The sequence below is a fragment of the Martes martes genome (assembly GCF_963455335.1).
Source record: "Martes martes genome assembly, chromosome: 10".
Classification (NCBI taxonomy): Eukaryota; Metazoa; Chordata; class Mammalia; order Carnivora; family Mustelidae; genus Martes; species Martes martes.
The window spans coordinates 18634279-18756174 of NC_137898.1; the positions used below are offsets into that span (position 1 = coordinate 18634279).

Below are 121896 nucleotides of genomic sequence, written 5' to 3' on the forward strand. Positions count from 1 at the left end.
GTGTTATCTGAGGTTTATTTTTTTATTATTATTTTTAAAGATTTTATTTATTTGCCGGGGTGGGGGACGGACACAAGCAGGGGGAGTGGGAGAGGGAGACGCAGGCTCCCCACTGAGCAAGGAGCCTAGTGTGGGGCTCGATCCCAGGACCCTGGGATCATGACCTGAACCGAAGGCAACCTCATAACGACCGAGCCACCCAGGCATCCTTGATATCTTAAGTTTAATAATCACCTTAGAAAATAAAAACAGGGGCACCTGGGTGGCTCAGTGGGTTAAAGCCTCTGCCTTTAGCTCAGGTCATGATCCCAGGGTACTGGGATTGAGCCCTGCATTGGGCTCTCTGCTCAGCGGGGAGCTTGCTTCCCCCCTCTCTCTCTGCCTGCCTCTCTGCCTGCTTGTGATCTCTGTCTGTCAAATAAATAAAAGAAAATCTTTTAAAAAAATAAAAACAAAGTAATATTTGAAACCCCCACCCCCCAAAAAAAAGCATTTTACAGACTGATTTATTTTACTAAATAGAGTGCTGTGACTGCAGAAAGTACAAGCCTCACTGGCTGGTGGTGAGACTTGGGTCACTTAATCCGTTTTCTTTACTTTTGTTCCCTTGTTTGAAAAATGGGAGTGAAAATTCTGAAGAATATCCTGAGTGCTCAGAAAAATCATTATAAAGTCATTTCCAGAAGGTTATGCATTATAGAACTGAGTCTTCAGAGACATCAAGATTATAAGGTAATTTTAAAAGTAACTCTGACAGTGTTTTAGAAAAAAATTAGTCACATTCTGCCTACATGGTACCAACATATGGTGCAGCCCTGATGAGCTGCACAAGTGGGCTGAAATCAAAATGCATTTGGAGAGAGGAGCAGTAGTGACTCACTAGATGAGACAGATTTGGCCTTATGGCAGGGCCGGGAAACTAAGGCGGAACTGGTGGTCTTAGAACATGCCAAATTTGAGCAGTAATGCATGAATATTATGGGAAAGTAGAATGAACCCTTGTGTTTGGATTAGGTGCTTTGTCCAGGGTCTCAGTTGTTGTAGCTAGGCCCCATCTGCGTCTGTAGAGCCCTTTCTCCACACCGTGGGGAATTTTTGCTGCCTCTGGACTTCTGTGTACATGGTTCCCTGTGTCTTTTAAGGTAGAAGCCACTAGGCAAATATTTAACATTGATAGGCCTGGAACATTGGGTTCAAACTAGAAAGATACATAAAAGAGTTAGCAGTTCTGCCCAAAGAAAGCTGCACCCTAGCTTGCCTACCATATGTAAATTGCTGCTGCTACATCCAGCAGTTTGTTGCCCGGTACTGACAGCGCTGCCAGGGAAACAGGAGGGGCTAAAGGCAGAGTGAGAGTCCTGCACCCCACTCCACCCCTCAATAGAGAGCCGTGTGGAGAAGAGAAGGGGAATACTTAATGGGGGTTTGAGAATTGCTCTGCGGGTATAGGCATTTGGGGATGATGGAGGAACAGAGTTTTGTTTGTTTGTTTGGTAGTGGGCTCCACACCCAGTGCAGAACCCAGTGCAGGGCTTGAACTCAGAACTCTGAAACCAAGACCTGAGCTGACACCAAGAGTTGGACACTTAAACTGAGCCACCCAGGTGCCCCAGGAACAGAGATTTTTATTTTATTTATTTTTTTTAAAGATTTTATTTATTTGTTTGACAGACGGAGATCACAAGCAGGCAGACAAGCAGGCAGAGAGAGAGGAAGCAGGCTTCCTGCTGAGCAGAGAGCCCTACTCGGGCCTCGATCCCAGAACCCTGGGATCATGACCTGAGCCAAAGGCAGAGGCTTAACCCACTGAGCCACCCAGGCGCCGCAGAACAGAGATTTTTAAAAATGTATTTTTGCATTCCCTATATGCCTCTCCTGACCACCTCCAAAATGGGATGCCTCTTACTTAGATACGTATATAAGCATATGGAAAGATAACTAAACAGGAGATGAGATGGCAGATCAGGATTTTTTTTTTTAAAGATTTCTCTATTTTATTTTCTTTTATTTTTTTAAAGATTTATTTTAGAGAGCTAGAGAGAGCTGGTGAGCACATGAGTGGGGGGAGGGGCAGAGAAAGAGAAGCAGACTCCCTACTGAGAGCATGGAGCCCAGCATGGGGCTTGATCCTAGGAGATCACAACCTGAGCCTCAAGACCTAAGCCAAACTCTGTTTATTTGGGTGGGGCAGAGGGAGGGAGAGTCCCAAGCAGACTCTGTACCCAGTGCGAAGCCAGATACGGGGCTCAATCCCATGACTCTGAGACCATGACCTGAGCCAAAACCAAGAGTAGGACACTTAACCAGTTGCACCACCCAGGCACCCAAAGATGGTAGATCAGGGAAAATAAGAACCAATAGCCGAACTCAACCCATCCCCATTCCCCTTTAGTGTACTACTTTTTTCTTTTTTTTTTTTTTAAGATTTTATTTATTTATTTGACAGACAGAGATCACAAGTAGGCAGAGAGGCAGGCAGAGAGAGAGGAGGAAGCAGGCTCCCTGCCGAGCAGAGAGCCGGATGCAGGCCTTGATCCCAGGACCCTGAAATCATGACCTGAGCCGAAGGCAGAGGCTTTAACCCACTGAGCCACCCAGGCGCCCCCCCCCTTTTTTTTTAACAGTTTCAGGGGATTTAATGATTATGTTGGCTTTATTTATATTTTTTAAGATTTTATTTTTTATTTATTTGACAGACAGAGATCACAAGTAGGCAGACGGGCAGGCAGAGAGAGAGAGAGAGAGGAGGAAGCAGGCTCCCTGTAGAGCAGAGAGCCCAATGCGGGGCTCGATCCCAGGACCCTGAGATCATGACCCGAGCCGACGGCAGAGGCTTAACCCACTGAGCCACCCAGGCACCCTGTGTTGGCTTTATGAAATAGGCTTTATTTTTATTGGTTGTGACATAAAGGTAAGGATGCTATTGGCAAAGTTAGTCTTTAGGCCGGTTGGGACTCTTGATTCTTAAATATGGGCTGTTCACAAGAAAATGTTTGTAATTGTTAAGTGAGAAAAGTATGTTATGCAGTAGTATATATAGTACAGTCTGTAATTTGATAATAATTGTGTGTATTCGAGTATGTATGCATAGAAAAAGGCCTGGTAGGGAATGAATCAAAATGTGGTTTTGTGTAAAAATGAATAAATAGATAAAAAATTTTAATCGAGGAAGTAGAAAAGTTAAGGGGGAATACTTAATACATATTATTTCTGTAAAAAAGGACTGCTCACTATGTCATTTTTACCCAAATGCCACAATTTAAAGGGGGGAAAAAGACTTTTTACTAAAAAGTGCAAATATTTCTGTGTAGATATCTCAGTTTAATAATGTTAGTGTAAAATTTACAAATTAGAGCAGCTAAGCTAGGGAACTCATTTCAACAGTTGAAGGTCTGATATGTGTCATCATTTTTTTTTTTTTTAAGATTTTATTTATTTTTCTGTGAGAGAGGAACATAAGCAGGGGCAAGCAGGCAGAGGGAAGGGGAGAAGCAGGCTCCCCACTGAGCAAGTAGCCCAATGCAGGACTCGATCCCAGGACCCTGGGATCATGACCTGAGCTGAAGGCAGACACTTAACCGAGCCACCCAGGGGCCCCTAATATGTGTCATCTTTATTCCAGGTGTCTTGTGGATTTATAAATAGAAAAGATAAGGAAGGACTCATTACTTGTTCTCAAAATGGTAGCATTTGAAATCTGTTTCATTAACAAAAATTTAGAAATGAAGTTTACATGTAGTTTCTCCCAGGTGTATCTCACATGTGGTAGGACTGAACTAGAACTGTTTGAAATCAGTTTGGAGAAAATAGAATTAAGCTTTTAGGTGATATAGTGATAGTCTGGATTAATCTAGTACCATCTTACAGTTTCATATTAGGAAACCTTGGCCCAGAAAAAAGTGACTCATTCAAGGCCATGCAAATGGCATCAGACCTGTTCTTTCTCTAACATACTGTTTTGTTACCTTGTAGCAAGGAGAGTCAGAAGGGAACATTCTAACAGTAATTATAAGCCCCTTAAAGAATCTGATGAATGCTGGATTCTCTCTTCAGGAAACCTCATGTATCCATCTTCTTGCCGTTTAGCAAAAAAATATCATAGGGTTCATAGACCTATTCCCTCTTGCCCAAAGCCCATGTTTGGACTTTGAAGAGATGTCAGGGTCCCAGATTAAGAATTTTTTTTTTTTAAGTAATCTCTACACCCAACGTGGGGCTTCAGTTTTCAACCCTGAGATCGAGTTGTATGCTCTGTCAACTGAGCCAGCTGGGTGTCCCCAGCTTAAGAATCTTGATGAAAAAGGAACATTTTAAAAATTGTTGCCATGTTGCACAGTAATACTAATACTGAACTGTACACCTAAAAATGAGTTGAGATAGTAACTTTTATGTATGTGTTTTTGACCACATTTTTTTTAAAGATTTAATTTATTTATTTGCCAGAGAGAGAGGGTGCACGTGTGCACACGCGGGGAGTCGCAGGCAGAGGGAGAAGCAGACTCCCTGCTGATTACGGATCCCTGTTTGGTACTCTATCCCAGAACCCTGGGATCATGACCTGAGCCAAAGGCACACGCTTAACTGACTGAGCCACCCAGGTGCCCCTGACCACAATTTTTTAAAGCTGGAAAAGAATTATTACCACTAAAGAGTGCATACTGACTGTTGGAGAAGGAATTGAGATTGAGATCTGTTTTATAAATTTCTCTGCTGGGGTTAGGAAAAGGAACACACATTGATAATTCTGTCAAAAAGGGTTAGAAGCCCCACACCTGAGCCTGAATCATGGAAATGGTAGCCACAAAACAAGTGTCACAAGGGGAATAAAAAGACTTTTGTAGACCCCATAGAGAAAGTGTTAAGTTTTATCCCTGCTAACTTAGGTCAGAACTAAGCCTGATGTAGTTCTGGACCTGGACTCTTCACATTGAGCAAATTACAGTGGAAGGAGATGCTCTGGGAATGAGTGACTACCAGGGAATTTACTGTGTGCTTCAGTGTATCTCTTTAATCCACCTAACCCCCTCAGGATTACAGAGAAGGGAAACAATTAACAGTTCAGCATTTCTCTACAGTCCTTCAGTCTTGGGTCCACCTGTTGTTACTGAGTGCTCTCAGGCAATTTATTTCATGTAATGTTAGACTCTCCCTACAATTAGTTGTGATGTATGTTCGCAGGATCCTGGATGAGAATCTGGTGGCAGTTGTAGGGAGATTTGAGTACTAGGCAAACTGTTGAGTTTTAGCACCAGGCCCTGGTGGAGTTTTGCATCATGATGAGCTGGGCTAGCCAGGAAAGCTTCCCATTTGATCTTTTTATCTGGTTACTTGGCTTTCTGGGATATGTGGGTAAGAGGACATGCAGTTTCCCAGTGCACTAAGCCCAAACTTTTTTTTAATTTTTTTAATTTTTTTTTATTTATTTGACAGAAATCACAAGTAGGCAGAGAGGAAGGGGGGGGGGAAGCAGGCTCCCTGCCGAGCAGAGAGCCCGATGCAGGGCTTGATCCCAGGACCCTGGGATCATGACCTGAGCTGAAAGAGGCTTTAACCCACTGAGCCACCCAGGCGCCCCAATCCAAACTTTTTATTGAATCCACCACATAATGGAAAAAAGAAAGAAGCAAAGCAGTTTGAAAGGTAACAGACATTTTTTAAAAGAGCACAGTTTTCCTAAGTAATTTCTATTGTTTCTTTCCTCTTCCATTTAGAAATTTGTACCGTGGCTTGGTGTTGTATTCAGGGCATCCATTTGGTTCCTTTGGAGGTAATTTTACAGGTGAGGAAGCTGACACTGGGAGATACTGATGAACTTATCCAGAGTCACACATCTACTGATTAATGGCAGGTGGTTTTCACTAGCCTTAACTATATTTCTCTTGTGACGATTGAAACTTTGGATATTTACCTACTTAGATTTGCCTTAGAAAAATAATCAGACTCAACTATATGGTCCTCCATATTTAACAGTCTTTTCTGTGGTTTGTGTGCATGATCTTCCCTGTGGACAATTTTAACCCGAGTCAGCTTTTCACCCAAGGGTTGAACTGCTTGACTATATATTCCAGCTTCTTCATTGCCTGGATTCATGTGATCTTGAGAGTTACTTCATTTGTGTCTTTCCTTATCTGTAAATGGAGTTAGGCCATGTATGAGGATTAAATACACAGCACCCAAAACACCACGTGGCATAGAGTAAGTGTTCAGAAAATATCAGCGCTTAAAATTATTGCTACTTCATAAATGTCTGGACATTTCTCCCGACTTCCAGGTGATAAGGTTTATAATTTTTTTTTTAAAGTAAGCTCTATGCCAGATGTGGGGCTTCAGCTCATGATCTAGAGGTTTAGAAATTTTAAATACTGTATTCTGTCAACTCTGGGATGTACATATTTATTACCATTGATGGCATTGGAAATTCCTTGATTTCTGGTAACCTATTAGATTCTGAAGATAGAAAAATCTGTTCAAAAAACAATTCAGTTCAAAGTTGGATATAAAATTGGTGAATTATCTATTGCTTTGAATTTTCCAGGCCTATTTTCATATCTCCCAGGAGACTGGGGTTACTCTGAGTGCAGGAAGAGTGAAAGGTGGGGCCTGCCTTGCCCTCCCCTGTCTTCAGCCTAAACAGCTTCACTTTTAGGTTTAGGGGAGAAACATTTCTGCCTTTAAAAACATTTGAAAGTCTCTAATCTGGTTAGTAGTTGAGTTCTTCATTAGCTCCCTGCCTTGCACGAAAAATGTTTTTCAAAGAATTGAGGGCATTTACTAACAATTGTTGGTAAGAGTTGGTGAGTTGGACTAATGAGGCCAAGGTGATGAGTTCAGGCCTTAATGTAGGTCATTGAGCATTATTGTGCCTACCACCAGCGCCTGTATGTTTGTGATTCAGTGCATACTTTTAAGAGTTGCTGATGGTGAGTCAGTGGTCATCTTTCTGGGAAGGATAGTGTTTTGTCATTTATTCAATATACAGGCTTTTTTGGTCAACAGAAAACTCTGAGAAATAAAAAACTGTTTATTACCTTGCCTTACTAAGGAAAGTGTGTAGGAGATGTGCTTTTGTATCAGAGAGGTAATGCTGTTCATTAGCTCTTGCATCTTTTTTTTTTTTTTTTTTTTTTTAAGTTTCTGCACCCACTCTGTGGGCTTTAACTCACAACTGTGAGATAAGAGTCGCATGCTCTACTGACTGAGCCCGCCAGGTGCCTCAGCTGTTGTATCTTTGAAACATGTCAAGACCATATAAATTCCAAGATATGTTCCAAAACCAAATATAAATTCTTTACAGGTTATTTATCTTTCCTTGGGGAAATTGTGGGGAAAGTAGTTTGCCTTTTAGCGAGTACCACTGACTTGCTAAGTATGTTTTTTAAACTCGATAGGAGGTCCTATTTTGAACATGTTAATGTTTCACAAGTAGATTCCCTCAGAGGTAGCTTGCCTCTCATTCTCTGTGGTGGATTGCCTATGCAGCCCCCAGCCCCACTTCTGGTGCACCTTTCCCCCCTTAACCTTTTTTTTTTTTTTTTAAGATTTTATTTATTTGCCAGAGAGAGAGAGAGAGAGCGGGAGTGCACAAGCAGGGGGAGTGACAGGCAGAGGGAGAAGCAGGCTCCCTGCTAAGCAAGGAGCCTTGGCATGGGACTCAGTACCAGGATCCTGGACTTAGTACCTGAGCCCAAGTCGGACGATTAACTGACTGAGCCATCCAGGCGTCCCATCCCCCTTAACTCTTTTCAACTCTGTTTGGAACCACCTTTATACCTCCCCTAATGACCACTGAGAAAGGTAGAGATAATGTTAACAGAAAGAGACTTTTGTGGAGTTTCAAGGAAAGACAGGACAAAAGTGGTTCAAGCTTCCTCAGAGAGCACATGCATTTTGTTTGGTTCCCCACAGAAGTGAAAGATGTGAAAAGCAAACCTAAAACTTTTAGTTTCCACTCAGTTTTCCTCTCCCCCCAAAAGCATGTTTTCTTACAGACCAGGCAACAAAATGTAAGAAAAGCAAAAGTGGGAAGGCAAAGCTTTTAGAGAAAACACCTTCGTGTGTATTAAGCTTCCCATTGTCCTTCGAGTAACAAGGGTCTGTGTGGAAGAAGGTAGTACTGATCCGTGTGTGTGTGTGTGTGTGTGTGTGTGAATTTTCCTTTAAAAAGTCTTTGGTTACTTGGGAGTAGGGTGATTAATATCCTACGTCTGTGTTTGTTTTTTTGTCCCTCTGGCAGGGGGTGTAGAAGAAAGTTCGTAGGAATTTGGGCAGCTTTATAAAATCAATCTTGCAAGATTGTTCGATAATGTTTAAAAATAAAACAAATTGGTTTTGTGGTTCTTCTGTTTGCTTTTAGCTTCAATTAACCTCCCCATCTTCTGGTTTGTTTGTTTATTTGTTTGTTTCAGTGGTTTACCACTGCCCTAGGGCCACTGAGATGCATTTACACAGGCAGGAACTTGGTTGCCTTTGAAGAGTTTTATGCCTGGCACCTACCTATTCAGGAAGGTTGCTTTGGGGAAATAGCATGGTCTTTCCACATTAATAACATGGTCCTTGATTGCTAAAAGAATTTTAAGGCCTGGGGCACCTGGGTGGCTCAGTGGGTTAAAGCCTCTGCCTTCAGCTCAGGTCATGATCCCAGGGTCCTGGAATCGAGCCCCGCATTGGGCTCTCTGCTCAGCAGGGAGCCTGCTTCCTTCTCTCTCTCTGCCTGCTTCTCTGCCTACTTGTGATCTCCGTCAAATAATTAAATAAATAAATCTTAAAAAAAAAAAAGAATTATAAGGCCTTTAGCTTTGTTGTAGTTTCTCATGCAAAAGCAGATGGAAAAATGACTTTTTTGGTGACCTAAATGTACTGAATTTCAGCCTCTTAAGTTGTAATCATTATGTTGCTATTTATTGTGACATTTGGGGACAAGCCTGTAGTAAGTCTTCTAGTGTTTTTATTTCCCCATTTTTTACATTGATGATATTTTTAAGTTAACTTTGAGATATTAAATGCAATTTATATTTTAAGGTATTGTGTACTTTAAAAATGGGAGGGGGGAGGTTTTGGGTTTTTTTGTTTTTGTTTTAATTCTCAGCCATGGTGACAAAAGGGGGCTTTTCTTAGGAAAGAAGCTACATGTCTGGAATTCTGAGAAGTATAGGCATGGCCCACTTATTTTTCTTTCCTTGGTTTTTTAGAGTGAAGACATAGTCCAGAAAGGGAGGTGTAAAGCCACAGGTATGGGCTAACTGCTGGATGAGTGTGCTCTGTGGTCATCTCTTTAACCTTCTTGCATGAGGCCTGTTGTGCACATTTGAAAACATTGCATTCAGAAAGGTGATGGCTTTTTTCTACATTGTGGGATGTAATTTCCTGTTCCTAGGAAGCTAGAAATATTTTCTTGCTCTTTCTCAACTTTTTCTCCTTAGCTGTTTCCCAAGGCAGCTTATCTCCCACTTGAATTAGCTGCTGCCTTGTTCTAATATTGCGTGTGTATGTGTGTGTGTGTGTGTGTGTGTGTGTGTGTTTGTAGCAAGTACTCTACACACAGCAACTACTTGGCTAACTTTCCTTCCCCATTCTGTGTCATGCCTGAAAGACCCTAAGTAAACTAGAATGAGAATGAGGACAGAACTTAGTGGATTTCATACAAACACTACCCTCCTGAAACCAGAATTTGTTGAACGTAACTGATTTTATAATTGGTGCTGGAGCTGAAATAAAGTTTAAACTTACGTAGTATATTGTTACCAACTAAGAGTTACCCTAAAGTTCCAAAACATTTTGGGATCTAAAAATATGACCTGATTTGAAAGGTGGTCACCATATGATAGGACGGTTTATTAGGTCAGAGTTAGTTTGAGAAAGTCCAAGGGAGGCTCTGAGTTTATACTTTTGCTGACAGCACTAAGCATCGAAGAGTATCTTTCTGCCAGTCCTTATCTTTGACAGGGATTGGGGGAGGAGGTAACGGTGAGTAAGGTTATATAGGGGGAGGAAGTGGGAAACTTTAAATTTCAAAAAAGTGATAGGTAGGTTTCCTACCTTTAGCCTTGTCATATCCTCTCAGGGTACCATAAATGATAATTTTATAGTCAAATCAATTTGAATACAACAGTGACTGAACTTGGTGCTTTTTGTCTCACATCAGTTGTAGGTTAGAAATAGAAAATTTTTTATAAAGAAAGATTTTTAAAGATTTATTTATTTTAGAGAGAGCATCAGTGGTGGGTGGGGGGTGGGTGAAGAACAAGGGGAGAGGGAGAGAGAACCTCAAGCAGACTCCATGCTGAATGCAGAGCCCTATGTGGCTGATCCCAGGACTTGGAGATAACGACCTGAGCAGAAACCAAGAGTCAGATGCTTAATCTTCACTGAGCCACACAGGTGCCCCAGAAATACTCAATTTTTTAGTAAATTCAGGCTGGTAAAGGTCATTTTAAGCTTAGATTTTAAGTTAGTCTGCTTGGTTTTTTTTTTTTTTTTAGGATTTTATTTATTTATTTGACAGATCAGAAGTAGGCGGAGAGGCAGTCAGAGAGCGGAGGAATGCGCTTGATCCCAGAGATCAAGGATGCGGGGCTTGATCCTAGGACCCTGAGATCATGACCTGAGCCGAAGGCAGAGGGTTTAACCCACTGAGCCACCCAGGCGCCCCAGCTTGGTTATTTTCAAGTAGCATCATTTGCTTACTTCTTTTCTACATCCCTTCTGTCACCTAACAGCTAGAAGCTTTGGGGGCAAAATATCTAGTCCATTTAACTGTTGAGGTGTCATGACTTTTCCCTAGATTATTACATTTTTTCTTACATAGACTGATGGTGGTTTTTAATGATAATAGGTTCTCTTTTATAATTTGACAGTAGGCTCTAATTTCCTCTATGCTCATATAACCAGGCTTCACATTTTTGCCCTTTAAAACACGTTTAGGTTATTGGGGTGGAAGTATAAAGTCCCATCACTTGCCATTGAACTCCCTGGTTCTATTAGTCAAGACAGCCTGACGATTGCATGTGCCACCTGGGCCTTTTTGCTCAACTATGCTTTTCTTTGCTCTTTCTTCTGACAGAACAGCTGATGGGACTTCTAGCATTTCTCTCTTCTAATCCAGTTTTTAAACTGTTTATTCCATTCTGATGTTCTAAATGCAGTGTGTGCTATTCTTCAGAGACTTTCCCTTATCTACCAATCAGTTTTAATGATTTTGGTTCTTAATGTTATAGCAGGCTGATTGCCCCTGCCCTCACATCATTGGGCTTTTGAACTGTTGCCCTTAGAAAAGGAGTAGAGAATATTCAAGGCAAAGAAAACTAACACAGACCATCAGGGAAAGAAGAGGAAACCATGAATGTAAATTTATAGTGAGAGGACAGACGGTAAAAAGGAAGTGAGGGAAAATGAAAACCTCTTGCAGTGGGCCCTTGGTTATAACCTTTCCTGCCATCTCTTTACTTCTAATGCATCCTTTGTGGAAAAAGCCTGGAATGTGTTTCTGATTAAGAAATTTAAAAAACAACTTATGGACAGTTTTCTGTGAGTAATTGCTAATTCTACTTTTTAATTTTCCCTTAACGTCTGCATTTTTGTATTTGAATAATTGTTTGTATCATTTGACTTTTTAATCTTTCTCTAAAATTGTGACTTGTGATTAATATCCGTGCTTTCTTTTCCCACAAGCATGTTGAATTTAATTATACTGAGATGACCTTGTGACCTGCCTAAAGAGAAGCACCCTCCTTCATGTAATAGCATTTCCATCTTTTAAGTTTTTCAAGCAGTCTTGTCTTATAAATCATAAAATGGATTTTAAAACATTATTCTAAAACCAATACTTTTCAGCCTTTGGCTTGGTAAAAATTACTGTAAGGAGTGCATATCCTTTCATACGCTGAGCAGTGCCTGGCTGCTCAGTAAAGTCTTCCACATTAAATACTCTTGCTGTGCATGTGATTCTGATTTAAATGGAGATGGAGCTAGATACATTTTTAGTGAATAGTAAAAGCATAACAATCACTAGTGAGATTCTTTAAAATTTGTCGATTCCTTCCTTTTTAAAGGAACCCTTGAACTAAAAAAACAAACAAAAAACCCTAATTTGGTTGTTGACCAACTCACAGAGTTATTTCTTTGTTCTGCTAGCTTTCTGTAGGAAGAAGCATGTGATCAGTTCCAGGGTGCATAGGAAAAACTAGGACAAACCTAACCAGTAACTTAACCAGTCCCAGCTAGGGTTACTGTCTTCTGCCTGCCTGGCAGTCAGCACTTGGTGAACTGTGTGCTGTGCACCCGTTGCAGTCTCCTCTCACTGCAGCCTGGTGTAGTATCCCCCTTTAGGAGGTGGAAGAGCTCCTGCAACTTCTGACTCTAAAGTAGTGGGTCAAAGGAGCCAGGGTCTTTGACAAAATAGAAGAGTGGTTAGCTGCTGTTTTAGTTCTTACTTTAGGATGGTTACGCCTGTTTATTAGAAGACACGGTTTCTCCTTCGGTGGTCAGATGCGGACAGGGGTTCAGCACTATTAAGCCAGGCTACAGCACTTAGGCCTATGCGATGACATGTTGCCTTTCATTATTTTTGTTTTTAAGTAACGCTATACGTTTAGGAGTTCATTTGTTTACCTCTTTACAGGCTGAACATAACTTCCTTTTTTCAAAATTCCCTGTGTTGTGAACTGAGCTTGAGTGAAGTGAAATCTTTGAGGTAAGGCAATCCTAATGATAAAAATGGAAAGAAGGCCTGCGCAATGTGGGAGCCTTCAGAGATAGAGTTTTAGAGTCACTGCCTAAATACTGAAATGCCACCATTTGTTGTTTGGAGGATGGGAAGCTAAATTGAGAACGGGAGCACCACATCTGCCTTGACTGCTAAGTATATCCATTTCTACTGCTCACCCATAATAGAATTTTTATGTGTGTGTTCATTAATCTTGGTTTTAGCATTAGTTTAAAGGAGGACGGAGAATGAGAGTCCTCATTACATTACTCGGTCCTTCCTTTACATGGTTGACTTTTTGCTTCTAGTGGGCCCTGCTTTTCTCATTATTATCACTCTGGTGGTTTTTGTTTCTCTAGAAAGGTCAAACAACAGAAAAGACATTGTTTCCTAGTACTCTGTCAAAAGGCAGAATATTACTTTTCATTTATATTTTTGCTTGTTAAATATTCTGGTAAAAATAAGATTCAGGATAAAGTTTTGCCTATCCCATCTAATGAAGGTCATTGAAGCAGGAATTTTTTAAAAGTCCTTCACTCTGATGAGGACCCATTAGGGAGCACACTTTGTTCTCAACACACCATTGAGAAGTCGGGGTTGGTCCAGTGCAGTAGTAGTTAGTATGTGAGCCCTTGAGTTTTTGGTGACCAGTTCTTTAGCACCTTGCCTCTGGCCTGTTTCTGACTGTCTGAACCATTCCTTATGTGACTATGCTGAGGTTAGTTTGGACCCAGCACTCTGCTCATTGCTGTCTTTGGCACGTGGAAGCCAAGTTTAAACCAAGGCCAACAACCCAGTTTTCCTTTCCAAAAACATTTTCAGACCACATGAGGTGAGCTTTTTTTCTTTTCTTTCTTTTTTTTTCCTCTAGCTATTTTCTTTTGTTTTTGTTTTTGGGTTGTGTTTTTTGTTTGTTTTGTTTTGTTTTGTTTTGTTTGCTTTAGGTAGTTTTAGGGTTTGGGGCCCCTCAAAACCTGATTCGTGGAAAGGAGTTTGGAGGATGTGAAACAAGTTTGTGTTTCTTCTGCTCTGTTAGCCGCTGCTATCTTCATGGATCTGACACTCTATTTATCTGACAGTGCACTTAGTACTGCTTCGCCAGGGAAAATCACACAAACCCAGCCTGGCGCATCAGCACTTTCATTGTGTGCCGGGCTGAGCCTCCCTTCACATGCTCACATCCCCCCTTTAATCCAGTACTCCCTTTCCCCTCCCCAGTCCTGCCTGTTTCTGTGGCACTTATTGCTGGTTTCCCTGAGCTCCTGTTTCCACTTTGTGTTTTTTGTGGGGCCCAGGAAGCTAAAGCTGTGTGTATTTGTGGATCAGACAAGTGCAGCAAGTTAATATCATTGGCTTCTGAAGGGGAGAGTGAGGTGATGGCTGCGTTTAAGTTGGATTTCCTTCCAGAAATGATGGTGGATCATTGCTCTTTGAATTCCAGTCCTGTGTAAGTATTTTTGTTGTCTAATTTTTAATCATAAGCAGAGGAACTGGGCAATTTTCTTTGTTATTTGATGAAACTAGTAGTCCCTTTCCCTGAAAGAGGGAAGAAAAAATTGGGTGAGGAAGCCAAAGTACACACCATTATTATTTTCTATTGTAGTCTGATTCTGTTTCATTACTGCTGATTTCCTTGGGGCTGTAACTAAGTTCTCTACAGAAGGGTACGTTTGATATATGAGCAGCAACATTAACTCAAGTGTGTTGGCTCCTTCAAGCTGTAGTGTTTTCCCATATGATAGATTCCAAAGTATTTTTTTTTTTAACCTTAGCTTTACTGCTTTGCGTTGGATATGCAATTTCAAATAATCTTTTGGGAAGTTATTTATATCAAATTCTTAGATTACAGAAGAGACTGGCTACCAGAGTGTATGCAGAATGCTGTATTGGCATCTAAACTATAACCCCAGGCTCTGATTATTTTCCTAGTCTAACTGAAAATGCAACACAGTACATGATTTCAGGGATGTCAGATGGACACCCCCCACCCCCCCAAAAAAGCAAAGCTGGATCAGTCTTGATTGGCAGTTTGCCCAGATCATCAACATGGGAGCGAGAAACTAATCTGTGTGCAGTATTGTTCAGGAAGTGACACTGCCGTTGTATGCACCTAAGTTGCTAACCTGGCCTGAGCTGTGGCTTCAGGAAACCTGAGTGCAGCACTTGGTATAGAAGAACCCATTTCTAACTGCTGATTTCAGTTACTTTAACCAGGCTTCAGAGTACCTTGAAACCTCAAGCAGATGAGCCTTAGGTTATTCAAAGCCAAGAATATTAAGTGGTAGATTGGTCCTAGATAACAGTAGTATAATGTAAGGCCTTGAGAGCAGGCCTCCATTGGAAATTAGTTTACCTTGGGATTACGTGTAACAGGCGTGGATAATAGATTCTGAACAGTTCTCTGTGGAATAGTTTGGGGGACCTCAAAGGTAGCTGGTTTGCTCCTTTGAAATGGATGCTATGCCTTCTCTGTAGTATCCAAAATAATGGTAATTTAGATGTCTTTTTATGAAAGTTCTTTACTGCTAAAATTTTATTTTAGCTGCACATAACAGGTGAAATCACAATGAATGTCATCATAAAGACTTAATACATAATAGAAGTACTCCCATGTACCAGATATGTCTTTTTAGAAATAGGATTTGTGGCTCAAATTGTCTATCATTGTAACAGTTTCTCTTTGGCACTGCCTTTGGTCCTTAGATACAGCATTTTTCCTCAGTCTGATTTCTCATCTTTCACGAGGTTAGACTAATTCAGTATCCCATGAAATCTGGGTCACAGATCACTGCATGAAAGTTACCTGGAATGTAAAAATGCTGATCCCTGCACCCATGCCTACATATTCTTGTGCTTAGAATAGGACCCCAGAATCTGTATTTTAGCAATGTCCCATGTGGTTTTCATGGACACTAAGGTTTGAGAGCCATTGGACTGAATGCAGCACATCCTGTTAGTGGTGATGGGGGAGGACACCATCACATCGTTTTTTCCCAAGTGCGTTTGCATTTATTTAATCCTCCATCCTACAGAAGCTGCAGGAAGTTAATTGGGCACAAGCTATTGCCCCTTTTATAGTAAAGATGAGAAACCCAGTTGAGAGAGGCTATAACTGACATGCCTGAGGACAGCTGGTGTCAGCCTTGGACTTAAAATCAAGTTTAATGATACCCTCTTCTTATTTTTGCCCCCTAGACCAGGCTGCCTCAGGTGTCACTGAACCAGGTACCCATCAGCCCAGCTCCTCTCATTACTGCAAGGCCTCGGGCCCACTCTCATGGGTACTATATGCCAAAACACCACAGAGTTGAGAAGAAGGAAGTTCTTGAATGGTGTGTTTGCCACTTTTTTGTTGGATTCTCAGCCCTTCTTTTAATTCATACTCTTTAGCAGGAGACTTGACATCAGTGGTTTTCTCTTTCAAGTATTTTTGCCTGGGAATGTAGTCTAACAATGTATTTCAGAATTTCTTTACAACAAAAGGGAAAAATGGCTGCTGGAGGTGTGCAGGGGTTGGGGGACCTGAACTATGGTTCCTGTTCTTATTTTTAACCATGTCCTTGATCTGCTGTGACCACTCTTCAGCTTCCCTGGTTCCTCTTACTTTGCTTGTACCCTAGGAGATGGGTGTTGTTTAGGAGTTGTAGCTCGGGCCCTTTTCTCTTGGTTTTCCCTTGGCTTAAGGGGTATCAGTGTACTCTTTGATTCTCAGATCTCTGTGTTTATCCTCCAAATGTCCCCTGAGCTTCGCATGCAAAAACACTTTCCCAGATTGTCTGTACTAGAACTCAAGAGTGATCAGTAACTACTTCCTTTTTCTTCATCTTTTTCATCAAGGGATCTTCAAGTTATAGGGAATCCTGCCTCCAGTTTTTCAACTTTGCTGAGACTGGGCCCTAATCTTAGGAGCTAGTTTGTGTGGAAATCTCTATATTTTCCCATTTTATTTCATCCTCTGTATTATTGCCAGTTTGTTTGTTTGTTTAAAGATTTTAGTTACCTGACAGCACAAGCAGTGGGAGCAGCAGGCAGAGGTAGAGGGAGAAGCAGGCTCTCCGCTGAGCAGAGCCCAACATGGGGTTCTGTACCAGGACCCTGGGATCATGACCTGAGTCTAAGTCAGATGCTTAAACAACTGAGCCACCCAGGCGCCCCTGCCAGTTGTCTTTTAAAAGACAAATCTGATCACTTCCTTGTTTAAAAATCTTGGAATAAAGTCTAAGTCTGTCGGTATTACATGAAAAGCTCTTTACTGGGTCTCTCCAATCTATTTATTCTCATTGATTTTCTAGTGTTGTCTCTTTTTTCTAATCTTTTAAAATGTTTGTGTCCTCTCCCCTAACTTTCTCAGGTCCTTTTCTACCTTTCTAATGCTGTCTCGCTCTCCTCTCTTCTCTTTTTTCTTAGTCCTTACCACGTCCTCCTCATGCCATACTATAACGCAGTGTTTCCAGCCCTTCTGTCCATTCAGCTTAAACCCCTGCCCTCCTCCCCCAGACAAAACAAAACCATCCAGCCACTTTCTTTCACAGAACTTTTATATATCCGTGAAAATGTTTGTAGGGTGTTATAGTTGAGTCCTTCCAATCGTTCAGTGCCGTTGCCTTCAGGGCAGTATTGCTCAGTCTCCTTTTATAGCACCCTGTCGTGTGTAATGTCTCTTACATAGTAGGAACTTGGGAAATACAGTTGAATGAATGATAAGCCCTATGAGGTTTTTTTTTTTTTAATAATTAAAGGTAGTTCATGAAATAGAGTCTCCAGATGTTATCTCTGATACCGTGAAGGCTGAAAACCTTCACAAGCAGATTATTAGCCTGTGCAGTTGTTGAAAGGTGATTTAAAAACCTTTATTACTAGCTTTTTCTAGTACCTAACACCCTAACTAACAGGAAGATTTCCCTTTATCCAAATGGAAATTCTTCCTTCCAGCATACATGCTTTTTGTCTTGTTTGCATTAGAGAACAGCTGGTAAGTAATTGAGGCCAGTGTTTCTGGGTCCTTTCTATTCTCATGTTCTTCTGGGCCAGTTTCCACAGCACAGAGAGGGACCTGTTATGGGTAGGTGGGTGGCTGGAGATCGGGAAGCAGCAAATATTTATGCCCCTTGGGGAGATGGAAGGGTTAGTAAGTATCAAATTTTTCTCTTTCTGTAATGAACAAATGGAGGTCAACAGGTAGTGAGAAGGGGTGAGAGAAAAAAAATGAGTAGTGAAAGGTTTTGGAAATGATTTTTTTTTTTTTTTTTTTTTAAAGATTTTATTTATTTGACAGAGAGATCACAAGTAGGCAGAGAGACAGAGAGAGAGGGGGAAAGCAGGATCCCTGCCAAGCAGAGAGCCCGATGCGGGGCTTGATCCCAGGACCCTGAGATCATGACCTGAGCCGAAGGCAGAGGCTTTAACCCACTGAGCCACCCAGGCGCCCCTGGAAATGATTTTTTAAAATTTATTGAAGTATAACTGACATACAATATTATTTAGTTTCAGGTGTACAATGCTCAGTGATTTGACATTTGTATTGTGAAATGGTTATGACTGTTTAATTACTATCTGTCACTTTACAGAGTTAATAGTTTTTGTTTTTTCTTTTTTAAGATTTTATTTATTCATTTGACAGAGAGAACACAAGCAGGGGGAGTGGGAGAGGGAAAAGCAGGCTCCCTAATGAGAAGGGAGCCCGACATGGGGCTTGGTCCCGGGACCCTGGGATCATGACCTGAGCCGAAGGCAGACGCTCAACCCACTGAGCCACCCAGGCGCCCCAGTGGAGTTAATAGTTTTATTTACTGTATTCCCATGCTGGACATCACATCCCCATGATTTATTTTATAACTGGTAATTTGTACTTATTAATCCCCTCTACCCATTTCTTTCTCCCTAAGGACATTGTTTTTAAACAGATAGAAAGTTAGTATTTGTTAGCCTGTTTGGCTGCAAGGAACAGATACTCACTAGAGCTAGCATATATTCATATGTTAAAGGGTTTTTATGGTAAGGACACACATGGACCGGATTGTAATGTAATCAGGAACTCCACAGCTGGAAGACCTGGAAACTCCCATATTTCTGACCCTGGACACATGTTCTGCTCTCTGCATGTGCTGCTACTTCTGATTTTCACCCACCTCATAGCTGTGGGTGCAGCATGGCTTTGCTTTGCCACTGCCCTTCCAGCCTGTTTTCTTACTACTCTTGCTCTGCCTGTATGTGTCTCTCTCTCAAATTAAGATATAATTCACACAGCATAAAATTTACCCTTTTAAAAGTGCACAATTCAATGACTTTTTTTTTTTTAAGATTTTATTTATTTATTTGACAGAGATCACAAGTAGGCAGAGAGGCAGGCAGAGAAGCGGGGTAGGGGGGAAGCAGGCTCCCTGCTGAACAGAGAGCCCGATGCAGGGCTCGATTCCAGGACCCTGGGATCTGAGCCGAAGGCAGAGTCTTTAACCCGCTGAGCCACCCAGGTGCCCCAATTCAGTGACTTTTAATATATCTACAAAATTGTGCAGCTTGTCACCACTAATTGGAGAAGACTTTTATCACCCTAAGAAGAAATCCTGTAACCATTAGCAGTCATCCTCCCCACCCCCAGTTCCCATTCCTAGGCACCTGCTAACCTGCTTTCTGTTTTTACAGGTTGGTCTCTTCTGACAGTTTCACATAAAAAAGAGATCGCACAATGTGTATGTAGCCATTGGTGATTGGCTTCTTTTACTTGGCATCATGTTTTCAACCTTCATCGATGTGTAGCATGACCTGTGTTATCTCTTGCCACTGCCCTTTTATCTTGTCAACTTACACTTTGTCTAGTTGTAGCTTTCCCGCTTCTGACTTCACCACTGCCTATTTCTGTTAACCAGTTCCAGATTCTTTAGAGCAGTGTTCTGTGCCATAGAATTTTCTGTGATGATAAAAATGTTCTCTGCCTCTGCTATCCTATGCAGTAGCCAGTGGCCAGCCCTATTGACTTGCTCTGTGTAGCTGTAAGGAACTTGATTGGCCTGTCCTGTCCTTCTGTTCTAGGAATAGGTCTTAGATTCCTGGCTAGCCAGTAGATTAGTTTGCTGGGTTAAGATCCACCCCCTGGTCTAGTTAGCTGGGGCCAAGGGATAGGAGAGGGAGACAGAACATCAGCTCTGCCCTCGTCAGCTGGGCCTGGGGCCAGAAAGTTTTGAGAGAGCGATAGGAGAAAGAGAAGAGAGGGTTCAAGAATTCCGAACATATGTGTACTTTAGAAATAAAGCTCTTTGTTTTCTCTCTCCTGTCTCTCTTCCAAATTGTTTTGCTCTTTTCCTATGGCGTGTTCCATCAAGAATCAGGGTAGACAGGGTAGCCTCTGGTCCTGATTTTTCATAATTTCTCATTCTTAATGATTTGCCAGTTGCTGCCAGGAGCAGAAACGTAAAAAGAGGTGGGTTGATGCTGTGCCTGTCCTCTAAAACACTTGCTGCCTCCTCCTCTCCCTACTTACCTCACTGCTGCGGGCCCCGCTTTTCCTCTCTTCCATTCTGCTCTCAGGTCAGTACTTTCACAAAGGATAAGAGTTTCCATAGACTTGCCTCTTAGGAGTGATGGGGACAGGATAGATATTTCTCCAGAGGGCTGAATTCGTGGTTCTTGAATACGCATAATAAATACCAGTAATTGATGACCACTGACTCTGAAGAGCTCTCCATCAATGGGGAGGTAAGGCACACATTTGAAAGTGTTTTTAGTGACATATAGACTAAATGCCATACATGGGTGTTGTGGGCTCCTTGCCATATCACACTGAGAGTCTTGTCCCCAGGTGACTTTTTTGTGCAATGGTGACTTTTAACTAAGGACAACATGCATACTGGAGCTATGTGTGGAAGGTTGAGGATAGGACATTGTTCTCTGACATAGTAACAGTCGATTACCCACATTTTCCTTACTCACCAGTATATACCACATTTCACACAATGTCTGGCTTATATAACTAAGTGCCCAGTATTTGTTAGAGGAAGGAATAAGTCAGTGCAAAAACTCTAGTTACCTGATGGCCATGGCATCTTCAACCTGGCCTGATTTGCTATGCACTAGAAGTGTTTCTCAGATTGGTGAAGGACAGTGTTCTATGCCTGCTACCACCCAACTTATAAACCACAATCAAAACAGTTCCGTAGAAAAACAAACTAATAAGGTGTAAGCTTACATTTTGTATCTCTTTATTTATTTATTTATTTATTTTTAAGATTTTATTTATTTGACAGATAGAGATCACAAGTAGACAGAGAGGGAGGCAGAGAGAGAGGAGGAAGCAGGCTCCCTGCTGAGCAGAGAGCCCGATGCAGGGCTCGATCCCAGGACCCTGGGATCATGACCTGTGCCCAAGGGAGAGGCTTTAACCCACTGAGCCACCCAGGCGGCCCAGCATTTTCTATCTTTTTATTATCACTAGATTGAATATATAAAATTATTTAGCTCAGTTGCTGTAATAGTTTCTAAAGGGTTAAGTGTGAAGATTTCCCCTGGTTCTTAGGCACTTTGAATAGCCCTGGTCTAGGGGATTCTTCTGGCTAATGAAACGGTATACACCGGGGGAAAGAGTGGTACATGGAGTGGATGGACATGAAGAGATGGAGAAGGATTTGGAGAGTAAAGAGAGAAAGGGAGGGCATTTATCTAGAATGCCAAGTCTCTACTATACTTTTGGAGAAACCATAATTCATATATATTGACTCTGCTTGTGCTTTGGCACTAAACTGTGATGTAGAAAATTTAGAAATGGCACACAAATGCAGAAGAAAGAGACAGACAGAGCTGTTGACTCCAGTGTAATTATGAATTGATAAACCTCCACCTCTTTTCAAAAATAGTGTCAACATCGTTATCATCAAAAAACATATTCTGAGACCATTTGGGTTCTCAGTTAACCCTCCCTTAAAACAGAAATATGATTAAAGACCAGCAGCATTTTAATAAAATCATATTAAAGCTGGTAATTGAATTTGTTGGAGGCAAATTGTAGGGAGCAACCACCATTGTTTCATTAGTCATGGGACTTTTTTTTTTTTTAAATCATAGTAGCATGAGTTCTGTTAGAATATTGTGATTAAGCTTCTAAAAGCAACTACAAGTATATTTTTACAAAAACTTGCGTCACACAGTTTTGAATTAGTAAAGGAAAGCCAGTAGAACAGTGCATTTCAAAACACTTGGGCAAAAAAGAATATTGATCCTGCGAGAATCAAATAATCACAGGCGATACTAGCTGCTTTTTAATTTGTGAGCCCTCTTTGTGCACAACATTCATTTTTATCGGGATTAGTTGCTTAAATTCAGTGGGGAGTTATTGAGAACACGAAATTGCTCCCATGGCACATCTGAGTACTTCTTTGAACCAGGTGCTATGCCAGGGGTGGCTGCAAGAATGAATCGCAAATAAAACACTTTCTGCCTTCAAGGAACTGTCAGTCTAGTTGGGAGAGGCAGATACTGCCAGATGATGCTAAAAGGTGGGAATATTATAATGAAGGTGGAAATTTAGTACCGTCTGAGTCCTGACGAAACTGACTAACCTGAAAGTATGGGAAACCTTCACAGATACCATGATAAGAGTTGGTCTGTATATGCCATTTGTCTTAGACTTTTGATATTTAGTGCTAGATTCAGTCAAGGTGGTATGTAAATAGCCCCTGTGGGTTTTCAGTTATAAGAAATTTAGGATTAACAGGGCTCCTGGGTGGCTCAGTCGTTAAACATCTGACTCTTGATTTCCAGTCAGGTCATGATCTCAGGGTAATGGGATGGAGTCCTGGGGCTCCACACTCAGTGGAGAGTATGCTCAAATTTCTCCCCTGCTCCCTCTGCCCCTCCCCCAGCACTTGTGGTCATGCTTGCATGTGTGCTCACTCCCTCTATCAGTTAAATCTTTTTAAAAAAGAAATACAGGAATTAAAATACAGAGGTTGAACTACCTGTGGAGATTCAGCCTTTTCAGGGATTTCAGATAGTGTTCAGAAGATAGCAGTGGTGGGAGGGCGCCTGGGTGGCTCAGTTGGTTAAGCAACTGTCTTCAGCTTGGGTCATGGGATCCAGTCCCTCATTGGGCTCCCTGCTCAGTGGGGAGTCTGCTTCTTCCTCTAACCTTGTCATGTCTCATGCTCTTTCTCTCTCTCTCTCTCAAATAAATTTAAAAAAAGAAGAAGATAGCAGTGGTGGAAAAGGTATTGTTGTGCTAGAAAACTAGTGTTTTATTTAGTGTTGATATTAGGACATGGCAAATTTGAATATGATGAAGTGATTTCTGGATTAAGCACACACTAACAGTATAGTTAACCATGCTGGTTGTCTGGAATTTAAGTTGTTAGTGGTTGAGATGAATGCTAAGAGTAAGATCTTGGGCAGTGGTAGGAGAAGGACTTTGATTCATTCTGGAAATATTTATAGTCCAGGAAGGACTCTCCCTAGGTTCTTGGCAGTGGAGGGATAAAAATGAAGGTATTTAGTAGGAGCTTTATAAGTTTGATGTGATAGGATTGTGACAGTCTAAGAGGCAAAGCTTTTCTTGCCTTCCTCCCTCTTCCTACTCCCCCTCCCCCATTGGGTGGGGCCCAAACTCACAGCCCTGAGATCAAGAGTCACATGGTCTACTGACTGAGCCAGCCAGAGGCCCACATTGTTTCACTCTTTTCTTAGCTCAGGCCTTGGAAATCAAGTGCTTCTCTTCCAAAATCTACTGAAAGAAAACTTTTACCTGTTATTGTATACATTGGGAGTCTTGAATCTTATCCATAATCAGTAGTCCTTTCTGATTTTTATGTACATTTTAAAATTTCTTAACTGTGCTTCACAATAATGAAAACTTGCAGTAGAAACTTTACCTCTTAAGTTCTGAGAATTCTCATGCTAGACAAGGAATGAGTGCAGCTTAGTTCCTTAGTTAAAACCCAGATGTCCTGATCAGAATGTGACTTCAGTTTGGGATCTAATGGAAGGCATGGCCATGGGTGAAGGTGAGGATGGGGGAACTCTGGTATATTGAATGGCAGTAGTAAAAAGGAGTAGAATTCTTTCCCCCTACTTTTTCAGAAAGTAGTTGAGATGTTTAAAGAAAAGTAACATCCCCCTGGAGAGCACCGTGAATACGTAAAAGAAGCTATATTTTGTTTTATGCAGCTCAAAGAAAATGAACGGCACCCTGGACCACCCAGACCAACCGGATCTTGATGCTATCAAGATGTTTGTGGGCCAGGTTCCGAGGACCTGGTCTGAGAAGGATTTGAGGGAACTCTTTGAACAGTATGGTGCTGTCTATGAAATCAATGTCCTAAGGGATAGGAGCCAAAACCCTCCTCAGAGCAAAGGTAAGGGCATTGGGTTTTATAGGTAGTTTCTGTCTTGTGCGTGCTATCACTTGTTGCCAGAATGCTCCTCTGTTCACATTCTAAAGGGAGGAAATATGTCCTTTTATAGTAGTTACATTTTCCAGACCAAACACATTTAATGGCATAAAAATAAAAAGTTAAGGTGATGTCATGAAGATAATTTGTAAATTGGATTGTAGGTGGTCCTTTGTGAGAGCTCTAAATTCAAGAGACAGACTCGTGTATGTCTCCTTTTTTTTTTTTTTTAAATGTGAGTGTCTCTTAATCTTGGGAATGGAATGACAAAGTTGAAATAAACAACTGCGTAAGGTTTTCTTTGGTGTTTTGGCTAGACTAAGCTGAAAGAAAAAGACTGTCTACACCATACTTGTGGATTTCTGTTAGTATTACAGAGGCCTTGCAGGATGGCTTAGCAACCAGGACGGACCTATTTGTAGGTAACCTGTTTGTTGTAGCCTACACGATGAATGGAAAAAAGACAGAGCTACTTCCAGAAATACCTACCAGAGTGGAAGCTTTATGAAAGCAATGGTAGAAAAGCCATTAGCTTTGCCCTGTACCTGCACCTACAGTATTCTTTCCAAATAACCGATTTCAGAATAATATTCTGGGGAAGCTGTTCTGCAGTGCAGATGTGAGCAAGCAGAATTGCTATGTTTGAAGCCAGCTTAGTAACAGGATCTAGGAGCAGAGAAATTATTTTCTTTTTGTGGCATAGTTAACCAAAAATATAAAGAATTATAGTTTCTGAAAATGACTGGTGATATAACATGCAGTGATTTACAATCTTAATTGCAGTGATTTTGAAAGGAATCAGTATTGTGTATCGTGGGACTAGGAACCCATATTTATAAGATGCACTTCTCTCCTCCTGTCCCTAATAAAGATACAAAGCACAAAATCTGCAGATCTCCTCAGTCAGGGCCATGTGCTGTTAGAAGCTTAATTATATTTGATTAAAACCAAGGGTCCAAAAAAGGATATTAAGAGTTTCTTGCTCTTTAGTCATTTTATAACTTAATAAATGATAATTATGTTTGAGGCATATGGTAGAAATTGGCTACAGTGTAAGGAGGGATTTATTCTGAGAAAGAATGAGTTCCTGGTAGACTACAAGTCACAGGAATGCAGGGCCCCGTCTCTTTTGTTTGTTCCTGCATGTCTTGCCCAGCACACTACCTGGTGCTCCAAGTAGGGTGGGTTGGATGACATGGTACTATGACATTGGTAAGGGAAGTTGTCTTTACCAGAGAAGTTAGAGGAGCAGCTAAAGAATTTTAGTAGAACTCACCGACTGTAACAATAAAGAAAACGCACAGAGAGTAATGTAGGGGTTTTTCTGCTTCTCTCCCTTTCCCCCTTCTCTCTCTTGGAAGCGGTTGTGGGGGGTGTTGCTAATTTTAATAAACCTAGCTTTCTCTTTGAAGTTCCAGTATATCCATGGAGGAGGGAGTATTCCAGGAATTGTCTGCTTTCAAAGGTGATTTGTTGAAATTTCATTTATTTCAGGGTGCTGTTTTGTTACATTTTACACCCGCAAAGCTGCATTAGAAGCGCAGAATGCTCTTCACAACATGAAGGTCCTCCCAGGGGTAAGAATTCTCCTACTAGTAAGTGGAACTGTGGGGGTTTTGACATATGGAACATACTTACACATGTCAGACACATACTGAAAAACCATTTTGAGGAAAAGGTGACTGCCAGAGTCATTGATACAGAGGAGGACATAAAGGAAACATTTCAAAGAAGATAGGCTGAAAGTGGTTTAGTTCTCTCTTAGCCAAGAGAATTTTGACTTCTTGATTCTCATTCTGTCTATTTTGATATTTTGGGAAGAAATGATCATGAGGCAGATGTAAGGCCAGAGAAGATTCTTAAGACTCTAGTTTCAGTATTGCCTTTAGAGTCCTCATTTATGTTTCTGTGCCTTCAGTATGTACAGTGATGATATGTATGTGTTTTCCTTTTTAGATGCACCACCCTATACAGATGAAGCCTGCCGACAGTGAGAAGAATAATGGTAAGCAGTTGTGTAAAGCCCTCCCCTGATTAGGTTTTTTCTAGTTTACTATTCGTTCTGATGGCATCTGGATTGTATTTGCTTTAAGCAATCATTTGTTTTTTTTTTTGTTTTGTTTTTTAATTTTTTTATTTTAATAAACATATAATGTATTTTTATCCCCAGGGGTACAGGTCTGTGAATCGTCTGGTTTACACATTTCACAGCACTCGTCATAGCCCATACCCTCCCCAATGTCCATTTCCCCACCACCCTCTCCCGTCCCCCTTCCCCCCCTGCAACCCTCAGTCTGTTTCTTGAGATTGAGTCTTTTATGGTTTGTCTCCCTCCCAATCCCATCTTTTCATTTTTTCTTTTCCTACCTCCCCCCAAACCCCCCCACCTAGCAATCATTTGTTTTTGTTTTTGTTTTTTTTTTAACTGACTTCTAAGTGACAAAATGTGTGCAGCATAATGATTCAGTCCTTGTTTATATTAGAAATGATCTCCCATGGTAAGTCTGGTCAGTGTCTGTTACCATACAAAGTTCTAAAAATGTTTTTCTTTTGATAAGAATTTTTAAGATCTACTTTCTAAGCAACTTTTAAATATACAATACAGTACTGGTAACTAGTGACCATGCTAAATTATTTTATAATGGGAAGTTTGTACCTTTTGATCCATTTTGCCCTTTTTCTCCAGTCCCTTATGCCCGACCTTTGGCAACCACTAGTCCTGTTCTGTGTATCTGTGAACTTCCGGGTATGTGTGTGTGTGTGTGTGTGTGTTTTGTTTTTTAAGGTTTTACTTATAAGTGAGAGCATACAGTATCTTTCTCTGACTTATTTCACTTAGCGTAATGCCCTCAGGGTCCATCCATGTTGTCACAAATGACAAGATTCCATACTTTTTTATGGCTGAATAATATCTGCGGTGTATGTATGTGTGTACACACATTTTCTTTATCCATTCATCTGTTGATAGACACGTTTCCATTTCTTGGCTCTTGAAAATAATGCTGCAGTGAACATGGGTGTACAGCTTTTTTTTTTTTTAAGATTTTATTTTTACATAATCTCTACAACCAGTGGGGGACTCGAACTCTCATCCCCATGATGGAGAGTCACACGCTCCACTGACTCAGCCAGCCAGGCGCCCTGGATGTGCAGCTTTTTGAGTTAGTGTTCTCATTTTCTTCTTTCTCCCTCTCTCAAATATTTATCTTTTTTTTTTTTAAGATTTTATTTATTTATTTGACAGATCACAAGTAGGCAGAGAGAGAGGAGGAAGCAGGCTCCCTGCTGAGCAGACAGCCCGATGCGGGGCTCGATCCCAGAACCCTGGGATCATGACTTGAGCCGAAGGCAGAGGCTTTAACCCACTGAGCCACCCAGGCGCCCCTCAAATATTTATCTTTTTAAAATATTTTATTTATTTAAGAGAGTGAGAGAAACAGAATAAGCAGGGGGAGAGACAGAGGGAGAGGGAGAAGCATACTCCTTGCTGACCAGGGAACCAACCTGGGGCTTGATCTCAGGACTCCAGGATCATGACCTGAGTTGAAGGCAAATGCTTAACCTGAGCCACCCAGGTGCACCTAAATAAAACCTTTAAAAATAATAATAAATTTTTCCCCTTAAATATGGTAAATAATGAGATAAATAGAGTTGATAGGTAAACAGTGTAAGAACATTTTAGAGTAAAATGGGATGTCTTTGATCAATATAATTTCTTATGGACAGAAATGGGGGTGGGAGGATGGACAGACTAAGGAGGAGAACTTAGTCCTTAAGAGAATAATCAAAAAAAGAAAAATGACAATTACACTCACTGAAAGGTGTGTTGTGTTTCTCTTGTCATATCAGGTCAGTGTGAAAACTTGTCCTTTGGTACAGTAGTACTGCTAGTAAGAACAAACATCACTAAGTGCTACACAAGATGCTGAGTGCTTTGCATTTAAAACCTACAGCTGCCTTTGATTTTTTTTTTTCTGAAGATTTTACTATTTATTTGACAGAGATCACAAGTAGGCAGAGAGGCAGGCAGAGAGAAGGGGAAGCAGGCCCCTTGCTGAGCAGAGAGCCCAATGCGGGGCTGGATCCCAGGACCCTGGGATCATGACCTGAGCTCAAGGCAGAGGCTTTGAGTACTGAGCCACCCAGGTGCCCCTACAGCTACCTTTGAGATGAACGTCATTATCCCTATTAATCAGGTGACAGTCATAGAATGGCTAAGTAACTTTGACAAGATCACAAAACTACTGTATGTCATCTAAATGCTTCCAGTTTAAATTTTAAGGTACAGTTGATTATAAGAGGAGGTTCTAAATGATGAAAAAATGCTTATCTTAGAATCCAAGTAATATGATATATAGGCATAGAGCCAGGATTCAAATATAGACAGTCTGACCCCAGAGTCTGTGCTACACTATGTCTTGTAGTTATAATGTTCAAGTCTTTCGTGTTTTACTCTCTTAGCAGTGGAAGACAGGAAGCTGTTTATTGGTATGATTTCCAAGAAGTGCACTGAAAATGACATCCGAGTCATGTTCTCTTCATTTGGACAGATTGAAGAATGCCGGATATTACGGGGACCTGATGGACTGAGCCGAGGTAGGTATATTTCTAGCTTTTAAAGATACTTAAATTTGGAGTCTCTTTTAGTTGGACCAGTGGAAACCAATGATCCCTACCCAACATGGCCTTGTCTTGATGGAGAGGTTGGGCTTGGTGTTGTAAGTCTAGGTCCCATCATGGCTCCTCTTACCAGTTGATTCCTTTAGAATTGTCCCAGCCCCCTAAGGAGTCTACATTCTGCACTATCGTTTCATGTGTTAAAATTTTCTCTTTTTGTGCTTGGAGAGGTCCTTAATGCCAAAATGGAACACTTTCTTCTCAAGAGGAACTAGAGGATTGTGATTCCTCCTTTATCCCTTTATCAAGTTCTTTCTTTCCTGTTGTGCTTCCCAGGTTATTCATGAAAGCACGTAGCACTGTTACGATGTGTCTGTCTCCTCCACTAGATCTTAAACCCCCTAAAGGCAGGAACCATATCTGTATTGCTAGCATAGTACTTGGCACATAATAGGTGCTCAGTAAATGTCTATCAGATAATTAATAAGCAAATGAATGAATGAGTTATTGACACTTCTCTTACCAGGTTGTGCATTTGTGACTTTTACAACAAGAGCCATGGCACAGACGGCTATCAAGGCAATGCACCAAGCACAGACCATGGAGGTAGGGAGCAGATGACTGAAAAGGGAAAGTTCCTTAGCCTGAGAGTACTAGGACAGTTGGCCATCAAAGCTCTGCAGCATGTACAGCATCCCATTGCCCTAAAAGTTAAGCAGGCTAAATATCTTAAATTTAAAAAAAATAATGCTCTCTTTGAAATTAACATACTAGAAGTAGCCCTTTTAAATTTGTCTTTTGCCACTTGTGTCTATGAGGAAGAGAGTCATTTGGCAGTGAATGAAATTAGAATGCATCCTGTGTGTCACTACAAAGGAGGATTTTTTTTTCCTTCATGCAGAAGGAGGAATTTGACCCTTTGGCTTTGGTGTTTTCATAGGGTTGCTCATCTCCTATGGTGGTAAAATTTGCTGATACGCAGAAGGACAAGGAACAGAAGAGAATGGCCCAGCAGCTCCAGCAGCAGATGCAGCAAATCAGCGCAGCATCTGTGTGGGGAAACCTTGCTGGTCTAAATACTCTTGGACCCCAGTATTTAGCAGTGAGTCTTTGTGGTTTGCTTTCTGCAGACTGTGCAAGCTCCCAGCTGTTTCTTCTTGTGCTGTCCCTAGCTAATAGACACAATGGCATTTGCAACTTGAACATGTCAGATTTTTTCATAAAACTTCAGGCAGTGCAATATTCTTTGTGTTAGTATATCTGTTTCACCATCTCTCTCTTCTCTCTCATCACACATCTTGGGTTATATCTTGAGACTTTTGCTACTATTTAAGTGAATCCTGATTTCCTGATATAAAGATTTAGAAATACCTTGTATGTCCCTGTTCCTTTAGTTGTTTTTTTTTTAAAGAAAATCTTGAGGAAATTTTAACTACCAAATATCTTTCTCCATAGTTCTTTCTCCCAGATGTAGAGGCATCTTTAAAATCCTTATCGAGTCCTCCCTGAAGAGTATGATAAATGTTTCTTTCCACTAAGAGGTCAAGATATTGACATGGACATTATTAAATGAGTATTACAGGTGTCTATTTGAGTTGTAGACAGCATTGTAAATAGGTAGATCCTTTAATTTGATCTTGCTTTTGTTGAGTTTGAGTCGTGTAGTCCAAAGGCTCCAGTTTGTTATTTAGATTCGCTAGATCTACGATATGTATTACAGGGGATCACCACTGCTTTAACCCTTAAAAGAATAGTAGACAGCGCAAGACACTTAAAACTGTCTCATCTGTGAAGCTATCACTGAAGGAAAATCGGTGGTGAAACCATTAGATGTGTATGGATAGTCCCAAAAATACACACATAAGAATAATTAGTCTTTGATTTCTCATCCTTTAAAATGTTGTTCTGTTCTAGGAACAGAAGAAAGGCAATGATTTCTGTTGCTCAGTACTGAGTTTTGGCTAATTTGATACCAAATAATGGCCTTCATATTTCTAAAATGTTAGAAGAAATTCCAGTTTTTCAGCTAGTATTTCTCTGAAGTCAAAAAGTGTAGATGGGGAGGCGCCTGGATGGCTCAGTTGGTTAAGCGTCTGCCTTCAGCTCAGGTCATGATCCTGGAATCCCAGGATCAAATCCCGCATCGGGCTTCCTGCCCAGCGGGGAATCTGCTTCTCCCTCTGATCCTCCCCGCCCCACCATGCTCTCACTCACTCTCTCTCAAGTAAATAAAATCTTCTTTGAAAAAAATCACACCTTTTTTTTAAAAATGAAGATGGTTCTATCTCAACAGATTAAATTATTTCTTAGTGCAAGAACATAGCTTATAAGTTCAGAAAATTCAGAGAGTTTTTTTTTTTTTTAGTCTTTTGCCAAAATGATAATATGTTTAAAATTATCTCCATGATATGCATTTGCTTTTCTTAGAGAGTTTTAAAGCTCTTTTTAGGGAAGACCCCCTTTTTATTGCCATTGCCACACCCAACAGTGCATGGTGGTGTTTGTTGAGAGCTGTGGCCTCTTTATTTTAGTTAGACATGATCCCTGCCCTCAGAGCTGTTCTCATTTAGGGAGGAAATGAAGGTGCCAAATACAGTATGCACAGTCCACCAGCTGGAATTGAGCACATTGCCCGAGGTATTTCAGACAAAAATAAAGACATATGGGTGTATAAATGGTATATTATCATTAATTATGAAGTTCTTTCTGGAATAGGTGGACTTGAACCTGATCTCTTTTGGACTAGAGCAATAGTTCTTAATCTTTGTGGGGTGTGGACCCCTCTGAAAGGCTGATAAAAATTATGTGCATGTACATTTTTTCATTCTATATTGGAGGTTTGTGGACCTCCTGAAACCTTTCTGGACTAACGGGGTTCATGATGACAGAGGAACCAGGTCAGATGTTTATGGGAATGAGCAACAGGTTGAATACAGGATCCAGAAACAGGAATATCTGTTGTCCATAAGGAAAAGTGATGGGCTTTGAATGGAGCAAAGGTTTTCAGCAGGTTTGTTAGACAAAGGTTGCTATATCCTAAGATAGTGAGGAAGGTCACAAAGATCCATAAGCTCATGGACAGGCCCTCTTGTTGTATTTGTTAGGTGACAACCATTGTTAAGAATATACACTGAACTGACCTGTCATTTGGTTATCTGCAACAGTGGAGACCAATTTGGGGTGGAGGAGATAAGTGGGGCTGGATGGATGTGTGGAGAGCATGGAAAGGCAGATCAGTCATGGGTCTGTTGTGATCGGCCAAGAATGACTCCAAGAAAGAAATACCCTAAAATGGTTAGACTTGATATTTAAAATATTTGAAGTAGGAATTGGGTATTTAGATGGAAATAGTCTGCAAGATAAGATGTGTGGCCCAGACTAAGGAGAACTTGGGAGAGAGGTACTAGAAGTGGCAGTCATCCATGTGCAGACGTTCATTGCAGTGGATTGCATAGCTGCTGGAGTTGAGCTTAGTTCTCTGTCCTCCTCCTGTCCTCTGCTGTGCTGCCTTCTGTTTCCCAGCGACTGGAGCCTGGCTCAGTACTCAGTGAATGTAACTGTCTTCTGGGCCAGGGCTTTAGCTCTTATCGTATTGTCCCGTGCTGTCATAAGCCTCATGTTTCTGTTGTGTTGGCTTGGGTTCTTGTCTTCAACTCTCTTCTCTCTGGGGGCCTCTGCACTCTCGCTTTGCTGTGCTGTAGAGTTATCCCAGATGCAGAACCAGCCCTCACTCTCACTCTTGTTCTGTTTTTTGGTGTAATGTCTAGCTTTATTTGCAGCTCCTTCAGCAGACTGCCTCCTCTGGGAACCTCAACACCCTGAGCAGCCTCCACCCGATGGGAGGTAAGTATTTCACGGCTCTGGAGGAGCAGCAGCAACCAGGCCACCAGACCCAGCTAACAACAGTCTGAGAGTTTTGCACCGTTTGTACCGAAAACAAATTTTTCCCACCTGTTTCATAAACCTGACGTAAGATGAACATCCCACATCTCAACTGCTTTGTCTCTGGAAGGTGGTTCTTCTAGTTGCTATGCAGGATAGCTCTGGGGTTGTCTGATGCTCCCCACCCCTTTAAATCTCTGTTGAGGAGGAAGATGGAGAAGAGCTGTTAGCACGAGTAGGCTATCTGAGGCCACTTTGATAAGGAGGAAATTGCAGGAACTCTCTTTATTTCCCCAGTAAGTGACTTTTCCAGTGACTCTTTGAAGCCTAAGAAGGCATCCATGCAAAATGGCCAGAAACTGCTAGAAACTAGGCAGTTAGTTTTTCTCTGTGTCTTATGCATGTTATTTCTTAGGTGAATTACCTTTTATTGCTGTTAATGCTGTTAACATACATGGAAAACTTAATTGACAGATACTTGAGTGATGACAAAATGGGGCTCCACAGACAAACTTGAAGGTGGGGCCATCAGACAAGTTAGTGGAGGTGGGGAGTGAAGGGTTTCCAGAGTCCCTTGCTGCTACCTCTTCTGCAGTGGATTAAGGCTCAGCAAGTACATTTGAGAAAGGGGTAGTTAGTGTCAGGTGAACTGCATTTTGGTATTTGAAAATTTTTGATAGTGGTTCAGTTTGTATCAGGTACTTGGAGTTTGCTGTGTTTTTGGAAATTTGCTAGATTGTAAATCTGTGTTGAAGTTTAGTTTTTATTCTCGCTAACTCTCCCCCGAACCACCACCACCCATCTGCTTTTCCATCATCCGGCAAATGGTTTGCAACACAGTCAGTGCAGTTCAGATTCTTGCTCCTTTTAACTGTTGCTTGGAGGTTTTTCCCCTCAGTGTTTTTCTCTCCTCCTTCTGATGAGTAATCTGTTCAAGGAGTGGTTTTTCTTTAGTCTTTCTCCTTACTGCTTTTCTCACATGCATCCTCCTCTGTTACAACCCGCCTCGGTCACCGGGATCCTGCTGTGTTTTCTGCCTGTAAACCTCCACTGGAAAGAGCAAATCCGCTATGCAGTAGGGGAGTGAGGGGCTCAGATGCAGTTCCGTTCTGTGCCACAAGTTTTGTCGTTTGTTGTTCTCTTGGTCACTTGGCTTCGTGGTAGACCACAGATCTTACCCTCTCTTGGTTTCCTAATTGCCAGTCCCTGTTAGGAATATTCATTTGGGATGGCATGCTGTTGGATTATATATCTCTTCTCTTGAGGAAATGATGTCAAGTTTCTTGAGGAGTTGAGTGATATCTGAATCTTTTTAGAGCCTTGTAGTGTTGCTTGTAAGGCTTATCGAGAATAGTTCCTCTTTGGGACCAGCCTTTACCAGTGTGTGCTGTCGTTGCTGGAACAGGTACAAGGAACCCGTATGTGCTGGCTGATCTCTTGCTTTGGATGTTGCAGGGTTAAATGCAATGCAGTTACAGAATTTGGCTGCTCTAGCCGCTGCAGCTAGTGCAGCTCAGAACACACCAAGTGGTACCAATGCTCTTACTACATCCAGCAGTCCCCTCAGCGTACTCACCAGTTCAGGTAAGTGTATCATTAGAACCAGTATGCCTTTGTGTGCCTTGGGCAGAATCCCCAGAGAGGGTTCTGTCGTTCTGGAGAGTAGTTAACATCTATTTCCAAAGGGGTCAGACTGTGAACAATTAATTTTCAAATGTCATCTTCTGACTTGAGAAATCTCATAATTTTTAGTTTGTTACAACTGTCTTTGACTTTATGTCCTACAGTGACAATTATTGGAGTCAGTAACTGAAAACCACTTTACGAAGAGAAGGCTTGAGTAGTATCAGTCTCGTGTTTTGGTTCCTGTTGACATGCGAAGCATGTGTTGGCTCGAGTTTTAACACCTGGCTTTCTGATCACAGGGTCCTCACCGAGCTCCAGCAGCAGCAGCTCTGTCAACCCCATCGCCTCCCTTGGAGCCCTGCAGACGTTAGCTGGAGCCACGGCAGGCCTCAATGTCAGCTCTTTGGCAGGTGAGGGACAGCCTCTGATGTGATCAGGCCGTTCATTGTGCAGGTAGCACCTTTAAACAACCGTGGGAAGTCAAAATTAGACTGAATGGGGTGGCCTGGTAAAGTCAGAAATAATCATGAGATTTCAAGTTAGACTTGAGTTAAATCCCACCTCTCCCCCTTAGCTAGCTGTAACATAATACCACCTTTCTAAGGTCATTTTTTCATCTGCGAAGTGGGAAGAGGACACTTTAAGGGTTGTTAAGTAAATGAGAACATAGGTAAAGTCCTGAGCACGTGACTTAGTACAGTGTCAGGCATGTAGAATGTGTTTAAATAAATATTAGCTGTTATTTTGACGATAGGGTTTACCCACATCTTATCTGAGACCACACACACCCCTTTTCAGCACCCAAACCTGGGATGCTTATCTTACCACATTCCAGCTCTAAGTGAGAAAGTGACAGAAAAGTCAGAGAAAATGGAGCAAGTCAGGTGTAAGTGGTATCACTTCTTGCACCGGTTGGAAAAAGGTAATAGGAAGAGCCACACGTGGGTGTGGCATTTTTTAATGTTCCTGTGAGCAATAAGGCCTGATGAGTGTCCTCAGATCTGACCATTCAAATGGGTGGTCCTCCTCAGGGAGAAGCTGAGAGAGAGAGAAAAGGGAGAACTTTGGAGTTTGTTTTGGTGCCACTCAAGTCTTTCCCATATGTTAATCCTGCTCTTCCCGCCATGAAGGGATGGCTGCTTTAAATGGTGGCCTGGGGAGCAGTGGCCTTTCCAACGGCACCGGGAGCACCATGGAGGCCCTCACGCAGGCCTACTCGGGAATCCAGCAATACGCTGCTGCAGCACTCCCCACTCTGTACAACCAGAACCTGTTGACACAGCAGAGTATTGGCGCTGCTGGAAGCCAGAAGGAAGGTGAGTAGAGCTGGGAGTTAGGGATGGGGAGGAGGGTGTAGGGGGGAGATGACTCCACCTGCAGCAGAGGAGAAGGCGGGGCAAAGGCCAGGAGGACCAGTCAGGCAGTCAGGCAGTCAGGCAGTCAGGCCGATGCTTTTCTTTGGCACTGTCAGACATAGACTCTGTAAGCTGTAAAGCTCTGTAAACTGTAGTCTGCTTTTGGAATGTTTTCTGGTTGTAGCTCAGATCAGAACCTCTGCTCTCCTATGATCAGGCTGCAGGTTTTAGGTGAAGAAACGTACTGACCTTACTGTGTGATAGCATTTCACAGTCCTTTTTTATTTGTTAGGAAGTCGTCTTTGTGGATTACAGATCTGTCAGAGGGTATTTTCTGTCTAGGTGTCCCTTTTAAGCTCTTTTATTTGACATTTTCCTCATTTTTTGATCTCCATTTTTCCTAATTGAGGACAGGCTGAAGTTGATAGGGCAGAAAGAGTTATGGCCCACTTTGGTGAATTAGGAAATGTGTGCTTTGACATAAATGATACTAAGTGCAGGAGAGACTTTATAGGCAGAAAGAGGCCTGACAGTAGTTCGCATGAATACACGGTCCTGCCGACACCTCTATGCTCCTAGTTGACTGGATTTCTGTAGCCAGAAGCTGGCAAGGTTTAAGCACTAATGTGGGGGAAAGACACGTATCCTCTCTTGCCACGCCAGCGAGGATTCCTGGGATAGTGCATCCTTACCTGTTCTGAGTCAAGATGCTTCTGTGCCCTAGGATGTCATAGTGGGGGGACTGAGAAACTGTGGAGACAGTAAAGCAGGAAGAGCATGGGGTGTACCACATGGTGCTCTGAAGACTGATGAATGGGAAAGAGGAATGGAGAGTGCCAGAGGCACAGCATTTTGTGTAGAATGGTCAGAGGCCTCTCACTTCACATCTAAGCAGAGTCCAGAGGAAGTAAGAAAGCAAGCCATGCATGTATCTAGAGGAAGAAGAGTAATGGGGGCAGAGGAACACCAAGTGCAAAGGCCCTGAGGCAGCACTGTTCTGTAATGTGTTTGGCAACAGCAGGGAGGCCTGGTGGCTGGAAAATGGCAGGACTGCAGTTTAGTAAGGCTTCTTTGGTTAGAAAGTCATTGAGCTTAAGTGGTTGGAAAAGGAAAGCATATTTTATTTTTGAGCTCAGTGTTAAACATGGGCACTTTTTAAAAATGTGATTTCTTTTTAATGAGGTGCACTTTACATATGGTAAAATTCACCCTTTTGGGAATATATAGCTCTGTGAGCTTTAATGAACATGTACAGTCATGTAACCCCATTTCGTAGATGGAGAATGTTTCCATCACGTCCCTTTGTAGTCATTCCCTGCCCCCACCCCTGCCTTGCAGCTGCCAGTCTTTGCTCTCCTGGTAGTTTCTGGCACAGTTTTGAACCTGTTTGTTTGTAATCTCTTTCTGCCCTTTTTCTCTGTGTCTGTATAAGCCTTTAGTCTCCAGTTTTATTGCACCACACACAAGTCTGCCTACTTTATTGTTCTTGCACTCACTCCTCCCACAAGGTCAAATTCTGATACCCCTGAGTGAGAAGGAGTCTGTTTCAGTGATTGCTCTTCAGTTTCCTGTTTTGTATTTGGAGAATCTTTAGTTCTCCAAAGGATTCTGTTTGTTGGGATACAGACAGGTTTTGGTTTTTTGTTTTTTTAAGATTTATGTATTTGAGAGTGAGGGGGAGAGAGAAAGAGGAAGAACGGGGGGGAAGGGCAAAGGGAGGGAATCCTTTAGCAGACTCCCCATAGAGCCCGATGCCGGGCTCGATCCCAGGACCCAGGACCCAGGACCTGAGCCGAAATCAAGAGTTGGCTGCTTAACTGACCAAGCCACCCAGGGGTGCCAGGGTATAGACAGTTTAACTCAGGTAGAAATGAGAAACAGTGGTACCAGAGTGGGGGCGGGTGGAGTAGGGGGTGAGCTTGACACTCATGCCTTTTCAATCGATGGGTATTTTGAAGGTCCAGAGGGAGCCAACCTGTTCATCTACCACCTGCCCCAGGAGTTTGGAGATCAGGACTTGCTGCAGATGTTTATGCCCTTTGGGAATGTCGTGTCTGCCAAGGTTTTCATAGACAAGCAGACAAACCTGAGCAAGTGTTTTGGTATGTTGCCTTCTTTACTGGTGGGGGGAGGGTTAAGTGTCATTACCGCTGAGAATGAGAAGGGGCTGATAGCAGGAAGAACTGGGTTTACGTTTGGGTTACTGTTTAACTCAGCCTTGGGCAAGACATCATGACCTCTTGTTGAGCCTTAGTTTTTTTTTTCATTTCTGTAGCAGGACGGTGGGTTTCTATCCACACTGTTGTTCCAGAGATTAAAAAAAAGGGGGGGGTATGGAAATAGCTTGGTCCAAAAACTTAAAAGTGCCTTGTAGATGTCAAGTGGTATAGTCAGGAACCTAATCTATCTCGTGTGATACAATTTCCGGACTTCTCATCTCTGCTGAGAAATTTGGACTATCAGACTATCCTCATAAGCTGTCTTCTGTGTAGGGAGGACTCAGAATCTCCTTGCTTCATCATGCCCCTCACCCAGGGTTCTGCTTGGACACACAGGTTTTGTAAGTTACGACAATCCTGTTTCGGCTCAAGCTGCCATCCAGTCCATGAACGGCTTTCAGATTGGCATGAAGCGGCTTAAAGTGCAGCTCAAACGTTCGAAGAATGACAGCAAGCCCTACTGAGCGTGCTCCCCTCTGAGACTGGAGTGAGAGGGTCTTCTGGTAAGTGGGGGAGGAGCACCCTTAATGATTCGAAGCCCTAAGGCTGTGTGTTGACAGCCCTTGGACCCTGATCCCTGCCACTCTCGCAGGCACAGCTTGCCCTGAAGACTCGGCTACTGCCTTCTGTGGGAGTTTCGCTTCGTACAGAGGACGAGTTTGTGCTTTGGTTTCCAGTGTTTTACTTTGGAGTTTAGGTGCCATATCCTGAGTTTTTTTCTTTATTTAAAGTTTGCTGTGTTTGTAACCAGTGTGTGTTGAGAAGGACCAACATCAAACCGCCCTGGGGGAGGAGGGGGAATGGAGAAACAGTAAAAAAGAAGATCAGAGCTTTCCCCAGACTGCCCCGAGAGAGAGGACTGAGTGAAACCAAAAACTGACCCCAGAATCTACCTTAGTGCAAGAGTGGGTGAAATGAGAACTGGCACCCAAGAGCCTTCGGGGGTGGAGGCAGGGCTGCCTTTGGAGGTGAGGAGAGTTGACCCACACCCAGTGGCCCCGGGAGCTGGAGGCTGAAGCACTTTCCTCGCTGCCTGCTGAGTTCTTGCCGCCTATTTTTCAGATTCTTGTGCAAGATTCCTGCTCCTCTTTCCCAAGAAGGGGATGACAGTTCTTTGGGAATAAAGGACCTGTTAAATTAGCTTGACATGCAAAAAGCAGGGAGACATCACCCATTACCAGCTTTTCCAGCCACCCATTGGTGTTGGATTGGCTCTGCCTGGCTGGTGGCTGGCTGTTAGGAAGAGGAGAGGTCTAGTCTCGTCTAGTCAGAGAGGTCGTTTTTAGTTTATTTCAACACCGCATGGCCCGTTTCTAACAGGCCCTTTAAACAAGACCTCTAGAGAAGACACTCTCTGGTTTCCTTCCTTGTAGTTGACCACAGCACAGTGTGTCACTTCCATCCCAAGGCAGTTTTCTCTTGAGGGTAAATCCAAGAAGGGCTTATGGTATGTAGCTGAAGGGGGCACCTCTCCTGAGCAGAGTGATCAGAAGCCATCGCTTTAGGGGAGGAGGAGGAGGAGCCTGCTTCTTGGTGGACCTGAATCGGAAGGGCTCTTTAAGCCAGAGTGCTGCATTCCTCTGTGGCCAGCACTTAACTACTTAGAAGGATGAGAAATCTGCACTTGCTTCCTTGGTTGAGGGGTCGCAGCTGTAATACTCCCCCCAAGGCAGGCCTCTCTACTAACCACTGCAGCCCCTTCTGCTCTTGGGAACAGAGGAGACCGCAGGACATTTGCAGCCTCCGGATGGATTTCGTGTTCATTTACCTCAGTATTACCATGTTCATTTTTGTCCTCGTGCTTACAGTTAGCTCCCTGCTGCCTCCCACAGGTCTTACTCCAGCTCTTACCTGTGACCCACACAGCCTCTGGGCCCTGCCTCTGCTCCAAGAAATGCTGTGGGGGTGGAGAGCCAGAAAGGACGTGCTGTTGGGAATGTGCACCTGGGCAGAGGTAGCCCTTTTGGGATCTGACTCTTAGCCAAGGCCAGGGACTGGGTCCCTGCAATCTTCAGCCTCACAAACATCAGTCCTGACCCCTAGCAGTAGAGATGAGATTAAGGGGGTTGGTTTGGTATTAAGTCAGATGGGGGGCTCTCTCCTTGTCATGCTGTCCATTTGGGTCACAGACAGGGATTGACCATCTTGCTGTTGTACAGGTAGTTTGGTGGTGTTGGATTATCCCATTGAAGCAGGGACAGCTGTTCCCTTCTCATAGTGATATCTTGGGTCTGTTGTCCTCTAAGAGACGTGAAACATACTTCTTAAGCTGAACCACGTAAACTTGAATTCCGCGCACTGGGAGAAATGTGTCCTGTGTTTCAAGGATAAAACTGTTCCAAAGGCTTCCAGGGTCATGATGGGATTTTTTAAATAAATGCAAAAAATAAAAATAAAAAAGAAAAAAGAAAAAAAGAAAAAAATGCTAGGTTGGGGAGGCGCTGTTCTGAATCCCAACCGGCTGGAACCAAGAATGTCGTTTCTATTTTTATAGAAGTTTTATACAGCTCCGGGGTGGAGAATATTTATTACCTAAATTATATCTCTGGAAAAGGCCAGGATTTTGTAGAATCCAGAATGTGATTGTTGTACACACAGGGTGCTGTGTATGATTGAAACTACTGACTCTCTGTGGCCCGTTTGCAGCCCAGCTAATAATCTGCCAGAGGGGAAGGAGTTAATGCTGTGAATTGGCAGAGGAGAGAGCTGTGCTCCCCAGGGTGCTGCCGGTGCTGCGATAGCTGACCTTCTGTTCTGTCTTCCTCCTTGGCCATCCTGGGGTTTTCCAAAGCCCAGAATTCCACTCCCATCCCCCTCCTCCCCCATTCCACTATTATTTGTCCTGGGCTCTGGGATCTTATGAAACGGCTTTTCAAATAACATGAAAGGCAAAGGTGCAATCAGCCTGCCTTTGAGAGCAAACCCAGAGGTTTCATACCTGTTTGTGGGGTTCTCTTTTCTAAAAGGAGTGTGTGCCGCAGCAGGGCCCTGGGCTGCCATAGCGGCCAGCTGGTGAGACCAGGCACTTCTCTCTGTTCTCCTTTCCCCTGCCCAGTGAGTGAGCATAGTAGCACTGCCCTTGAGCACAGTTCTCTCCCCAGGCCAAAGATGGTTTGTGAAGAAGCTGCTCCCCTGCAAGTCTCATGGTGTGGAAGGGTTCAGCTCGGAGAGTGGAGACTAGCAGTCAAGTCTTAAGCAATCCTTTTCTGTTGTGTGGGGGTTTCACTTACATAAATGTGTTTTCTGCCTATAGTTTTGTTTCTTACTTGGATTTCATCATGAAATTGATTTGCCTTGAATGCAGACAGACACTGTCTCCTGGGTCCCACATGAGTGGCCAGGGCCTGCATGGAAGCTAAGAGCTTGGATTTCTGGAAACAAAAGGCCATCCCCATAGAACTGAGGAGAAATCCTGGCCCTCTCCCCTAGAGAGTTTCCCCCACCCCAGCCATTGTCTTCTACTTTCTCCTGGGTTTGAGGAGGGGAGAGGCTACAGCTCTGCTCCACCAGAGACCTATCTTCTCCCCCTACGGACTTGTTTGGGCGCCTCAGGGGAAATCCAAGCCTTAGGTTCCCTTCTGTCTCTGGCAGTTGGATGTTTTCTTGGTGTCCTCCATGTCCTTTTTGACTTTTCCCTGTGTCCATTGTTAGCATGTGCAAAAGTTCCCTGTCATTACCCAGCCCCCGCCCCACCCGCCTCCTCATTTCAGGGCTGTACACAGTGAGTGTTCCTCCTCTCTCTCTCTCTCTCTCTGTTTGGATGTATTGCTCTGTGTAACTCAGTGGGTCTCCCTCTTTCTGGTTTGTTTTTTTTTCTAGATTCCTGCCGTTTGTTCATCGTTGTGCCTAAAGCATGTCGATGTGGCGTCAAGTACATCGTCCAAATCCCTGTCTCTTCAGCTTCTCTGATGCTTGAACTCTCACCTTTGACCTTGTGTTGACCTTTGATGCTGACGTGTATTTTTATTATGTTTGTTTCTTTCTTTGTTATTTCTTTTTTCTTTTCCTTTTTTTTTTCTTTTGTGCTGCCAAATTGGTTTTGCTAGAACGACTGCTGAAGGGGAAATATTTAAACTTGCATTTGAATATAAAAAAAAATCTATTTTTCTAGAACTTCATAAGATAACCACTTGATTTTGTGATTCCAATTCTTTGTAACTGTCTTCAGAGCAGCCCTACTAGCACATACCGCGTGGTGTTTGTATTTCTGTGAACACACAGCCAGTCCGTTTCTAGGCTTTGTTTCTCTGTGTGCTTAGTTTTAAAGACAACTTTGAAGTAAACAATGAAATAAAAGATGTCACTAAAACCTTTGAGGCTCCTGAGCACATTTTGCTGATACAGTTTATGGGGCTTGAGGAGACCGCATGTGTTCTTTTGTTTTTCTGAGTTCTCAACTGCAGAAAACACCTGAACCCCCTTTCCTTTTTGACCGCAGGCTGCAGTTTGGGCCCCAGCCAGCCCTTTTTCTTTTTCTTTTGTGGTTCTTCCCTGTAGTGACCCTGCAGGGAGCCTTCAAATCCCTCTGGCCCCTACCCGTCAGCCCTGCTGTGCCCACCTCTGTGCTTGTTCCTACAGTCTCCACAGCAAAATGTGATGCTTTGATATTTTTTTTGTTTTTGTTTTTGTATGGTTTTTGTGTTTTTGTTTTTAATTTTTCCTTTCCTACTAAGATTATGCCCAGAAAAAACAAGTTTTGCATGTTTCCTGCTGTTTCTTCACACCTTCGTATATATCACCTTCACCTCTCTGTTTTCTATAGTTTGTGCAAAAACTGACCGATTTAAAAGGGTTTCAAAGAAGCTGTTTTAAATTGTTGTGGGGTTATTTTTTTCAAGATTGTATTGTTTTATTTTGAAGTGGCAACTTTCTCCTCTATTGCCCTTAGAGTGTTTGCCTGTGCACTTAGACTGTCACCTCATGTGGCCTCCAGGCCTCAGCCGGGGGGGGGGGGGGCGCCCAGGAGGCTGGTTGCTCTGCTCAGAGGTGGGTGGGAAGGGGGCCTGGAGAAGCTCGAAGAGCAGAGATAGAACCCAGAAGGTGGCTGCAGGGGTGGGGGTAGGGGGCGGGCAAGAGGTTTAGCGCATAGGGGTAGTGAGCGCCCCTCAGCCCTGAAGAAGGAGGGTGCTCTTAACCACTCGGAGGAGGCCATCCATGCACTAAGCGGCAACATACCTGCCAGCGCTTTTCCTAGGTGACAAGCACAATACTACAGTCTTCACACTGTTTACAGCCCTGGGCACCACCTACCCCACACTGGCTCTTCACCACAGCTCTGCTCTTGCTTAGCTAGTGGGGTGGGGGGTGAGAGCAGGGATTTCTTCTTCTTCTTCTTCTTTTTTTTTTTTTTTTGAGTGAAGAGCCAAATAGCTACTGTCCCTGGGTGCCAGGCAAGCCAGTCCCTTGGTTCCCTGAAGGGAACTTGCCCTCCTCTCTTGTGGCACCATCCAGCCTCAGGGTCTTAGGGACTTTTGAGTAAGAATGTGAATGATGGAGGGAGAGGCCAGAGGAGACTAGAGGTCACAGGATGGATCTGTGGAGGTAAGAGGTTTCAGAGGGAGGAGTTTGTGATGGATTCCACCCAGACCTAAGCTGCTGGTGGGTGGGACAGCTGGGAAGTAGGATTATCCAGGGAAGGGTGAAGAGGGGGTAGCCGAGGGACTGGGGGGGTGGGTGGGATGGGGAAGGTAGAAGCACTGTTAGCATCATCCATGCAGGGGTTGATGAAGGAAGGGATCCTGGCAGAATTTCTGCTCTGGGACCCGCAGGTTGCCTAGTATTATGCTTGAGGCCACTCTTACTAGGAAGAAAGGGCGGCCAATGGAGGCCCAGTGTATGGTAGGCTGCTTAATTTCCTGGAAGGGGTGATTGGGTGGAAAGAGGCCAGGAACCCCAGCCTGAGCGAGACTGCCGTGCACCCCACAGTCTGACTGCACAGAGCCGCCTCTGTTGGCAGAAGGCGCTGAGGCTCCCCTTCCTGTGTATTCAGAATCCGTGTTTGCCAATATATTTTGCTTTCAATTCCAAGAGGAGCTCTGGGAAAACCTGTGGATAAAACCAAATGCCAAACGTTGGACGTTGTTTCCTTTTCCTTTTCTCTCTCTGATTGTTTTAATTGTTCTGTGGTGGTTTTAATGGATTTGAGACCCTGGAGCGGCAGCTGCCTTTCTGATTTCCAGCTGCTTTTTGTGAATAATTTAAAAAGAAAAAAAAAAAAAGAAACTTTACATTTTGGAGACAAACCTGTGTGAGTTTTTTATTGGTACAAACGTTGTATTTAACACTAGGGGTTTTGTACAGTTTTTTGCCTTTTCTACTAGAAAACAATGTAAAGTGATTTCACAATGTGAAGAGAAAAAAAATTGCCACTATGACCAAACGCACAGTCTGTTCTGCAGCAACAACGGGATTCAATCAACTCAAAAGTCGTGATTCAGCCGTAGAAATGCTTTTCCTTTACCTTGTTTGAGCTTTTCCTTTCTTTCCTGTTTTGATTTGCAAAAGAAAATGTCTTTTTTGTGTGAACTTGTGTTGTACTATGTAGAAAATTATGGATTTTACTTTAATGGTTTAAAAAAAAAAAAGGCAAGAAGAGCCTTTGTCGCTTTTCTGACCTGATCACAGAGTTTGTGTAGTGGATTAAAAAAGAAAAAAAAATCGTTACAAGTTTGGAGCAAGGGAGTATGTGTTTAAAAGGAATCTCCTTCCTTTTTTGTGTGTTTTTCCTTTTGTCCCAATGGGGAACCTAAATCTGTTTTAATTGCACAGACACACGGACAAAAAGTCATTTTGTATCTGCCAAGTGTGGTACCTTCCTTTGTTTATTTGCTATTAAACTGTTTGAGAAGAACTGATGTTGTCTTCAGAGTTGTTACTGATTTGTCGGGGTGGTCAGTGGGGTCCATGGGCCTAGTGGGGGTTGGTGGCATCCCTGAGGAAAGGGTAGGGGATCCTGGTAAGATTTCATCTTGATGTGCCGGTTTCAGGAAACTAAACTCGCCTAAGGCTCCTGCAAGAACAGAATTTCTCCCAGAAAACTACCTTCTTCATTGTCCTCCATTCTTACAATGTCCCTGCTGACACAGGAGCACCTTCAAACTTTTTTGGCAACCTTAATTTTTGTGGTTCTTCCATTTCTAGCATAGTGGCTACCACACTGCGGAATTGGCCAAACTTGTGAGTGCAAATCCCACTCTGGGCCTTTCATGCTCCACACCAAAGTGGTTCAGCAGGTTTCCCCCCTCATCCTGAACTCAGAACAATGTCACAGAAGGGCATTTCTAAGATATAGTTTACTACTCAAATTCTAGATCAGGCTCCTAAGTGAAGCCCAACATCTGAGCCTCCTCAGGCATCCGAGAACCGCAGGCTCAGTTCCGGACTGACAGCGTAGAGGCTTGCAACCAGCACATGGGCTGTGGGGTGGGCTGGGCCTCAGCCTCTTCAGAGTCCCTCTTTGTGGGGGGTGACTGGAGGAGCATTTCTCAGTGGCAGTTGCACTGAGTACTAGCCCATGAAATGTTCTATGAAGTAAGAGTTCCGAATGCAAATACACTCAGGAGTAGTGCTTTCTCATTTGCTTTCATTAAAAATAAGTGTAAAAGAGGGGTGCCTGGGTGGCTCAGTTGGTTAAGTGTCTTGCCTTCCCATCAGGTCATGATCCCAGAGTCCTGGGATCGAGCCCACCATCGGGCTCCCTGCTCATCAGGGGAGCCTGCTTCTCCCTCTCCCTACCCCTGCTTGCGTTCTTGTCTCACTAGAGCTCTCTCTCAAATAAAATCTTAAAAAAATGTTTAAAAGTAACAACTTTGTATTACTCTGTGGTAATTATCCTAGCTAGTGTTAATTGTTTGCCACAATCCAAGTGCCATGGGGAACACTTGATACATGTTATATGTTTTAATTTTTATAACATCCCTGGGGAGGGGCTACTGTTCCCATTCCCATTTTGTAGATGAGCAAACTGAGGTTAAAAGAAATTGGATTGGGGCACCTGGGTGGTGCAGTCGGTTAAGCGTCCAACTCTTGGTTTCAGCTCAGGTTGTGATCTCAGGGTCATGAGGTTGGGCTCTGTGCTGAGTGTGGAGTCTGCCTGAGATTCTCTTTCCTTTCTCTGCCCCTCCTACTGGTGTGCGCATGTGCGCACGCTCTTTTGCTCGCACGCGCGCGCTCTCTCTCTCTCTCCCTTAAATAGAAAAAAAAAGTTGCCCGCTAGAAAGTGGTGTGCACTGAGAATCAAACCAGGTCTGCCCACCTTTCAAACCCTTTTTCTTAACCACGACTGAGGAGAAATACTCCAGAAAAGCAAATAAATATGCTTTAGTTAACCTAAAGTGTCTGCTCGCCACACAATTGCACAGTCTTTTAGGCTCTAGTGAAGGGAACCTGGGGAGCCTACAGCTCTGTGGCTCCCCCAGGTGGTGGATGAACCATTGCAGCCTGGCCCTCCTTATAGCCGCCGTCTTGGTGTGAAGGGATTTACTGGTAACTCACTGCTCTCAGGGATCCATGAAGGGTCACTTCCCGTGAGGAATGGGGTACTTCCTGCGTTATTCCTGCCACTCAGGTCTTTCCTGGATCTGGTACCACCTAAACTATTCTTTACCTAATTTTTTTTCTGCTGTGGCAAAATACATACAATGCAAAATTTTCTTCTTAAACCGTTCCCCCAAGTAGATCATTCAGTGGTATTCAGCACATTCACAGTCTTTTTTTTTTTTTTTAAGACTTTATTTATTTGACAGCACAAGTAAGCAGAGCGTCAGGCAGAGGGAGAGAGAGAAGCAGGCCCTCTGCCGAGCAGGGAGCCTGATATGGTGCTCGATCCCAGGACCCTGGAATCACGACCTGAGCCAGAGACAGCCGCCCAACCTATTGAGCCACCCAGGCGCCCCTCACAGTTTTGTATAGTCCTCACCACCTGATGTTTTAAATCAGCTTGAAATGCACCTATTTCAACTTCACCTCAATCTGACCATTAATATTTATGAAATCACAAGGTTTTGTTTTTAAATGTCCACTAATTATATGTGTTTAAATACACATTAAACTACATAACCAATATGTATGAAGTGCCCATAAGGCGCCTTCTCAAAGAGGGCATGCCACACGCTGCAAAATGGGACAAGATGGAGAGTCGGGCTTGGAGGGCTCCTTTCCCGACCTGTTTCTTCTGTAAGGACAAGGTGGTGGAACCTGAAGTTCTCTCCATCCAGCACAGGTTCTCCTGTCACTCAAGATCCAGGTGGCAGATCTTGTCTTGAAGTCTTTGCCTTAGGACTCTTGTTCTTCTGAGATAGAACTTGATATAAAAATAGGATGTGACGTACAACATACATCTTTCAATGTGACATCGTACTTAGGCTGTTGTTTCTCTTTAAAATTTACCAAAAAGAGTATGCCCGGAGTACTATTTTTAACCTTTTTTAAAAATGTAGGCTTGTGCACCTTTATAGCTTTGTCTGCAACTGTATTCCTTTTTAAAACCCACACGCAGTCCCCTTTTATATTTGAATAGATTCCTCAGCACCTAATTGTTGCCACAGCCCTGGTTCCTGGCTCTCCACAGAGGCAGCCCCTGCGTCGGCTGCCCTGACCCTCCCAGCTCTTCCACACACTGTGTTCCCCTGAGCCTCTCAGTCCCTGACGAAGAAAGCCATCGGGAAGGAAACGGGATCAGGTTTGTGACTTCACCGCTGGGAATGTCACACTTCTGTCTGACAACGTTGCCCTTCCAGGAGGGATCGTAGATGGCTTTTTCTTGCACCTTCTGCCTTTCTCGAGCATCTTCCTTCTCTCTCAGGAGTCCTTTCCAACCCCCACCATCTGGTGTTTAATTTCTTCTGCATACATTGACTTTTCTCTTTTCCTGGTAAAGGCTTCAGCTCTAGGGATGGCTCTTGCTTTTTTAAATCTAAAGTCAGAGTCTTGGGAGGGGAAATGGAACATTTCAGCTGGGAAGAGCCATCCTGACACTCCCGCTGCCGAGGCTCCAGGGCTCCAGGGCTGCCTGTGTGGCCACCAACGCCTCCTCCGCCCCCAAGGGCATCCCACTGTCCTGACACCTCCTGAGGCTTTAGTGTTTTTAAACCTCTACGATTCACCCACTTACAGGGGACAAGTCCTTGGATCTTAGCATTGTGCAACCATCACCACAACCTAATTTTAGAACATTTTCATCACCCCGAAAAGAAACCCCGTACTCATTAGCAGTCACTCCCCTTCTCACCTCCCCCTCATTCCCAGCCCATGGCAACCGCGAAACTGCTCTATAGATTTGCTTATTCTGGACGTGTCCTATAAAGGCAGTCATAGGATACGTGCCTTTTGTGTCTGGCTTTCACTTAGCCTACCTCTCAAGGCATGTTCTTTCCTCCCCCCCCCTTGAAAGCAACTCAGCCCTAGGCTTGTGCCACCTGCTTCTGCCATTCCTGGTCTTTCTGAGCCTGCCTCCTCGCAAGCCAGCCATGGTCCCTTCTGCAGCCCCGTCCCTTCTGCTTCTCCAGCTCCTCCTGTTTACCTGCCGCGCTGTCTGCCTCACCCTGCATCTGGCTGTCCTCAGGACCTGTCTGCGCTGTGCAGTTCTACTAGCCACCAGTCACCATAGCTATTTAAATTAAGAGCTCTCATTCCTCACTTTCGCTACAAAGCTCCATGTGACCAGGGCACTGTACTGGCCAGTGCAGCGCCTAGAAATTTCCATCATGGCAGTCAGTTACAGCGGTCAGGACTCTTCTAGATGATACTCCTCCGCATTGAAGAAGACAAAAGAGGGGCACCTGGGTGGCTCAGTCAGCTAAGCGTCCAACTCGATCTCAACTCAGGTCTCAATCTCAGGGTCCTGAGTTCAAGCCCCATGTTGGAGCTGTTCTGCCCGTCCTCCCAGCACCTGGCAGCATAGGAAGGTAGAGGCTGAGGCACAGAGAAGCTACAGTCCTTGTCACATAGCTGTAAGTAGGAGAGTTGGGTTTTTAACCCACGTCAACCTCTGAAGTCCTGGTAGAGCATATTCCTTTAGGAGGGTCTGAGGTGGGCCCCGGTTTCAACCCCCCTCTAGAACGGAGCTTTGTGCAGCAGGGACTGTGCATGTCTTGTTCCTCGCTGGAGCCCTAGGGCCCGGCAGGCAAGTATTCAGGAAACATTTAATGACTAAGTGAACAGATACCAAAAAATGATCGTTGCTTCTGTTCAAGAGCTTCCTGATGTGCTTCCCCCCATCCCACTACATTAGAGTTTGATTCAGACATTTCCACCCACTCCGGGGGCGCCTGGGGGGCTCAGTCGTTAAGTGGCTGCCTTCGGCTCAGCTCATGATCCCAGCCCTGCGTCGGGCTCCCCGCTCGGTGGGGAGTCTCCCTCTCCCTCTCTAGCCTCCCCCTGCTTGTGTTCCCTCTCTCGCTGTCTCTCTCAAATAAATAAATAAAACCTTAAAAAATTTTTTTTCACCCTCTCAGAAGAAAGAGAATAATTTCATGCCTTGTTTATGGATTGCCAGCTGCCAACTAATACCCGAGTTCTCCATGGGCCCTCAGTGGCCATGTAACAAATGACAGCCCCGTCCCTTAGAGCCACTTTACCCAAGTTCTAATACGATTGCCGAGACAGCCACCAGGGGCGCCGTCCGAGAGGAAGTTGGTGCCAGCCCCTGCTTGGTCCTCTGCTGCCGGACAGTCCCTCTGGCACATCTGGGAACTCCCCAGAGAGAGGCATCTACCTGCCGTCCTCCCGCCTTGAGGGTGTCACCGACCCAGTCATCCTTAAAGTCAAGTGTGCCCAGAGGCTTACTTGACACCGTGACCTTTTAAAAAATCATTTGAGGGCACCTGGTGGCTCAGTCAGTTAAGCATGCGGCTTTTTTTTTTTTTTAAGATTGTATTTATTTATTTGCCAGACAGAGAGCGCACAAGTAGGAGGAGTGGCAGGCGGAGGAAGAGGGAGAAGCAGTCTCCCCAGTGAGCAAGGAGCCTGACACAGGGCTCCATCTCAAGACCCTGGGATCATGACTTGAGCCGAAGGGAGACATTTAACCTACTAAGCCACCCAGGCGTCCCAGCATCCGACTCTTGATTTCGGCTCAGGTCATAATTTCCACGTGTGGGATTGAGCCCCCCACCCAGCAGGGAGTCTGCTTCTCTCCCTCTCCCGCTCCTCTCCCCACACGCACTCGCAGTCTCTCAAAAAAAAGCTTAAAAATTCATTTTAGGGTTTTTTTTTTTAAGGCAAAACATTAATATAGTTATATAGAAGAGGCTTTAGAGTATGGTGGGAAAAGCTTTGTTCAGGAGTCTCTTAATCTGATTATACCACCCGTCCCTATGACCTTGGGCAGGTGACTTGATTCTGTCTGCCTCGGATTCCTCATTTGCCAAATGGAAGTGAAAACACCCACACAGCAGAGCTGGGAAGATGAGAGATTGGCTCAGGGCCGTGCCTGGCAGACACTTGTTCAACTTGCTAACAGCCCTAAGTATATAAAAGTTAAAAGGGAGCGTTTCCCCATCCCACAGCCCATTGATAACTGTTAAACAGATGGGGTAAGTATGCTTCCAGAATGTTTCTCTCTATATACAAAAAACTATGTACATATATAATTTTTGTTAATAAAAATGAGATCATGCCGTAATGTACAGAATGTTCTGCTACGTGCATTTTTTCAGTTACTATGTCCCGGGCACCCTTCCATCTGGGTATGTATACCAGGATCTACAACTTTCATTTTTAGAGGCTATAGAGCATGTCATGATTTCTTAACAACTTTCCTCCTGGACATAGAGGATTTCTAGTTTTTCCACTATTATAGACAGTAAAAGCCAATTCCAGGAAGGTTCAGGAGGCCCATTATAGGGGCATTGCTTCCACAACTTGTTTTCAAAGCAAGTTCTTGTTTTATCTCTTCATTTGACTTTCATAGAAACCTTACCAGAGAGGCGATAATCCCATTTACAGCCAGGAAAATGAATTCATCGAGAAGGACAAACTGAGGATCCCACAAATTGTGGCAGAGGGGGCCTGGGATGGTCCCCTTGGGTTAATGTTTGTCATGCTTCTGGAGCAGGTGATGCAAGTGAGTGGAGGGAGGCCCGTCTAAGATGACAAGTGACCCTCAGCCTCAGTGTCAAGGCGAGAATAGTGGGAGCAAGATGGGGTCTGTCCCGTGCGGAATCCCAGGGCCTGGTTTGCCTGAGCCCCTGGTCCCCAGGAGAAGCAAGAGATAGAGAGTTTTGTCTGAACTCTCCCAGGTAACAGATGGAGCCCAACCGACACAGACCTCTTCAGCGCTCACATGCCAGATGGAGACCCGAGACCCCTGCTTCAGGCCCAAACTTAGATTTTCTACTTTTGATTAGAAAGCAGGGTTCTAACCCGGGAGGCCTGTAGCTGGTGCCTGACGCGGATGGCGCTTGGTAGAAGGCTCTGCGCCCCTGTGTCCTATCCCCCTGGGAGGCTAAGTGGTCCAGAAAAGCCCGTTTGATTTTGTGGCTCATCCTTCCAATCTCCAGGGGCCATATGTCTGCTTCACTGCTGGACATGGGTGAGTAGGCTTGACTTTTGAGCTTCTCCCTAGCCTTCTCCATATACCTCTCTTTCAGCTGCCCTGACCAGAGCGTTGGCTAAGGTTCCCAGGGAGCTTGTGTGTCAGGTAAAGATCACTGTGATTTCCAAAAATTGGTCTCCCGTTCCCCTTTACTTTCCTCCCTCTCCTTCCTTCTTGTCGGGAATAGTGTCATGGTTAAGAGTGGGACCCCTAAGTCACATCGCTCAGATCCAGTCCCTGCTCTGTCTCTAGCTGTGTGGTCTTGGGCAGGTCGTGTTACTGCTCAGTGCCTCAGTTTCCTTATCTGTAAACTGGAGGAAACGCTTAGCCCAGAAAATGTCAGTTGTCATCTGCCGGTCTCTCACTTTTCCAGGGGCTGTGCGGGGGCTCAGGATACAAAGACAAATCACAGCCCTTGTCCTAACAGAGCATGACCTTGACATAAGTGTATGCAGTAGTCAGCGAAGGGCAGACTCGGGGGCAGAGGAAACCTTCCTCCTGTCAGATTTTCAAGTTTTGAGATCCTTTGAGTTCCCAGGTACCCAAGAAGCTCCCAGACTCCTCTGGGGCACAGATGCAGGCTGCCCACGTCCTTTCCTTCCCGCCAAACTTGGGTCTGGACTAGTGAGTGGGAGAAAATCTGCAAGCCCTTCAGCACTTTCCGTGTGGGCCCAGCTTCCTTCCCCTCCGGGGGTTAACTTTCACCGAGGACCCACCTTCCCAGATGAGAGGAAGAGCCCAGCCAACTCTCACTCCCTCTCGCCTCCTTTCCTAGCTTCCTGGGGTGGGGGTTCCAGAGAACTTCCCCCTGGGGAGTCCTGGTGGTCTTGCCTCGTCCCCTCCACCTCCGCTGGGCTGTGACCCTGGGGCACAGACCCCTAAGCCGGTGATGTGCCCCCTGCTCCAGATTGCCCCTCTCTGGACCTGCTTTGCTCACAGTAAACAGGAAGCCATCTCTGCCGGGGGCTGGGGCAGGAACATGGCAGATCGGCTGTGAAGCCTGCAACAGTTGCTTTACATTTCAAAATGAGACTTTTTTCCTCCCCTTTTCCCCATTCATTCATTCATTCATTCAGCACATTTACTGAGTAACCCGTGTGTGCCTGGCCTTGCTCTAGAGATAGAGCAAGTGGTGGCTGAGACATCATTGCCCACACATCTGAGTCGGAGAAACAGATGATGAGCAAATGACCTTATTGATGACTGTAAAATTATAGAGAGAAGTCTTGTATCAGAATGGAATGTAATTCTCCATGAGAGCGTAACAAGCTGACTCACCCTAACTAGAATGTCACTAGGCAGAACGTTGGGATAGGGAGGAGGAGAAGAATCAAGATGTACAAAGATCCCGGAGTGAACGGTTTGGCAATTCTTCAGAAGCTAAAGAAATCAGCACGATGAACGTAGAAGCTTTGTACACGAATGTTCATAGTGCCGTTGCTCTTTACCAAAGCCAAAAAAGTGAAACAACCCCCCAAACGTCCACCAGCTAATGAATGGCTAAATAAAATGGTAGATCCATACAATGAATACTACTCAGCCATCAAAAGGAATGAAGTACTGATTTCCAGCACCGATGAACCCTGAAAATGTGAAGCTAAGTGAAAGAAGCCGGTCACCAAAGGCCATTGTATGATTGTATGATTGCATTTACATGAAATGGCCAGATTGGACAGTTCCATGGAAGGTAGATAGAGGCTGCGGGGTGCCTGGGTTGGCTCAGGCTCCCATAGTGAACTACCAATGGGGCGCCTGGCTTCTCACGGAGCGTGCGGCTCTTGATCTCGGGGCCGTGAGTTTGAGCCCCACATTGGGTGTAGAGATTGTTTAAGTAAATAAACCTAAACATCAAAGTGCCACAGACTGAGTGGCTTAAACAATAGAAATTTATTTTCTCACAGTTCCAGGGGTCAGAAGTCAGCGATCAGGTGGTTGAGAGGGTGGCTTCCTTCCGAGGCCTCTCTCCTTGGCTTGTAGATGGCCGTTTTCCTGTGTCTTCACTTGGTCTTACGTTGTGTGTCCATGTCCTGATCTGTCACTAGTCAACCTGGATTAGCGCCCACCCTAATGACCTCACTTTACTTCGTTAGAGATGGTGTCTCCAAGTACATCCCATCTGGGGGTTAAGAACTCAACATATGAGCCTGGGTTCTTCAGTCGGTTGTGCACACTCTCTCAAACCCTCTCTCTCTCTCTCAAATAACTAAATAAATCTTTAAAAAATAAAAAAAAGAGGGGTGCCTGGGTGGCTCAGTGGGTTAAAGCCTCTGCCTTCGGCTCGGGTCATGATCCCAGGGTCCAGGGATCGAGCCCCACGTCGGGCTCTCTGCTCAGCGGGGAGCCTGCTTCCTCCTCCCTCTCTGCCTGCCTCTCTGCCTACTTGTGATCTCTCTCTCTGTCAAATGAATGAATAAAATCTTTTAAAAAAAAATAAAAATAAAAATAAAAAAAATAATTGGGGCACCTGGGTGGCTCAGTCAGTTAAGCATCTGCCTTCAGTTCAGGTCATGATCTCGGGGTCCTGGGATCGAGCCCTGTGTCAGGCTTGCTGCTCGATGGGGAGCCTGCTTCTCCCTCTGCCTCTTCCCCTGCGCATTCTTTCTCTTTCTCTTTCTCTCTCTCTCTCTCTCTCAAATAAATAAAGAGGATCTTTAAAAAGAGAATTCAGCATATGAATCAGGGAGGACACAATTCCACTATAACTGGGGGAATGGAGTGACTGGTCATCAGTATGGGCTTCTTTTTGACATGGTGAACACGTTCTGGAATTAGTGGTGATCAATGCACAAATTCGTGAATGTACTAAAAACTGTCCACACTAAAAGGATGAACTTTGCCCTGGAGTAAGAAGGAGCCTGGTGTGCAGAGAGGAAGGAGAAAAATGGGGGGAGGTGAGCTGGTGGAGTTGGCGGGGCCCCATTCCCTAGGGCCTCTCAGTACTAGGAGCCCCATATTTCAAGAGTCTCCTCCTTAAATAAGACGTTGCCCTTCTCCACAGCATCTGGCATTAAAGCGCATTATTAGGGACCTTTCGAACTGAGATGGGGATTGGGATTGGGACACTTCTTAACCCTTCAGGGGTCAACTCCTGTCCCTGGTAGGCGGTGTGCCAGGAGCAGACGGATACAGCTTGGGATGACCTCCTGCTCTTCTACGTCCTCGTCAACTAATAAGTCATCATTTCCAGCAGTCCACTGCAGTGGGTAGTGGTACACTCTAGCCCAAAGTCACACGGCCCACACGGCTAATAAATGGCAGAGTCAGGGGCGCCTGGGTGGCTCAGTGGGTTGAGGCCTCTGCCTTCAGCTCAGGTCATGATCCCAGGGTCTTGGGATCGAGCCCCGCATCAGGCTCTCTGCTCAGTGGGAAGCCTGCTTCCTCCCTTCTTTCTCTCTGCCTGCCTCTGCCTACTTGTGATCTGTCTGTCAAATAAATAAATAAAATCTTAAACAACAACAACCCAAAAATGGCAGTCAGCCTGGCTCCAGGGACCCTGCTGTTCCCCACCACCCTGTGCTGCTCACATAGCCCCTGAGTTGGGGTTTATGAGGTCATGATTACCCTCATTTGACAGATGAGGAAACTGAGGCACGGAGGGATGAATGACTTGGCCTGGGCCATACTGTGAGCTAGGACGAGGTGTTGGGAATGGTGTGGGCATGCCTATGGATTAGAGCCGTCGGTGCCCAGTGAATCCCAGAAACAAAGCTGGAGGGAGGATAGTTCTAGGGAGAGGGCTGTGATGGGGAGAGGCAGGGCTCAGGGCTGGCCACCTGCCTCACTGCATCCCTGCTTCTCCAGGCCCTCAGCCTGTCCCTGGAGGCAACTCCTTGGTCAGACTGCCTGGAGGGCCCACTCTGCCAGGGAAGCCGGGGTCAGTGTCGGAGGAGCTGAAGAGACACCAGAGAGGGTGCCTGGGAAGCAGGGTGCCTGGATCCCTGGGCGGCCGCCTCCCAGCTTGGGGGTGGTTGCAGCCGAGGCCCGCGTGACATTGTGGCTGACATTCCTCAGCGGCCACGTGGCCCCAACTGGCAGGGACAGCTGCGGGACAGGGGCCGGACCAGCTTTGTTCCCAGGGTGGTGCCCGCTCTCCATCCAGGCCCCGCTCGGCTCCTGCCCGGCGCGGCTCTCCTTCCTGGGGCTCCTTGGGCAACTGGCACTGGGGTCCCCACCATGAATGCCTAGAAGCCCAGAGCCACCAGGGTGGTAGTCCTCCTGTGGCACAGGGCTCTGGAAGGATGGGGCAGGACCAGACGAAGCAGCAGATTGAGAAGGGGCTCCAGCTGTACCAGTCTAACCAGACAGAGAAGGCACTGCACGTGTGGATGAAGGTGCTGGAGAAGAGCGCGGACCTCGTGGGGCGTTTCCGTGTGCTGGGCTGCCTGGTCACAGCACACTCGGAGATGGGCCGCTACAAGGAGATGCTGAAGGTGGGCCCAGGCTGGCTATCCCCAGGCTTCCGACCCTCCCGCCTCCTCAGACACCCCCCGTCCCCCAGGCTAGCCGCCCCATGGGGGCTCGGAGTCTAGTCTAACACCCTGCGGCCTTGAACTTCGCCTTGAGACTGAGGCAGAGCTTCTCCACTTCAGGGTTTGGCAATCTCCAGGCTGGGTCTGGCAGCTAGGTTCCAGCCTTCCCGTTTGGGATCCTGAGTTGGATCCTGGGGCGGTGCATAGGCTCCAGGTTTGGGATTGGGGGTAGGAGGGTGGGTGGGTGGCCCAGGTAGGCCAGGGCCAAAAGGTGAAGGCTATGGGTCTGAGTGTGGTTCCAAGTCTGACGCATCCAGCCCATGGCCAGAGAGCAGAGAACTCATCCGAGGCCTTGGCTGTGAGGCAGGGAGGAGGCCCGGGTGTGAGGCTCAGAGGCCAGGCTGACCGCTTCACCCCCACCCGCGGGCAGTTCGCTGTGGTGCAGATCGACACCGCTCGGGAGCTGGAGGATGCTGACTTCCTTCTGGAGAGCTACCTGAACCTGGCGCGCAGCAACGAGAAGCTCTGCGAGTTCCACAAGACCATCTCCTACTGCAAGACCTGCCTCGGCCTGCCGGGCACCAGGGCTGGCGCCCAGCTCGGCGGCCAGGTCAGCCTGAGCATGGGCAATGCCTTCCTGGGCCTCAGCCTCTTCCAGAAGGCCCTGGAGAGCTTCGAGAAGGCCCTGCGCTATGCCCACAACAATGACGATGCCATGCTCGAGTGCCGCGTCTGCTGCAGCCTGGGCAGCTTCTACGCCCAGGTCAAGGTGGGCCTGGGTGCAGGGGCCGGGCGGGGGCGGGCTCGGGTCCCCTGACACCCTCTTGTGAGCCGTGCTCCCCATTCAGGACCTTGCTCAGTCCTCTCACACAGGAGAGTCTGATAGGGAAGGCTCACCCAGGAAGGTGGGGACTTAGCAGGAAGGGGGACCAGCTAACCTTGGTCTGTCTGCCTTCCTGGGGGAATGGGAGGCTCCTTGTGAGGACTGGCCATGAACCCACACTGCCCTGTGTTTGCTCTGTGGTCTTGGCATCCCTCATCTCTGAACCGTGGTGGGGACATCTATAAAACCAGGGAGGATAGGGCCCACCCTCCAGCGCGGTTGTAAGGGCTCATTCCTCAAGTATTTATTGACTGTTTGCTCTGTGCCGGGCTCTGTGGGCTTGGGATGCAAGCAGTGAAGACAACAGCAAAGCCCCTGGCCTCGTGAAGCTTGCATTCCAGAAAAAGTCAAATAAATACAAACAGTACCTCAATCATGCGACGTGCCAGAAAGTGCTTGAGAGAAAGGAAAGCGGGAAAAGAGGTAGGAAGTGTCGAGAATGGGGTGTTGCAAATTTCAAATAGGTTGATTGGATGGCCTTATAAGGGTGCTATCAGTGTGATGACTGGAAGCACATGAGAGGGTTAACCATGACAACAGCGAAAGCAAAACCCCGCCCTGGGTTGGGACGGTGTGGGGGCATAGTTGGCCTGGTTCCAGGGACGGTGGAGGCCAGCATGGCTGCTACACGTGTGTGAGAAGGACGGAGCAGGTGGTGAGAACCAAGAGGTAAGGGGGAGGGGAGAAGGCAGGTCGGGATGAACTGATGGCGCCGGGGACCCATGGCTTGTCTCTAGTCAAGTGCTTGTTCTCCTGGGACCCCTAGGCATCCAGGCTGCGCTTGACCCATGGGGCATGTTGGTGCCGGGCACACAGTAGATGCTTCATAAATCTTGGGGCCAATGGCTGTGTAAATGCTGATGAATCAGAGGTGGGGTACGAGGAAATGAGGCTCATCTGGGACCAGCCCGAGGATTTTGTTTTTAGCAACCACACGTAGGAAGAACCCACTCAGATTCTCTAGATGGGAGAGGGATGGGGTGTTTTAAAACCTTCTTTATTATGAAGACAATTAACTATACAGGAAAATCGAGAGAATGATATACGGAGACTCCACAGCCCCACCACTTAGACTGAACAATGATTAATTACTATGATGCCATATTTGATTTACGCTTTTTAACTGAAGCATTGTGATGGGAAATTATAGACATCATGATATTTTACCCTGAAGTAGTTCAGTATGCATCTGTGAAAGGAAAAAAGAGAAACATTTTCTTATATAAGGACACTTTCTTACATAATCCCAATTATCTCTTGAGTTTCTCTGCTTATCCTGAAAACACACCTCTACCCTCAGCTTCTATAAATTGGAACACAGACCCGAGGCACGCGAGCAGTGGGCATTATGTCTCCTAAGTCTATTCCAGTGGAAGATTTCTCCCTTCCCCTTCGTTTTCCAGGATTTGTCTAACAAGGCAAACTGACTGCCCCGTAACAGCGTTCATCTCATCGTCCCATCGCTTCCGCAATAAGTCACGTGACTGGGATTTGTCTTTTTTTGTTTCCTCCCCTTTGCTCCCTGCAAACTAGAGCTTAGTGACCAGGGAAGACTCGGGTCACACCTTTTTGGTGAGAAGACTGTAAGCGTTGTTGCGTGTTTTATCACATTCGGTAGCAGGGGGCGACAACCCCATCCCTCCGTTTTAGGTGTAGCGTTTTTTCCCTTTGTGACCAGCAGGTGAACTGGGCGGGGTGGGGGGGCGGTGAGGGGGGGATTCGGTGACGCTCTGGCCCCCTGGGAAAAAATTCAGTTCTGCGGCCACAGTTTCCATAATGGATTTAAATCCAGTGATGTTTGTTGCCTGAATTAGTTCTCTTATTTCAACTGAAAGGAAATGCCGATTTCCAAGTTCGACCTATCCTTCCACAGTTGTTGGGGTTTTCTCTAAGGAAGAACCCTCCCCCATCAGTTAGGGTTAGTTGGCTCCTCTGAAAAGCAGTTCCTACAGGAAAGACGGAATAAATACTTTTTCCTTTCCTTTAGTTCCTACTTTGATGAGGAGGAGTCAAAGTCATAGCTGCCTTCAGCGACCACACTCATTTGTTTTGCTTTTTGGAGTACTGTTATGAAATCCTGGATTTCTTTTTTTTTTTTTTTCTGAAATCCTGGATTTCTAAAAAATATTCAGTCTTCTTCAGTTAATTGCAATATTGTGCTTTGTGATGCTCAAATTGTTGTACTTTAGGTAATGGAATTCCTTCAATAAGGCTCCTGTGTCCTTTTGGAGAGACTTAATTTAAACACTGAAAATGTTCTTGTTTTCTGGAACAATAAACTGTCCCAGGTTCAATTTGTATATTCCCTGCCCCAGACCTGGAATCAGCCATTTCTCTGGGTTGTTTTTGGTGGGAAATTGTATTAAAGACCAAATGTGGGTTCTAAGGTGCTCATTGCTACTGGGTTGTGATGGCTTTGATGTCTTTGTAGTTGCCAAGACCCCTGAAGTTTACGCTAATATTTGCAATTCAAATCTAATGTTTCAGGATTTTCCTTAATTTATTTTAATCTGGACTCTCTTTTTCCTTAGACTGAAAATGTTGGCTTTTAGCAACATGACTGCATATTTATTTTATCCTACAAAATACACAAAACACTTCCCAAACATAATACCAATATTACTTTTTAAAAAAGAGACAACTGAAGGAAGTTTAAGATTTCTTTGCCCTTCTTTTGTCTTTGTCAAATATCCCACTTTGGATGAACGTCCAAGGACATACATTCCACGGTCATTTGAAATAATTATTTTTTTTCTGTGTGGTTATATTACTATAATGCAATATAATACTTTATAATGTAATAATATCTTATAGGATTATATTTTAATGGTATATTGTATTATTTTATTATAGTAATTCTATAATTAAACATTATAATTAATGAATTATGTTAATAAGATGATACACAGTTAAGATATTTATTTCCATTTTCTTTTTTTTTTGGTTTTTAAAAAAAATTAAATTAAAAACTTCTGAAGCTGTAAAACACTTACATGCCTTCAAATTTAAAAGGTGCCCCATAAGGGAAACTGGGCTGGCTTGGTGGGTGGAGCATGGGACTCTTGATCTCAGGGTCATGAGGTCCTGCCCCATGTTGGGCACAATGATTACTTACATAAATAAAACTTTAAAAAAAAGTTCGTAACAAAATTTGTGAGGAACAGGCTTTTGTTGGGGTTATCAAGAGTTCTCTTTTGGTCATATGAACTTGGAGATGCTTGTCAGATATGAAGTGAAAGATCAAATAGATTTCCTATGAGAAAGAGCAGAGCTATTGGGCTGTAGCTGAAGGGACATGAGGTCAAAAGAGGTTGTTTTTGATTTTTTTTTTAAGATTTTATTTATTTATTTGACAGACAGAGATCACAAGTAGGCAGAGAAGCAGGCAGAGAGAGAGAGGAGGAAGCAGGCTCCCTGCTGAGCAGAGAGCCCGAGATGCGGGGCTGGATCCTCATGACCTGAGCTGAAGGCAGAGGCTTTAACCCACTGAGCCACCCAGGTGCCCCTGATTTTTTTTTTCTTTAATGAGGTAAGAAATGCCAGAATGCATTTGTACACCGATGGGAATGATTGTAGTCGAAAGAGATGGAGGCTTGGTTCCAGAGCCCCGTGGAGGAACTCACTTCCGTAGGAGCTGGGGGTCCTTCTCTGGAGTGGCAGGATGGAGGCAGAGTGGTCCATCTCAAGGATTTGGTGGAGAAGGGAGTCCTCTCTGACTTTCTTCTGTTTTCCCTGTGGAGTATGAAGCAAAGGCGTTAGCTGGTAACAGACGGGTAGAAAGAGTATTTGGAGGTTTGAGGAGAAAGCAAGAATGATTTCACTGCCTCAGTGAGTCTGTTCCATGTTCTTTGGAGCCCACAAGCAGACACTGAGCCGTTGGTGAGCACCCGCTGCCGGGTACTGGAGGGCCCGAGTGGGGGGCCTGGTACTCCCCCTTTGTGTGAGAGGAGACGCCAGCTGTATTTTCGTGTCTTCTCACTCATTCTTTCATTCAACAAATATTCGTTGTGCCAAGAACTAAGTGCCAAGAGCTGTGCTAGGCTCTTGGGATGCATCCGCAAACAGATGAGAGTTCCTCCGTTCACGGAGCGCACACCTTTCCAGTGGCCTTTCCCGCTGCCTGGACCACTCGCTCCCAGGAACCTGAGTGAGTGAGTGAACACCAGCGGGGCCTCTGAGCTGATGGAGAAGGCAGGCCCTGGAGCCCTCGACTTCAGGGCAGCTCCGGCCATTCAGTGTGCCCCGTTCTTGTCCCACCTCCTCCCTGTGTCCCCCGCAGGACTACGAGAAAGCCCTGTTCTTCCCCTGCAAGGCCGCAGAGCTCGTTAGTGACTACGGCAAAGGCTGGAGCCTCAAGTACCGGGCCATGAGCCAGTACCACATGGCCGTGGCCTACCGCCTGCTGGGCCACCTGGGCAGCGCCATGGAGTGTTGTGAGGTGGGGCAGGAGGGAAGATGGGCAGGTGGAGGGGGGTGGTGTGGCCTAGGATGTCCCCCTTCCCTATCAGCCCTCTTAGGGCCCCAAGATCTCCCCTTGACCCTCTTCTCCATGAGTCCCTGGAGGATGCGTTTGTTTTGCCTAACTAGCCCCCCGCTTCCGGCCGCAAAACTTCATTCCCTTCTAGTCCATTCTCAGGGGAGGGAGTTTCCCTCTGCCCTCCCCCCACACATCCCCTCCGTGGGGCACTTTAAGCAGGAGAGCCGGTCTCTGGAGTGCCACAGACCTGGGTTCAAATCCTGGTGTTGCAACTTACCAGCCAGGTGCCCTCGATCAAGTCACTTCTGTCCACTCCCCTGGTTGTCGTGAGGCCTCAGTGGGGCCGTGGGTGGGGCCACAGCACCGTGCTAGGTGTACTGGGCTCCAAGGATGTTAGCGATCCTTGGGCTGCCCTGTCAGAGGGGCCCACTGAGTAATGACACCCCAGCGTTGGGGGGGGGGTAGGTGTGCTGGCCTGAGCCTCCAGCCTCCCTTTACAGGAATCTATGAAGATTGCTCTGCAGCACGGGGACCGGCCACTACAGGCGCTCTGCCTACTCTGCTTTGCTGACATCCACCGGAGCCGTGGGGACCTGGAGGTGAGGTCCTGGGGTACGCAGGGAGGGGTGGCAGGCCTGGCCCAGTCTGACTGCACCCTCCCCCTGGCTGTGCAGACAGCCTTCCCCAGGTACGACTCCGCCATGAGCATCATGACTGAGATTGGAAACCGCCTGGGACAGGTGCAGGTGCTGCTGGGTGTGGCCAAATGCTGGATAGCCAGGAAGGCGCTGGACAAGGTGAGGCGGGGCCGTTTCCTGCAGCCCCTGGCTCCCCCCAGTGCTCCCATTTGGAGCCAGTAGGTCAGCCTACAATCTGTGGGGCTGGTCCTGGGCAGGACTCTTTCAGACATTTTGTCTAACATCAGCCTCACCTGAATCCCATGAGGTGAGTCCATTCCAAGTCATTTTCCAGACTCAGAGAAGTCCCATGATGTGCCCAGACCCACAGCTAGCAAAGGGCCAGAGCTGGGTTGGAACTCAGGATGCTTTAACGACTTTCATGATTTCATGACACTCAATAAGACAGCAATATTCTTCCCATTCTGTATCTGAGTAAACTGAGGCAGCAGGTAACTTGACCACACAGCTCTGTGACTGGGCTTCATCCTGCTTTTGCTATTTTCATATACAGGGCAGCCGGCCAGCGATGTTGCCCTCCCCAGGCCCGCCCCTCTCGGCCCCTTCTTTTCCTGGGAGCCAAGGCCTCTGTCAGACAGCTCTGCCTGCAGCCCTGGCCTGTGCTTGCCTTTCAGGCTCTGGATGCCATCGAGAAAGCCCAGGACCTGGCCGAGGAAGTGGGAAACAAGGTCAGACCTGGTTCTGTCTCCTGGGCCTGGAGTCAAGAGCCCATTGGGCCCTGGGGTGTGTGGAGAGGGCTTCCCTGAACCCTTCTGGATCTCCAGGAGCTGCCCCCACCCATTCCCAGACCCTGGCTGTTTCTCTTTCACCCACAGAGCACTTTAGAGGGCAGGGCAAGAATTCCACAGCTCAGAGGACATCAGAATTCCTCAGAGCTTCTTGGTGGTCACTAGAACCTCCAACAGTGGGTCCACTGACTAAGAGCTGGGCACACACAGGCTCTTCTAGGTATTGGTCCCACTCCTCACTGTCTACTGGCAAGGTGGGCCCTGCAAGCCACATTTTACAGGTAAGGAAATTGAGGCTCAGGGAAGGTGCTCCAGGTACACGCTTTGTACCTGGTCTGTCTGAACTCCAAAGCCTGTGCTCCTCCTGTAGTGTATGTGGCCTCTCAAATTTAATGATTGTATCCAAACCTTTAAATGTCAAAAACAGGCTCAGTATCTAAAAGATACGAATTTCTTTACGATCTGGTGCAGAGCCCAACTGAAATGCCAAAGATCTTTGTTTTGGGATAGGATATAGCGACACAGTTTTACCCAAGTATCTCAGGTCGGTCAGAAATGCTGACGAGCTGTTGTGTGTATTTAATTAACAAAAACAGGAGAGCAAATGGAGTCAATGCGGCGGATCTGGTCAATAAAGTCCTTCATAAACATGGGGTTCCCAGCGAGTTCTAGAGGTTTGGGCCTCCTGCCTCACCCACCCCGTCATTCTGCATGAGGGGAAACTGAGGCCGGGAGAGGGCAGGACTGGTTTCCTAGGTCCATCCTCGAGGCAAGAAGGCCGCCGGGACCAGACCCTGTGTGTCCTGACTGCTGGGTGGGGCCCCGGGGACAGCTTCTCGGGCTGGGCAAGGGGGTGGTGCTCACCAGTACTGACCTGGTCCCCGCTGGCCCCAGCTGAGCCAGCTCAAGCTGCACTGCCTGAGCGAGAGCATCTGCCGCAGCAAGGGGCTGCAGCGCGAGCTGCGGGCGCACGTGGTGCGCTTCCACGAGTGCGTGGAGGAGACCGAGCTCTACTGCGGCCTGTGCGGTGAGTCCATCGGTGAGAGGAACAGCCGGCTGCAGGCCCTGCCGTGCTCCCACATCTTCCACCTCAGGTGAGGGCTCCCGGCCGGTGGGCAGGGGGCACCGACGGTATCTTTGGGGTATGCTGGGGCCTCCGCTGGCCTGACCACAGTAGTAACACTGAATGTAGCCCCCTCTGTGTTCCAAGCGTGTTCTGAAAGCTTCCCCTGTAATAACTCATTGAATCCTTCCAGCAGCCCTAGGAGGTGGCCATCACGATTCTCCCCAAAGAGAATTCAGAGAGGCCTCTCAAAGGTCACGGGACTCAGACACCCAGGGCTAGATCTGCTTCAGGGCTGTGAGAGCTACTGGCCTCCATGGCGACCTCCTGACTCCTGACTTCCTGGAAGCCCCAGGACTGAGTGCCAGGGGCAAGCAGGGCCGCCAGGAGGAGCCTGGGGGCCGTCCCAGCTCCTGCAGAGGGGAGGGAAGGAGAGAGAGCCCAGGCCTAGGACGGAAGCCTGGGTTCAGTGAATAGACAGAACTCCTTTGCCTCCCAAGGTGCCTGCAGAACAACGGGACACGGAGCTGCCCCAACTGCCGCCGCTCCTCCATGAAGCCTGGCTTTGTGTGAGTCCCACCAGCAGCCTTGGGCTTCTGCCTCATCTCCCCCTGCTCCTTGTCCATCATCGTGCTGGAGGCCCCTGATTGGTCATACTTTAGACCCTGTTTTAGCCCTGGGGCAGCCGACTCGTCCAACCTGCCAGGGTCCAGGGCCTGCCCACTGTTGCTCCTCCAGGCTCAGGTGCCCTCCCTGCCTCTTTGTACTTTGCTCTTTATAGAAAAATAAACTGTTTGTACCTGAGCCCAGTGATTCTGACTCTTTTTGTGGGTGTGCTGGGGCAGTGCAGACAGGACAGCATCTTCCCCATCTGGTCTTCTTGACTCCTGTCAGACAGCTCTGACAAGTGTGAATTTGGGGTCAGCAGGTCCTGGGCGGACTCACAGAACAACCTTGGGCAAGTCACTTAACCTTTAGCAAATGCTGTTATTTAAAGAAATTTCTGCTTTCAACTGCTTCCAAGAAAACCACTAGACAGATTCCCACCAAGTTTAGGGGTTCTTTGCGAAGGCTTGGCTGAAAATATATGTCATATGGCTAACATGAAGTTTCATTTTAGGGGTGCCCTGGGTCTTGCCTTGGAATCATAAGCAGAGATCCTCCAGAGCAATGGGACACAGATACAACAAAAATGATTCTTATATGACCCAGAGATCTGCCCTAAGCCTTGAGATGACAAGAATCGATTACAGATGTGAGTCATAATGTTTTTTAATTGTAGAGGTTGTTCAATTCCGCTCTTCCCACGTGGGCAGTTCTGGGGCACCTGCTCAGAAGTTAACAGCAGCAGCGATTTCTCTTTAAAACTGGTTAATGATTCTCTCTGGTAACCTTGGGCATGCCTTTTTTTGGCTCTCTGCACACGGCTGGCGTATGTTGTCTATGGTTTGTGAGGCTGAGCCAGCTCCCGAATCCCCTAATTCCTAGCTGCACCAGATTCTGAGGTCGAATCATCCCCTGCAAAGCGCCCTTTCAATTACTGGCTAGATTAAGACTACATTTCCCAAGGGCCCTCGAGGTCCCGTCCCTTCTTCCACCCCTTCCGGTTTTGCATCCAAGCTCCGCCCACTGCGTGCACCGACCAATAGCAAATTCACCTGTCCCTCCCGGCTTAAACAGGACGAGGGTGGTTACGTTTCAAGAGTGGTGGGGGAGTGGGGGGCGGGTCCTGTGTCCCGGGTTTTGTCTTTTGAATCGGAGAAGCAGATTCGTTGCAGTAGTGGCGGCGGGAACTAATTCAGTCAGGAGTCAGGAATTGGAGAGAGAGGTCTGTCACTGGTCAGGAGCAGGCGTTCGGAAAGATAGTATTAATCTCTGGCTGAAATTTCTGTCCAGTCCTATTTTCGGTCTTCTCCTTCAGGATATGAATCTGCTGCCTAAACTCGAGAGTCCAGTGACTCGGCAGGAGAAGATGGCGACCGTGTGGGATGAGGCTGAGGTACGCGCTGGGAGAGTTGGGGTCCTGGAGTCGGGGCCAGCGGGAAGACGCCTTTGGTGGGAGGGTGGGAAGTGGCTGGGTGGGGGGGTCAAGGTCTGGCCTGGTCCCGGGGTCGGGGCCGCTTGGGATATGAGCAAGGGTCTCGACTCCTTCATTTTGGTTTTATTGGCGGGGAAGCTGAGGCTGTGAGTGGGCTCGGAGGATGCGGAATCCCCGACCTGAGTTAAATATATATGTGTATGTATGTATATATACGTATAAATATGTATGTGTGTGTGTGTGTGTGTGTGTGTACGCGCGCGCGCCTGTATATATATATATATATTTTAATCTTTTTAAACAGCAAGATGGAATCGGGGAGGAGGTGCTCAAGATGTCCACAGAAGAGATTATCCAGCGCACACGGCTGCTGGACAGTGAGATCAAGGTGGGCTCACAGCCCCAGTGGTGGGCAGCGAAGCCCCCACAGGGCAGGCCCTGGAGATCCCAGCGGCTTCTTTCATGTTCTCTGCTTTTCCAGGAAGACATAGGGCCTGCGGATTAGAAAAAGAGAAAAAACTAAGCCCTAAGAGGGACCCGAAGAGAGACAGGATGGTGGAAGGGCAGGTCTGAGAGGATTCACCGGACTGCCTTTTCCGGCGAGGTCTTTAAATATTCCTCTTGAGAATCTTTTAGAAAGTCCTCATTTATAGATGAGGAAACAGGTTTTTGCTGTGGTGAAGTACCCAGGCCTTAATTAGAAGCAGAAGCTAAAACCTGTATTTGCTTGATTCAGAACCCTGCTCTTTTCCTTCTGCTACAACTACTTCAGGAGGTTTCCAGACTGGCCCCTTTTGCCCTCTGCTGGATGTGGACACAGTCAGGTTCACCCTTCAGAGAGCCCTAGAGCTGAGTGAATGGATGCGGGAAGGTCCCCTGGGCAGCCTGGGCCTCACCCGTTACAGGGCCCTAGGATAAGCTGAGCCAAGGCTGAACATTTGCTTCTACTCGCCCTCATCCCAGATCATGAAGAGTGAAGTATTGCGAGTTACCCACGAACTCCAAGCCATGAAGGACAAGATCAAAGAGAACAGTGAGAAAATCAAAGTGAACAAGACCCTGCCATACCTTGTGTCCAACGTTATCGAGGTGTGTGTGTATGTGGAGGGGAAGAGAAAGGGTCAGCCGAGCTTGGAGGCAGCCTGCTATGGGACTATTGGAAAAAGAGTGGGTGAAAGTTTTGAGGCCCAAGTTGCATGTTAGAACTACACCTCCAAGGGCCGCCTCCCTAGTGTGCATTTCTAGGGTGCTATACACACACACACACACATATAGATACCCTGCAAAGGCCTCGGAAACACATGTTTCCTCTTCACTTGGGGAATAGAGAGTTCTTGGGGACAGGAAAGCAACACCTAAAGGGTTCTTATCAATCCCCTGGCTTATTAGCCACACCTTTGCTGGGGCTGGGGCTAATCTGAGGAAGGGGATGGATTGTCTTGCCCTGGGAAACGCTAGGCCCTGAGGAGTTCAGGGGGCTGAGCAGGGCTTCTTGACAGAGCTTTTTCCTTTCCCAGCTTCTAGATGTTGATCCCAATGACCAAGAAGAGGATGGTGCCAATATTGACCTGGATTCCCAGAGGAAGGGTAAATGTGCAGTGATCAAAACCTCTACACGGCAGGTGAGGCTAGCTCAGAGATAAAACTAAGGAGGGTGAGGGATGGATGTGGGAAAGGACTAGGGAACTTTATTGAGGGCAGTAACTGAGATTGAGCCTAGAATTTTTCCTGCAGACATACTTCTTGCCTGTGATTGGGTTGGTGGATGCTGAGAAGCTAAAGCCAGGAGACTTGGTGGTGAGTGGTGTCCCTCAGCCTGGGCAGGGCTTATCCAGTGAGGTTTCTCCCATTGGCTGGTTGAGCCTCTGCCTCAGGCCCAGGTCACTGTTGGCCCTGAATCTTGGCAGAGCAGCCCAGGGAGTCTGAGCTCGTCAGCTTGCTCTTTGGTTTTTGTCTTTCCTAGTCCTGTATTTTCTTTTCACTCTACAGACACCTGCCACCCAGCCAGTTAGTTAGGTCTTGAGCTGGGACAGACCTGAAGGCTTCCGTGCTCTGTCCCCAGGGTGTGAACAAAGACTCCTATCTGATCCTGGAGACCCTGCCCACAGAGTATGACTCTCGGGTGAAGGCCATGGAGGTGGATGAGAGGCCCACAGAACAATATAGTGACATCGGGGGCCTGGACAAGCAGATTCAGGAGGTGAGGGAGGCCCTCGTTTCTAGTAGCAGCCTTGCCTGCCTTTTGTGTTTTTCTTCTTCATTGACCAGAGCACTTACTGCCAACATGCCTCTTATCATAGCATCCCAGGGAGGCAAGGAGGGTGCCATGCAACAGTTTAGGAGACGGAGGTCCAGAGAGATTAAATGAGTTGTTGAAGGTTACAGAGGTTTAGGACTGGAGTCAGGACTGGAACTCAGGCTCCTGGTCCTTACCCTCGTGCCTCCCTACCATAACCTGCTGTTCCTGGAGCAGCCGTAGCCAGCCTTCGTGGGAGTGAGCATTCTGTCTCTCTTCTGATGGAGAGGCAATGTCCCTGAATTGGTGTTTGGAGGGTTGAGGGTTAGGGTTGAAGTCATTAAGTGTCAGGGTGTAGGAGCCCTCCAGACTTCACTGTCCTCACCCAGGACTTCTTCCTGGCAGCTGGTGGAGGCCATTGTCCTGCCAATGAACCACAAGGAGAAGTTTGAGAACTTGGGGATCCAGCCTCCAAAAGGGGTGTTGATGTATGGTCCCCCAGGTACGGGGAAGACCCTGCTGGCCCGGGCCTGTGCTGCACAGACCAAGGTAAGTGCTTTGGGGGCGAATGAAGAAGGAAAGGTCAGAAGCTAAAGCTCTACCAAGCGGGCTCAGAGGGACCTCTCTTAGTGCCTTTGGCCTGACTCTTGTTACCATGCTACCTCACCAGGCTACCTTCCTGAAGTTGGCTGGCCCCCAGCTGGTGCAGATGTTCATTGGGGATGGTGCCAAGCTGGTCCGGGATGCCTTTGCCCTGGCCAAGGAGAAAGCTCCGTCCATTATCTTCATCGATGAGCTGGATGCCATCGGCACTAAGCGGTAAGGGGGTGCTGAGTGCCACAAAGGAGATTGTTTTAAATTCCAGCTGTTTCCCACCCTGTTCCCTCCTTCCCCTGGAATAGTGGCAGCTCTACTCTTGTGGTTTTACATCCTGAATTCTGTTCTAACTAGCTTCCTTGCTTTTTCCCTGACCATCCATTCTCATGGTTGCCAGCATGTTCCTTTCATACCTGCTTGCTTTCCTCACGTGCACCCACACTCCCTCCCACAAACTTCCTACTTGAAACCCTTCATGGGCCCCTATTGCTCCTTGGGATCAATGCTGGACTTAGCATGGCCTGCCTAGTCCCCTGTGTGGTCTGCCTGCTCCCCTCCACTTCATCCTGGACCTGTCCCCACCCCAACTTCTTCCCAGTATCCATTTGGTTTATTTAATTTGTTTTGTTTTGTTTTTATTTATTTATTAAGGCCATTTGTTAGAGAGAGGGAGAGAGTGAGCGAGCAGTTGAGGTGGGGCAGAGGGGAAAGGAGAAGAAGAGGGTAAGAATCCCAAGTACACTCTACCCCTGAATGCAGAGCAGGAGGCGGGGCTCAACCTCATGACCCTGAGATTATGACCTGAGCCAAAACTGAGGGTCGGACACTTAACCAACTGTGCCACCCAGACGCCCCAACATCCCTTTGGTTTATAGGTCTCCTCTATAATCAGTGTCCATCTGGCCCTGGTGAGAGAGATTTTGCACCTGTTGTTCCTTTTCTAGAACGTACTTCTCCCATTTTTTATTGGTTGCCTAGCCTGTGTGTTCTCAGCCTGAGGGATACTTCTCAGGGATGCCTGCCTGGGCTCCCACTTACACTCCAAGTCTGGATCCCATATTTCTTTCTTTCTTTCTTTCTTTCTTTTTTTAAAGATTTATTTATTTATTTATTTATTTATTTGATAGAGATCACAAGTAGAGAGGCAGGCAGAGAGAGAGAGGGGGAAGCAGGCTCCCTGCTGAGCAGAGAGCCGGATGCGGGGCTCGATCCCGGGACTCTGAGATCATGACCTGAGCCAAAGGCAGAGGCTTAACCCACTGAGCCACCCAGGTGCCCCTGGATCCCATATTTCTAAGCTTTAGATTGCAGTGGCACATGCATTGGGGGATAGCCCGGGCAGTGGCTGGTTTTGCTAACTGTTTTATCCTCAGCCTGGCTGATCCCAGGAGCCTCTCCAGTCTCTGACACCTGTTCTGTGTCAGTCCTGGGCTGGGGGCCCAGGGTTGAGCAAGACCTTTCCCTGCACTGGACAGTTGGGTTAGGCTTTTGATGGCTGGAGAAGGGGAAGGCTCTGGCCAAGTTTTGGCCTCACCAGTGTCTCGGGCTTCTTGTGTGCCCCAGCTTTGACAGTGAGAAGGCTGGAGACCGGGAGGTGCAGAGGACGATGTTGGAACTTCTGAACCAGCTGGATGGGTTCCAACCCAACACTCAAGTAAAGGTGAGTGTTGTCATCACAGATTAAGAAAGCGGAGTTTAGAGGGAAGGGCACCTTCTCAGTTACCCAGCTAGTGCAGCTAGAATTACAATTGAGATTGTTTTTAACACCCTTGCTGTTTGATCTGGGCCCTGGGCTGCCTGTCTGCCTGTCGTGGCCTTGACGGTTGTCTGTCTGGGAGCCCCATCTTCCTCATTTCACATTGCGCTTCTCCCCTTGCTCAGGTGATTGCAGCCACCAACAGGGTGGATATCCTGGACCCCGCACTGCTCCGCTCAGGCCGTCTGGACCGGAAGATTGAATTCCCGATGCCCAATGAGGAGGCCCGGGCCAGAATCATGCAGATCCACTCCCGTAAGATGAACGTCAGGTGAGCAAGGACATGAGCAAGGCGCCGAGACCTGAAGGGGCAGCAGCAGAGCACTCTCTGTTGCCTTTCCTACTGCGCATCCCTGTCCTCTGGTTTCTGCCCACTCCTTCTCCCCTCCCTGTCCACACAGAACTATTCTACACGCCACCTCCTCCGTTTCTCCCCAGAAGCCCGAGGTAGAGTCTTGCTGGGGTCCAGGCCCTGATTCTGGGTGCTCTGCTCCTTAGAATCACCCTGTCCCTTCCTCCCCCATGGGAGGCCCTCAGTTTCCTTCACTCCTCCACCCCAGCAGATGAGCACAGCCCAGCATGGCTCTGGGGAATCCAGCCAGGGGCCAGATGGACTTGGATTCAGATCTGTGTGACCTCCAGTAGGTGGTATTACCCGTTGAAGCCCGAGTTTTCTTGTCTGGTGCTTGGGGTTAATGCCAGTGACCTCGTGGGGTCATGGCACCATCAAGGGAAGTGCTTGGCACATGAGAGCAAGACAGCGCTGTGCTGATGCAGGGCCTGCGCTCCTCGAAAGGAGGGGAAACAGCCATCTTCTTGCTCCCCTGCTACAGGCTGAATCAGTCCCTGGCATCTTAGGTGCAGATTTCTAGAAGGCTAGAGCTCAAGAGACACAAAAATAACTTGGTGTCTGCTTTGACCTACCTGCCCTTCGTCCTGTATCTTGTACTGAGAAGAGAACAAGGCATAGCGGGGAAGGGGGGGAATTAGCCGAAGTCCTAGGGCAAGTGGTTCTCACTGCTGATGGGGAGTTTGGGCAGACGTCATCTCCCACTGCTCCCCATAACCATAAGTAATTTGAGTCCTGTGGTGGTCTCTCTCCCCCTCTCCCCGCCCCTCAGTCCCGATGTGAACTATGAGGAGCTGGCCCGCTGTACAGATGACTTCAACGGGGCCCAGTGCAAGGCCGTGTGCGTGGAGGCGGTGAGTGGTGGTGTGAGGGAGTGGGTTACTTCATGCCTTCTCGCCCCCCTTCGCTGAACAGGATGGGGCATTTGGCTGGTGGAGACTGCTGGTGGGGCGGAAGAGGCTCAGAAGGCCGAGGCCTCTGGGAGCCGGGCCAGGGGTGCAGGAAGACACCCTAGACCCTGTGTCCTTGGTGCAGGGCATGATCGCACTGCGCAGGGGCGCCACGGAACTCACGCATGAGGACTACATGGAGGGCATCCTGGAGGTGCAGGCCAAGAAGAAAGCCAACCTGCAGTACTATGCCTAGGAGGTTGCCCACCACACCTGCTCCCTGGTCTGGTGCTGGTTAAAATTCATAATAAAAGATGGTTTCAGGGCCCTGCCACCTGTCTGTTGCACCTTGCCTGGCTGCAAGAGTGGGACCTGTGCAGGAGGCTCCCTCCCCAAGTGCTGCTGCCTGGAAACCCCTAAAACCACTGTGGGCCTCAAAGCAGTTGTCAGGCGAGGGCCTCTGGGCAGGATGGGTACGTGTTACAGCTGCTGCCTGGCGTCTTCCAGCCTCCCGCCACTGTGTCCCTGCCAGACCCTTTCCTGCTCCCTGTCCCACCCCTCCGCTTTAGAGGTCCAGGTTCCTGTAGCTCCAGAACCAAGAATAGAAGCCAGCCTTTCCCCTTTTCGCATTTTTGGTCCCCTCATCCTTGCTTCCCTGTAAAGCCAGGCTCTGGGTTTTTGCTCCTTGAAATTTCTCGTTTCCTGGCCCCTGAGCCTCCTGTTTCTCCACATGTTCCCATTAGTTCTCTTGGCTCATTTCCTTCTGCTGAGAAATGAACCTTGAGCAAGAGCACTGAGAGTCCTTCTGAGCCTAACCTTTGGTCACGGTGTGTTCTCCCCCTCGCTCCCCCCAGTTCCGCCGTCAGCCCCACTCTAAGTCAGGCCCCATGTCCTGTCTGTTTCCTTGAGGATCTCGTTGGTCCTCTCTGTCTACTCAGCCTTCCAGCTCCGCCCCCCCCAACATCATAGCTGGTGTCGTGTGGTTCACTGAGGGCCTGTTCTGGGCCCCATGCCCGACGGATCTGTGCATAATTTGGTCTAGTCATTCCAATAGCCCCCATCGGGGTACCCATTTCCAAGATGTGTGTGAGCAGCTGTGCTACGATTGCTCTTAGGTGGCCTAGCTGGGATTTAAACCCAGGACAGTAAAACACATCTGGGTTCCATGTCTGTGCTCTTAGCAGCAGCTTTCGTGGGCCAGGGAATGCCTTCTAGAGTAAAACACCCTCAGACTCCTGTCAGCTCTTACTTGCCCCCCTAGCAAAAGCCCCTCCACACTTTTTCCTGCCCTCTCCCCAAGTGGACATGCTCACAATGAGCTACTGACCGAAACAGCCTATCTGGAGGGCTTGGCTGCTGGCTAGCTTTCCAACCCAGGAGTCCTGTCACCTCCAGGCTGCCTTCTAGAGTGTTCTGTTGCTCACAGGGGCAGTCCCCTTGGAAATCCCGTTGACTTCCACGCCCTGCCCAAGGCACTCCCAGCACAACCTCCGAGGGCTTCTGGTTTCTGTCCCCTAGGTGGGGACAAACCTGGCCGCTGTTGCTTCTGTGTTCTCTGTTCCCCTGCTGGACCAGTCAGGGCATTCACCTCCTGGCCATGGCACTGCAGTGAACCCACAGGCCCTGTATCCCACCAGCTTCTTCATAAATTGGCTCACTGCCTCTCCCGGGCAGGCCGAGCCCTGTGATTGCCTGTGTACCTGTCACTTGGAAGGGCTCAACATAGGTAAGAGCCCCAGTGCCACCCCGGAGAGGTGGGGGTGGGGGACAGCCCTGGATTCCTTCTTTGGCACCATCAGGCCTGGGCTTCCCAGACCTTGGACTGTCACAGCCAGGTGGGGCGGCTCCCTTTTTGCCGACAAGCCACTGGGTCAGAGCCAGGCACTCCCAGCTGAGCATGCCGCTGAGTGGGGCTCCAGGACAGACAGATGGGATAGTTCTTATCCTGTGGGCTCCTGAAGGCCGGCTGGCCAGCCTGGTTGACTCAGCACCGTGGGATCCCACTATTCCCTCCCTGCTTTCCTGGGCTAGCCCTGTGCGGAAGCAGCCTTTACACTCAGACATTCAGAGGAAGTGAGAATCCGAAGAGTAAGAACCCCATGATCTTTTTAAATTCACTGAAGCAAAGCTGGAGATGACTTGGTAGGTAGACCTCCCTTCCTCCGCTTACTCGGGACAGGCTAGGGAGAAGCCCCTGGCTCTTACGTCTGTAAAAAGAGGACGACCACCTGGGGGCGATGTCGGCTACGGTGGCACGGTGCCAGGCTTGTGGTCCTGGGCTACAGAGCTAACATGCCAGGTTTAGCACGAATGGCTATGCCCTGTTCTGAGCAGCACTGTGAGGGTAACTGTTCACAGATGAGCATGAAGCACAAGAGCTGGAGGGGAGCTGGGGATGACAAGATGGACAGGGTGGCCAGCTGAGCTTGGGACCCACACAGCCACCAGCCTGGCTGGAGCAAGGGGAGCCCAGGAAAACCCTGCCTGACCAGGGACTGTGGTGTGCAGAAGAGAAGCAGCCAGTTTGTATATAATATTTATTTGCATTGTCCATAGAATAGTTATTTACAGAAAGAAACGGACCCACAGCAAAACTGCTGTAAACCCATTCAGACCCTCTTGATGGCCGCTTCTCAGAACGTCCACGGTTGAGCAGCAGGGCTGAGCCTGGCTGTGGAGTGGGCCAGCTGAGTACCTGGGTGTCCGCCAAGGGAAATAGCTGGGGATTATGGCTTCAGCATTCTCCCAGAGCACATTCCTGAGTGCTGACAAGGCGGAGCCCTCACCTCCCCCAATCTACCCTCAGCTGCAATGGGACAGGGAAAAGGGCCTGGGCAGGGAGGGGCGGCCACGGCCCACTCTTCCTGCCCCCAGGGTATCTCTACCTGCACCCTGGCCTGGCACCAGCGTCCCTGAGCTGAACCAGGAGGCCTGTGTGGCCCAGGGCTGCTCACTGCCCTGCAGGCTGCTGTTTGGCAGCTGGAGGTGGTGAAAGCTGCTGGCGCTGCCAGGGAGCATTTACTAGGGGAACAGGAGCTGGCCCAGGGCTGGCAGCCACGAGGAAAAGGTCTTGGAAAGCATCTCCCAGCTCCATCCCAGGTTGGGGAGGACCATCAGTGCTGAGTGGGGCGAGGGGCTACAAGAGCACCTGCCTCTCCTTTCTTTGGCCTTAGAACTGGCAAAGGAAGGGCCAGGATAGGGGACACAGCAGAGAGAAGGCTTCCCGGCCTCAGCCCTCAGGCTGCCAGGGCTTGGAGCCTGAGTAGAAGGCCAGGAACCCCAGGGCTCCAGAGGGAGACGGCTTTGGGCTCCCTGGAGCCCTGGGCTCCTGGGACAGTTCTCACTCCCCCTATGGTCTTTCTTGGCCGAGAGAGGCCTCTACCTGGGACCAGGGCTGCTATTCCTCACTGCTCACTGCGGGAAGTGCGGGATGACAGGGGTAACAAGACCACAGCACAGCTGGGGGCAGGCGCCGGGATCAGGCCCCGGGCCCAGTGCGCTATCACAGTGTCGGTCTCACACATATCTCTGGTCACAGTCACACAGGCACGCACACCACCCTCTCATCTGGTCAGAGGTGCGCTCTCTGGCACTCGCCCTCTGCCTCACACACGGTCACAGAGTGAATCCGAGTCTCTTATTGCTGTGTGGGGGGTGGCAGGGACGGTCACTCCACGAAAAGTGAGAAGAGCACCATCACCACGATGCCCGTGCACAGCAGCAGCACCTGCTGCAGGGAGCGCCTGCAGGGAAAGGGGCCAGACTCAGGCTGGGGCTGAGGATGGGCCGCAGCCCGGAACCCCCCACCCCCACCCCGAGCTCCCAGGGGCCCCATGAGTGATGGCGGCAAGGGGCACTCACCACGGGTCATCTTCCTCCAAGAGGTCAGGCAGCACGTTCACTAGGGCGATGTAGAGAAAGCCGCCAGAGGTGAAGGGCAGGATCCAGGCCACAGTCTCTTCTGCAGTGGGAGGAGAAGTCCTGGTGGCTGGGAGCCCAGGGGAGCTGTGTGCACCACACCCACTCCCACAGGGGAGACTTGGGGCAGATCCTGGCCTGGACACTGGGATGGGGCAGCTATGCCCTCTGGCTGGGGCCCCTCCGCTGACCACCACCTGCCACCGCCACCCACCACGCCCGTACCTACTCCCTTGGGGGACTGCGTACAGATGGCGAAGCAGGCGCCCAGCAGGCCCCCCAGTGCCGTCGAGAGCTGCAGCTTGGCTGCGCTCCATCGGTCAAAGCCGGCCCGGAGCAGGATGGCAAAGTCGCCCACCTGAGGGGAGGTCCAGATGATCACTCTGGGCCCCAGGGGGTTGGGTACGGACCTGCACACCAAGCCCCCTGCACCAGCCCTGCTGCTGGGCCCCCCAGCCCACATCCCCTAGGCTGGGACCCCATTCCCTGCCCCCCTGCCCCAGAGGCTGGAGCACAGCTGACATGGTGGCTGCAGCCTGGTGGGCTGAGCAGCTCTAGGCCTCCGAAGCCCAGCCCCCAAGGCTGCCACTCAGGGCTTCCCAGCCCAAATCCCTCTCCAAAGCCCCACGCCCACACTGCCGCCATGGAAACCCCCTGGCACACACCTCATGGGGGATCTCGTGCAGAAGGATGGCCATGGTGGTCAGGAGCCCAATCTGCAGGGAAGGGAGTCTGTGGGGTTCTGGGCCGAGGGCCAGGCACCCACTTGTCCACTCAGTCTACAAATATTTACTCTGCTGAGTGCTCTGGCTGGATACCGTTCAGCTACTAGAAACACAGCAGACAAGGAACCTGTCTTCACAGAGCTAACAGTCTGGAGGGGGAGGCGAGGACTGAATGAACACACAAAGAACCACAAGATTACACAGTGCCAGGTGCTGTGGGGGAAGAGATGGACCACGTGGCATGGGAACAAGTGACAGGGGCCTCATTTAGATGAGGGGTTAGCAGAGGCCTCTCTGAGGAAGTGCATGTCAGCAGAGTCCTGAAGGATAAGGAGCCAGGATTTCAAAGACTGGGAGGAGGAACATTCCAGGCGGATGGAATAGTGTGAGGTGGAGGTCAGGAGAGGGGAAAGAGCGAGGCCAGCTCAAGAGGAGGCAGAGAGGGCAGAGGGAAGAAGTGGGTGAGAAGCATCTAGAAGCAGGCAGGGCCCAAGCCTAGCAGCTTGGCAGAGGTATGTAATCCCAACAAGGAGCGTTTGCAACAAGAACAGCCCAGTGGTTCGGACAGAAGGCAGCCACGTGCAGCCCTCAGGGCCTGGATGAAGGTGTTGGTGAGGGAGTGGGAAGTGCACAGACTGGAGACCTGTTTTGGAGGCTGAGCTAACTGGCTAACACAGGCACCATCATTCCCACCAGAAATGCGTGGGGCCCACCCCTTCCTACCCCCACTCACCTTCTTGCTCACAAGGAAGCTGGCAGCTACAGCCAGCCCGTGAGTGAAGTTGTCTATGGTGTTGGCCAGCAGGTTGAGATAGCCACTGACCTGTGCAAGGGAAGAGGAAGCCAGGCTGACCCAGGCGGGCAGGGTTCAGCTGAGCCTGCCGGTTGGGGGATGGGGAACCGCTGCAGGAGGAAGGGGCCCTGAGTGGGCCACTCACTTTGATGGTCCGGACCACGGCACTCACGCCGGGCTCTGCAGCCGGCTGGGCCAGAGAGTGGCCTCCACTGAGCACGGCAGCAGCAGCGGGGTCTTTGCTGGGGGCCTAGGGCCAGGAGAAGGAGGGAGAGGGGACATTAGATGTTCCCCCACTCGGCCAGGGTAGACACAGGAGGGGAGTGAGAGATGGAGAGACAGAGGCAGGGAACAGTACTTCAGCCTGGCTAGACTTCTTTCCTGCCCAGTCAGCTGTGTGCCCCGACTCAACTGACCACCTTCCACGCTGCTGTCACTCCCAGTTTATGAGAACAAGCCACAGCAGGGGCCAACGTCATCACTCCCCAGATCTTCCCAGTTGGCCTGGCCTCCCAGAGCCCCAAGGGAATGGGGAAGAGACCCTCTTTTCAGGGCTCAACTCAGAACCTGGGTCTCCAGGTTCCCACACCACCACATAACAGAGGCTGACCTGTCCAGGCCCCGGGGCTTGGGGCTCACCTGGCTGGTCCCCTCCTTCTCCTTGCTGTCCAGGAACATCTTCTCCAATGCCAGAAAGGTCAGGAAGCCAGCAATGACCCACAGTCCCAGCTGCTGTTGCTGCTGCAGGCTCTGGCCCTCACCACCTGCAGGGGGCAGCACTGACAGGCCAGGCCAAGCCAGGGCCACAGAAGGGGGGGCCATTTGGAATGGGACCTCATCAGGGGCAGTGACAGGGGAAGTGGGACAGGACTGGCTGGTGGGGAAGGTGGGCCCCAGGGACTCCCACAGGGGCCGGGGAACTGGACCGGGGCAAGTTCCCTGCCATATTTACCCAGATCCCCCCTCCCCGTCATTCTGGCGGAGCAGGCAGGGCCTAGGCCAACCTTAGGCGTGGGCACCAGCTCCCTCTGCCCTCCTGCCCCCTGACTGTGGCCTCACTCACCAGGGCTGGCACTGCATGTGTAGGCCCATGCCTCGGGCAGTAGGTGGAGAAACACATTGCCCAAAAGTCCCCCCAAGGCAAAACTCAGCAGCTGCTTCAGGCGGCGGGCCCCAGCTACAAAAGGGAGATGTGGAGATGAGGGGTTTGCGGGCTGGCCTATCAGAGCCCCTGGCCAGACCTCTGCCCCACCTAGCTTACTGGGCGCTGTGTTTTTCCAACCAGACTGCAAGCTTCCAGAAGGCTGGACTTGGCCTGCGGCCCTTCCTGGATCACCCCCACCACCCCAGGCCCAGCACCAGCTGGGTGCTCAGCAGGAAATACATCACGGCCCGCTGGACGGCTGTGGAACCACTGCGGCTTCGTAGTTAAGAGACAGGGCTTGGGAGCCCGACGGGTCCCCTCAACTGACCAGCTGGTGACCCTGGGCAGGTTACTTCTGGGACTCAGTTTCCCCATCTCTAAACCCAGGATGATTGTTATATGATAGGGACCTAGTGGGAATTAAATGACAAGACACACAGCAAGCCCTCTTTTAGGGGGAGTTTCTCTCTTCTCAGCCGCTGTTACTCTCAGAAAGGTGGCAGAGACTGGGGAACTTTTGCAGACTTGCAGCATCAAGAGTTGGAAGTGCCCGAGGGGCGCCTGGGTGGCTCAGTGGGTTAAAGCCTCTGCCTTTGGCTCAGGTCATGATCCTGGGGTCCTGGGATCGAGCCCCGCATCGGGGTCTCTGCTCAGCAGGGAGCCTGCTTCCTCCCCTCTCTCTCTGCCTACTTGTGATCTCTGTCAAATAAATAAAATCTTTAAAAAAAAAAAAAGAAAAGAAAAAGAGTTGGAAGTGCCCAAAGGAGGCTATCCAGAGAAATGGGCGCAGAAGACAGAGGCCGCTTGGGTGGTCTAGTGGGATCCCAGGGGAAGCTGCCGCTTCCAGGCCGTGTGACCTCAGCCTGGTCAAAGAACTCCTCGGTGCCTTTGTTTCCCCATTTGTGAAATGGAGCTAAAAATCCAGGCCCCCCGAGGCTGACCTCGCAGAAGCACTCTAAGAGGGGCTGCGATGATGCACAGGCCATGACAGCAAGGCCCCACGAGGGCTCTCTTCACAGCTGTGGCGCCAGCCCTCAGCCTGCTGTGGGCCACAGATGTGCTCATAACCATCTGCTGAACGAACAGTTCCCCGGCCTAGCAGGCGACAGAAACACCAGATTCCTGGAGCCCGGGCCAGACCTGCTACGCTGCACTCCTGGGAGGGGCAGCAGGCACCTGCATTTTTAGGAGCTACCCATCTAGTCTTTAGTTTTCATTACGACATGTCATTTGTGCCCCATCAGTGCACAGACACATCTGCGGTGCAAAAGGGGAGCCTCTGCCCTGGCCTGGGCAAACTCCCTCACCCCCCAGGTCCCCTCCCTAGAGGGGGGCGCCACCAGCCTCGCATGTATTCCAGGAAGGCTGACCCAGGGGCCTTGGTGGAAAGGCTTTTCTGCACTAAGGGTGAGGCAGGGCTCTGTTCCAGCACATGGTTAGCCCCGGGCCTGCGGACCTGCCGCCCTTCCCCCAACACCAGGCAGCCTTCTAAGTGCTCCAACAGTATGAGCTCCTCTCCTCTCCCCAGTAGCACCTATGAGGCAGGTACCAGTATGATCCCCATTTTTAAGGCTGGGAGCTTAAAGTGAAGTAACTTGCCCAATGCCACCCAGCTGGTGAGTGGCAGAGCCAGGCATGGAACCCAAGGGGCCTGGCACCCACGTTTCCAACCACAATCTATATTGTTTCTTGGTGAATGTTTGCTGACTTTTATTCTTTGAGAATAAACAAATGCAGAAATGAAGGAACAAATGAGCCTGGTCCACCCTGGTCTCAACAAGATGAGAAGCTGTGTGCTCTGTCCCTGCCCTCCACTACAGAAGGCTGCGTCCTGGGACGTGCAACCCCACTCTCCCGGGAAGAACAGCCCTATTTTCCATGCCGCTGGCTGCCCCGGGCACCAGAGGAGGGTCACCTACCTTCTGAGCGTAGCATTGTCCCCATCTCCAAGGGAATCACCAGCAGTGGGAAGACCCCACTGAGCCCCACCATGAGGGAGCCCAGGAGGGAGCAGATCCAGGTGTCCAGCCTCTCCCCGCTCAGCAGGGCCCCCCAGGATTCGCTTTCCTTGTTGTCCAGGCGACAGGCAGCTGCAGGCCCCCGGCTCCGGAGGGCCGGCTGGGAACCCCCAGCCCCTCCCAGGAGCTCTAGGGCAAGAGCAGTGAAGAAGAGGAGCCTTTGGCCGGCCATGCCACTGCCAGGACAGGGACATCCAGGCATGCCACGTGCTGAAAAACACAAAGGCCTCTTACGTGAGCTGCCGCCCTTGGCCGCACACCTGCTTAGCAAACGTGGCGTCTTAACCCTCCCCCCAGACAAGCGGCCACAGCATCCACTCTCCTTCCTGCCTTGCCCAGGGTCTCTGAGGACCCCAGTGATGGGTGCACAGAGCAAAGGGGCTCTACTCTCCCACACCCCACTCCCGAGGACCACACATTTTTTCCTCCTGAGCCTGCTCCAGACTGTGTGTCAGCGTGTCTGCCTGGGGCTAAACTTTCCCTAATGACGGGGTGAGGTGCTGGCTGGGTTCCCTTCAGCCACCGGCAGGCCCAGCCCAGTCGGGTGTCTCTAGCTGCCAGGGGAGGCTCTGCCGCCAGGATGTGCTCCAGTGAGGACACCCAGGGGACGGGGGCTGCCACTGTCTAGCCTGATGGGCAACACTGGATGGTGCAGGTGGGGAAAGCAAGCAGCGGAGCTAGGACAGAACCATCAGAGCTTCTTCCTCGGCTGTGAGCCCAGTGTCTCCAGGAGACAGGACAGGAGGCAGACAGACAGACAGGAGGCAGAATTGAAGAGAAGGATCCTTCAGTCGAGAGATGCCTCACAGATGTGCAGAGCACGGGCTTTGGAGACGGGACCCAAACTCTGCTCTGCACCTACAGCTTTTTGAGCGTGGGCAAGTCCCTGAAGCCCCTCTCTGCGCCTCAGTTTTCTAGTCTGTAGGGTGAGAAAACTGCCTCCTCACAGGCTGTGAAGATGAGAAGAGCTTGCTAAGGCAGGTGACCCGGGCTGGCAATGCGGGCAGCGCGGGAAAGCCCTCCTTATACTGCAGGCAGCCTGGGACACCGGCGGCAGGAAGGTTCCCAGCCGCTGGATCACAGGACGGGGATGTGAGTCAACCAACAGAGAAGTTCAATCTGGAAACTCGGGCATGAGGTTTAAATGTGGTCTGCCCTGCCTCATCTGGCCGTGACCTTGAGCCAGCGATGTCCCTGCCTCAGTTTCCTCATCCCCTGATGCAGGTGGGAGGGTGGAAAAGATGTCCGCGTCCAGGACCTCCCCGCCTTTACGGGAGACCCTAACGAACCCCGCCGGGGCTCCCCGGGGACCAAAGGCAGGACTGGGCCAGGCCAGACTTGGAGGCCAAGGCGATGCACGCAGAGGTGCGGGGACCGCAGTGTGGGGAGGGGGGAACAGGGTACGGAGAGTGAGAGAGGGGAGGGAAAGGCGAAAGCAAGAGAAAGTCAGGAGTAAGCGAGCCAGAGAGAGTGGGAGACGGACGCGGAGGGGGAAAGCGAGGGAGCGATGGGCAGCGACGTGCGGGGCGTCGCGGGAGAAGAGGAGCCCAAGGAAGTTGAACTCCTCAGTTCTGGGCCAGAAGGGGGGCCAGAGGCCCGGGTCTGTCCGGGGCCGGCGGGGCCGGCGGGGCCGGGGCTCGGGGGGATCGGCCCGGGCGCGGGCCCCCGAGGATCGGGCGGTCACTCACCGTGCGGCGGCGGCGGCGCTCCCGGCGGCCCCGGCCATCCAGCAGCGGCGCCGCGCCCCGCCCCGGGTCTGCCCCGCCCGACTCGGCCTCCCGGCCCCCAGCCCGGAGCCGCCCCCGGCGCGCGGCCACGTCACACGGGACCTGTCCGGAACCCGACGCGCCGCGCGCCGCGGGGTCGGAGGGGAGCGGCGGTCGCAGCGCGCTTCCGCCTCTCGGCCGTGGGGGACCCGGGAGGCCGGCGCACTTCCGCCCGGGCGGCCGCGGGGCGGCGGGGAGGGCCGGGCGGAAGTGGGAGCCCTAGAGGCGAGGCGCTCAGCCCCGCTGGGGAGGGCGGGGGCGGCGGCCCCGCAGGGACCGCGAGCGGCTGGGTGGCTGGGCTTGCGGGTCTGGCCGCCGCTTCCTCTCTTGGGCTGCAGTTCCGCCCGCGGCCGCACGGAGGCGCGCTCGGCTGCCGTCCGGGGTCGGGTGGGTTCCTGGCTTGGGCGCTCCAGCTCTGAGTCAACCGGCCTGGCTCCTCCATGAGCAAGGGAAAGGGGAAGTGCCTGCCGCAGGGAGGGGCCTGGCCCCGGGAACCTCAGAAGAGGGAATTTTATTCTTACTCATCGAATTATTTTTATGCTTTGGTTTTTCACTGGGAACCTCAGGCCTTTGTCTCCAGGGCTTGTAACCCTTTGGGGTCCAATGCATGGTGTCTCGACACTGCTGCTCGGAACCCCAAACCTGGGGGAGCCCTCGCTCGGGCTTTCCTCAGCAGGAGAAAGCTAGGCCTGACCCCAGACTAGGGCAGCAAACAGGAGCATTATTTACCGAGCTCTACTGTGTGCCGTTCACTCCGTTTGCACCGTCTCGCTGAATCCTTTGATCCCACTGAGAGGTGTACCGTTAGCCCAGGGCCACACAGTGGCACAGAGGACAGAGCCATGTTTGAATGTGGGTGTCTGAACCCAGAGCATGTGACAGCACCTGTCACTTTTAGGGGGTGGGGGTCTGACTTGGAGGTTCCATTTTGCATCTTTCTCTGGAAATCAGGCAAGACTGTATAATATTCAGGATGGGGCATGTGGGGACTTGGGCAGAGATTGCTTCTGAATGGGAGTCTCCAAGCCTCTGACCTTCCTGTGTCTCCCATGGTAGCTCCCTTCAACTGTCCTGGGTTGTTCCTGCCTCCTGGGGGCTCTGAGGGCACCCTATGCTCACACACTGCACCTGCTTCCCTGTTCCACTTCACACTCCAGTGTCTGCCCTTCTTAGACGCCCCCCCACCCCACCCCCAAGTCCCTCCAGGTGGGATCAGCTTTCCTCTGGAAGCCTCACGGCTGCCTCAGCACACCTGGCCATAGGTCTGCCAGAACGCCCTCCTGGGCCTGAAGGGTTCTGAAGTGGAAGCCCTGGGTTGGTTTCTTTGCAAAGGGAGGAAGACAATCAGGGATACTGCTCTGGGATCTCAAAGATGCTACCCCTCCAACCCTGTATGCAAATCACTCCATGGTATGCAAAGCACTTCACAATATACAAATGATTTCACAATAACACAGTCAGCATTCCTGCCTCTGGGGGCTGGGGGCTGAGGGCTGCGGGCCACCCACAAGAGGGTAGGCAAGACCCAGCCTGAAATGTCACTGGCTGTCTTCTCACTGTCCTTTCCTCTCACCTGCCCTGGAATTTCCACCATCAGATTCCCTAATGGAGTCAAGAAAGGGGCACATCAGGGGGCTCTAGAAGAGGACCTCAAGCAGGAAGGACCAGATAGAAAGACATGGTGGGTGGCCTGGTGTGTGGCTGTTAGGAACAGTGAATTAGATCTGCCAGGGGCTTCCAAGTCAAGATGAATGAGAAAAGAAATGTGCAGAAATGATTTATTTAACATCTACTATTTTTAAAAAATATTTTATTTATTTGACAGAGAGAGAACACAAGTAGGCAGAGGGGTAGACAGAGAGAGGGAGAACAGGCTCCCTGCAGAGTAGATGCGGGGCTCCATCCCAGGACCCTGAGATCATGACCTGAGCTGAAGGCAGACGCCCAACCGACTGAGCCACCCAGGTGCCCCAATCTATTATTTTAAAACAATAACAAAAGAAGGGTGTCTGGGTGGCTCAGTCAGTTGAGCATCTGACTCCTGATTTTAGCTCTGGTCTTGACCTCAGGGTTGTGAGTTCAAGTCCCACACTGGGCTCCACATTGGGCGTGAAGCCTACTTTTAAAAAAATGACAAAAGAAATACATGTATAATCACATGTATAAGTACATGTGATTACAGGTATCAGTATATATAAGTATAAATAAGTACATAAGTATAAATAAAAGATATAGAAAATCATACATTAGGTGTTAACATGGATTCCATGGTTGGGGGAAGAAAAAAAATTTTTTTTTAAGATTTTATTTATTTGAGAGAGACAGAGATAGTGACAGAGAGCAAGAGTGGGGAGGAGAGGGAGAAGCAGGCTCCCTGCTGAGCAGAGAGCCTGACATGGGACTCTATCCCAGGACCCCAGGATCATGACTTGAGCCAAAGGCAGACGCTTAACCGCGGGAGCCACCCAGGCACCTGGGGCAGGAGAAAATTTTAAAGGAAAAATTTAAAACATGTATATGATCACATTTACACAATTATGCAAATTTATATATAAATTAAATTTGTGTGTGTATAAAATCTCCTATGTGTGTGTGTATGTTATGGCCTCCTAGCTTTTTTGTTAAGACAATCAGATTCTGGCACCAGACTTCCTGGAGCAAATTATTTGACTTCCTGGCTTCATCGGTGGAGGGTCTGAGTGGGTTTCGGCTTAGGTCATGATCTCAGGGTCGTGAGATCGAGCTCCACGTTGGGCTCCACGCGCAGCTAAGAGTCTGCTTCAGATTTTTCTCCCCTTTTCTCTCCCTCCTTTTCTGCCTCTCCCCCTGCTCACGCATGTGCACACATGTGCACAAGCTCTCTCTCTCTCTCAAATAAATAAATAAACTCTTTTAAAAAATTGCTTGACTTCCTATGCCTCAGTTTCCTCATCTGTAAAATGGATTACTGTATCAGATTGTTGTGAGGAGTAAATGAATAAATACATACAGAGCACTTAGAACTATGCCTGGCGTATGAGAAGTTCTACTTCGGGTTAGATATTACTATTTATATGTGTGAATACATGGGTATAAAGAAAATGTTAGGAAAAAAAAAAAGAAAAGAAAATGTTACAGGGGCACCTAGGTGGCTCAGTTGGTTAAGTGTCTGACTCTTGATTTCGGCTCAGGTCATGATCTCAGGGTCATGAGATCGAGCCCTGAGTGGGTCTCTGCGCTAGGTTTAGAGCCTGCTTCGAACGCTCTCTCTCTCTCCTTCTGCCCCTCCCACCCCTCTAAAAAAAAGAAAGGAAAAGAAAAAGAAAATGTTACAGATACAGATACAGCAATGGATAGATACATTAGAGACAAAAGATGGGGACTGTCCTCTCTCCTCTCCTTGCTGAGCACAGATGAACGTTTTCCAATGCATTTATCAACTGGTGTGGGGACCTCAGGGACATTCTGGGTTGAGGCACTGAGCAGAAAAGCTTTAGCAGGCCAGATGAGCCTAGACAGTGCTTGGATATGAGTAGCAGGGAGGCGTCTGACTTGGTGGGGGGGGGCTGCAGACCCATTTCTCTGACTTCACTGGGTCTGAATTTAACACATCCTTCCTGGCTCTGGTATCTTTAGTGGGGGCTTTTTCAGCCACCAGGTCTCAGCCCTCTATTTCCAGAAGGTAGGATTGCCCCTGGGCCCGGGCCTGAGGAGCCGGTCACTGTGAGACCGAGACCATCACGGCCGGGCATTGCCAATGTTATGACAACCTTACCCCTCCTCTGGGAGTGCAGTGCTAGATGCGCTAGGTTGGGGGCTGATGCACATTTTCTCTGCTTCCAGAATGTGGGCCTCCTTCTCAGGGCTTTCCATGGAGTCTACTGGCAGGCAGCAACCTCTGTAAAAAGGCATCTGAACCTCAGGGCCGGGATCACCTTGTCCAAGGTCACAGCTGAAATGAGGATGCTCTTACAATGGATTCAGGCTCCACCTCTCCATTCCAAACCTGCCCCTGGGATACCCCTGACCCTAACCCTCTTTCAGTTCATTCTTCCTAAAGTAGCCTTAGCTCTCCTCCAAATCCTGAGCCCTGGCCAGATGAGGCCCCAGCAACTCCATAGCAACCCCCCTTCCCCTAGCAACCCTTCCCAGGCAGCCCATACGCAGCCAAGCCTCGCTACTTTCTGTCTAGCCTCTCTGCCTTTATAACCCCTTTACAACCCCTTTCCCATCCCCTGGCAGGCCTGGCATGTTCTTCCCCTTCTGCTGTCTATTGATTGAAATCTAGCACGTTTACAAGCCTGCCCCTCCCTGAAGCTTTCTAAATCTGTCCAGGCTGAAGGTCCTCAGTGTTGTGTGTCTTTGGGGTTCTTAGCCCTGTCTCCTGCATTCCCGCCTCCCCTGTGGGCTTCTGGAAGGAAAGACAAATTTGGCTTATTGATTGATTGATTTTTAAAGCATTTATTTATTTATTTATTTTTAAGATTTTATTTATTTATTTGACAGGGAGAGACACAGCAAGAGGGGGAACACAAGCAGGGGGAGTGGAAGAGGGAGAGGCAGGCTTCCCGCTGAGCCCAGAACCATGGGATCATGACCCCAGCCCAAGGCAGACCTTTAACAACTGAGCCACACAGGCGCCCTAAAGATTATATACATATATATTTTTTAAAGATTTTATTTATTTACTTGACAGACAGAGATCACAAGTAGGCAGAGAGGCAGGCAGAGAGAGGAGGAAGCAGGCTCCCTGCCGAGCAGAAAGCCCAATGCGGGGCTGGATCCCAAGACCCTGGGATCATGACCAAGCCGAAGGCAGAGGCTTTAACCCACTGAGCCACCCAGGCGCCCCAAGATTATATTTTTAAGTAACCTTTACATCCAATGTGGAATTTGAATGTACAACCCCAAGATCAAGAGTCACACACTCCACTCACTCAGGCTCCGCTTGGCTCTTTTTTTAAACTAAGGAAAATAAAAGTTGCTATAAGGTTCTCTTTTACGTTATTCAGTGAGTTTTACAATTGTTTTCATTTAGGACCTGCATAATTGTTAGTATTTGCTTTAAAGTATCTTATATTTTTCCAGCTATTTTGAATAGGATAATTCCCATTACCTTCTGGATGATTTATTGATAGCCCACGGGAAGGCAAATTATTTTTACGTATTGCTTTGATACCTGGTAAACCAACTAAAATTTTTTTTTTCTACCAGTTCTCCTAAATTCTCAGACTTACTCTTAAGTCTTTTGTCATCTCCTAATAACAAAAGTATTAGAAGGAAGGAACCAACATTGCTATTTGTAGAGATATGGTTTGGCTGGGTTTTGAACTTCACAGGAAGGGCAAGTATTTGTTTTCTGGGACTGGCTTTTTCACTCAAGCCAATGAATCAAGTAAGATTCATTCATGTTATTGTGTGAAATTTGTTCATTTGCTTGCTGAACTGCTGAACCAGGTGCCGCTGTGTGGATGGATCCACTGTAATTTATTTGCCCAATTTCTTGTTGGTGGACTTTTGGATTACTTTGAGACTTTTGCTATAGGGAAAAATGAAACAAGACGAAACCAGAGAGAGAGACAAACCATAAAATACTTTTAATCTCAGGAAACAAATTGAGGATTGCTTGGGGGGGGGGGATTGGTGGCTGGATGATGGACACTGGGGAAGGTATGGTGAGCCCTGTAAATTGTGTAAGACTGATGAATCACAGATCTGTACCCCTGAAACAAATAATATATTATGTGTTAATTAAAAAAAAAAAAAAAGGCAGCTTTGAACATTCTTGCCCAGGGTTTCTTGGAGCACCTGCCAAGGTCTCTCTTTTATGCCTGGAGGGCGGGGGGGAGGGTATGGATCTGCTGGGCCTCCGCTTTATAAGGTAAGGCCAGATTGTTCTCTCTAGTGGTTACAAAGCCGCTGACTAGCAATACCCCGGAGACTGCGCGGCTCCACCTCCTCTCCAACACTTGGTGCTGCCCGGCTGGTTCGTTTTTGCATCCCACCCTGGTCGTCCTTGTGGTTCCTTCAACACCAATGAGCGGGAGCATCCCTCAGACGGTCACCGAACACGTGTGCTTCCTCTTCTTAAAAATGCCCGTTCGTGTCTTTTAGCAATTTTTCTGACGGATTCCTTGTTTCCCCTCCCCATCCCCCGTGGGCTTCCAAAAGTTCTTTGTGTATTTGTGATGCTTGAACTTTGCCGGTCGCACGTGGCGGGCGTCTCCTCCCGTTTTTGTTCTTGGTGTGTGTGTGTGTGTGTGTGTGTGTGTGTGTGTGTGTGTGTGTGTTTGTGGCTGGCTTTTCACTTTCTCCAAGGTGTCTCCACTTCTCTCTTCCCTCCCACATCTGTGCCGGGGCGCCCGTGGGCGTTGCTAGTGAGCGTGTGCGTGCGTGTGGGTGGGGGGCTCGAGTCCCTCAGAACCCCGCGTAGACCGCCCCCCGCCGCTCCTCCTGCTCCCGGGCTTTGAGGAACCCCGCTCCTCTCCCCTCGCGGCCCCCCTCCCAGCTTGGGCAGGGGAGGCCAGGACGGCGGGCTGGAGCCAGGAGGCCTCCCCGCGCCGGTGCCTCCCCCCCGGCCCCCCGTTTCCCCCTGCCTCCCCCCGCCCCGGCGTTATTGATCACTTCCGGCTCCTCACCTGGGGGCCGGGCCCCTCTCCGCTCCGCCGGGCAGCGGCCCGCTGCAGCTCGGCGCTCCCTGGGGGCGGGCGCCGGGGGAGGGCCCCTCCCCGCCCCCCGGCGGGCCCTCCGGAGGCGGGGGGCGGGGGCCCGGTTTGCGGCGGGGGGCTGGGCTGGGGGGGCGGAAGCTGCCCGAGCAGATAAGCGCCGAGGTCGGTCCTGCGGTGAGACGGTGCGGGACGCCTCCTCCTCCCCCTGCCTCCGCCGCGCCGTCCCCGCATCCTCTGTTCCTCACTCCTCCCACGCCGGGCTCGCCGTCCTGGGTGGAGACCCTGGGGTCGGGGTTGGGGGGAGTGCATGGAGGGAGGGGCTCCGGCCTGCGCCTTCAGTTCCTAGCCTCCCTTTCTCAGCTGGAAAGAGGGGGTAGGAGGCTCCGCTTACTCCACCGGGCTGTTGGAGATGGAACAAGTACAGGCTGGTGAAAGCCCTCTGAGAATTTGAGCCTTTCGTAAAGGATGAGTACCCTGAGCCCTTCTCATTGCCCCTGCTGTACCCGCCTAATGCCAGGCTTCATCCCCTTTGCATAGATGGGAAAGTGGGGGTCTCGCCTAAGGTCACACAATACAGGTGAAGAGGAGGATGGAACACTTTGAACTGTCCCCAGCCTGGGGACAGAGCTAGGTTTCGCAGAGCCCTAGCTCTGGGTTCTACAGAGCTATACGATGCTTATACAGTTTGAGGTCCTTTTTAAGAAAAAGACTACAAAGTCACAATACAGATTTGCTGAGGACTCTCCCAGGGCCTGGGAAAGTGCCTAAACAAGAGAGAAGCTCAAGTCCGGGTCTCCCTTTGGTTGCCCTACCAGCAGGCCCCCTAGAAGGACTTACACCCTTCCATGGGAGACAGTCAGGCACCCGTCATGGTTACAGGGTAGGGTGGCCCCAAACAATATGGCCGGGGAGCTGCCTGGAGGAGTCCCTGCTGCAGCTGGTCCCAGCCCCTTGCGTGCCCAGGAAGCCATCCGCAAGCCCAGCCCAAGAGCAAGGGCAGTCAGCCATTCGGGGACTGCACCACAGCTGGGCAGGGCCGGACCAGCCGGTCATGGTTGAACTTGTCTCTCAGGGCTCCCTACCCTGTGGGCTGGCAGTGGCAGAGAACAACAGTTCCTAGGAGAGCAGGAAGGGGGACCTCTCTGAGGTAGTGTCAATGCTTTTGACTTACAGTCACTCGGGACTGGGGTTCAAGCCCCCGCCCAGCTGTGTGACCTAGGGAAGACTCGTTCCCCTCAGACTCCTCATCTGTAAAATGGGAGGAATAATAATAGCACCAGCCTGTCAGAGCCGTTACGAAGCTACCTGAGACCATGCATGAAGCGGGGCTGAGCCCTTGGCTTGTATTTATTTATCTATTTTTAAAGATTTTATTTATTTATTTGACAGAGAGATCACAAGTAGGCAGAGAGGCAGGCAAAAGGAGAGGGGGAAGCAGGCTCCCCACTGAGCAGAGAGCCCAATGTGGGGCTTGATCCCAGGACCCTGAGATCATAACCTGAACTGAAGGCAGGGACTTAAACCACTGAGCCACCCAGGCGCCCCAAGCCCTTGTCTTTTAGAAACAAACTTCCCTTCTGTGAAATCTCCAAGCCAGGAGAGGCATTCTTCTTTCTGTTCTAGGGTTAAGTCCCTTACCCAGGGATGGACTCTGTCATAGAGCTGAGATTTAAACCCACAAATATCTGGCACCAACACCTTGCTTCTAACTACCGGGGGAACACGGCTCCCCTGGAGCTTTCTCTCCAGGCAGTTAAGCGCCCCTGCTAGGTGTGCATGCGTAGGGCAGGGAGCCACAGAGAGCATTTGGTTTGATTCAGGGAACTACTCCCCTTTTCAGCTTCCCTAATCTCTCTGCTCTCATGGGCACCCGAGTCTGGACTTTTTCCAACCCCGACATCTGACAACCTGGAACAGGAGAAGCTCGAGACTCTGGTGATGGAGACAGGGCAAGGGGAGCTGGGGCGAGGCCATGACCACGGGGCCTGGGCAGCAGTGACCCCCCAAATGGCTCAAATTCTTTCTCCAAACAAAGGGCTGCTGTTCTGCCTCATGGTCTGCACGGGATTTCCACCGGGTTAGCAGACAGAACTGAGCTCACATGCTCAGAGCTGCTCCTTTCTGGCCAGCTGACCTTCCTCCCCTCTGAGCCTCGGCTTTCCCATATTTGAAATAAGGGCAAGAAGACCCGTAGATGTGAGGATGATGAGATGTTATGTGTGTAAAGCTCCTCGTGAATGCCCCAGGTGGTTCAGACCCATGTGGCTGTCTGCCGGGGGAAGTGGGGTGTTGTGTGACAGCCGGAGGCATGTGAACAGCAGAGGGGAGTCCTGCCAGGGCGCGAGTTTGGGCTTCCAAGGTCTCTCTCACGGAGGGAGTGCTTTGGGGTAGGGCTGGGAACCCCAACTCTAACACTCTCCCAGATCAGGACAGGTCAGAGTGAGGCCAGGGGCCTTGGGGTGCAGAGAAGAGCAGGGAGTGGAGGTTCTCACCCCACCTTGGGCGGGTGAAAGGGAAAGGAGGGAGGAAGTGGGTGCTTCTGGGAGGAGATGGAGTCGCGGCCCCTGTAGGATGCAGGCCCCACCAGCTCTGTGAGGCCCCATTCCATGACTTCCTTTGTCTTTCTTTACAGATTTTCAAGGTAGGCATTTTCCAAGTAGGGAAACTGAGGGCGGGAGGTGAGGTCACTTGACCAGGGTCATGCACTGTGTGCTGTCCCATTCTGTCTGGCTCTGTAGCCTGGACTCCCAGCAGTCACGGCCGCTTTCTCATCTTATCTGCCTGACGAGGTTGTGAGTGAAGCAGCATGATCTCAGAGGCTCTGTGGGATCCCGGGCCCTGCCACACCCTCCCCCCTGCTCTGCATTCCTGCCTCTTGCCTTGGCCCTCCTGTCTGATCTCACAGACACCTGTCCAGCCAAGCCCAGCTGTCCACTAGGAATACCCAGAACTCCGCACCTTCCTTTCATCTCCTTGATCCCTTTGTCCTGTCCGGAGGGGCACCGGGCATCTTCAGCCCTCTCTGCTGGGCAGCCTGACCATTCTCTCTCCAAACCAGCCCAAGCCCCAGGGATGTCTGTGTCCCTGAGAAGGAAACTGAGGTCCCAACCCTAGAGGCACCCGGGGGTGCACAGCAACAAGTGTTGCCGGGTGCCCAGGAGGTCTCTGGGCAGGTGGGGACCCTAGGCCCGAGGATTGAGCACCAGATCTGGGCCCTGGCCAGGGAGGCAGGAGGGAGGAGGGAAGGCCTTGGGGAGCCAGGGGCGGCTGCCCGGCAGGTCCCTGTGCCCAGGGTAGGGAAGTTTCTTATTTCTCCTGCTCTGACTTCCCCCTTTGATTTATTATAGCCATGAAATGCTCTGCTCTCTTCTCTTTTCCTTGCTGTCCCCGGGGCTGGAGGAGCTCAGGCCTCCCCAGGCGCGGGGCCTCAGCGTTGCTGCACTCCCATCTCCTTCCAAGGGTTGAGGCCGGGTGGCCAGAAATGGGAGGTGAGTCCGGGCAGACAGGGCGGGATGAGGAAAGGCCCAGGTCTCCTAAGGACTAGCCTGGGCAGGAGCCCAGGGGCCAGCAAGGTCGCGGTTGGGAAGGGCTGGGGCTGGGCAGAGGGTGTGGCAGGTGTGGACTTGACAGCAGATGGCTCCCCGGGGCGGGGGGCGGGGTGGTGGTGGTGGCGGGATCTAGGCCAACCGCCTCAGCGAGGCTTGGGGATCAGGCCCTGTCAGGGTCTGAAGGCCAGACCCGGAGTCCTCCAGCACCAACCTCCAGGTCAGATGAATGGTTTCCCCATGACCCCTCACCCCGTATTCTGATTTAATGATGGCCAAAGCAGGCCTAGCGTAGGCCGGCCTGGGACTAGGCTGAGAATCCAGAGTAAGGCATGAGGCGTGAACCCTAGGAGACCGCGGGCTCCTTGAGGCCACAGCTGGACATTCACCCTGTGGCCTGGCCCAGGCAAGTGAGGGCTGGAGTCTCTCTGTCCGGTTCTTCGGGAGGCCTGGCGGCCAGAGCGTTTCTGCCCGCCACTGTGTGGTGCCTGTGGTAATGGGGCTGTTGGCGTGTTGCAATGGGCCGGGGGTGGGGAGGCTGCGCACACACGCTTCCTGTGGTGACTGGGCGCTTCCTGTTTTCTCAGGCGCCGGACTTGCTACTGCCGATGTGGAAACAGGGCAGCTGCGGCCCCGGGCGGCTCTGGGCCGGGCACCCCGACCCTGCCCAGAGGAGCCTAAACAGGCCTGCCATCCTGGGGCCCAGACCTGGGGGGTGGATGGCTCAAGGTGCCCCCACACCAGGTCCCTATCCCTCTCATCCCCAACGGCATTGACCAAGTAGAAGGGGCTGGGCTGGGCCGGGCCGTCACGCAAGGCAAAGCTGGGGCCGGGGAGGTCAGAGTTCCGGGGGTCAGAGCTCTAGGCCAGGAGTCAGGGTGCGTAGCTTTGGTCTCAGCTCTGTCCTTTGCTCACTGAGTGCCTTTGGTCATCCCTGACCCACGCCAGGCGTTAGCTTCCTCTTTTGTGTAGTGATTGTGGCACCCCCGATCTAAAATCTGTCACCCATTTCTGCTCTAATTCTGACATGACCCTTGAATTTTATATTTCAGGAGCCTCTGCTTTGGAGACAGGCGAGCACTGAGGCTGGGAGCCCCAGAGCAGGGCTTGGCATAGGCCCTGACAGAGAGGGGTCTTGGAGAGATTCGGGGGAAGGAAAGGGCATGCCAGGCAGGGGACCAGACTGGAACAAGGCTTGGAGTTGGGAAGGCCGGGACGAACTTTGGGAGACAGGGTGTTGATGGGACAGAGAGCAGTAGGTGACAGGGTTGATCGGGAGGATTCAAAGGTGTGTGTTGGGGGGCAGATTTTAGGAACCTCTTTATTCCTGCAAACCTTGGGAAGGGGACTGACACCCCCCCTCCCGTTCTTACTCAGAAGAAAGATAAGTGGTCTTTGGGGGGGGGTGGGCAGGGCCAGGGCTTCTTGCCCAGGAAGGAGCTGGGTACCCATGTGGGGCAACATGGGAGCCTCAGGAGGGCCCCACATCTTTCCTTCTCTGTCAGCTGCCACCACGAAGGCCAGGCCTTGGGAGCTGGCATTGCCCTCTTCCCGAATGTGTCTTGTTTTGTTTTTAAGCCCAGCTATTGCAAGAAGGGGTGGGGAGATGACTCTGCTTCTTGTTGAGTTTGCTGACAGCGCCCAACTTCTGGGGGAAGAGTTGCTTTGCAGGCCAAGGGAAGAGTTGCTTGGAGGCCAAGGCTTGAGCCCCCCAGGGAGCTGACCAGTCCACTGACTGAATCCCAACACCCTCTTGGTCTAGGAGGTTCTGAGACACCCACCTTGCATTTAGAACCCCTAAACCTTGAGGCCTGGGCAGCACGGAAAGGACAAGGACTGGTTCCAGCCAGCAAGGCCTTGGGGATCGCAAGACCCTGCGGCCCAGCTGGAGGGGCCTTCAGGCCAGCCTAGCCCCCACTGTTCTGTCCCCTGCCTTGGTGGCCTGGGCCAGCCCAAGTGCTGAGTTGGCGGCTCAGCAGCTGCTTCTGCCCACGGAGGCCCAGTTATAAATAAGCCCCGTGTGGCCAAGTCATCAAGTTCTGTCCCAGCTGCATTACCTCAGTGACCACAGGTCGGGGCTGCCCAGTGCTGGGCCCACCAAACCTGCCCACCCAGGCCAAAAGCCAGGCCAGCCTCCCTGCCTCCTGGGGTCCTCAAACCCAGGGCCTGAGCATCAGCAGTTACTCAGACCTGGGCCTCCCGGACTCAGGCCACAGCAGGGGCAGGGCCCATCCCGCCTGCATGGGGCCAGCAGCTATTTACAAACCGAAACCGGGAGAAGTGAAGTGGTGGCGACGTGGCTCCAGGCCCCCAGCCCCCACCCCCACTCCATCCCCGGCAGTCCCATCCCCCTCTCCCCATGGCTTCCTCTTTCCTTCTCCACACAACTCCCCAGCCTCCCGAGGCCCCGCCAGCTTTGTGTCGACAACCTGCAAATACCTCTTGGTGACCCCCAACCCCACAGTCACTGGCCAGAGGGTCCCCTTCTCCTCTTTACCCCCCAGGACCCCGGCGGTCTGGAGTCCTGGGAGCAGCCCCTCCTGCCCGCACCCGGCTCACCCGGGCTGCGCCAGGCGCATTCCCACACTTCTCAGTTCCCCTTGCGCTTGGAAAAGCTCCAATGCCAATGGCTGCCACCATGCTGGCTGTCCATCCTCCTGAGGATGGCTTCTCTGGGCGCCCTTACCCTGCACAGGAACCAGGGAGTCTGGGCGCCTCGGGGACACTCTGGGCACCTGGGGATCTCAGCGGGCATCCTTCTGGACAAGGGGACCCAGCCTCGACTCTCCTTGTGCTGAGTTTCCTGCTCACTCTCTGGGCTGGTGGGGGCACAGGCCCTCATGCGGTGCAGAGCAGACTGGACTGGGACAGACGGACACTGGGCCTGGGCCACAGCACAGCCTGCTTAGGAACCCGAGCGCCCTGCAGCCGGAGACTGTCCCCGGGAGAGATGACAGGCCACATAATCAACACTGATTACCCGTAACAGCCAGACTCCCTCACGCTGGGGCAGAGCTTCACAGTTTACACCAGCTCATTCCTTCTGGCCCCAGAAACAAACCTGTTCCACTCTGCCTCCACCATTAAGTGGAAAGCAAGGCTCAGAGGGGAAGCCACGTGTGCAAGGCGACACAGCTAGAACGTGTCTGGATTCAGATTCAAGAGTAAGCCCCTTGTCTCCCTGTCTGCCTCTTGCAACCTCTCCTACCCCAGTCTCCCTGGTGGCAGGACAGACAGCTCCCAGCGCTGTGACAAGGCAGGAGTAGGGTCGGCCTGGTGCTTGAGAGAGGAGCAGGCTCTGGACCGACAGGGTCGTCAGACGGCCACGCGCGGCCGCGTTCTCTGTGCTCAGGGCTCCTGCCCGGCTCTGAGGGAAGAGCCTGTCCTGCTTCTTCTCTCCCATCAAGTCCCTGGTGAGGCAAAAGCCCTGCCCCGACCCCAGATCAGTCAGAGCCGGCTGGCTGAATGTGTTTCTAACCTCTCTGAGTGTCAGGGTCCTCTTCTGTGGAACTGTCATTTCACAAACGCTGAGCACCCACTCGGTGCCAACGCGAAGCTGGGGGGCAAGCTGTCTCTAAAGCTAGGATGTGGCCCCCTGGCCACTGCCCTGTGGAGAAGGCAGCTGAGTTACAGAATTCGGAGAGCTCCCAGAAGGAAACTGGGGCCTTGGGACGTGAAAAGGGAGAGATGTTGCTTTCTGGGGTGGGAAGGGGTATCACTTGGGATGGGCCCTAAAGGACAGGAAAGAGTTCCCCAGAAAAAGCATGGGGGACAGACTCTCATGCTGAGTCACACCCCTATGCTTTGGTGCCAACAGTTCCCACGGCCTGAGTGCCCTTCCTTCCTCTGGGCCTGGTGAACTCCTACCCATCCCTCAGGGCCCATGGGCACTCCATAGAATGGCCAGGCTTGGCCTGGTCTGGAGGCTCCTCGCCACCCTTTTCCCACCCAGGGCCTAAGCAGAGCCTGAGGCCAGGAGTCTTTGGTCACAATACCCTTGCCGGCCCCACCCGGCCAGGCGTCTGCTCCCGGGCTCCAGCCCCCGCCGTCCCCTGCTCCGAAAAGCACCATTTCCCTTTTCTGGGTGACCACACGCCATGCACAGGGAATTTCCATCGCAGCCTGCGGAGCCTCTGATTCACTCAGGCCCCTCATGCAGTTAACTCCTTCCAGGCCCCGTGCCTTCTGCTCTGCACCCTGGGTTGTCCACACCCCCACCTGAGACCCCTGGACATCCTCAAACGGGCCTTGGGTCTCACAGCTCTGAAGTCCAAGTTGCCCCCCACCACTACTCCCCCCAGGAGCCTCCCGTCATATGCATAGAGACCCCTTCCCAAGGACTCATGACATATACACTGGGTAGCTTTGGGCTGAGAGCGCAGGCTTTGGGGTGAGACAAGCCTGGGTCCAATCCGGAGTCTGGCCCTCTCTGCCCTGTGACCTGGAAGAGTGTCCACTCTGAGCCCCATTTCTCATCTGTGAAATGGAGATCGTCCCCGTCCTATAGCCTTGCTGTAAAGATCCAGTGTGCTGGGCCCACGATGGCTGCTGTATAATTATTACCTTTCCTTTTTCTTTTCAAAAGGCCCCCTCCTCCTATCACAGGGTCCCTGCTCCAGACCTGGGCTGCTTTTCTGTCTGGCTTTCTCTTCCCAGGAGCTGGTTGTTCACACAGGGAGGGTGACAGCCAAGTGTCTTGGGGCAGAGGAGGGAGGGGCATGGCTATCTTGGGGCTTGGCCCCATCGGCTTCCTTGCTCCCCAGATCCCCACATTTCTGTTTTCCCAAGGAGGCTGTGGAGAGGAGCTCTGCTGGGATCCGGAGCCCTCAGGGACAGGGCTGAGCCTTCCTCCCGCTGGAGGGACACCGGGCATGCACATCGCCCATGAACATCATACTTTCTATCTGAATTCTCACACCCCTGTGAGGTGTGGCCAAATACTGTCCCCATTTTACTGATGGGGACACTGAGGCCCTGAGAAGTGACTTGCCCTCAGCCACACAGAGAATGAAGGGCAGGGACAGAATTCCTATCAAGGTCCCCAGAACCACACTCCTAAGTGTGTGTGGAGGCCAGTGAGGGAAATGGGAGCTGAACGAACCCCTCTGTGTATCAGGTAGAGACTGACACAAATTCTCTCTTTCAGTGCTTTGGCCGGTTCTGGGAAGTGGGTCCTGTTGCTCCCTCTATAGAACTGAGTTGTCTGAGCTTCCCTGTGGGGAAGGAACTTGCGCAGAGGCCGCAGAGCCAACCCTGAGGAAGGATCCGGGGGTACCTAGATAGAAGAGGATGGTGGAAGGGGCTCCACTGAGGAGGGGGCCTACGCCTGGAGGGGAAGCCGTCCGGTCCTCAGTGAGCGAGCAGGGCCGGGCTGGGGGGGGCTGCCCGTGGTGAGCAGAAGGAAGTCGCTGTGGGTGGCGGTGGGTTTGAGGTGCCGGAGGCTGAGTGATGTGGCCAGGAGGTGAGCTCCGGGTCTACAGCCCTGGTCAGCAGGAGACGGGGTGAGGCGAGGTGGCCGAGATTCAGGCCTCGGAGGAGGTTGGGGCTACTCTGGAGAGCTGTGCCTCTTGGCTGCCGGGGGAGGGGGGGGTGGGGTGGGGGTGGGGGGGTTGCTGGGGAGCTGGCCCAGTGCGGGGGCTGGCGCAGGGTAAGAGGAGAGACTGGCAGGGGGTGGAGGTGGGGGTGGGGAGAAATGGAGGTAAACGGGAAGGGTGTGTCTGGGGGGGCACATGAGAGACTGAGGAGGAGGAGAGCCCATGAGAGACCGAGGCCTTAGGGTGTGGAAGGGGTGGGCCTGTGAGCAAGGTCTGGGAGATTGAGAAAGAGGTTCTGGGAATGTTGAGTAGTGTCTTCTGGCTGGAGGTGGGGGTGGGGCTGGTCCACGTGGGTGGGGGAGGGTGGAAAATCAGGCGGACCCTGGGTGCTAGGGGCTCCCGCAAAGGCCTCAGAGCTTTGTCCTGCAGCCTGTGGACAAGCGAGAACTAAGGACGATTTTTAGGTAGGGAAATACCCAGGGGAGAAACTTGAGGTAGGGACAGTGGCCCCGCGGCCACTGCAGTCACCTCCCACCCACTCACCAGCTGTGTGTCCTTGGGTGCACCCCCAGCCACCTGAGCCTCGTTTCCCTGGTCTCTGCAGCAGCCCCAGGAAGAAATGCCCGCCTCACAGGACCAAGTGAGGGTGGGCTGAGTGAATGCCAGGAGACCCCAGGCTGGCTCTTTCCCCTCTGTGGGGGCCCACGAGCCCCTCCTGAGCGCCTGCTGTGGGTAGGGGCTGGGGTCTTGGGCAGACCTGGGGGGAGGCCTCGCCTGTGCCACAGGTGGGCCGAGCCAGGACGTCCGGGGCAAGGGCCACTTCTGAGCGTCACTGTCCTCATCTGCACCCCAGGGAAGATAATGGCACCAGCTTCAGATGCGAATGAGAGAGAAGGTATCCTGCCTGCCGTGTCCCCTGGGGGTCACTCAGTCCACATGGAATGTCCACAGGGTTTTCCTCGGGCCCCACCTGCCCCGGCCGGCTGCCTCTCCCCTCACCTCCCACCAGCGCCCTGCTGTCCCGGCTCACACTTTGCGCAGCCTGGGGTCCCCACCTGGAGCTCTGCTCCCAGGTGTCTGGTTAGCTCACTCCCTCGCTCGCTTCCAGAGTGTGTTCAAATAGCCCCTTGTGTGCGAGGCCTGGCCCGCCACCCTGCTCCTCAGCTAGCGGGTTGCTTTTCCTGGAGCGCTCGCCCCCGCCAGCCTGCAGGGAAACGCTCCCTAGTACTCGCTCCTCCCTGTCTTCCCTGCTCGAGAACAGGCCCTGTGAGGCCAGGGGTCTTGCTGGAGGTCCTCGTGCACTGAAGAGCCGGCCCAGTGCTCTGTCCAGAGCTGGGGAGCTCGGAGCAGCCCAAGCAACCCAGGCTGCGGCCCAAGGAGCCTCTCCCAGTGTCTCAACTGTGAGAGGAAGTTGCAAGACGGCCATTTCTGTACACAGGCTCAGCTCTTTTTGGTCAACTTTCCCAGCTCTGGGTCTGAGGCCCGAGTTTTCCCACACCTCCGTCACTCCCCGTGAAGGGCCGGTTGCTGGGAAAGTGGGGGGTGGGGTGGGGGTATGTGTGTGTCAGTCCCTTCTTTTCGACTTCTCTGGGGCGGAGGTTAAGGGGTCTGCGAGGTCAGGGGTCATGTCCCCCTCTGTGGACTCAGCTTCTAGGACTCAGCCCCCACGTTTCCTGTTGCCTGCTCACCCTGAGATTGCACTAGCACCATGCCTACCCCCTCGGCAGCCCGCCCAGCCCAGTGAGGCCACAGGGCTGCCCGGCCGTCCACCGCCCAGGCCTGCCCGGCCGACCTGTCCCTCCACAGAGCTGCCCATTCGTCCAGTGGCGTGGGGAACAGCAGTGTCATATGCTGCTGGTGGGAGGAGGGTAGGTTGGTACAATTTTGATTAGGGCGATACGACAATATGTCTATCTATCTCAAGACTTAAAATACTGTACCACTAAAACTAATATAATAGTGTGTGTGTCGGCTATAACTCAGTAAAAAAAAAAAAAAAAGACACCTCCTCTGACATCAAAAGAAGAGAGTCAAAAATTCCTGTACACTTATGCTATAAAATCCAAATAAATTATCTGGTCTTTTTCCCAATGAGCTAAGATATGAGAGAGACGTCATTTTCAACATTACTTATAATTTAAGGGCTTTTAAACCTCTTTTTTTAAAAAGACTTTTATTTATTTGACAGAAAGAGAGAGAGATCACAAGTATACAGAGAGGCAGGCAGAGAGGGGGGAGAAGCAGGCTCCCCGCTGAGCAGAGAGCCTGATGCGGGGCTTGATCCCGGGACCCTGAGATCATGACCTGAGCAGAAGGCAGAGGCTTAACTCACTGAGCCACCCAGGTGCCCCAATTTAAGGGCTTTTAATGTCAATTTTAGGTAATTACTTTTTAAAAATTTTCTAAGGATTTTTGTTTATTTATTTGACAGAGAGAGAGAGCAGGGGGAGAGGGAGAAGCAGGCTCCCTGCTGAGCAGGTTTAGGGTTAGGGTTTGGGGAGCCCAATGCCAAGCTCGATGCAGGGCTTGATCCCAGGACCCTGGGATCATGACCTGAGCTGAAGGCAGACGCTTAACTGACTGAGCCACCCAGGCGTCCCAATTTTAGGTTATTATCTGACACTATTTATTAGTGTCTATAGGGGAGTCACAAAGGTTTTTGACTCAGTGTGTATTTAGTTGTGGTGACTTTCTTTTCAGAACCAATCTTTTTTCATTATTTATTTATTTTTAAAGATTTTATTCATGGATTTGTCAGAGAGAGTGAGCACAAGCAGGGGAAGTGGCAGGTAGAGGGAGAAGCAGGCTCCCCGCTGAGCAGGGTGCTCGATGATGGACCCATCCCAGGACGCTGGGATCATGACCTGAGCTGAAAGTGGACACTTAACTGACTGAGCCACCCAGGTGTCCCCCAATCTTTTTTTTTTTAATTAGATGACTTTTTTCTTTAAAGATTCTATCTATTTATTTGAGAGAGAGATAGAGAACAAGCAGCAAGAGGGGCAGAGAGAGAGAGGGAGAAACAGACTTCCCACTGAGCTCAGAGCCCAACACGGGGCTCTCTCCCAGGATCCCCAGTCATGACCCAAGCCAAAGTTGGACATTTAACCAGGTGAACCACCCGGTGCCCCTCTGGTACCAATCTCTTAACCGTCAAAATTAACCTTAAAAAAATTAAGTACAGAAAAAAAAGAATTTATAGCATTTTAACTTCCCATCAAACAGTTACTTCCACAGGAGTAGGTCTGTCTCCCACACTGTTTTCATTTAGGGCAGAAAAGTGTTTTGTTATTTGCTGTCGAAGGGTGCTTTTTTAGAGACAAGCAAACATAAAAGCATGAGAAGACACATCCCGAGCCAGCATTACAAGTCCATCCTGCCCAGGAGACGTGTAACTCAAACCTTCCCTATATTCCCCTCTAGCTTCCCTAAAAAAAAGTAAATAAATAAAAATATTGCCTTTGACCCAGCATTTCAACTTTTGGTGAATTTATCCTAGACAAACGCTTGCATATGTGTAAACTAGCCAATGTTATTGATTGTGTTATGATTTGTAACAGGAAAAGACTGGAAACAACCTGAATGTCCATCCCTGAGACTGTTTAAATCAATTTTTAGACAATGGGATACAATACAGCAGTGGAAACGGACCACAGCTACCTACACATAACACCCAGACGGTGGGAAGAAGGAGTAGGACCCCAAAGAATATTTACACCATGATTCTTTTTTTATGAGATTAAAATCTGTTACAGTAAAACTAAACTCTAGAGATGTTTACCTAAGTGGTAAAACTATAAGGAAAATTGAGGAAATAATGACTGAAAAAGTTAAGGGTAGTGTTATTTCTAGAGAGAGGGAGAAATGTGTAAGGGGACATTTGGGGAATGCTTCTGGAGTGCTGGGTATGTTTTATTTCTTGACCTGGATGGTGACTATGGAAGTGTTAGCTTTTTTTTTTTTTTTTTTTTTAAATAGGCTCTACACTCAGTGTAGAGCCCAATGCAGGCTTGAACTCACAACCCTGAGATTAAGACCTGAGCTGAAATCAAGAGTCAGATGCTTAGCCAACGGAGCCACCCAGGCACTCCAAGGGTTAGCTTTATGATTTCTCCTTAAATTCTACAGAAATATTTCGTGCCCGCTTTTATATGAATGAGATCTCTCATGATTGATGAATATCACTATCTAGGAGCATCTAGCTGGCTCAGTGGGTAGAGCACATGACTCTTGTTCTCGGGATTGTGAGTTCAAGCCCCATGTCAGGTGTAGAGTTTACTTTAAAAAAAATCACAGTCCATTCAAACAGTGAAATACTATGTAGTCATTAAAAAGAACAAGACAGCTCTCTATGTCTGGGCGTGGAATGGATTTAAGGGAAAAATAAAACCAGAGGGAAGTGCCATGTTTTTAGTATGCTACCTTCTGTGTAAAATTTTAAAAATGATGTATCTGTCTTTACTTTTGTGTCTGCTCAGACTTCTCTAGAAAAATGCACAAGAAGTAGGTAACAGGGAGGGATCCTATGGCCCGGGAACTGGGCGGCCCTTCCTCTTTTCATGTCTTTGAATTCTGTACCATGTGCATATGTTATCTATTCAAAAATAAAATAATTTCAAAAAATGGTTTTTTTTGTTTGTCTCTCATTCCCTGGAGCTCCCAAGTTTTTTGTTTCAAGTCCATTTCTTTTTTAAAAAGATTCATTTATTTATTTGAGAGAGACAGAGAGAGACAGCAAGATGAGGGAACACAAGCAGGGAGAGTGGGAGAGGGAGAAGCAGGGTCCCTGCTGAGCAGAGAGCCCGATGCGAGGCTCGATCCCAGGACTCTGGATCATGACCCAAGCCGAAGACAGAAGCTTAATGACTGAGCCACCCAGGCGCCCCTCAAATCTATTTCTTACTGATAATGAGAGCCACAGCCCAGGCCCAAGGCACCTGGTGGACCCTCTCTGGTCCCCTTTCCGTGGCTGCAGAAGGAGGAGGCTGTCCCGGCTCCTCTCTCCCTCCCCTTTGCCCTCCCTTTCCTCCACCAGCCTTGCTTGTTTTCTTCCTTCTATCACCTCTCTCGGCTCCCTTCCTTGACTCTTTCTCCCGCTTTTTTTTTTCTTTCTCTTCCTCTCCAATCCTCCCTTCCCCTCCCAACTCTGTCCACCTTGCCTTCTCTGTGCTTGGTTTCTCAGTCTTTTTACTTCTTCTTCTGCTTCCCTCTCTCTCCATAAGGACCCAGGAGGCAGATCTGGTGCCCCAGCTCTCCACGCACACGCTTGACCCTGGGCAAATCACTGACCTCTTGGGCCTCAGTTTAACAGATGGTTGTCTTGGTTACGTGAGATCACAAGGGTAGAAGCACCCAGCACGGGGCTGGGCATTCAGAAAAGTATTGCCCACCCCCCTCCCTACCTGCTTTAGGAACTCTTAGCCCCAGGGTGGTGAATTATCAGATTATCAGACCCTTCCTGCTGCTCTGAATTGCTTAGAATCTGGGTGCTACGATTCCAAAGGCTTTCAAAAACAGTGGGTCCCTGGGGGGGGGGCAGTGAGGAATCAGGAAGAGGCCCCCGGTGCATTTTGGGAGGAGGGGAAGTGGAAGGAAGTGTAGGGAGGGCTTGCTGCTCTGTGAATGGACACAGACACTGGTACTTACTGCACAGAGAGTGATAGACATTGTGCCCATCTTTAGAGATGGGCAGCCCTGGATCTTTTCTGGGGCTTCTGTATCCAGGCCCCTTGGACTCAGCCAGACTTGGGATAATGGAACCTCTTTCTTCTCCTGGGGCCCCTGGAGACTTGGGCCCTGGGAACACATCGCTGGTGGGTACGCTGCCCGCATCACACTCCCTGCTCACAAGCACCATGGGCTCCTTGTCTGCCCCCAAGTGCAATCTTTGCTTTTGTTTCTTGTCTTGTTTCTTCCCTTGTTTTCTTCCACCTTCTTGCCTTTGTTCAGGCTGCTTCCTCAGCCAGATGTTCCCTTTTCCTCACATGCTTTCCTACCTGTGAACCTGACCAAATCCATCGTTCCCTGGTGCACCTCTCTCTTGTCCCCTCGCCTCCTCAGAGACCATGCTATCTGTTTACATGCATGTTCTCCTTGAAGGCCCGTGAATTCCGGGGGGCCCAGGACACACCTTATTCATATTTGTGCCCCCTCACCAGGACCAGCCCATGGAAGAACTTCAGTAAAGAGTTAGTGATTAAATGAATGAATGAATAGATAAATATATAAACAAACCAAACCAAGATAGGAATGAATGAATGATTGAAGAACGAATGAAAGAATGAATGAACGAACACAAGAAGCAGGACCTGGGTCTCGTGACCACCCCAGGCAGTCAGATGGGACATGGTCTTCTTGGTGGGGATTGGGGAGTAGGGATGGAACTGATGCCAAGTCAGCCGCCTCGCCCCTACCCTTGGGGAGGGGCATCCGTCAGGTTCCTAGGGAGTCCTAAGGGCTTATAACCTGGACCCCTCGGAGAGTCCCAAGTGAAGATGCAAAAAAATCAGTGAAGATGGAAGTGAAATAGATCTAATGGTGAACCCAGACCTTGTGAATCCCTGGTCTTTGCTGCCCGTGAAGAAGCACAAGGGGTTCTGGGATTCCACTGATGGGAAGGAGGTGGGCTAGTCTTAGTGGGAAAGGGACATAAAACAAAGGGTTAGACTACACATGGAAGGAAACCAAATGCTCAAGAAGTTCTTCCCCAGTGGAGTAGATCACCAGAGATCAATGGATCAAAAAAAAGGTCTCTATGTGGGGCGCCTGGGGGGCTCAGTCAGTTGGGTGTTGGCCTTCAGCTCAGGTCATGGTCCCGGGATCCTGGGATGGAGCCCCACATTGGGATTCCTGCTCAGCGGGGAGACTGCTTCTCCCTCTCCCTCTGCGTACAGGTCCCTCTGCTTGTGTGCTTTCTCTCTCTCTCTCTCTCTGTGTCAAATAAATAAATAAAAATCTTAAAAAAAAAAAAAGTCTCTATTCATCCCTGTCTTCCAGACTAGATCAGGAGCTCTCTGAGGGCAGGGATCCTGTCCAATACTTAACTATTTTCCCAACACTCAGCATAGAGCCTGAAGCTCAGTTATTGGCAGGATGCATAGATGGATGGATGAGTGGATGGGTGGGTGGATGGATGGATGTTTGAGTGGATGGATGGGTGGATGGATGGATGTTTGGGTGGATGGATGGGTGGGTGGATGGATGGATGGTGAGTGGGTAGATGGATGGATGGGTGGATGGGTTGGTGGGTGGGTGGGTGGATGGATGGGTGGGTGGATGGGTGGCTGGGTGGATGGATGTTTGGGTGGATGGATGGGTGGGTGGATGGATGGATGGTGAGTGGGCAGATAGATGGATGGGTGGATGGGTGGGTGCGTGGGTGGATGGATGGTGAGTGAGTAGATGGATGGATGGGTGGATGGGTTGGTGGGTGGGTGGGTGGATGGATGGGTGGGTGGATGGATGGGTGGGTGGATGGGTGGGTGGGTGGATGGATGGGTGGGTGGATGGATGGGTGGGTGGATGGATGGATGGTGAGTGGGTAGAAGGATGGATGGATGGATGGATGGGTAGGTAAGTAGATGGATGAGTGGGTGGATGGGTGGGTGGATTGGTGGATGGGTGGATGGATGGGTGGGTGGATGGGTGGGTGGATGGATGAGCCAATGGATGAACAGATCGAGAGCTGGATATACAGCAGATAAGCAGATGAAGATATAAAATGATAGATCAATAACAGGTGGATGGGCTAATATATGAGCATGTCAATGGCTAGATGGACAAGTAGATGAACAATACGTGGATGGATGAATGGGCTAACAGATAAATGGATGAAGGAATGGATGGCTAAATAAACTGATAAATAGGTGTCTGGTTGGCTCGACGGATGAAGAGATGGATGGATAAATGATGGGTAGGAAAATGAATGGATGTACCCACAAGGAAGTTTTGTAAACCAGAAAGACTAGATTGATTCTCAGGTATCGTTAAGGGGTGGGGAAACTGGGAAATCTGGGTTGGGAATAGAGCCCCTAGGGATTTGGAAGAACCAGGGGTACTTGGGAAACTGGGAGGGGAGGGTGTAAGAACCCAGGACGCCCTGTGGTGGCAGGGAGGCTCCGAGGGAGGGGGAAAGCAGCATGTGCTGAGCCCCAGGCCGCACAGAACATACGTGTTGAGGGTCCAGGTCCCAGAAGAGCCAGGCCTGGGACTCTGCTAGATCAGAGCTCTCAGCCAGCCAGGCTGAGCCCAGAAAGTGAAGGCCTGGAGAAGCCACCCCACTTACCGGCTCTGACCCCAAGGAACTGACTGTTGGCCACATGGGGATCTCAAGAGCAGTGGGCATCTGTGGGGTTAGGGGGCCTCAGCAGGGCCTGGGGGCAGCAATGTCCTTCCTCTGGTAGGGCTAGGCTTCCTCCGTCCCACTCTTTCTCTTCCACCCCAGCCCCCAAGACCGCCCCTCACAGTTCCAGCTTCCTCTGGGCAGGGGGCCTGGCCCCCATGGCCTCTCAGGCCAGCCCTCTGAGCACCACCTGCCCCAGCCGGCCTGAGACTTCCTGTATGTAGCGCAAGAGATTTATGCAAACGGGCTGGGGCGGTGATGTCACCCCAAGGGGACTATCTCCCAGTGGCAGGCCCTTCGATAAAATCAGGAACTTGCGCTGGCCCTGCAATGTCAAGGGAGGGGGCTCACCCAGGGCTCCTGTAGCTCAGGGGGCAGGCCCGAGCCCTGCGCCCGCCCTGAGTCCGTCCGGCCCCTGACGGGGCGCCCCATCCTGAGGGGCTCCGCACTGGCCCCCACCGAGGCAGGGGACCCGACCGGCTCGGAGCTCGGCTGGATGTTACAGGCGTGCAAAATGGAAGGGTTTCCCCTCGTCCCCCCTGTGAGTACCGGGACTCCTCTACTAGCCAGACCCGCGACCCTTAGACAACCGTCCGCTGCCCACCAGGCCACCGACCAGCCAGCTGCCCTCCCAGGCTCGCTATCAGTGGGAAGTTGGTGTTTCCTCCCTGGAGCTCCTGGCCTGAGACCCAGCGAGGGGGCCATTGGCTTCTTTGAGCGCGCCCCAGCGGGCTGAGGGCTGGGCCCATGGTGGGGCTGTGATCGGTGGGGCCTGAACGGTTATTTATAGATGGGGCTTGGGTGGCAGGCTGAGCTCCTGGGCAGGGTGCTGGGCTGAGGATGGTGAGGACGGTGGCAGAGCGGTGGCGGAGGAGGGGTTGGGGAGACTGGTGTGGGGGGAAGCTGGTCCCCGGACGGTGAAGGCTTGAGGGCAGGAGGCAATAGACCAGAGGTCTCCTCCCATGGCCTGGGTGCTCCTGGAGACAGAGGCTCATTTATGTCTGGGTCCCCAGTGCCTGATCTGGGGCCTGGCACAGGGGACAGGGTTGTTGACCCAAGGGTCTGGGCCTGGGGCTGGCAGGTCCCCAGGGGCTGGGCGACAGCAAGAAATGAAGTAGAGACTAGGACGGTAGTTGTGCTGGGGCCCTGGCCAGGGAGCTGGGAAGGGAGGTCGGGGCTGGAGCTGGGCCCATCTGGGGCTGAGCTCAAGGGCGGCAGGGTAGGAGCCAGTAGAGTAGAGGCAGGAGCTAGGGCAGGGGCTGAGAGTGGGACAAGGACCAGGGCTGGACGTGAAGCAGCAGGAGTCCCAGGGGAGCCCTGGAGGGAAGGACAGCAGGCCGGGCGATCACCGCTGCCCCTCTCTCCGTGACAGTTGCAGCCTTGGGCAGCTGCAGCCCTGGGCCCCTCAGAGAGGACCCCTCTCTCTTTCCCACCCCATCCCCGCTCAGCAGGGGTGGGGAGCCCTGGGGGAGCCGGGCAGGGTTTGGCAGGGCCTGCCCACCTGACTCAGCTTTCCCGGCCTAATGGCAGCTCCCTTCCCCCGCCCCACCCCAGCCAGGACTGTGAGCCCCGGAAGGCACCCCAGGCCTGACATCCTGCTGTTGGAAACCCGGTGCTGGGTTCCTGGCCTTCTTACTGGTCAGACACAGACAGTTCCAGCCAGCCGCCCCAGACCCAGCCTTGTCCCACCCGCCTGGTCCACCACCAAGAAGGTGGGGGAGGGGGCAGGGGATGGACGTGGTCCCAGGAAGAGCCGTCTGCCTCAAGAAAGCCACAGGCCCAGAAGCTTGGCCACACCGTCTCTGACCCTTGACCTCTCAATCCCTGAACTCCAGACAGCTAGGCAGGGGGCACCAAACCCCTCAGGGGCTACTCCTGGGAAGGTGGGCTCCTAAGGCCCCTTGCCCTCCCAGTCCAAGCCCTTGAGGGCCAGAGTAACTGTTGTGCAATCCCTGGGCACACACTGCGGGGGTGGGGAGAGGCCTGATGACTGTGAAGACTGGGTGTGCTGTCCCTATGCCGGCACCAGGACAGGGAGGAGTGAGGGGGTGGAGGAGGAGGAGGGCAGAGGAGGACAGGGAGGAGTGAGGAGGAGGGGAGAGGAGGGCAGGGAGGAGTGGAGGGGTGGAGGAGGAGGGGAGAGGAGGACGGGGTGGGGGTGGGGAGGAAGAACGAGGGGTGAGGGCAGGAGGAAAGGGAGGAAGAGAAGGGAGTATCCCAGTGGGCGTGTCAGAAGGAGGATGGAGGAAGGAGAGTGAGAGGACCAAGGCTCTGGCTGGCCCATGGCCCCCAACCCTGCCTGGTGACAACAGTAGAACCCATGAGTGTGAGTGGCCATCAGTCGTCATGGGTCCTGAGGGTGCCTTGGGCCCGGGCACAGGCTGTGGAGACCGTGGCAGGAGGACACGTGTGTGTGCTATGAGGGTGGGCATGCAAGCGATATGTGAGGGGCCTTGATGGGTGTGGGCCTGAGCCTGTGTTTAAGGTGCCTGAGAGCGAGTGTGAGGAGACATGTGTTCATTCAAGGGGCCATGTGTGCCTATGGTGTGAGTGTACAACAGTGTGTACACATGTGACCGCAGGTGTGTGGGTGCGAGTGACCTGTGGAGTGAGTGTGGGCGGGCACGTTGAGTGTGAGTTCATGCGTGGGAGTGTGGGTGTCATGGGGAATATTTGTACATTGGGAGGTGTAGGTGTGTTCGTGTGAACATGAGAGAGTTCATGTGTGAGATGGGGACCTGGGGGTGCAGGTGTGAGTGGGAGTGTGGCTTCAGGAGCCGCTGTGAGGGGAGGGGGTGGAGGGAGCTCATGCTCTCCTCTCAGCCTGGGTCCTCTTTTGACCTGTGACCTTTGGAGTCCCTGTCAGCCCTGCTCTGCAGGAGCCAAGACTCTGCTCTCCTGGGTCCCCGGTCCCTGCTGGGGCCACTCACAGTTTCAGGCAGAGAGAGGGCTGTAGGCCTGACGCAGTCCCTCAGTGTGGGAGGGTGGTGTGGCCCCAACATGCGGGGGGCTGCCAAGCCGGCTGGGGTCTTCCTGCCACCACCTGAGCCCTGACAGCCTCCTTTCTCAGCAGCCATCGGAAGACCTGGTTTCCTATGACACGGACCTGTACCAGCGCCAAACACACGAATACTACCCCTATCTCAGCAGCGATGGAGAAAGCCACAGCGGTGAGTACTGGGCCCTCCCACCCCCACGCCCCCAGCCTGCATTTACTGAGCATCCCCGGTGTGCCAGGGCCTGAGGTCAGCTTTGTCCAGGTTTATCTTCTGGTCCAATCCGTGTGGCTTTTCACAAACGAGGAAGCAGAGGCTCAGGGAGCGACTTTCACACAGCTGGTCAGGGGAGCCCAGTCTGTCTGCTCCAGTCGGGGGGACCTCTCCTGCTTTCCTCTCCTGCTCCCCTCACCCCGCTTCTTCCTCTCTGGTGTTGTCACCCCTCCAGCCAACGTGAATTCCACATTGGTGTCACCCTGGCTCCCTGCTGTGTTCTCAGCCTCTCTCGACATTTGGGGCTGGACAATTTCTTTGTCGTCGGGCCTGCCCTGTACATTGTAGGATGTCCGGCGGCATCCCTGGCTTCTACCCATCGGATGTACTGCCAGTCACAACAACCAAAAATGTCTCCACACGTTATTTGTTACCAAATAACCCCCTGGGGGACAGAGTCACCCCTGTTTAAGAACTGCTCACTGAGGGAAAGGCTCTGAGGGCCCCCTCATTCGGCAGGGACTGGAGCCCTAGCTTGCAGGGGTAGGAGTGAGGATAGAACACGAGCCAGGTGAGCTTTCTGTCCAAGTCTCACTGCCTATCTCAAGGCCCAGCTGCGACACCGGAGCGCATTCAGGGTTGATGGGGACAGGCAGTAGGGGCCTGGGACCCGGGCAGGACAGTCGGAGAGGCCACCCAAAGGGGATCTTGGTATATTGATGGGGCACCCCGGAGCCAAGGGGAGAAGGCCTAGTTAGCAGGTCTTCCCTGAGGAATTCTCCAGGAGTCTGAAATCTGGGCAGGCCAGATACCGGGGTGTCTGCAGCCCCAGAGAAAGGTTTCCCACGGCGAGGCCACACCTGGGGGCCAGCCCCACCCGTCGCTTCATCCTTCAGGCACACCTGAGGGCAGTCTCAACCTGAGGGCCCTGCCCGGGGATGCCACAGGCCCCTTCCTTATTAGGAGGGACTCCCACATCTGGATGCCAAATCCTGTGAACAGTGGCACTGGGGATAACAGGACTGGCAACGTTTATTAAGGCCAGACCCGGGAGCCACGTCTAGGGTGTAGGTGCTGGAAGAGCCTCAAGTCCACGTGTGGGAACACAAAGACTTCTCCCCAAATCCCGGGGCTAGGAAGGTTTTAAACATCTGCTTTTTCATCCTTCAAAGCTTATTCATGATTTGGCAAGCAATGTGTGCTCTCTGTGGAAAAGCCGGACAATTTAGAGAGAAAGTCTCCCTCATCCACCTGTCTTCCCAGCACCCCCAGCCAGGATCAGGGATGGGGTCTCCCTGACCTGGACACCAGCCCTTGGTGACCCTTGCACCTAGCCGGCCACGACCCAAGAAGGTCCCTAGGGACTTAAGGACTGGCTCCCCCTGGTGGCTCCAGGCAGCAGGACGGCCAGGTCCCCGCAAACTCAGCTTGGCCTTGGGCTGCTTAGGGACGCTTTCCCCTCTGGCCTAACCTTCTCTCACTTTCGCTGGGCTTGGAGGCATTTCCTTTAGGCCTGTTGCAGCCTCAGTTTCCCCTCGTGCAATATGATGGTGTGTTCATACATCTAGAAACCAACTAGACCGGGGACTGATGGAGTGAGTGCTTTAGGGATACCTGCACTTTCCTGGCCCAGTGCCCAGGCAGGTCCCTTACATCTGGGCTGGGGCTCTAGTAATGACTCCTGATCAGATGCCTGAGTACCCTGTTTTGGTCATGTCCCAATATCTTCAGAGACTCCTCTGGCATACCCAGGTGTCCCGGCCCCTACTCCCTGCACCCCCTTTCCTATCATTTTCAATCTGGGCATCTGTGCTGATCTGGGCATCTGTTCGTTCTTTCTTTTTTCTTTCTTTCTTTTTCTCTCTCTCTTTTTTTTTAAAAGATTTTATTTATTTATTTATCTGTCAGAGAGAGAGAGAGAGCGAGAGCGAGAGTATAAGCAGGCAGAGTGGCAGGCAGAGGCAGAGAGAGAAGCAGGCTCCCCGCTGATCAAGGAGCCCGGTGCAGGACTCAATCCCAGGACCCTGGAATCACGACCAGAGCCGAAGGCAGTGGCTTAACCAACGGAGCCACCCAGGCGTCCCTCTTTTTTCTTTTTTAAAGATTTTATTTACTTATTTGAGAGAGAGCGCAAGAGAGCAGAGGGAGAGGAAAAGGGGGAAGTGTACTCCCCACTGACCAGGGAGCCCGATGCGGGGCTTGATCCCAGGACCTCAGGACCTGAGCCAAAGGCATATGCTTAATGGACTGAGCCACCCAGGTGCTCCATTCTGTCCTTTCCTAATACCTCTTAGAAGGTACTGTCTGGAGACTCAAGAGTAGAGACACCCCACATTTTACCACCAGTTACTGAACATCCTCTGTGTCTGCGTTTTCAGGTGGTGGTTGAAACTTACTAAGAAGGCACTGGGGCTGGACCTGGGGCTGCTCCTGGTTTCATCACCAGTGTGTGACCTTAGAGCAAATGACAGCCTCTCGGAGGCACTGGGGCTGGACCTGGGGCTGCTCCTGGTTTCATCACTCACCACTGTGTGATCTTAGAGCAAATGACAGCCTCTCAGAGGCCCCGGTCCCTCATATATGGAAGTGAGAGCATGGAAACACTTACCTCGTCACATTGTGGCGATTCACTGAGGTCAAGCGTGAAATGCGCAAGCTCCTGAGTCCAGCAAGGGCCCAGGGAGCTTTCAGGACGTAGTACATTAGCTTTATGACTTTGCCAGGAGGGAGAGAGGAAGCGGCTAGGAGAGTGGGAGAAGCCAGAGGGGTCTGCAACAGACCCACTGCATCAGTTTCAGCCGACCCAGGTGCCAGGCAACCAGCCAGCCGCCTACCCATCAACCACCCGCCCTTGCAGCCACCCACTCGACCTTCCAACACGAATCATTTTTCCATGTGCTCACTCATTCCTCATTTGTCTGACTACCCCACAGCTCCTGATAATATGCTGTGTGCCAGGCACTGTTCTAGACACCAGAGGCTCCATGATAAGCGAGTTAGATGAGCTCTCCTGAGAGCTTACATTCCAGGGAGGGAAGAGGCCGTAAACAGTCACATAAGCAGACACACAATACTAAGTCCTGTGAAAGGCAAAGTCATGTAATGCAGAGCGCTGACGACTACTTTCCTTTGGGAGGTCAGGGAAGGCCTCTGAGGAGGGGGCAGTTGAGGTGATTAGGCCAGTGGATGCAGAGGAGAAAGACGCACCGGGTAGAGAGAACAGCCAGGGCAAAGCAGCGGAGACCTCCGACAGAGGGCCAGAGTGGCGGGGGGGCCCCGAGGAGGGGGGTGGCGGGCGTGGAGACTGAGGCAAGCCAGAGGGGCCTGCCAAGGACACAGTACACAGGGCCCGAAGGCCAGAGTTTGGGTTTTATCCTGCAAACAATGGGAAGGCATTGCAGGGTTTGAGCGGAGAAATGACACGATCTGAATCATCCTCTGTGTGTGTGTGTGTGTGTGTGTGTGTGTGTGTGTTGAAAATCTAAATACATTTTAAATCGTCAATTTTTGATTGTTAGGATAACAAACATTGCAAAAATTTGAAAATACTTATCACGTAAGAGAGTTCCCTCTTCCCGAGCTCCCTCCCCTCTGATAGCACCTTCGTCCATCCAGGCAGACGTTTTATTCCATGTATATATCCTCTTGTCTGTCTGTCAATGCGTGCACGCACGTGTGTATATTCTGTTCCCGCCACAACGGAATGGTAGCATCACGCCGTCCCGCAAGTCACTGCCTTTTACCTAAGCTTATCATAGACATGTCTTCGTGACATACATGGCACAGCAGAGACAGAGGAAAGCTATTTTCCCAGGCTTCCTATTCCAATGCCAAGGAATCTAGGTTGAATCTTCAATTTGAGATATTACTGAATGGGCCATCTTGTTCTCTGCAAGATAAGACTCCGATTAGAGTCATTCAGAACGCACGCACACACACTCACACTTCACACATTCCCAAACGCTTCTACAGCAACGTTTTCCCAGTTTTACTGATGGAACTGACATAGGATACTGTGTAGGGTTAAGGTTCAGGACCTAATGACCTGACGGCCGCAGACAGTGCGAAATGGGCACCACAGTAAATTTGGTTAATATCCTTCACCTCACAGAGATTAAAAAAAAAAAAAGATTTTCTCCTTGTGGAAAGAACGTTGAGGATTCAATCTCTTGGCAACTTTCCAATATACCACACAGCATTGTTAACTGCAGTACCACATTGTACGTCGTGTCCCGGTACTTATAACCATAGGGTGTCCCTTTTTTTTTTTTAATTTGTCCCTTTTGACCACGTTCCTCCAATTTTCCCAACCCCAACCCCAGCCTCTGGCAACCACAAATCTGATTTCCTTGTCTATAAGCTCAGGATATATATATATTTTTAAGATTCCACATATAAGTAAGATAACACAATATTTGTGTTTCTCCGTGGAGTGACTTTTGACATCAGTATCTACATTTTCCGGTATGAGGACCATGTGAAGTTTACTCAGCTGAGCCACATGGGACACTTTGATTACCTGTACTTGCTCGTCCCCGAAAAAGAGGACAAGGGGCGGGGTAACAAGGAGGTAGCATCCTCGTTTTGGAGCCAGGTTGCCGGGACTCGTGTCCCATCGCCCTCCCCACTATTCTCCGGGGTGACCAAGGGCAAGATGTTTTACCTCTCTGTCTCAACTTCAAAATGGTACCGACTTTTCAGGATTGCTGCAAGGGATGAGTGAGTCACTGTATGTCCAATCCTTAGAAAGATGCCTGGCACACGGTGAATGCTATGTACCGCGGACAGGACTTGTTACTCTTCTCGCTATAGCGTCCTAAGAGAGGGTGTGTGGGAGGTAGGGTTTTGCCGTTTGCTTGTTCTCATGTCTTCATGGTTAACGGTAGGTTGGCCGTGTACAGAAATCTAGGTTGAAACCCACATTTTCCCTTAGAAATTTGAAAGCATTACTCTATCTTCTGGTTATTGGAGTTTTTTTCTTCGAAGTCGGATCTCTTTTTATGTCCTCTTTTTGGAATGTAACCTTGTTTTTTTGTTTTTGTGGGTGTTTCTGCTTGTTTAGTTTCATTTTGTCTCTCTGGAAGTTTTTAGTACCTTCTTCCAATACTCAGGGGTTCCAATGAATAAGCTTTTTAAAAAATCACTCTGGCTGCTGTAGGGACCACAGTAAGAACAGGGAGAAAGTACTGCGAGGGGACTCCTGGAATAATCCAGGCAAGAGATGACTGGCTTGGCCAAGGGTGGTGGCCCTAGAGACAGAAAGGAGTGGACAGATCTGGGACAGATTTTAAAGGCAGGGCTCATATAATTTAATGTTTCTTCTTATTATTTCAAATTGTGGCAAAATATGCATAATATAAAATGGTAGTTCTATTTTAAATTTTTGAGGACCTCCAGATTGTTTTCCACAGTGGCTGCACCATTTTACCTTCCCACCCCCAGGGCAGAAGGATTCCAATTTCTCCACATCCTCAGCAACACTGGTTAGTTTCTGGTTTTTGATAGTAGCCATCGCAACAGATGTGATGGGATTTGTTCTTTGTGAGGGGACTGGTGAAGGAACTAGAGTTCCAAGACATGATTCCTCTCCATTCTTCCATCTTTCCAAGTACTCTTTTATCCTCCTGCTGACTCTCTACCCAGTGTATCCACACACCCATCTAATCATGCACTCACTCACCTCTCCAGTTGTCCTTCCCTTCACCCGCCAAACCCTCTAGCAATTTCTGATGGACCTATCCATCTAATCAATACATACAAAGCATCTCTTGTACTCCAGGCACATTGCTAGGTGCTATGGAACCGACGAAGCACAAGTCCTACCAGATTTATTATTTTAAGAGGGGAAATAACTAAAACTTCAATAATTAGGATACAAGGTGGAGAGTAACAAGGATATGAAGCCTAGAGCTCCACTCTCTGACCTCTGGTTCCCTTACAGGAGCGATGGGCAGGGGGGCTGGGCTGCAGGAGCCCATGTCCAGTGGTCTGTGATTTCCTAAAGTTTTTTTTTTTTTTCTCAACCTTTGTCTTCTTAATTCCTCATCATCCTTCTCTGTCTTGATCCTACTTCTGTTCCCCTGGGGGGAACCCTGAGTTTAAGACTGCGATTTCTGTTCCTAGGAGATAAGGTCAACTGAATGACACTTAGGGCTTAAGTTTTGTGTATGTGTGGAGTTGCTAGGAATATCATTTTGTTTTTGTCCTGGTGACTTACAGGTATTAGGGACACCGAAAATACTAAGTCAGAATAGTTGATGGGTGGGTAGGACTTTGGTCCCAGATTGGGAGCTGGCTTAGAGGGAGGTAATGAGAGATCAAGATGAATGGGTTCTTGCTGGCTGGCTGGAACAGATGGAAGGAATGACAGGTGATGAACGGGTGGCTAGATGATGGATGGATGGATGGACTGTGATGAATGAGTGGAGGAGGGACGAGTGATGGATGGATGAATGAAGGATGGATGGATGGAGGACAGATGATGAACCATGGGTGAGAGTGGCCGATGGCAGACAAACAGATAGATAAAAGCAGGCAGGGAAGCTGGTGGCACCATGGGTCTTAATTACAGCTCTGATTAACAGCCTTGCTTCTCAGAAGTTGTATGATGTAATGGTAGGAGTTCAGTCTCTGAAGGTAGACACAGGTAACTTTGCCAATGCCTGCCTGTGGACAAGGGACTTAATCTCTTTGAGTCATAGTTTCCTCATGTGCAAAAGAAAAATTATACTAGGGGCGCCTGCCTGGGTGGCTCAATGGGTTAAGCCTCTGCCTTTGGCCCAAGTCATGATCTCAGGATCCTGGGATCAAGCCCCACACTGGGTTCTCTGCTCAGCAGGGAGCCTGCTTACCCCCTCTCTCTGTCTGCCTCTCGGCCTGCTTATGATCTCTCTCTGTCAAATAAGTAAATAAATAAAATCTTTAAAAAAAAAAGAAAGATTATACTAAAAAAAAAAAAAAGAAGAAGAAGAAGAAGAAGTGTCACACTATGATGGCCACCTGGTCAGAGCTAAGGTGAGATTAAATGAGAAATGTGGTGTGAGTACTCAGCATCGTGCCCAGTACATAAAAATGCAGGTTAAAAGCTAACTTTTACCGGTCATTTAAATATTGGTTGAGGCCTACTATGTGTTGGGTGGCCTGCCAGGCTATGAAAAGGGGGGTCGAACTTCAGATATGCCAATGGCATCACATTCCTTTGAGGAGCGGAGTTGTGTTAAGGAGACATTGGGCAGGATGACCCAGGTAACCCAGTGAAGGGGTAAAGCACTGTGTTCGTGAACGGTCGTCTAGAAATGAGGTCCAAAGAACCCAGGAGTGCCGACCTTTGCACTAGGAAGGATTCCTTGCATTGTGTTCCTTCAGAGGGCCCCGTGCTTGGAACGTTTCTGCCTACCAGGCAGCGTTTATTACATAATTGCCTGAGCACCCAAATCAAGGGTAAAGGCGAGGTTTCCGTTGGGCCTTTTGAAACCTTAATTGTAGCTCAAGTCCCCTTTGCAGCTTTCAGGGGACCCTGGGGCAGGGTTCCAGAGTTTCAGTGAGCAAAGGAACCTCTTTAGGGCCCGGTTAAATTCCAATTCCCAGCTCCTCTCTCGGTGCTTCTGATTCCCTGGGTCTCCAAGTGGAGCCCCAAGGCCCCCAGAGTGACTCTGATGAAGGTGTCCTGAGAATCCCATGGGAAATGCTGGCCTAGGCCGGGACCACTAGAGTGAGCTCAGGGGTCTCATGCAGAGCTAGAACAGAGAGGGTGAGCTGGAGGGAAAGAGAGCCACCGGAGGCCCCTCACTCCACACCTGCAGCACACACACAGGCAGAGTCCTCCAAACCCTGGACCCGAAGTGGGTTTGCGGGTGGGGGTTGGTAGGCAAGATAAGGAACTCTGCCAAGATCTGGACAGTTCAACCTGGGTGTGGAAGGAGAACATGGGAGGGGTCAGGAGTGGGGCCAGGGGGCGGATCTACCCCTAAAGAGGACCCGGGATTGGGTCACCAAATCCCAGAGCCCCCCACATGGCCCCATCTCTGAAGCACAGAGCCAACTCTCCCAGGTGAGTGGAGAGCTTCTGGGTCCTGTTAATTTGCTTCAAGATGAAAGTACAAATGAAACATTGTTTTGTTTTCTCGTCAGATTTGGATAATTTTGTGGAGGAGAGTCAGAGAGAGTTTTCAGGAGGCTAGGGTTTATTCATTCATTCCTTTGTTCACTCCTTCGGGAAATGTTTGTTGCATGACTACTGTGTTTAGCCCTGGGGGTGAGGGGAGACCAACACCAGTCACTGTCCTCATGGTGCAACTCTAGCCTCTGGGAGAAAGAGAGACACCTAGTCCCCCCCCCCAAAAAAAAACCCCGATTTGTGTGGTCCACTGACTGATTGGCAGGGAGTGGGAGGAAGAAGAGGAGATAAACATGAATGAAAATATCTGCCATTTGCTCAAGTGCTAATCAAGGTTCTTTAGAATAACACAGCGGTCCTAGTAGTAGTAATGTTTATTGAATGGAATTTTGTGCCCGGTTCTCCTCTAGGCACCTTGCAGACATTAGCTCATTCAACCTGCACAAGACTATGGGATAGGTGTCATTATTAGCCCCACGTTACAGATGAGGAAACTGAGGCTTATAGACGTGCAGTGACCTGCCCAATGGCAAAGGCGGGATTTGAACCCAGCTCTGCCTGTCTCCCAGATCATGTACTTTCTCTCTTCTGTGCCATGTGGCCTTGCAGAGGTGGGAGTGCGGGCTGCCTGGATTGTGGATTTGGGTGATTTCATGTGTGGACAGGACCTCTGTTAACTACCCAGTCGGGTCTTTGACTTTTAGATTGGGGAATTGGAGGCTTGGGGAAATACAATGTCTTTTCTAGGGTCACACAGCAAAGCCATTGCAGAGCAGTATTAGGAAGCAAGTCTTCTGAGAACGCGTCCAAAGCCAAAAAAACGCAAGTTATTTTTTGGGGGTGTGTGAATGAATGAGTATGTGCTTTTGTGAAAGAAAAAAAGACAGACTCTCTCTCTCTCTCTCTCACTCACACACACACACACACACACACACGGGGTGGTGACTGTCTCCATGTAGCATCCCAGAGAGGCTGCCTTGGCCTAGAATCTTGGACACTCCCTCTTGGGTCACATGAGAAAATCCCTCTTGTCCCTTTATCACCACATCTTCTTTTGGACCCCAGACTGTCCCCAGGAACTCCACAGACATGTGGCAGGTTTTTGTTTTGTTTTGTTTTCTTCCTGGAAAAGATGTTCAGCGAAATCATGTCTTAGTCCCAAGACAGAGCTCCGGATGGCACATGGCTGTTCCCCAAACTCGAATCCCCCCCACCGCAGGCTCTGAAAGCACCTATGGGGAGTTTCCAGTGCAGCCCTGTGTCCTGGCAGCCTGGCTGGGAGACAGACAGAGCCGCCCAGAGGCAGGGCTTCGGAGGGGCAGTGCCGTGGGCCCGGACAGGTTCTGGTGGGCGAGGAACGTCAGCCATGTGACTTCACGATCACACCTTGGCGGTGGGACAGGACCATGTGTGTGTGACTGTGGCCTCAGGAACCACTCTGTGGTTTCCAGAGAAGCAGAGGGGGAATCAGCATTCCCTGAGGGCCTCCTCTGGGGCTGGGAGTTTTTACAAATGTGAACTCATTTGTATGCTCCCAATAAATATGATCCCCATTTTATTAGCGAGCCAACGGCTGAGGCTGAAGAGGTCGGTGTCCGTGCCTGAGGTCACACAGACAGCAAATGGCAGAGCCAGGATCCAGACTCTGCCCGTGTCCTTGTGCCTGTGGGGGAGGCAGGCTAGAATGGTTGTTGGGAGCGCAGGCTTTGCTTCGGACCCGGGTCTCAGCTCAGGCCAGGGCCTCCAACTGCCTGGCCAAGCCTCAGTGACCTCATCTGTAAAATGGGGGCGGTACCTAACGAGGCGGGTGGGGAGATGGTGGGGAGCCCAGCCAGGTGGGCGATCACAGGCCCCCGCGGCCCAGATGACTGTGCTCTGCGTCATGACGAACTCGCCCTGCCCCGCGCGCCCCGGGCTCACCCCACGCCACCGCCTCCCCTGCAGACCATTACTGGGACTTCCACCCGCACCACGTGCACAGCGAGTTCGAGAGCTTCGCGGAGAACCACTTCACGGAGCTGCAGAGTGTGCAGCCCCCGCAGCTGCAGCAGCTCTACCGGCACATGGAGCTGGAGCAGATGCACGTGCTCGACACCCCCATGGCGCCGGCCCACGCGGGCATCGGCCACCAGGTGCGTGCGGCCGCCGGTCCCGTGGGACCCGGCCTGTGGTGAGGCGGGCGCTCCACAGGAAGCTGACACAGGCTCTTACTCAACTTGGCTTCCTGCCCCACAGCGCCAACGGCGGCCGGAGCCCCAACGGCTGCCTCCTGACCCTCCGACTGACCTCGTGACCCCACACCCCTTATCTGCTCTGGCCCCACACCGGACAGAGCCCCGATAATTCCCACCCTCCACTGATCTGCCCGACCACGGTGGCCCTCCCGACTGTACCCCCCTGCCTCATCCATGGGCCCCTCACAGACCCGGGCCCCATCGCACTGGACACTGACCTCCGTTGGCCTCCCCCGCCCTCCCCATCTCCACTGACCCCCTTTATTGACCCTCCTCAGCCCCACACACCTTAATCCCAATCAGTGACCTCCGTTAACATCTACCACCCCGAACGGACCTCCACTGGCCCTTCCCTCACGTCTCACCCACTTATTAAAAACCCCATTCCCTCCCTTACCCAACCCCTCAGCCCCTCTGCTCTACCACCTCTGACCCCAGGAATGCCAGGCCATACAGTACCTCTGTGCATATAGGGAAAGGGCGCCCTTTCCCCGGGCCATGCAGCCACCAACTAGGAGGCCCACAGCGGGCTGGATTTCAGCAGCCCCTGGCACCCCACAACTCACGCCCTGTGTGGAGTTCACCCTGCCGGACCCCTATAACCTGGGGAACCAGGCTTCTCCCAAATCTTTCTGACCCTTGCTGGCCTCCCCTCCCTCCCTACTCCCTCTTCTCTTGCTCGGATGACCCCTTTCCGGCAGTCCTGAGCTGGGAACTGGGCCTCACTGACCTTGACCCTCTTTTCCTGTCTTTCCAGGTCTCCTACCTACCCCGGATGTGCCTCCCATACCCTTCCCTGTCCCCGGCCCAGCCTAGCTCGGATGAGGAGGAAGGCGAGAGGCAGAGTCCCCCGCTGGAGGTGTCTGACGGGGAGGCTGATGGCCTGGAGCCAGGGCCTGGCCTCCTGCATGGGGAAACAGGTAGGGTGGCCCAGCCGTCCGGCCCCGACCCCGACCCTGGCCATTATGTGCCCCCAGCACCCCGGCCAAGGCCACAGTGATCCTGGCACAGAGCTGAGTGTGTGTCCTTATCTGTGAGCGTGTGAACGTTTGCCCAGGTGTGCGCTGTCTCTGTGACCATCTGTGCTGTCCATATGTTGATGAGCACACGTGCACGAGTGCGTTACAAACACACGCAGGCATCTCTGCGACTGAGCCTGGGAGGGTGCATGCGCGTCTGTACCTCTCTGGGTTGCGTGTGAATGGGTGTGAGCGGGTGTGCGTGCCAGGGCCCTGTAGACCACCCCCTCCTTCCAGTCCTTCCCCAGTGACCACTCCCCCCACCCCGGGGTCCCCGCATCAGGGGGAGGTGAGGTTGGGTGCCTGTGTGGGGGCGCTGACCGCCTCCCGCCCGCAGGCAGCAAAAAGAAGATCCGCCTGTACCAGTTCCTGCTGGACCTGCTCCGCAGCGGGGACATGAAGGACAGCATCTGGTGGGTGGACAAGGACAAGGGCACCTTCCAGTTCTCGTCCAAGCACAAGGAGGCGCTGGCACACCGCTGGGGCATCCAGAAGGGAAACCGCAAGAAAATGACCTACCAGAAGATGGCCCGCGCTCTGCGCAACTACGGCAAGACAGGCGAGGTCAAAAAGGTCAAGAAGAAGCTCACCTACCAGTTCAGCGGGGAGGTGCTGGGCCGTGGGAGCCTGGCCGAGCGGCGCCACCCGCCCCACTGAGCCCAGGCCCGCAGACCCCACCGGGCCCGCCAGGCCTCCCCGCTGGCCATAGCATTAACCCCTCGCCTGGCCTGGACACAGGGAGGCAAGCTCCCAGGGGCCGGGGGCAGGACTGCGGCGGGCCGGGCCTCGCCTCACCCATCCACTCCCTCCTCCAAGCCCGCTACCCACACCTCTCCTCGCCTCCCACCAGGACTCCAGCCCCGGCTCCAGGGAACCACCTGGGCGTCTGACCCCAGGGAGGGGTCGGCCTTGCTTAGTGTGACCCGGGGCGCTACCTTGGGAGTTCGAAGTCATCGTATTTGTGTACATGGAACCCTTCTTCTTAAGCGTCTGTCCTTTTCCTGACCTCTTCCCTGTTAGCTTCCTCAAGGAGCAAAGTTATTAAAGTTATTCTCCGTGAGTTCTCCTGTAGCGCAGAGTCTCTTTTACGATTTTTTGTGCATCTTGTCTGGGTGCCCCTGTCTGATCTCTCTTTTTCTCCCCTGTCCTTCCGGGTGTTGCCGAGGACCTCACCCGGGGCGTGGCGCTGGGGACGTCAGAACAAATGGCACACGGTGCCTGGCCCGGAGTTAGAGCTGGTGGAAGAAGTCCTTGGTTGTTCTTAGGGGAGTAAGTCAGTAAGAAGCCCTCTGTACCTGATAAATGGGCTTTTTAAAAACGCCTCAGTGAGGCTTAAACTCTAGGTCACGGCCCCCGTGAGGATGAGAATTGTAATCAAGACCACGACACTGGATTTTC

General features: G+C 50.0%; 5 protein-coding genes across 24 annotated transcripts in view; 4 read left to right on the plus strand and 1 right to left on the minus strand.

Moving 5' to 3' along the window:
- Nucleotides 1–42455, plus strand: part of CELF1 (CUGBP Elav-like family member 1) — a 71557-nt gene extending 29102 nt beyond the window's left edge. The window contains exons 2-17 of one of the 8 annotated variants that reach the window (XM_080815444.1): nucleotides 9189–9228; nucleotides 12617–12688; nucleotides 13996–14147; nucleotides 23849–24036; nucleotides 25567–25649; nucleotides 26029–26077; nucleotides 28534–28668; nucleotides 29216–29295; nucleotides 29630–29791; nucleotides 32457–32532; nucleotides 34027–34155; nucleotides 34497–34607; nucleotides 35328–35513; nucleotides 37511–37654; nucleotides 38108–38274; nucleotides 41591–42455. In XM_080815444.1, the coding sequence (XP_080671570.1) occupies nucleotides 14077–14147; nucleotides 23849–24036; nucleotides 25567–25649; nucleotides 26029–26077; nucleotides 28534–28668; nucleotides 29216–29295; nucleotides 29630–29791; nucleotides 32457–32532; nucleotides 34027–34155; nucleotides 34497–34607; nucleotides 35328–35513; nucleotides 37511–37654; nucleotides 38108–38235 (1542 nt within the window). In that variant the 5' untranslated portion in view covers nucleotides 9189–9228; nucleotides 12617–12688; nucleotides 13996–14076 and the 3' untranslated portion in view covers nucleotides 38236–38274; nucleotides 41591–42455. Of the gene's footprint in view, nucleotides 1–9188; nucleotides 9229–12616; nucleotides 12689–13326; nucleotides 14148–23848; nucleotides 24037–25566; nucleotides 25650–26028; nucleotides 26078–28533; nucleotides 28669–29215; nucleotides 29296–29629; nucleotides 29792–32456; nucleotides 32533–34026; nucleotides 34156–34496; nucleotides 34608–35327; nucleotides 35514–37510; nucleotides 37655–38107; nucleotides 38275–38363; nucleotides 40153–41590 lie in introns of those variants that run through there. The other 7 variants (XM_080815448.1, XM_080815450.1, XM_080815446.1 and 4 more) reach the window with 7 other exon arrangements.
- Nucleotides 42456–55344: 12889 nt separating this feature from the next.
- RAPSN (receptor associated protein of the synapse) lies at nucleotides 55345–64435 on the plus strand. Of its 6 annotated transcripts, none has more exons than XR_013967523.1 (8): nucleotides 55345–55735; nucleotides 56205–56543; nucleotides 60937–61095; nucleotides 61635–61733; nucleotides 61809–61931; nucleotides 62447–62500; nucleotides 63502–63654; nucleotides 64124–64426. XR_013967523.1 is itself a non-coding variant. In XM_080815680.1 (8 exons), the coding sequence occupies exons 1-8, from the start codon at nucleotides 55544–55546 to the stop codon at nucleotides 64194–64196; spliced, it is 1239 nt and encodes a 412-aa protein (XP_080671806.1). In that variant the 5' UTR covers nucleotides 55345–55543; the 3' UTR covers nucleotides 64197–64435. The 6 variants fall into 6 exon arrangements, 4 of the variants coding, with proteins under 4 accessions (XP_080671806.1, XP_080671805.1, XP_080671807.1 ...); XM_080815680.1 differs by having other exon boundaries at nucleotides 63455–63654; nucleotides 64124–64435; XM_080815679.1 differs by having other exon boundaries at nucleotides 55355–55735; nucleotides 62326–62500.
- Nucleotides 64436–65547: 1112 nt separating this feature from the next.
- Nucleotides 65548–71823, plus strand: PSMC3 (proteasome 26S subunit, ATPase 3; the record flags this gene model as incomplete). The annotated part of the gene is made up of 12 exons (XM_080815683.1): nucleotides 65548–65622; nucleotides 65966–66049; nucleotides 66625–66750; nucleotides 67179–67283; nucleotides 67396–67458; nucleotides 67724–67861; nucleotides 68303–68446; nucleotides 68568–68716; nucleotides 70058–70154; nucleotides 70376–70521; nucleotides 71372–71453; nucleotides 71635–71823. The coding sequence occupies 12 exons, from the start codon at nucleotides 65548–65550 to the stop codon at nucleotides 71743–71745; spliced, it is 1320 nt and encodes a 439-aa protein (XP_080671809.1). The 3' UTR covers nucleotides 71746–71823.
- Nucleotides 71824–74009: 2186 nt separating this feature from the next.
- SLC39A13 (solute carrier family 39 member 13) lies at nucleotides 74010–81903 on the minus strand. Of its 7 annotated transcripts, none has more exons than XM_080815684.1 (10): nucleotides 81776–81903; nucleotides 79989–80297; nucleotides 77989–78102; nucleotides 77565–77704; nucleotides 77071–77175; nucleotides 76866–76955; nucleotides 76073–76123; nucleotides 75633–75765; nucleotides 75351–75450; nucleotides 74010–75232 (listed from the first exon to the last, which is right to left on the minus strand). In XM_080815684.1, exons 2-10 carry the CDS (start codon nucleotides 80287–80289, stop codon nucleotides 75157–75159), a joined length of 1110 nt encoding a protein of 369 aa, XP_080671810.1. In that variant the 5' UTR covers nucleotides 80290–80297; nucleotides 81776–81903; the 3' UTR covers nucleotides 74010–75156. The 7 variants fall into 7 exon arrangements, 6 of the variants coding, with proteins under 6 accessions (XP_080671810.1, XP_080671813.1, XP_080671815.1 ...); XR_013967525.1 differs by having other exon boundaries at nucleotides 74016–75232; nucleotides 75657–75765; XM_080815689.1 differs by having other exon boundaries at nucleotides 74016–75232; nucleotides 75637–75765; nucleotides 77565–77689.
- Nucleotides 81904–106295: 24392 nt separating this feature from the next.
- Nucleotides 106296–121568, plus strand: SPI1 (Spi-1 proto-oncogene). 2 transcript variants are annotated; one of them, XM_080817744.1, is made up of 5 exons: nucleotides 106296–106461; nucleotides 108991–109090; nucleotides 119190–119377; nucleotides 120237–120399; nucleotides 120836–121568. In XM_080817744.1, exons 1-5 carry the CDS (start codon nucleotides 106417–106419, stop codon nucleotides 121153–121155), a joined length of 816 nt encoding a protein of 271 aa, XP_080673870.1. In that variant the 5' UTR covers nucleotides 106296–106416; the 3' UTR covers nucleotides 121156–121568. The 2 variants fall into 2 exon arrangements, with proteins under 2 accessions (XP_080673870.1, XP_080673871.1); XM_080817745.1 differs by having other exon boundaries at nucleotides 108994–109090.
- The last annotated feature ends 328 nt before the right edge of the window (nucleotides 121569–121896 follow it).

Coding starts and splice junctions, on each gene's coding strand:
- SPI1 (XM_080817744.1), top strand. CDS start 106,417: ATGTTACAGGCGTGCAAAATGGAAGGGTTTCCCCTCGTCCCCCCT. Junction 109,091..119,189: donor CGATGGAGAAAGCCACAGCG/GTGAGTACTGGG, acceptor CCTCCCCTGCAG/ACCATTACTGGGACTTCCAC. Junction 119,378..120,236: donor ACGCGGGCATCGGCCACCAG/GTGCGTGCGGCC, acceptor CTGTCTTTCCAG/GTCTCCTACCTACCCCGGAT.
- RAPSN (XM_080815679.1), top strand. CDS start 55,544: ATGGGGCAGGACCAGACGAAGCAGCAGATTGAGAAGGGGCTCCAGCTG. Junction 55,736..56,204: donor GCTACAAGGAGATGCTGAAG/GTGGGCCCAGGC, acceptor ACCCGCGGGCAG/TTCGCTGTGGTGCAGATCGA. Junction 62,501..63,501: donor CCGAGGAAGTGGGAAACAAG/GTCAGACCTGGT, acceptor CATCTGCCGCAG/CAAGGGGCTGCAGCGCGAGC.
- SLC39A13 (XM_080815684.1), bottom strand. CDS start 80,289: ATGCCTGGATGTCCCTGTCCTGGCAGTGGCATGGCCGGCCAAAGGCTC. Junction 78,103..79,988: donor GACAATGCTACGCTCAGAAG/GTAGGTGACCCT, acceptor TCCCTTTTGTAG/CTGGGGCCCGCCGCCTGAAG. Junction 75,233..75,350: donor TTGGAGGAAGATGACCCGTG/GTGAGTGCCCCT, acceptor CTTTCCCTGCAG/GCGCTCCCTGCAGCAGGTGC.